This window comes from Malus domestica, chromosome 08 (genome assembly GCF_042453785.1).
Source record: "Malus domestica chromosome 08, GDT2T_hap1".
Lineage (NCBI taxonomy): Eukaryota > Viridiplantae > Streptophyta > Magnoliopsida > Rosales > Rosaceae > Malus > Malus domestica.
Genome location: NC_091668.1, coordinates 30,467,676 through 30,592,163, shown reverse-complemented (window position 1 = coordinate 30,592,163; position 124,488 = coordinate 30,467,676). Strand labels below are relative to the sequence as shown.

General features: G+C 38.2%; 14 protein-coding genes across 23 annotated transcripts; 10 read left to right on the top strand and 4 right to left on the bottom strand.

Annotated features, from left to right (window-relative positions):
- Positions 1–830: 830 nt before the first annotated feature.
- Positions 831–4,731, top strand: LOC103428968 (ras-related protein RABD1). Its single transcript, XM_029107434.2, has 8 exons — positions 831–1,043; positions 1,183–1,255; positions 1,399–1,446; positions 1,785–1,832; positions 2,372–2,443; positions 3,326–3,481; positions 4,194–4,297; positions 4,482–4,731. The coding sequence occupies exons 1-8, from the start codon at positions 1,030–1,032 to the stop codon at positions 4,570–4,572; spliced, it is 606 nt and encodes a 201-aa protein (XP_028963267.2). The 5' UTR covers positions 831–1,029; the 3' UTR covers positions 4,573–4,731.
- A 7,625-nt stretch (positions 4,732–12,356) lies between these two features.
- Positions 12,357–14,958, bottom strand: LOC103428964 (ras-related protein RABA2a). Its single transcript, XM_008367099.3, has 2 exons — positions 14,637–14,958; positions 12,357–13,018 (listed from the first exon to the last, which is right to left on the bottom strand). Exons 1-2 carry the CDS (start codon positions 14,799–14,801, stop codon positions 12,533–12,535), a joined length of 651 nt encoding a protein of 216 aa, XP_008365321.3. The 5' UTR covers positions 14,802–14,958; the 3' UTR covers positions 12,357–12,532.
- Positions 14,959–26,947: 11,989 nt separating this feature from the next.
- LOC103428980 (elongation factor 1-gamma) lies at positions 26,948–35,299 on the top strand. Of its 3 annotated transcripts, none has more exons than XM_070826609.1 (8): positions 26,948–27,065; positions 27,192–27,237; positions 32,986–33,135; positions 33,222–33,282; positions 33,366–33,418; positions 33,566–33,667; positions 34,137–34,644; positions 34,736–35,299. In XM_070826609.1, exons 2-8 carry the CDS (start codon positions 27,229–27,231, stop codon positions 35,113–35,115), a joined length of 1,263 nt encoding a protein of 420 aa, XP_070682710.1. In that variant the 5' UTR covers positions 26,948–27,065; positions 27,192–27,228; the 3' UTR covers positions 35,116–35,299. The 3 variants fall into 3 exon arrangements, with proteins under 3 accessions (XP_070682710.1, XP_070682711.1, XP_070682709.1); XM_070826610.1 differs by lacking the exon at positions 27,192–27,237 and adding an exon at positions 32,462–32,507 and having other exon boundaries at positions 26,973–27,065; XM_070826608.1 differs by lacking the exons at positions 26,948–27,065; positions 27,192–27,237 and adding exons at positions 32,170–32,335; positions 32,462–32,507.
- Positions 35,300–37,272: 1,973 nt separating this feature from the next.
- On the top strand, positions 37,273–39,714 carry LOC103441971 (uncharacterized). The gene is made up of 3 exons (XM_017333586.3): positions 37,273–37,457; positions 38,304–38,563; positions 39,474–39,714. Exons 1-2 carry the CDS (start codon positions 37,382–37,384, stop codon positions 38,540–38,542), a joined length of 315 nt encoding a protein of 104 aa, XP_017189075.3. The 5' UTR covers positions 37,273–37,381; the 3' UTR covers positions 38,543–38,563; positions 39,474–39,714.
- A 2,264-nt stretch (positions 39,715–41,978) lies between these two features.
- Positions 41,979–47,773, bottom strand: LOC103441972 (KH domain-containing protein At1g09660/At1g09670). Its single transcript, XM_070826607.1, has 7 exons — positions 47,668–47,773; positions 45,415–45,500; positions 44,560–44,699; positions 44,009–44,143; positions 43,805–43,921; positions 42,845–42,988; positions 41,979–42,771 (listed from the first exon to the last, which is right to left on the bottom strand). The coding sequence occupies exons 1-7, from the start codon at positions 47,763–47,765 to the stop codon at positions 42,613–42,615; spliced, it is 879 nt and encodes a 292-aa protein (XP_070682708.1). The 5' UTR covers positions 47,766–47,773; the 3' UTR covers positions 41,979–42,612.
- A 2,561-nt stretch (positions 47,774–50,334) lies between these two features.
- Positions 50,335–58,690, top strand: LOC103442037 (regulator of nonsense transcripts UPF3-like). Of its 3 annotated transcripts, none has more exons than XM_029107429.2 (12): positions 50,335–50,805; positions 51,581–51,687; positions 52,041–52,136; positions 52,262–52,360; positions 52,479–52,558; positions 52,726–52,839; positions 53,789–53,936; positions 54,608–54,678; positions 55,213–55,660; positions 56,396–56,508; positions 56,608–56,668; positions 57,649–58,690. In XM_029107429.2, exons 1-11 carry the CDS (start codon positions 50,663–50,665, stop codon positions 56,644–56,646), a joined length of 1,458 nt encoding a protein of 485 aa, XP_028963262.2. In that variant the 5' UTR covers positions 50,335–50,662; the 3' UTR covers positions 56,647–56,668; positions 57,649–58,690. The 3 variants fall into 3 exon arrangements, with proteins under 3 accessions (XP_028963262.2, XP_028963264.2, XP_028963265.2); XM_029107431.2 differs by having other exon boundaries at positions 50,397–50,805; positions 54,617–54,678; XM_029107432.2 differs by lacking the exon at positions 56,608–56,668 and having other exon boundaries at positions 50,397–50,805.
- An 851-nt stretch (positions 58,691–59,541) lies between these two features.
- LOC103441970 (prolycopene isomerase, chloroplastic) lies at positions 59,542–68,167 on the top strand. The gene is made up of 9 exons (XM_029107428.2): positions 59,542–59,914; positions 60,100–60,323; positions 60,418–60,528; positions 60,834–60,887; positions 60,971–61,258; positions 66,334–66,525; positions 66,625–66,783; positions 67,003–67,239; positions 67,684–68,167. Exons 1-9 carry the CDS (start codon positions 59,731–59,733, stop codon positions 67,996–67,998), a joined length of 1,764 nt encoding a protein of 587 aa, XP_028963261.2. The 5' UTR covers positions 59,542–59,730; the 3' UTR covers positions 67,999–68,167.
- A 2,831-nt stretch (positions 68,168–70,998) lies between these two features.
- LOC103430103 (shaggy-related protein kinase kappa) lies at positions 70,999–77,695 on the top strand. Its single transcript, XM_029107427.2, has 13 exons — positions 70,999–71,315; positions 71,643–71,898; positions 72,159–72,251; positions 72,369–72,428; positions 72,518–72,790; positions 72,888–72,962; positions 74,175–74,231; positions 74,330–74,470; positions 74,561–74,611; positions 74,952–75,047; positions 75,997–76,080; positions 76,170–76,272; positions 77,276–77,695. Exons 2-13 carry the CDS (start codon positions 71,752–71,754, stop codon positions 77,362–77,364), a joined length of 1,269 nt encoding a protein of 422 aa, XP_028963260.1. The 5' UTR covers positions 70,999–71,315; positions 71,643–71,751; the 3' UTR covers positions 77,365–77,695.
- Positions 77,696–79,663: 1,968 nt separating this feature from the next.
- LOC103411055 (bifunctional protein FolD 4, chloroplastic-like) lies at positions 79,664–92,554 on the top strand. Of its 4 annotated transcripts, XR_011583530.1 has the most exons (6): positions 79,664–80,006; positions 80,163–80,488; positions 81,059–81,295; positions 81,371–81,538; positions 83,185–83,916; positions 84,012–88,501. XR_011583530.1 is itself a non-coding variant. In XM_070826605.1 (5 exons), the coding sequence occupies exons 1-5, from the start codon at positions 79,817–79,819 to the stop codon at positions 92,140–92,142; spliced, it is 1,092 nt and encodes a 363-aa protein (XP_070682706.1). In that variant the 5' UTR covers positions 79,664–79,816; the 3' UTR covers positions 92,143–92,554. The 4 variants fall into 4 exon arrangements, 3 of the variants coding, with proteins under 3 accessions (XP_070682706.1, XP_070682705.1, XP_070682707.1); XM_070826605.1 differs by lacking the exons at positions 83,185–83,916; positions 84,012–88,501 and adding an exon at positions 91,973–92,554 and having other exon boundaries at positions 81,371–81,539; XM_070826604.1 differs by lacking the exons at positions 83,185–83,916; positions 84,012–88,501 and adding an exon at positions 91,322–91,863.
- A 435-nt stretch (positions 92,555–92,989) lies between these two features.
- Positions 92,990–96,214, top strand: LOC103421402 (phosphoribosylamine--glycine ligase-like). Its single transcript, XM_008359432.4, has 4 exons — positions 92,990–93,405; positions 93,597–93,973; positions 94,150–94,680; positions 95,553–96,214. Exons 1-4 carry the CDS (start codon positions 93,183–93,185, stop codon positions 95,973–95,975), a joined length of 1,554 nt encoding a protein of 517 aa, XP_008357654.3. The 5' UTR covers positions 92,990–93,182; the 3' UTR covers positions 95,976–96,214.
- Positions 96,215–96,537: 323 nt separating this feature from the next.
- On the bottom strand, positions 96,538–97,375 carry LOC139198173 (uncharacterized). The gene is made up of 2 exons (XM_070826442.1): positions 97,026–97,375; positions 96,538–96,844 (listed from the first exon to the last, which is right to left on the bottom strand). Exons 1-2 carry the CDS (start codon positions 97,373–97,375, stop codon positions 96,538–96,540), a joined length of 657 nt encoding a protein of 218 aa, XP_070682543.1.
- Positions 97,376–98,169: 794 nt separating this feature from the next.
- Positions 98,170–101,067, top strand: LOC103421401 (uncharacterized RNA-binding protein C1827.05c). 2 transcript variants are annotated; one of them, XM_008359431.4, is made up of 10 exons: positions 98,170–98,310; positions 98,720–98,867; positions 98,956–99,070; positions 99,201–99,256; positions 99,530–99,577; positions 99,666–99,763; positions 100,243–100,312; positions 100,432–100,542; positions 100,711–100,764; positions 100,843–101,067. In XM_008359431.4, the coding sequence occupies exons 2-10, from the start codon at positions 98,724–98,726 to the stop codon at positions 100,855–100,857; spliced, it is 711 nt and encodes a 236-aa protein (XP_008357653.1). In that variant the 5' UTR covers positions 98,170–98,310; positions 98,720–98,723; the 3' UTR covers positions 100,858–101,067. The 2 variants fall into 2 exon arrangements, with proteins under 2 accessions (XP_008357653.1, XP_008357652.1); XM_008359430.4 differs by having other exon boundaries at positions 98,171–98,310; positions 98,717–98,867.
- A 1,224-nt stretch (positions 101,068–102,291) lies between these two features.
- LOC103441967 (uncharacterized) lies at positions 102,292–104,580 on the bottom strand. Of its 2 annotated transcripts, none has more exons than XR_011583409.1 (5): positions 104,375–104,580; positions 103,889–103,974; positions 103,545–103,792; positions 103,311–103,441; positions 102,292–102,644 (listed from the first exon to the last, which is right to left on the bottom strand). XR_011583409.1 is itself a non-coding variant. In XM_070826171.1 (5 exons), the coding sequence occupies exons 1-5, from the start codon at positions 104,453–104,455 to the stop codon at positions 102,552–102,554; spliced, it is 408 nt and encodes a 135-aa protein (XP_070682272.1). In that variant the 5' UTR covers positions 104,456–104,580; the 3' UTR covers positions 102,292–102,551. The 2 variants fall into 2 exon arrangements, 1 of the variants encoding a protein (XP_070682272.1); XM_070826171.1 differs by having other exon boundaries at positions 103,311–103,397; positions 103,732–103,792.
- Positions 104,581–120,620: 16,040 nt separating this feature from the next.
- LOC103428961 (cytochrome P450 98A2-like) lies at positions 120,621–123,355 on the top strand. The gene is made up of 3 exons (XM_008367097.4): positions 120,621–121,227; positions 121,965–122,362; positions 122,573–123,355. Exons 1-3 carry the CDS (start codon positions 120,735–120,737, stop codon positions 123,215–123,217), a joined length of 1,536 nt encoding a protein of 511 aa, XP_008365319.3. The 5' UTR covers positions 120,621–120,734; the 3' UTR covers positions 123,218–123,355.
- The last annotated feature ends 1,133 nt before the right edge of the window (positions 123,356–124,488 follow it).

Here is a 124,488-nt window from a genome sequence, read left to right as displayed (position 1 = left end):
AAAGTACATAAAAATACACATACATATTATATTATGTATGAATTAGCTAACAGTAACAAACGATGGCACACATTTTTAGGCCTTTGACAAAGCAAGATAACATAAACATACATCTGGTACTATAATCTCGTAAGATATATTTTCATGTATACAATAAATAATATATTTAAAAGTGATATATGTAAATTTCACTCGTACCTACTTAAGGCAAAAAAAATAAGATACATAAATAAATAGTGTAGTATCGTTAAGTTTCATAAACAATATAGTAAGTTTCATAAACAGTATATTAAGTGTCATAAACAGTGTAGTACCGTTAAGTTTCATAAACAGTGTAGTATCGTTAAATTTCATAAACAGTGTAGTATCATTATTTATCAAAAAGTAAGAAAATTTGTCTTTAAGAAAGAAAAGAAAAAAAAAATTGAATGATTCTTATTTAAAATTATATTTGAGATTATCATAACTCTTTACTTTAAAATCAATAAAAATGTTTTTTGAAATTGTCCACCGACAATCATTTTAGTCCAAATCTCTTTTAAATTGAGGTACTTTTGTCAAATCAACCCTTACATTGAACTTGTGGTTTCTTCAATTTAACGAATATTTTTTGCGAAATGACCGGAATAATTAAAAGTGAACAATATCTCAACCACTCATATCAATTTTAAAGGGAATTGTTATTAGCGCTCCAAAAATCTCATTTTACGCTCCAAATTTTATATATTTGGAAAGAAATATACACTTATGAAGAGTGTAGAATAAGATTTTTGGAATACCAATAACATTTATTATTTTAAAACTCAGGATTTAAAATAACAAGTGATGTTAATCCGGAAAAACATTTTGGATGAAAAGTCAAAAGTTAAAATTATGAACGTAAGCTTTGGGCCGCCGTTCCAACTTTTCAAGTCTGAAACCTTTGACGGAGGAAGGAAGTAGAGCAAAAGCCGCTTCTTTCTTCGTGTCTTCAAAACCCCGAAAGGAAACTTGCCCCAACATTTTTCGATTTCAATTTGCAGCGCAATCATGAGCAACGAATAGTAAGCCATTTTCCTTCTCCCCAAACTTCCCCTTCTCCTAATTTTCCCTCCCTTTCTTTCAATTTTTTTTTTTTTATCGCGTGCCTCAATTATCTTACGGATTTTGAATTTTCTTCTGTTGTTTTGGGTTTTTATTTAGCGATTATTTGTTCAAGCTTCTGCTAATTGGGGACTCGTCCGTTGGAAAATCTTGTTTGCTTCTCAGATTCGCTGTGAGTTCATTTCCTCTGCACTTATTCTTTTCTCCCTTATTTGGAAAATTGTTTGTGCTAATTTGGAAATAAATTTTAGGGTTTTGAGGGTAATTATTCTGTAATTTCTGCTCGAATTAATGCCTTTCGTATTTTTTTCTCAGGATGATTCCTATGTTGACAGCTACATAAGCACCATTGGAGTTGATTTTGTGAGTATATGTATCTAATATATAAAATATATATATATACACACACACATACATGTTTATGGATATATATGGTCGGCTGTATTAATCGTAAAAAACCGCCGCACTCGGTTTTGCGCCAAGTATTACGTGAGCTCCAATTACTTCATTGAGTCACTTTCCAAGTCTTTCTAGGTCTTTCTCTACCTTTTTGTTATGAACTTCTCTATCATAACCGCATCTTCTAACTGGAGCATCTGTAGTTCTTTGGTGCACATGTACTCATATATATGTACATGTATTTGTATATTTACTTTGTTGTTTATAGCTTATTTGTTGATATTTTGATTTTTGATTTTCAGAAAATCAGAACAGTGGAGCTGGATGGCAAGACGGTCAAGCTGCAGATTGTGAGTAGCGGTTGCTTTCATTTTTCTTATTCTACTAAATGAAATTACTTGTTGGGGCCAGCGAGTCTTCATGTATGTTTGGCAAAAATCAAAAGTATAGTTATGGGCCTATTACGGGTTTTGAATCAATTGGCGGTATCTGATTTATGTATGTATATTGGGTTTTTGGTAAAAACTGTTCTCCAAAGTTTGATAATCTTCTGATGTAAATGCACGTTATAAGTTGTCTATTTGCATTCCGTTTATGATGAAAACTTTAAGCTTAACAGAACTTTAGTTCCAAAACAACTACAAAATGTACGTCTGTGTCATATAAGAGGATAGTTCTAACTAAGTCTAAGTCTAATTTAAACGTCTTTAAGTTTATCAAGTCTTACACGGGCAGATCAGTAGAAATATCAAAATTGACAGCGGGGATATATTGGAAACGTTAGGTGTGATGCATCATGGAAAACTTAATAGGCTGTTCAATTTCTCTTGCTCCTTGATTGATCAACATTTGGTTGGAAGTTAACATATTCTGCTTTTCTGTCACCTAGTGGGATACTGCTGGACAGGAGCGATTCAGGACTATAACAAGCAGTTACTACCGAGGAGCACATGGGATAATTGTAAGAATGCTTTGATTGCTTTTAGTATTTTCTTTTGTTCCTTGGGTTGGGGAAAGTTAATTGTAAGAATAGATCTTGGGACCCGTGAACTGGAATTATTAATCAATACCCTTAACTGGGATGGATGCACATGATTTTGTCGCTGGCTTTTGACTTACAAGTTACTGATTTCTTATGCAATCATTCATGATGTAAAAACAAATGTAACTGCAGTTGTTTTGTTCATCATAAAATATAACAGTTATCCCTGTGGAATGTTAAGACTACTATTATTCTGAGCTTAAGGGCCCGTTCGATAACCTTTTCATTTTATTTTTTAATTTCCATTTTTTTCAATTTTCACTGGAGATAGAGAGAGTCGATGGAAGGAGGGAGGAATCAAGAACATGGAGGGAGTGTAGTGGGAGGAAGGTGGGAGAATTGCACATGGAATGCCAAGCAAAATGAAAACCAAAAACTAGAAATAGAAAACCTATTTAAAGTTTTCCGTCTTTCGTTTTTGGTTTCGTGTAGTATACTATTGTCTTGTTGCATGACCACATGGTTTAGTGAAATAGCATGGACCTTGTGAAGGACCTGCCGGATCAGTCATTTGCTGCAATCGATCAAACTTGCATGATGAAGTTACCTGAGATAAATGTTGATGTAGATTATTGCTACCTCTTTGTATATATTTTCTTTTCTTTAAATCAAAGGGCGAAATATTACCTTAACTATATTTCTTTCTTTTCTATGTTGAAGTCAATAGTTAATGAAAGTGACTTTTTTAAAGCGATTCTGCAACATTAACGATGCATAACTTTTCGATTGTAAACAATAATGTAACGTGTGGTTTAACTCTTTATCGTAAATGAATTCTCAATTCTTTTGGAACTGCTACAGATTGTGTATGATGTTACTGAGATGGAGAGCTTCAATAACGTGAAGCAGTGGCTGAATGAGATTGACAGATATGCAAGTGACAGTGTGTGCAAGCTTCTAGTTGGTAATAAATGTGATTTAGTTGAGAACAAGGTTGTCGATACACAAACCGCCAAGGTAAAGATTGTAGTTTGGTTGCCTGAACCATTAAACAATTTACTTTAAATGCTGATTTTCATCATGACACTTTTGGGCAATTGATATGCTCAGTCCCCTAAAAGCATCACTCGTTCCATAACCGTAGGCATGTATTATGTGTTACCTTATATATCTATATGCTGTTGCTAATTTGTTGCTTCAGATCTCCAGTCTGATTCATGCTTTGTAATATAAATATATATATATATATATAATTAAATATATATATATATATATATATGTATCATTTGTTGCCTTTTCTGTGGGATTGATATTCATTCGACATTTGACGTTTGTTTTTTTGCTTCAGTTCTCAACTGCCAGATTAGGGAAAAAAAATCCATATTCTGGTTATGTTTATTCACCCACGTCTGGTTACAAATCTGGTTATGTTTATTGCGTATCATAATGCTATAATATAAATTCTTCTTTGAAAATAAGAAGTGTACCTCCGAGTGCTTCGCATTATTAGAGCGGTGTAACAGGTTGGAGCTTTTGGGAAGACATTTATGGTAAAATGCTCCTCATGACTTTCAGGATGATTCACGTAAAATGTTGAGTTGGAGAAAGTGATTTCCATTGATGAACATACAATCTTTGTCGATTAAGCTGTCTGTAAATAACAATGTTTTGTTAATAACTGCTTCCTGTGGCTTAATTTTTGTTTCTTGTTTGTGCTGATGCACCGTAGGCTTTTGCTGATGAGCTTGGGATCCCTTTCCTCGAGACAAGTGCTAAAGACTCGATCAATGTTGAGCAGGCTTTCTTAACAATGGCAGCCGAGATAAAGAAAAAGTAAAACCACTAATCAACTCTTTCATGCTCTAATCACTTGCTTAAGACTTTCTTGTTATAGACGTTCCTAAATTGATCTTACTGAATTGCAGTTGTATTTTTGTTGTTACTGTTTATTCTTGTCGATGGATAACTTGCTTGTAATCTCGTATCTTCGTAATTGTTTTCCTTTAAAATTTTGCAGAATGGGAAGCCAACCAACTGGTAACAGGTCGAGCGGAACTGTTGAAATGAAGAGCCAGCCAATTCAGCAGAACAGCAATTGTTGCGGTTAGCCATTCCGTTCCTCGTAAGAAATCTGTTATAAAATCGTAGAACTGTGGAACTGTGTTGACTGAATTGTCATGTGGATCTTTCAGAAACTTGTAAAATATTGCCTACTTTGAATCCTTGCCTATGGGAAAAATGGAATTAGCCCTGTTAGATGTTCGGCATTACTCTCTACAACGATTGAAAGAACAAACTTGCAGGATTACGAAAACTGTTGAATTCAAGTGAATCAAAACCTGATAAAAAATTAATGAACCTGATTCCGGTCCAACATATTGAGTAAAAAAAAAAAGGAAAACTAATGAAAATGACTTGAAAACTTTGAGTTTTAATGATAAGAACAAAATAAAGGGTAAAGTAAATAGTACCAGGATTGACTTTTTAGTGTAAAAATGTGGTTTTTTGTTAAAATGAACAGTACCGGATGCTTTTCGTTAAAATTCCCTAAAAAAAATTCATACAACAACAACAACAACAACAAAGCCTTTTCCCACTAAGTGGGGTCGGCTATATGAATCCTAGAACGCCATTGCGCTCGGTTTTGTGTCATGTCCTCCGTTAGATCCAAGTACTCTAAGTCTTTTCTTAGAGTCTCTTCCAAAGTTGTCCTAGGTCTTCCTCTACCCCTTCGGCCCTGAACCTCTGTCCCGTAGTCACATCTTCGAACCGGAGCGTCAGTCGGCCTTCTTTGCACATGTTCAAAATCACCGGAGCCGATTTTCTCTCATCTTTCCTACAATTTCGGCTACTCCTACTTTACCTCGGATATCCTCATTCCCAATCTTATCCTTTCTCGTGTGCCCACACATCCCACGAAGCATCCTCATCTCCGCTACACCCATTTTGTGTACGTGTTGATGCTTCACCACCCAACATTCTGTGCCATACAACATCGCTAGCCTTATTGCCGTCCTATAAAATTTTCCCTTGAGCTTCAGTGGCCTACGACGGTCACACAACACGCCGGATGCACTCTTTCCATCCAGCTCGTATTCTATGGTTGAGATCTCCATCTAATTCTCCGTTCTCTTGCAAGATAGATCCTAGGTAGCGAAAACGATCGCTTTTTGTGATCTTCGCTAGATTGCTCCGGTCATTAGTGTGGATAAGTATATAAATGGATAGAGATAGGAAAGCAAACACAAGATGTACGTGGTTCACCCAGATTGGCTACGTCCACGGAATAGAAGAGTTCTCATTAATTGTGAAGGGTTTACACAAGTACATAGGTTCAAGCTCTCATTTAGTGAGTACAAGTGAATGATTTAGTACAAATGACATTAGGAAATATTGTGGGAGAATGATCTCGTAATCACGAAACTTCTAAGTATCGGAGTGTGGTGTCGTCTTGACTTGCCTTATCTGTCTCATAGGTAGATGTGGCATCTTCTCTGGAAGTACTCTTCCTCCATCCAGGGGTGGTATCTTTAACTGGTGGAGATGCACAAGGTAATGTATCAATTTCACTTGAAGCTTACTTGTAGTTTCAGGCTTGGTCAAGCGCGATACAAACCATGTAGTAGGAGTCCCCCAAGTCGCCGAGCTAGGGGGTCTGCTGAAAGAGGTGACAGACAAGGTAAGCAATCAGAGCTCCGACTGATTGTTCACCTTCTCCCCATCTTGCAGCAGCATGAAGGATAAAGAGAAGAAAAATGAGAAGAGATGATATGAGATACTTTTGCTTTTGAAGAAGTAACTTTCCACAGGCTTATTCTTGAACTGAGCTGGAGGGTTTTCTGGTTTCCTCCAGAGTATAAGGCCGACTGAAGAATTTGAGGGTCAAAACAAGTCCATCAAATCTAGAGTACGTTCCACCCTGCTGATATGGGATACTTTTGCTTTTGACAGAGTAATGAATGTATCGGCACGTGTGCTGTTACGCTTGTCTCCACATGCTTCCTTGTATCCTTCGCACTTGCCCTATCTGTTCCTCAAGCAGATGCGGAATCTTCCCTGGAAACATAAGATGTTGAAGATGAGTACTCGAGAGCAATGCCAGGTAAGTAATCAGGTAAGGGGTTCCAGGCAGTCAGTTCCTGGCTGGAAGCTTGATTCCAAGTGCTGACTGATTGTTCTCTTTCTCCTTGTCTTGCAGGTAAAAACAAGGCCAAAAGAAAAGACAGGGAAAAAGCATGATATGGGATACTCTTGCTTTTAACCCTGATGATATGAGATATTCTTGCTCTAGTATAGCTTGTTTGCAGAGGTATTATCGGGGGGAAAGAAAGCTGAATATTTCGAAAGGCTTCGTTGGGAGTGCCCTCTCAGATATGATGAAGGGTTGAGCATTTTTGCAGGTCTGCCTGTCCGTTGGGGATGGAGGTCGACATATATAGGAGTCTCCCTAACAACAAGTAGTAATGCTATTCCTTTACCCTGCTTGGTCATAGCACGGTAGTGGGAGCTGCCAGTTTCACATGTTTTAACTCTGTCAGAGCACTTTGAAAAAGTGGTCTGTGGTATCTGGCTCTCGAGATTCGGAGAACGATGCCTCTTCGATTTTTGAGAAAGCAATCATGCTGGGGGTATGACTCTCGAGATTCGGAGGGTGGTGCCTCTTCGATTTTGGAGCAAGCAATCTTGTTGGGAGTGTTGTCTCGAATGTGAGTAAAGGTTGGGCATGTTTGCTAGTCTACCTTGCCACGAAGCACAAATGTTGACACACAGGGACTTTCCAATTATCCAGCAATGGTACTGTTCCTTTACCCTCTCTTCGATTTTGAGAAAGTAGTCATGTTGGGAGTCTGGCTCTCGAGATTCGGAGGACGGTGCCTCTTCGATTTTGGAGCAAGCAATCTTATTGGGAGTGTTTTCTCGAATGTGAGTAAAGGTTGGGCATGTTTGCTAGTCTACCTTGCCACGAAGCACAGAGGTTGACACACAGGGACTTTCCAATTATCCAGCAGTGGTACTGTTCCTTTACAGTTGTGGGTAATAATATGGTAGCTAGACCTTCAAAATTTATGTGTCTAAACTTTTGTTAGTGCTGTTTCTTTGCTATTCTTTTACCTTTCTTGGTCAGAGCGTTGTAGTGGGAGCTGCAAGCTTCACGTGCTCAACTTTGGCAGAGAACTTTGGCAAAGTTATTTGTGGTACCCATGAGCTATTGTTGCATGTGGGAAGTGGGTGATTGAACAGTAAGATTCATGTGCTTTCTACTTCACTAGAAGTCTTCGACAGAATGCCCATAATTTCTGCAAAGCTGAGTGTGCGTGTGACAGGTGTTGACAAGGCTAGAAAAGTAGGTGCCTCTTCGATTTCTGAGATCGGCCCTCGTGGTCTCTGAGCAGCCCAGCTTTTGAGAAAGCGAGCGCCTCTTCGATTGATTCGGAGAACGATGCCTCATCGATTTTTGAGAAAGCAATCATGCTGGGGGTCTGGCTCTCAAGATTCGGGGAGCAGTGTCTCTTCGATTTTTGAGAAAGTAATCATGTTGGGAGTCTGGCTCTCGAGATTCGGAGGGCGGTGCCTCTTCGATTTTGGAGCAAGCAATCTTGTTGGGAGTGTTTTCTCGAATGTGAGTAAAGGTTGGGCATGTTTGCTAGTCTACCTTGCCACGAAGCACAGAGGTTGACACACAGGGACTTTCCAATTATCCAGCAATGGTACTGTTCCTTTACCCTCTCTTCGATTTTTAAGAAAGTAGTCATGTTGGGAGTCTGGCTCTCGAGATTCGGAGGACGGTGCCTCTTCGATTTTGGAGCAAGCAATCTTATTGGGAGTGTTTTCTCGAATGTGAGTAAAGGTTGGGCATGTTTGCTAGTCTACCTTGCCACGAAGCACAGAGGTTGACACACAGGGACTTTCCAATTATCCAGCAGTGGTACTGTTCCTTTACCCTTGTGGGTAATAATATGGTAGCTAGACCTTCAAAATTTATGGGTCTAAACTTTGTTAGTGCTGTTTCTTTGCTATTCTTTTACCCTTCTTGGTCAGAGCGATGTAGTGGGAGCTGCAAGCTTCACGTGCTCAACTTTGGCAGAGAACTTTGGCAAAGTTATCTGTGGTACCCATGAGCTATTGTTGCGTGTGGGAAGTGGGTGATTGAACAGTAAGATTCATGTGTTTTCTACTTCCCCAGAAGTCTTTGACAGAATGCCCATAATTTCCGCAAAACTGAGTGTGCGTGTGACAGGTGCTGACAAGGCTGGAAAAGGCTGGAAAAGTAGGTGCCTCTTCGATTTCTGATATCGGCCCTCGTGGTCTCTGGGGAGCCCAGCTTTTGAGAAAGCGAGCGCCTCTTCGATTTTTGAGATCGGCCTTCGTGGTCTTTGAGCAGCCCAACTTTTGAGAAAGCAAACGCCTCTTCGATTTCTGAGATCAACCCTCGTGATCTCTAAGCAGCCCAGCTTTTGAGAAAGCAAACGCCTCTTCGATTTCTGAGCAGCCGCCTCTTCGATTTCTGAGCAGGCGCCTCTTCGATTTCTGAAGCTTCGTCGAGTGCAGATTTTTATAGGGGCTGGCATTAAGTTCCAAAGCACACTTGAATCTCCACCAGTAGAAGCTTCATTCTTGCACTTCTAAGATCTTGATTTGTCCGACCTCTTCTCTCTTCAACACCTTTGAAAATGTCTGGCCCCTCCGACCGTCGTTTTGACTTGAACCTTGTTGAAGAGGCAGCCCCGCCTTCTCCAGACAACATATGGCGCCCATCCTTCGTCTCCCCTACTGGTCCTCTTACCGTTGGGGATTCCGTGATGAAGAATGATATGACCGCTGCGGTGGTGGCCAGGAACCTTCTCACTCCCAAAGATAACAGACTACTTTCCAAACGGTCTGATGAGTTAGCTGTTAAGGATTCGCTGGCTCTCAGTGTTCAGTGTGCAGGTTCTGTGTCTAATATGGCCCAACGCCTATTTGCTCGAACCCGCCAAGTTGAATCATTGGCGGCTGAAGTGATGAGTCTCAAACAGGAGATTAGAGGGCTCAAGCATGAGAATAAACAGTTGCACCGGCTCGCACATGACTATGCTACAAACATGAAGAGGAAGCTTGACCAGATGAAGGAAACTGATGGTCAGGTTTTACTTGATCATCAGAGATTTGTGGGTTTGTTCCAAAGGCATTTATTGCCTTCGTCTTCTGGGGCTGTACCGCGTAATGAAGCTCCAAATGATCAACCTCTGATGCCTCCTCCTTCTAGGGTTCTGTCCAGTACTGAGGCTCCAAATGATCCCCCTCCGGTGCCTTCTCTTTCTGGGGCTCTACCGACTGCTGAGACTTCTCCTAAGCAACCTTTGTGAAGGCTCCCTCTTGTGTGCTTATTTTGACTCATGTATATTTACATATTTGTAGCTTATCGGGGATATCAATAAATAAGCTTTCCTTCATTTCAACGTATTGTGTTAAATACACCAAAGCCTTCTTCGCTAAGTTCTTTGAATTTTCTTTTGTTAAAGCTTGTATGTTGAAGCTTTCTGAGTGGAGCATGTAGGTTGGGGTAGTGTTCTCTTAATTTCCCGAATGAGGAAAACTTCTCGGTTGGAGACTTGGAAAATCCAAGTCACTGAGTGGGATCGGCTATATGAATCTTAGAACGCCATTGTGCTCGATCCTGTGTCATGTCCTTCGTTAGATCCAAGTACTCTAAGTCTTTTCTTAGAGTCTCTTCCAAAGTTTTCCTAAGTCTTCCTCTACCCCTTCGGCCCTGAACCTCTGTCCCATAGTCGCATCTTCTAATCGGAACGTCAGTAGGCCTTCTTTGCACATGTCCAAACCACCGTAACCGATTTTCTCTCATCTTTCCTTCAATTTCGGCTACTCCTACTTTACCCCGGATATCCTCATTCCTAATCTTATCCTTTCTCGTGTGCCCACACATCCAACGAAGCATCCTCATCTCCGCTACACCCATTTTGTGTACGTGTTGATGTTTCACCGCCCAACATTCTGTGCCATACAGCATCGCCGGCCTTATTGCCGTCCTATAAAATTTTCCCTTGAGCTTCAGTGGCATACGGCGGTCACACAACACCCCGTTTGATGCCATTTCATTTTTTCATTTTCATCTTTCGCTCTATAGATAGGGGGAAAGTATGAGTGCCCTGTGCAGTGGCACCACGCCTACCCTCAAGGTTTAAATAGAGGCTAAAAAGGGTTGTGTATGGCGTTATTTTCTCTTGTTTACAAAGATAAAACGACAAACGAAAGAAGAAGAGGAAATGCCGCTCAAAGGAGAAATGCTGCCAGAAGAAGAGGAAATAAGACTCGAGTTTATGGAGATGTTTCAAGAGGGAGTTCTATAGGAAGAGGAAAATTCAGAAAAAGAGGAAAATTATTAACCTAACATACATGGCACCGACCTATCTCAGATCAATTCAATAATTTGTTGTACCATTTTACTTTTCCTTTAAAAGCAAAACATATGGGAAAAATGGTTGAATACAAGAACTACTTGAACCATAAGCCTCTTGCATAACGCTTCCAATTCTTAAAAAAGGTCGAATACTGCAAACTATTTTTCGTTTCAATGTACACGCCCAAAATATTATTGTCGTGACTATGGAGCAAGAGTATAGACATATCCTTGCCTATACTCCATGACTCCCTCAAAGAACATCTTGTTACGGTTTCTTTCTAATAGCAATAGTTCAAAATTTCGAATGCAGGCTTCCTGTAAATAGTTAGAAAATAATAATTTTGGGTCTGGCCTGTTAAGTGTTTCTGCAATAACAATCCAAAACTTGCGAGGCTTCATCTTACTTAGGCCTCGTTTGGTACGTCGTATATAGCATCGGATAGGATTATTAATACGGAGCCAGGTGTTTGGCGCGCTCTCGTATTAAATTGGACCGGACTAATTTAATCCGATGCTCTTATTTTATACGGTGTACGCCCTCTTAATAAACCCGTCCAAAAGGAGTGTATAATTTAGTCGGGTCCTTTCTCTCTCGCGCGAACTGGGCTTTCTCTCTCGCTTCCATCGCCGTCTCATTCTCTCACCGACTACATTCTCCCCGTCTCCTTTGGCTGGCTATGTTCTTGCCATCTCCCCTGCCCAACTCTGTTCTCCTGGTCTCCTCTCATCGACTCCGTCCTCCTCTGCCGATGTTGATCTCCCCAGCTCTGTTCTCCCCGTTGCCATTTTTTTGGTTTAATTCAGACGCCCACAGAGAGACCAATCGCACCACCACCGCACAAATTCTGAAAGATTTCATTTGGGTTTTAGAACCTTGACTTGGATTCGATGACAAGATTCGAAAATTCGGAAAGATTTCATCTGGGTTTTACGATTTTGCATGTTTCCCCTTTTTTTGTTTTCTGATTGTGATTTAATTTCATTAGTTCGGGGTATTTTTTGGATTAGTTTCAGATGTACAGAGGGGGAAGATCTGCTTGACGATGCATTTCAATGCCTCTTTAGGCCAAGAATTGTAAGGAGATAGAGACTGATGCTGTTAGGGGACAGTGCGGCGGAGAGATCTGGGGAAGACTGAAGCTTTTTTTTTTTTTTTTAATTGTATTTTAAGTAACTTGATTTAAATAAAAGAAGATTTTGTTTTTTGTTTTACTTTGATCCATTAGGTGGTTGTGAATTTTATTAAGTGTAAAAAAAAAATAAAAAATTCCCCTTGTTTTTATTAATCATCTATTTTTATCTTTAAAAAGTAATAATACTTTGAATTCTTCTTATTCGGTATAGTACCAAACGCAGTATAAATAATACGGTCGTTAGTCCGATACTACACCAAACGTCCGATTAATTTAGTCAGTACTATCCGGTGGCTATTTATCCTATCCGACTGAAATAGTCAGTACAGTCCGAGCTGCCAAACGAGGTCTTATAGGCTTATCATCCATCTAATCATCACTGTTATATATCTCATAAATATACCCCTTACAGGAAAAACCCGGGCAACGAACAAATAAATTACAGTTTGACATAGCAGTAAACAACAAAAATAAGTTGAAAACAATAACCACGACAGCAAGGAATATGAAAAGACAAACTCATTTTGATCAACCTCAGGTTGAAGAACAGCAAGTCTTCTTTGTATTGACCTCTGATCCTCCAGTGACTGCAATAGTCTTCCCTTCTTTGACGCTTGCAGCTGTTGGCTCGCCTGATGAGAGAGACTTCTTACTAATAATCCGGTATATCTCTGCCAGAATTGTCTGGAAAGCCTTCTCCACGTTGATTGCTTCAAGAGCGGACGTTTCAATGAATGAAAGGCCTTCCCTTTCGGCATAACCCTGGGCATCTTCAGTGGCAACTGCACGTAGATGCTTCAGATCAGTCTTGTTCCCGATCATCATGATCACAATGTTTGCGTCAGCATGGTCTCTCAATTCCTTCAGCCACCTGCTTACGTTCTCAAATGTTGTTGGTTTTGTTACATCATAGACAAGTAAAGCTCCAAGGGCGCCTCTATAGTAGGCGCTAGTAATTGCTCTATATCGCTCCTGTCCTGCTGTGTCCCATATCTGAGCTTTCACAGTTCTCCCCTCAACCTGATAAAATGAAGAGGAGGTCTTAAACAACACAATATTCATCCACTCAAGTGGAAACAAAGTATGGACTTGTCGACCGAGGGAGGTCTTAAATGTGATCTAATGACAATGAGGTGGTGGATGATAGAGGTGAGACTTTGCTTGTACAAACCTGACCAATCTAAACTTTGGACAACTTGGCCCAAAATATTCAGTAAGTTCAGCAAGCGCAGACATAATTTAAAACATAAGTTAAAAGTCGGGAAAACGTAAGAAGGGGAATCACCAACACAAGCAACTCGAGCAACTTATAAGTGAATCTGTTTAATACATACCCACATATAAGGAAGGACCGACATACGTCCACATCATTGAAAAAATGAGGACATCAAACCTCTGGCCACCTCAACTCGTGGTCCATTTCTTAGGTTCATTTCATGGATCATTTATGGTAAAATTAGCCAAATTGGAACCCGTTAGTCATCGAACTTGTGCATACAAACACAATGGATCTGACAAATTGAAATGATACCTATTTTTAGTCAAAATGGTCCATGAGATTTGCATAACACATAACTTTGGCCCTTGAGATTTAAAATAAATAGAAGTGATTCCTGAGATTGTCCACTATCCATTATTTTGGTCATTCCGTTAAAAAACTCCGTTAAGTTGAGGCTATAACACATTACTTTGGTCCCTGAGATTTGCAAAATACATAATTTTGGTCCCTGAGATTTGCATAACACGTAACTTTGGTCCCTAAGATTGTCCACAATCCATCATTTTGGTCATTCCGTTAAAAAGCTCAGGGACCACTTATCGGAGTTTTTTTAATGGAATGACCAAAATAATGGATGGTGGACAATCTCAGAGACCACTTCTATTGATTTTAAATTCCAAAGAACAAAGTTATGTGTTATGAAAATCTCAATGACCATTTTGGCTAAAAAGCCAAATAACAATTATGGTTATCAAATGGCCAAATGATTTCCAATTTGTCTAATTTATAACACCACAAAAAACCAAGAAACTAACTTGGGAAGCTGTGACCAACCCCTCACATGAGTTCCCTGGGATCTTAAGGCAAAGTGAATGTCTAAGGTGGGCAAGCAAGAGCAAACCCCTTCATCCACCTATGCCTACCACTAATCGATTCCAGATGGTCAGGGATGATTTTAGTATCTAGTTACGAAATTTGGATTTCTCTTATAGGCAAAAGGATTTGGCAACTATCCATCTAATCCCACGAGGTATCATTTCTTAATTTTTATAAATTTTTTAACAAAATGCTTAGTGTTCGGAAAACAAAAAGTAATCAGATCACAAATTCGGGTACTCTATGGGAGTGAAGAACAAACCCAATTGAATCGGTTCTCGAGAATTCAACAAACCCCATTCTGGAACCAAGAAAAATAGCAGATCTGGAACAATTTCGCACTATACAAATTGGAAACCGATCCAAATTCCGGTTCAATTATGCATTTCTCAAAAAAAACAGGTCCAAATTAACTGAAAAAACATTAAGAACAAGCATAATAAATGAGATCAATTCCGGTCCAGTAACAAACACAAACACAATTGGGTGTGTGTATAATCTTTCTCTATATATATATGCAAGAGAGAGAGAGAGGTGGTGAACCTGGAGAGTCCTGGTGGCAAATTCGACGCCAATGGTGGACTTAGACTCCAAACAGAACTCGTTGCGAGTGAATCGGGAGAGGAGGTTCGATTTCCCAACGCCAGAATCGCCGATTAGTACCACTTTGAACAAGTAATCGTATTCCTCGTCCGGCCTTCTCGCCATCTCTCTCTCGTTTTTTTGCCTTTTTTGTAATTTCGTTCGAAATTAAGGCGAGCGAAGAAGCAGCAGCAGCAGCAGCAGCAGATGTGTGGAAACGGACGAAAAATCAAAGCGCTGACGTGGGTTTGGTTGGAATTTTGTGCAGGTCCAAAATGTCCCCAATATTTTGACTGAAATACCGTTGAATATTTAATGGTTTGTTCACTTGTTATATTGGAAATAAGAAAGGGTAGAAAAAAACATTGTTCTATCAAGTAATCTAAATACTTTGTTTAACTTTTTATTTTAATAAATTTTAAGTATTTTATTATTAACAATTCAAATTCAATCCATTCATTTTTTAAATATTGTTCTATCTATACTTTTCTCCTTGCTCAGGGATCATACTTAGTGTTCAAAATATCGGAGTCAGTGAAAATATCGAATTCGATATGCAAATTTGTGAAATTATCGATGGATATATCGATATCGGTTGCCTTAGGCGGAAATGATAGAAATTTGCTTAAAGCATGAAAATTTAAAATGAAACTTTAGGGAATGTCATATGAAAATTTGTCGATAATTAACCGATCAATTGAAAATCTGTCAATTAGACGACATTTAATAGCTTATCCAATATCTTCACCCTGCTTTACATATCTTTCTCTAATTTTTCCGAAATATCGACCATCAAAGAAATTTCAACCACTATCCACAAGTTTTTTTTTAATATTTAAGAAGTAAACTGTAACTCTCTAAATTTAGAGTGTAACTAGTCATTTTGCTATAATAGAGAATCTTTTACAACAATTTCTTGAAGATGAATTTTTTAAATTTCTCTCTTTAAAATAAAGTTTTAGTTGTTTTACAACATCTCCTTTTACTTGTGGCATTTTCTCTACACTCCATCTCAATACTCCGTGTTCATATCAGATAACGATATCAAGGATAAAAAGGCCATCATCAACGAGACGTTGCTTCGAATTCCGAAGCATCAAGTGGCGTCAATGAGAGAGGAAGTTATAATATTGATTCCGAAAGCAACATATGCAAATCCAATGGCACCTAAATTAAAGACAGTTGAAGATGCACCTGACATAGCAGTAAAATGGAGTGCTTGACAAAGGGAAAGAGATCCTATCCGGATCTTTTCCACGGTCACCGGATCAAGTGATCCGGACCTTCCAAATTTCATCCAACAGTCCACTGTTTTGATTCCTTAAAAATTGTGATAATTTTTTACCGTTTGATGAAATTTGGAAAGCCTGAATCACTTGATCCAGTAACCTTGGTGGAAGAGATCCAGAGAACTAGGAACCAGGAGGGACATGAAAGAGGGGAAGGATCCTGCCATTGCTAGCTTTTTCAGAACAAAACGGTACAAAAATTCATATGCCTCGTTAACTCTTTTGCAGTTGTAGCAACAACTTTTTCTTTTCCTTTTTATGTTTTCAGTTGAAGGGTACCATTTAAAGGATTCCAAGTCTTTACATTTAGGGGGTGTATTTAATTGAGAATTTGAGAGATTTTAATAAATTTTTATGGAGTTTAACGGCCTGTTTGGTAGTGTACTTGAATCCAATTTTTTTAACTCAAAAACAGTTTTCAAGTTTTAGGTCTTAAAAACTTGTTTGGTATGACTATTTTTAAAAACTGAACTTGAGAATAACTAAAAAATATAGTTTATTCTTTAAAAACATAAAAAGTAAGTTTTTAGAGTTTTTAAACTTAAACTCACTCATTTATTTTCTCTTTCTCTTCCCTTCTCACTCCAAATATATCTCTCTTTTCTTATTTATTTCTCCTCTTTTTTATTTTTTTACCTTTTTCGTCTCTGCTCCAATCCAATCACGTTTAAGTCGTATGAATTAAAAATTTTAAATCCCAAACCAATCAAATTTTTGAATCTTAAAGAAAATTGTTTTCAAGAAATGTTCTTAAGAAATGTTTTGAGAAATGATAAAAAATTTCAAATAAGATACAAAACATGCCCTAATTGATTTGTAGAGATTCCGTGTAAAACTTTGATTCAATTCCCTCAAAATCTCTTGGGAAGAGGTGAAATTGTAGATGCTTAAAATACACTACAAAATCTCTCAAATTCCCTCTAATTCCTCAACTTTTTCAAATTCTTTAAAATCTAATTTTAATTGAATACACTTGGAATGTTATTGTGACATCCCACATCGTCCAGAGGAGTGATCCTTAAATGTATATTCTCATCCCTACCTAGCACGAGGCCTTTTGGGAGCTCACTGGCTTCGGGTTCCGTAGGAACTCCGAAGTTAAGCGAGAAGGAGGCCAGAGCACTCCCAGGATGGGTGACCCACTGGGAAGTTGCTCGTGAGTTCCCAAAAACAAAACCGTGAGGGAATGGTAAGCCCAAAGCGAACAATATCGTGCTACAGTGGTGGAGCGGGCCCAGGAAGTGGTCCGTCCCGGGTCGGGATGTGACAATTTGGTATCAGAGCCAATCCCTGGCCGGAAGTGTGCCGACGAGGACGTCGGGCCCCTAAGAGGGGTGGATTGTGACATCCCACATCGCCCAGGGGAGTGATCCTTAAATGTATATTCTCATCCCTACCTAGCACGAGGCATTTTGGGAGCTCACTGGCTTCGGGTTCCGTAAGAACTCCGAAGTTAAGCAAGAAGGAGGCCAGAGCACTTCCATGATGGGTGACCCACTAGGAAGTTGCTCGTGAGTTCCCAAAAACAAAACCGTGAGGGAATGGTAAGCCCAAAGCAGACAATATTGTGCTACGGTGGTGGAGCGGGCCCGAGAAGTGGTCCGCCCCGGGCCGGGATGTGACAATTATAAACTTCTTTAAAATTCTAATTGAATACACCTGGATTTCTAAGGATTTTAATAAACTATCTTAAAATCCTAATTGAATACACATAGAGTTTCAGAGAATCACTTAAATTCCTGATTGAATACCTCTAGATTCATTAAAAGAATTAAAATCCCTCAAAATCCCAATTGAATACACCCCTTAGTCTTTGCACATTTACCTACATTTCTCTAATCTCTGCCGTAATTCAACGATTCATAACATGACACATCACCCAAAGGCGAATTTGAAAGTGAGAGGTTTTAGGTACAATTATTACCAAAAGCGAATTAAAAAAAATATTTTAATAAATTTTAATATTTTATTATTAACAATTCAAGTTCAACCCACTTATTTTTTAAATATTTATTTTTTGAAACAAATATTTTTTTGGGGTGTGCTATTCACACACGTTTTTTTACTTCTCACACACTTTTCTAATTTTTAGTCGTCAGATAAGACGAAATGAAGAATATCAAATGACATAAATTAACAAGGGGTGTGAAATAAGTAAAAATGGGTGTGTGGCACCCCTATTTTTTGTATTATTATATCTATACTTTTCTCCTTGCTCAGGATCACTTACAATGGTCTAAGCTTCACAATGAGCTCACAATAATGTAATTCAAATTCGTCTTTGGCTAGATTCGAACTTAAAACCTCTCATTTACAAGTGAATAGGAATGTTACTTGATCGTAATACTAAGTGGCAAATTTAGCTCTTTAAAATAAAGATTTAGTTGTTTTCCACCATCTATTTTTTCTTGTGGCATTTCTCCAACCCTCCGTCTAAATACTATGTGTGGAGCCAAAAATAATCACAAGGCGACACGTGGTTTTTTGGGTAAAAGAGGACAAAAATACCCTTGAGGTATAACGGGATTCCTACGCTCAAGTAGCGGGCCATCATCCTTAACCAAGTAAAAAATGCTCCAAAAAGGTAACCAATTCCAAATTATCTCATCCATCCTCATTTAAGGTAATTCCCAAAACCTAATTTATTCCATTTAGCTAATCAATTAGCTAAATAATATATTTTTTCATATTTCCTAAAATCTTCCTTTAAAATCATAATAATTGAATAATTAAGGGATTAATTCCTAATCAATTCCTTAATTGTCAATTAAAACATCCATTCAACCCCAAAAACAAGTGAAGGGCCGGCCACCTATTATTAGAAAAGGAATTGGCCATGTTTTGTTTATCTCTTGATATTTGCCCATTTCATCCCATTAATTAGCTAATTCATTTGGTAATAATTTTATTTTGCCAAATTAATTAGTCAATTAATCACATAACTCCCAAAATCATCTTAAACCTAAATTAAACCAAAAAAACCCTAGCCACCTCCTATCTCTATAAATATACTCTCATTCTCACCAAAAAGGAGATTCCAACACTTTGGCAAAAATCCCAAAATTCTCTAAACACTATTTCTCTCTAAATTCTAACTTTGGCATCGGAGGTTCTTCGGCCAAAGCCCCCCCCCCATTCATCGTGGGCGCGTGAGGCTCTTGGCCTTAACCTAAGGTGTTAATTGTTTTGTAGGTGCAAAATTGTCCAAGATCAAGGAGGAAGAAATTTGCATCCACAAATTGGTGCTTTCATTGAGAGTTGAAATCCATACTCGTAGAAGACTCTCGCACAAAAAGGTTTTTTCTTTATTTTCTAGTCCATTTGAATATTTTTCATACGTTCTTATTATTAGAATTTTTTACTTGCAAAGGTTCTTTGATAAAACGTATAAGCAAAATATAATGGCTAGAAATTTAGAAAATTCCACAAGTGAAAATTCTAATGTTCAAGAAATAGGATTGCGGAGATCCGTGAGGCTAAATGCAACAATAAGGGGAGCGGCATCATCATCACGAGCTTCCACCATGGGAACCACCGTGGTGGCTACCTCGGTAGCCACCCGCGGCGAGGTCCATGGTGCTTTCACCACGGCCACCATGGGAACCACCGCGGTGGCTACTTCGGTAGCCACTCGTGGCGAGGTCCATGGAGCCTTCACCACGGCTCGAGCCGTGCCATCCAAGGCTCACGGTACCAAGACCACGATCCAAGCCGTGTTATCCAAGTTTACGTGGACCCAAGCCCAAGCCTCGCATTCACATGCACCGCGCATTGAGCAGCCTGCTCCAGTGATCAAGCCTGCTCCCGTCAAGCAACCCACTCTCACGGCCCAACCTGCTCCTGCCGAGCAGCATGCTCTCGTGACCCAGCCTGCTCTCGACGAGTAGCCCACTCCCGTGGCCCAGCCTGCTTTCGTCGAGCAGCCCACTCCGGTGGCCCAGCCTGCTCCTGCCAAGCAGCCCACTCCCGTGGCCCAGCCTGCTCCTGCCAAGCAGCCTGCTCTCGTGACCCAGCCTGCTCCCGATGAGCAACCCACTCCCGTGGCCCAGCCTGCTTTCGTCGAGCAGCCCACTCCGGTGCCCCAGCCTGCTTCTGCCAAGCAGCCCACTCCCGTGACCCAGCCTGCTCCTGCCAAGCAGCCTGCTCTCGTGACCCAGCCTGCTTCCGACGAGCAACCCACTCCCGTGGTCCAGCCTGTTTCTTTCGAGCAGCCCACTCTCACGGCCCAGCCTGCTCCCGTGGCTTTCCAAGCAGCCCAAGTCGGCCCAAGACTATCTCAACCATCCGGACCTACCATCGAGCCGGGGGCATTCTCACCACATTTTTTCGCGGATTTGACATTTCCTAACTCAAATCTCGCGCTCGGAGTCTACCACATTTCCACTGCCCAAGGAGGCGCATTCCTTCCAAGTTCTTCCAATCCAAATGGCGAACAACACTTGTCTCGACAAGTCATAGAGTTGACGAGCGCCCTTGCACAACAGACAACTTTGGTGAATCAACTTTTGCAACGCATCGGGATCCAACGTGCCCCGGACGAAGTATCCCGAAGTAGGACAAGGGCAGACGAACCTTTCCAGCAGCGTCCCGGCAAGCAGCCATTCGACCAGCCACGAGCCGAACGTTCAGGCAGTGTACATTCCCGATTGGGCCCCCGAGATAGCGTATACTCCCGTCTTAGCGCGCGGAGGAGCGTGTACTCTCAACTAGGCCCACGAATGAGCATACATTCACGGTTGGGGTCACACTCCGATAGTCAACATGAGCAACCTTCCGGACAAAGTGTTCATTCGCGGCTAAGCCCATAAGGAGCATCATCCACCTCACATCAGAGTAGGCAGCACGACGGACGGAAAGAAGCAGTCACTCAATCCAGCTCAAGTTCAACCAGCAGCCTGCGAAGAACTCGCTCGCCTGCTAGAAACGCACCACATGCACTGCATCTGCGGCGTAGACGAGCCAAACACATGGAAGAGCAGCCCAGACCAGCAAGTCATGGCTGGGGGCAGCCGAGAGCTCCGCTACCCCAACAAAGGCAAATTCAGGAAGAAGTAGAGAGACTCTTGACCAAGCGATTGCATGATTTCCAACGCAACGAGGTCACCGACGAGGCACTACGACGGAACATGACCAACATAAGCAGGTCACCCTTCACGGACGAGATCGAGCAGACAGAGCCTCCACGAGAGTTCAGCATGCCACATTTCACATATTTCAAAGGGGATGAAGACCCGGAGAGACACTTAAAGCGCTACCGAAGCGCAATGATCCTTTATCGAAACAACGATGAGCTTATGTGCAAGATATTCGCCACCACTCTACAAGGCGAGGCGCAAGATTGGTTCTACACCCTGCCGCCACAATCCATCCGGAATTTCTACGAACTTTCTTTGGTTTTCACCAAAGAATATTCATCCTATCGCTCGATCAAAAAGAAATCTGATCATTTGTTCAACGTCAAGAAGAACCCAAATGAGTCACTTCGCGACTATGTGAGGAGGTTCAAAGTAGAGAAGGCAAAAATAGTCGGATGCAACGACTCGATAGCTAGAGCAGCCTTCTAAAAAGGACTTCCAGCAGACCACCCGCTATTCGAAAAATTGATCATGAAAGAAGATCTAACTCTGGCAGACTCTTTTGCTTTGGCAGAGAAGTATGCACTTTGGGATGAGGCTCGCCAATGCACATTCAAGGACTTGAAGAAGTACCCAACATCACCTCCCTAGAAGCAGCGGATGACTTATTCACATGTTTGACGGTATCTAAAGTAGCAATAAGCTCTACCATCATGCGAGAAGAGATGGGGGCCCGACTACCTGTATTCCACAGTTACCTGTATTCTACAGTTCAAAAGCTCTCCTCGATGTTATTAAAAATTCAAAAGCTAACTTTGGCGATAGTTGTTGCAACCCAGAAACACAAGTTTTACTTTCAAACGCATGCAATCATCCTAATGACGTACTATTCTGCCTAATCCAGACGCGCGACGAAAAAGGCGTAGACCCTGGCAGATGTAAAGTTTTCTGACAAACGCAACACTGGAAGGACACACTCGAAAGCAAGTTTTGTCCTCGTCACCCTAAAAGATTCTACATAGGAGCAACATGTACCGGCAGTTGAGTACCATTTCTTGCTGCGCATCACACGGCCCTAGCCGACCCTTGCTCAATGATTCAACTCTAGAGTGGGCCAATACCGGCAGTTGAGCATATCCTGTTGCGTATGACATGGCCCCATCTCCACAGCTCCCTACTGCGTCTTCACGCCGAGCCTAGGTGATGCAACAGAGTGGCCCAACGATGCCTCAGAAGTAGCCGAGCACACTCTAGCTGCGCCTACTCCACCCGATGGAGACTTCTGGCATTTGCATGTCGACGACGCAGAAAAGCTTTCATCACTACCGGCAGAGAAGGCTCCAAAAAGATGGATCCCATCTGGGAAGGTCCGTACAAGATCAGCAGAGTAGGGGGCAAGAGTAATTACACCCTCACCACCATGAAGCGGCAAAAAGATTGAAAAGAAATGGATGGCCTACAATCTGAAGAAGTACCATGTGTGACCTCCCGCTACATCAAAACCCGAAGACTCAATAAGTTCGACGGGCACCACCTCACAAGCTGAGGACTATCCAGTTGTTATGCAGTTCCTACCTTACAGCTAAAGTTCTCGTTCGTTTCACTCGTTTTTCAATGAGGAATTTAGAAGTAATCACAACTTGGCTTGGCTGCATGCTTACAACAACTAATCACTCCTGCACTTCAAAAGAAGACTGCGCCCTTCTTAGGGACTCATCGCAGGAATTGCGCCCCCCGAGGGACCAACCATGCTCTCCAGTGCGAGAGGGTAAACCAATTCTCCGACACCCATATGGGTCAGCTCTCCAAGACGGGAGGATAAACTTTACACTCCGAATATCCAGACGTGGATGAGCCTGGCTGCCCTAGTATAACTAGATGCACGATGGCTTGCGCCGGGATTCCTAGAAGTAGCCGCAATGGTCTTTTTCAAGGCTTAGCTAACTGAAGGATTTTGGGTCTCTTGGCCTAATCCGTGGGGAACCGGGCCCTAGAGACGGAGAGGGCACATTACGCAGTACATCCAATGGACGGCTGCCCTGGAATCCTAAAGCTGCTACCGAGTGCACTAAGGTAGCCTACGGATTCCGGAAGACTGCCTACGGCTTGCCCTTCGAGCAGTGAAGCCGCACTAGACTTATACAACCGCATATTCTTGTGAAAGGTTAAACAAGCTAGCGCGCATATACGAAGTTTTATCCACTGCCGACATGCTATGTAGTCGATAAGCTTCACCTCTGCCAAGCGCGGAACAACCTACACCAAGTCCTAAAGTGTTGTGATACTTGCTACGCAACCTACAGAATTGAAAAAAGTCAAGGTTAACAGCCTAGTGGTTACGCGGACTTGTCTGCTTCTGTAAGTAAGGCATCCGGCTGCCAACCCAATGGCTAACAACTTTGCAAAGTTCTACACCAACACCTACGACTGCATAGGCTACGCGAGCTTGTCTGCTTATAAAAAAGTAGCATGCTTGCCACTGGTCTATCAAGTCTAAAGGTTAGGGCATGAACAAAAGAAGAAAAAACAAAGAAAATCTTAAAGGCTACCTAGATGACTACACTTTAGCAGCCTGGACATCCCACGACTATTCGGTCGCCACACCTTCAGCAGCCGCGAAGCTCTTAGCAGCGGTATCACCCCTGACTGCTCTAGCCTGGGCACCAACTTCTCCAACTACTTCACCAATACCAACATGGATGCGCTGCAACTCATCCACTTCTTTCTTCAAACTTTCGTTGATCTTCAGTACACCTTGAAGTTCTAACACTTGGGGTTCAAGCCTATCGACGATTCTCTTGAAGTGGATCACTTGATTATAAGCAGCAATCAACTTTTCATCCTTTGCATAAGCAGCGAAAAAAAGTCTTTAGTTTTTTCTCAGCCGGCATCTCTTGAGCAGGCAGGGAAGATCCATTTTCCCACCTTCACTTGCAGCAGGATCCACAACGGTGATTGGACGAGCCAATGCATCTGCCTTGATCCTATTCACCTCTTATTTTGGGAGCAGCCCACATTTTTCCTGACGAAGAGAATTAAAGTAGCCAACGCCATTCGTGGTACCCAGCATGGGAGTTCAACCCAACATTCCAACAGCTCATGAGGCCCGCAACCTCTTCATTTCTCTCAATCACCTGCCTAGCTCGCGTCATGTCCAAAAGCCCAAAAAGACGTGAGCTATGTGACTCGCCTAGCACTGCGCCACATCGCCACAATTCGTGGCCCCAGCCATACAAGCTGCCTTTAGTTCTAGCCAAGTCGAGCAGCTTAAAGCAGTAGTCCCTGCCACAATACCTCTTCGGCCCATGCCGAGCCGACTCCTGGCCCATGCTAGCCGACATGCCACATCACCCCGACGGCTGCCCCGAGGTAGCACCATCCAAGAAGAAGACAAGGAAAATTAATTTTTTCTTACCTCAGTGCGGCATGAAGAAGACAAAGAAAGCAACGAAAGACGGTCCTTTGCACGGGCAAGATATAGAAAATTGCTAGACGAGGGGGAACAAATATCCTCTAAGTTATCTCTCTCTTGAAGGGTAGAATAAATCGCTCTCAAAAGTTGATTTAATCACCCACTTAAGGTGGACTTAAATAGGCTTTGAGAGAAACTTATTTCCCTTTCCTAGAAGGATCTAATTTCCTATTAAAGAGATAATCTACATCAAAATAGGAAGCAGTCATAAGTTTCCTAAAGCAAGAAGATCTCTACACCTGCTGCCCTTTTCTACAAGCAGCCCAACAGGTGTGGGGGCATTTGTGGAGCCAAAAATAATCACAAGGCGACACGTGGTTTTTTGGGTAAAAGAGGACAAAAATACCCTTGAGGTATAACGGGATTCCTACGCTCAAGTAGCGGGCCATCATCCTTAACCAAGTAAAAAATGCTCCAAAAAGGTAACCAATTCCAAATTATCTCATCCATCCTCATTTAAGGTAATTCCCAAAACCTAATTTATTCCATTTAGCTAATCAATTAGCTAAATAATATATTTTTTCATATTTCCTAAAATCTTCCTTTAAAATCATAATAATTGAATAATTAAGGGATTAATTCCTAATCAATTCCTTAATTGTCAATTAAAACATCCATTCAACCCCAAAAACAAGTGAAGGGCTGGCCACCTATTATTAGAAAAGGAATTGGCCATGTTTTGTTTATCTCTTGATATTTGCCCATTTCATCCCATTAATTAGCTAATTCATTTGGTAATAATTTTATTTTGCCAAATTAATTAGTCAATTAATCACATAACTCCCAAAATCATCTTAAACCTAAATTAAACCCAAAAAACCCTAGCCACCTCCTATCTCTATAAATATACTCTCATTCTCACCAAAAAGGAGATTCCAACACTTTGGCAAAAATCCCAAAATTCTCTAAACACTATTTCTCTCTAAATTCTAACTTTGGCATCGGAGGTTCTTCGGCCAAAGCCCCCCCCCATTCATCGTGGGCGCGTGAGGCTCTTGGCCTTAACCTAAGGTGTTAATTGTTTTGTAGGTGCAAAATTGTCCAATATCAAGGAGGAAGAAATTTGCATCCACACTATGTGTTCATGTCAGAAAATGATATCAATAATAAAAAAGCGACCATCAACGAGACGTTGCTTCGAATTCCGCATCAAGTGGCAGCAATATTGAGAGAGGAAGTTATAATACATGCAAATCCAACGACATTGTTTTTTCTGAACAAAACGGTACAAAATTCAATATGCCTGGTAACTGTGTGCGGTTTGTAACAACTTTCTCTTTTTCTTTTTCTTTTTATGTTTTTCAATTGAGGGGGACCCTTTTAGGGATTCTGAGTCTCTACATTTAGTTTTTCATGCATTTACTTGCATTTTTTTTAATTTTCATCATAATTCAACGGTTGAATTTTCACCATAATTCAACGATTCATAACATGACACATCACCTTCAATTAAGTTGATTTATAATTAAAAAACGTTTTAGTTTTTATAAAAAGAAAATAAGTTTGTTGACGTCTGTTAACTCTCTTTCCCGTTAGGGTTACTCCTTTTTGCCGCGTCTCTTGTGTTCTTTCTTTCTCCTCTCTTCCAAGGTCATTCATTTGTCTCCAATCTCATTAGAAACTGTATCTCACAAAAGAGCACTGAAAAAACTAAATTAAGAACAGGGTTTGCATAGGTAAGGGAAGAACGACACTTCAGAGTATGTAATAACAAACTTCCTCTTTCTTTTCAATATTTATCAACCTCGTGTATATAAAGTGGAGCAATTGTCCTTTTCACTAATTCTGTTAGAATTTCTCTTCAAAATAAAGAGTCTAAAGGGCGAAAAAATATATAAAATTCTAAAGGAGTTTGCCAAAAGAACTATTGCTCTGCATTATTACAAATTCAGGAACCAATATTCACAAATTTTAGTTCAGAGACCAAAGCTCCAATTGAGTTAAAGTTGAAGGACTATTGTTCCAATTATCCCAATAAACCTTCAAGTGACTAGCATATCATGGAATATAACACACTCTAAATGGAATTTTAATTACGAAACAATACAATACATAAGTTCGAATCATAAACATGGAATTTTGGAATCTCTAAATGCGTTCCAATTTGCATTCAATTTCTTCCAAAATATTCGGATTCGAAAACTTTTGAATCAAATTGAAATTTTTACTCATGGAATTAAAAATCTGAATCCAACTTCTACCCCTAGGTGAGCTATTGGGCCTACCATATTCACACACTTCTTTTTACCTCATACACACTTCTTTTGATTTTCAGCTGTCGGATCGAATGAATTAAAAATATCAAAGTACATAAATTAACAAAAAACGTGTGAGAAGTTAAAGAAAATGTGTGGGCTTAAAATGGGCCGGATGGTAGTTTAGAGTGAAAATATGACCCGACCCATAAACAGTTGCAGTCGTTTTCACTAGGACTAAAAACCCTAGCACTTGGCTTTTCCTACACCGTCTCTTGCTCTCTTATTCGCATCACTCCACTTGTGCTGCTGCTCTCTCTCTCTCTCTCTCTCTCGCGGAAGAACGCACCGCCTCACAGGTCTCTCTCTGTTTGTTTCTCGAGAAAATTGAAATGAAAATTCTTCTCTTCCAATCTACCAATTTTTTTCCTACTGTAATCAAATTGCTGATAACAAAGTATTTTTTGTGGCCTTGCATGTTTCAGATCTCAAGTCTGAGCGAAACGTTTTTCCGGAACAGCCATGGCTTTGGTGAGTTTAGTTTGTTTCTTCTTATCTTTCGATTCGAATTGTTCTGATTGTACTGTAGTCCAATTCTTATCGCTCACAGTGGTCGATTTATGTTTGGTTTGCATCTCAAAAAAGTTCTTAATTTTATGAATAATATGATCGTATGTGTTCGGTTTTACCAGTGGCCGATTTAGATTTGGTTGATGATACAATTCAAATTTAGATGTTCTTATATTGATCCGTGTTTGAAATCGGATTCATTTTGCAATAAGGGTTTTGTTGATCTGATATTATTGATAAACACTAGAAAACGCATCAGAACTAAAGCAATTTTAGGGGCTTGTTCTGCTTTAGTTCACTTCATATTCGTACCAGTTAAGTTTCTTATATGATTTGTGGGAACCACCCGATGTGTTTTGGTTTCAATTATTATGTTATTGACTTCAATTTTGGGATCTCCGTTTACTAATAGGGTTGTATTGTTTACTTTTCAGGTCTTGCATGCAGGGAAGACAAAAAATGGTTACAAGGTGCTCATTGTTGCCGAGTACAGTGGTGTGAAAGTACTTGCACCCAACTTTGAGATTGGTGTCACAAACAAGACTCCTGAGTATTTGAAGTTAAACCCTATTGGAAAGGTAGAATTTCGTTTTCTTTATATCTACATGCTTGATGAAATTTTAGTTTATTTTATGTATTAAAGAATCTATCATATAATTCCAGTATCCACTGTTGATAACACCTGATGGTCCCATCTTTGAGAGTAACGCCATTGCACGCTATGGTAAGACTATGTTTTTCATCAAATTACATTTATCAATTTGTATTGGTGTATTAGAAATTAACTATGTTTTTGTGTTGCTTCAGTCGCACGCTTAAAGCCTGACAATCCTCTGTGTGGTTCTTCTCTGATTGACTATGTAAGAAACAATATTCCTTCCTGAGTTGTTTTTCCTTGAGTAAATCTAAAGGCTCAAGTGCATTTTTCCTTTTTATGTTTTATCATTTGTCTCAATCCTGGTGAAATAAGATGTTTGTTATGCTTACATTTGTTTGGTATTCTTTAGGCCCATATTGAGCAATGGATTGATTTTGGATCCATGGAGATTGATGCTAACGTACTTAACTGGTGGTTACCAAGAGTGGGACAACGCGTGTACCTTCCTCCAGTGAGTTGCATAATCATGATTCTTTATGTCTTTTTATATTCTTCCCAATTTAGATAGCATCTTTATCCGATTTGGGTGCTTAAGGTGTGCTTATTTTGTTTATTCTTTTGTCACTATTGAAATCGATCATTTATCATATAGACAAGATTAGATTTACATTTTGTTGAGTTAGTAGTGTCACATTGTGAAGATTAATGGAATACGATTATAATATTAGTTGTACTCTGTAAGGCTAGTTACAACGGATCATGTTAGGTGTTATGGTTAGATATACAATCATGTCAAATACCTTGGCTGAAATAGTCAACAAAAACTTTGTGGTGACCCGTGACACTTGACCAAATTGAAATATATGATTCTTTTTCCCTGATTTACAGTGCACAATCTATATTGTTTATAAACCCCCTTGTTCCTTCCAGCTTGTTTGATGGTTCTTGGAGTTTCTGACTTTTTTGTACATTCTATTAAGGCTGAGGAAGCTGCAGTTTATGCGTTGAAGAGAGCACTAGGTGCCTTGAACACCCATCTTGCTTCCAACACATACCTAGTTGGGCATTCTGTAACCCTTGCTGACCTTGTTGTCGGATGCAATTTGTACTTTGGGTTCACCGAAATTTTGACTAAGAGCTTCACCTCAGAGTTTCCCCACGTTGAGAGATACTTCTGGACCCTGGTCAATCAACCAACCTTCAAAAAGGTAATTGGTGATGTCAAGCAGGCTGTTTCAGTTCCACCAGTTGTATCTGCAAAGAAGCCTGCCCAGCCTGCTAAAGGCAAGGCCAAGGAGGAGCCCAAGAAAGAAGCCAAAAAGGAGCCGGAAAAACCCAAGGCAGAAGCTGCTGAGGAAGTGGAAGAGGCTCCAAAGCCTAAACCCAAGAATCTTCTTGATCTGCTTCCCCCAAGTAAGATGGTATTGGACGACTGGAAGAGACTTTACTCTAACACAAAGACCAACTTCCGTGAGGTTGCTATTAAAGGTAATCATCTCAACGCTTGGTCTTTCTGGAATGTTGGAAGTCAAAAACCTCAGTTGGGTTAAGTTGATGTTTGCGTCCTTGTATATTGCAGGATTCTGGGACATGTACGATCCCGAAGGATACTCTCTTTGGTTCTGTGAGTACAAGTACAATGATGAGAATACAGTTTCCTTTGTGACACTGAACAAGGTGGGTGGATTCCTTCAGAGGATGGATTTGGCCCGCAAGTATGCTTTTGGAAAGATGCTTGTAATTGGCTCAGAGGCACCCTTCAAGGTGAAGGGGCTGTGGCTCTTCCGTGGGCAAGAAATTCCCAAATTTGTGATGGATGAGTGCTACGACATGGAGCTCTACAACTGGACAAAGGTTGACATTTCGGATGAAAACCAAAAGGAGCGTGTCAACCAGATGATCGAAGACCAGGAGCCGTTCGAGGGAGAGGCTCTTTTGGATGCCAAGTGCTTCAAGTGAAAATGTCTAGATCTAGTCCCTAACTCAAGTAACAAATATATGAATGTATATTATATACCTATACGTGAGATATGAAACCTAATTAAAAGGTAGAAAAAAATAACATACATACAAGCAAGACACATTAATCTGTGACAGGTTAATTATAAAAAAAGAATCTCTCATATGGGTAGATAAATATAATTAACCTGTGATATAGATTGATTATAAAAATTAAAAATAAAATTTATAAATGGGGTTTAAAGCAGGAGGAAGAATGAGAAATAATAAAAAGATAAATAAAAAGAAATAAGTAAAAAGATATTTGGGAAGAAATTTGATTTTTGTAATAAATCTTATCATTGAACAAATAACTATTGATAATTAAATAATTAAACACAACAAATTGGACTTATTTTAATAAACTAGACTATTCTTACTATTGGCTAAAAAAATTGAACTTATATCAAGTTTTCTCGTTTCTATATTTTTTTCCTTGCTCAAGGTCACTTACAATGGCTTAAGCTTCATAATAAGCTAGCAATAATGTAGTTCAAATTCGCCTTTGATTAGAATCGAACCTAAGATCGCTCACTTATAAATGAATAAGAATATTATTCAATCGTAATACTAAATGACAAATTTAGCTCTTTAAATAAAGATTTAGTTGTTTTCCGGCATCTCTTTTTTCTTGTGGCATTTCTCCAACCCTCCGTCTAAATACTTTGTGGTCATTTCAGAAAATGATATCAAGAATAAAAAAGCGACTATCAATGAGACGTTGCTTCGAATTCTGAAGCATCAAGTGGCGGTAATATTGAGAGAGGAAGTTTTGGAATTGGATCATCTCCTGAGCAGGAGATCAGATCCTCCTGACCCACTAATACAGACCGTTGAATTTTGATCCAACGGCTACAAATAGGGAGCTCCTCTAAATTTATTATAATTGTAGCCGTTGGATCAAAATCTAACGATCCGTGTTAATGGATAAGAAGGATCCTGATCTCCTACTCAGGAGAGGATCCAATTATGGAAGTTTTAATACATGCAAATCCAACGACATTGCTTTTTCTGAACAAAACGGTACAAAACTTAATATGCCTGTAACTCTTTGCAGTTTGTAACAACAACTTTCTCTCTTTTTTTCTTTTGGGATGTGATATACACACTATTTTTTACTTCTCTCACACCTTTTTAATTTTCAATCGTTGGATCGGATGAATTGAAGAAGATCAAATGATAGAGAAATTAATAAAGGGTGTGAGAGAAGTAAAAAGAGGTGTGTGGATAGCACACCCCTTTCTTTTTACGTTTTTCAATTGAGGGAACACTTTTAAGGATTCCGAATTTCTACATTTAGTATTTCATGCATTTACTCGCATTTCTCTAAATTTCTACCATAAGTCAACGATTCATAACATGACACATCACCTTCAATTAAGTTGATTTATAATTCCAAAATGTTTTAGTTTTTATAAAAAGAAAATAAGTTTCTTAACGTATGTTAACTCTCTTTCCCGTTAGGGTTACTCCTTTTGCCGCGTCTCTTCTGGTCTTTCTTTCTCCTCTCTTCCATGGTCATTCATTTGTCTCCAATCTCATTAGAAACTGTATCTCACAAAAGAGCACTAAAAAAAAACTAAATTAAGAACAAGGTTTGCATAGGTAAGGGAAATAACAAACTTCCTCTTTCTTTTCAATATTTAACAACCTTGTGTGTATAATGTGGAGCAATTGTCATTTTTACTAATTCCGTTAGAATTTCTATTCAAAATAAAGAGTTTAAAGGGCGAAAAAATAGATAGAATTCTAAAGGAGTTTGCCAAAATAACTATTGCTCCGCATTATTACAAATTCAGGAACCAATATTCACGAATTTTAGTTTAGAGACCAAAACTCCAATTGAGTTAAAGTTGAAGAAGTATTGTTCTAATTATCTCAATAAACCTTCAAGTGACTAGCATATCATGGAATATAACACACTTTAAATGGAATTTTAATTACGAAACAATACAATACATGTTCGAATCATACACATGGAATTTTGGAATCTCTAAATGTGTTCCAATTTGCATTCAATTTCTTCCAAGATATTTGGATTCGTAAACTTTTGAATCAAATTGAAATTTTTACTCATGGAATCGAAAATCTGAATCCAACTTCTACCCCTAGGTGAGCCATCGGGCCGAACATATTTACACATTTCTTTTTACTTCATACACACTCTTTTTGATTTTCAGCTGTCGAATCGAACGAATTGAAGAAAATTAAAGTACATAAATTAATAAAAAATGTGTGAGAAGTTAAAGAAAATGTGTGGGCTTAAAATGGGCCGGATGGTAGTTTAGAGGGAAAATATGACCCGACCCATAAACAGTTGCAGTCGTTTTCACTCGGACTAAAAACCCTAGCACTTGGCTTTCCCAATATCGTCTCTTGCTTCTCTTTCGCATCACTCCACTTGTGCTGCTGCTCTCTCTCTCTCTCTCTCTCTCTCTCACGGAAGAACGCTCCGTCTCACAGGTCTCTCTCTGTTTGTTTCTCGAGAAAATTGAAATGAAAATTCTTCTCTTCCAATCTACCAATTTTTTTCCTACTGTAATCAAATTGCTGATAACAAAGTTTTTTTTTTGGCCTTGCATGTTACAGATCTCAAGTCTGAGCGAAACGTTTTTCCGGAACAGCCATGGCTTTGGTGAGTTTTAGTTCGTTTCTTCTTATCGTTCGATTCGAATTGTTCTGATTGTACTGTAGTCCAATTCTTATCGCTCACAGTGGTCGATTTATGTTTGGTTTGCATCTCAAAAAATTTCTTAATTTTATGAATAATATGATCGGATGTGTTCGGTTTTACCAGTGGCCGATTTAGATTTGGTTGATGATACAATTCAAATTTAGATGTTCTTATATTGATCCGTGTTTGAAATCGGATTCGATTTGCATTAAGGGTTTTGTTGATCTGATATTAGTGATAAACACTAGAAAACGCATCAGAACCTAAGCAAATTTAGGGGTTTGTTCTGCTTTAGTTCACTTCATATTCGTACCTGTTTAAGTTTTTTTATATATGATTTGTGGGAACCACCCGATGTGTTTTGGTTTCAACTATTATGTTACTGGCTTCAATTTTGGGATCTCCGTTTACTAATAGGTTTGTATTGTTTACTTTTCAGGTCTTGCATGCAGGGAAGACAAATAAAAATGGTTACAAGGCGCTCATTGTTGCCGAGTACAGTGGTGTGAAGGTTGAACTTGCACCCAACTTTGAGATGGGTGTCACAAACAAGACTCCTGAGTTTTTGAAGTTAAACCCTATTGGAAAGGTAGAATTTCGTTTTCTTTATATCTACATGCTTGATGAAATTTTAGTTTGATTTTATGTATTAAAGAATCTGTCATATAATTCCAGGTTCCGCTGTTGGTAACACCTGATGGTCCCATCTTTGAGAGTAACGCTATTGCACGCTATGGTAAGACTATGTTTTTCATCAAATTACATTTATCAATTTGTATTGGTGTATTATAAATTAACTATGTTTTTGTGTTGCTTCAGTCGCACGCTTGAAGGCTGACAATCCTCTGTGTGGTTCTTCTCTGATTGACTATGTAAGAAACAATATTCCTTCCTGAGTTGTTTTTCCTTGAGTAAATCTAAAGGCTCAAGTGCATTTTTCCTTTTTATGTTTTATCTTTTCTCTCAATCCTGGTGAAATAAGATGTTTGTTATGCTTACATTTGTTTGTTATTCTTTAGGCCCGTATCGAGCAATGGATTGATTTTGGATCCATGGAGATTGATGCTAACGTACTTAACTGGTGGGTACCGAGAATGGGACGTCGCGCGTACCTTCCTCCAGTGAGTTGCATAATCATGATTCTTTATGTCTTTTTATGTTCTTCCCAATTTAGATGGCATCTTTGTCCGATTTGGGTGCTTAAGGTGTTCTTATTTTGTTTATTCTTTTGTCACTATTGAAATCGATCATTTATCATATAGACAAGACTAGATGTACATTTTGTTGAGTTAGTAGTGTCGCATTGTGAAGATTAATGGAATACGATTATAATATTAGTTGTACTCTGTAAGGCTAGTTACAACGGATCCTGTTAGGTGTTATGGTTAGATATACAATCATGTCAAATACCTTGGCTGAAATGGTCAACAAAAACTTTGTGGTGACCCGTGACACTTGACCAAATTGAAATATATGATTCTTTTTCCCTGATTAACAGTGCACAATCTATATTGTTTATAAACCCCCTTGTTCCTTCCAGCTTATTTGATGGTTCTTGGAGTTTCTGACTTTTTTGTACATTCTATTTAGGCTGAGGAAGCTGCAATTTCTGCGTTGAAGAGAGCACTAGGTGCCTTGAACACCCATCTTGCTTCCAACACATTCCTAGTTGGGCATTCTGTAACCCTTGCTGACATTGTTGTCGGATGCAATTTGTACTTTGGGTTCACCCAAATTTTGATTAAGAGCTTCACCTCAGAGTTTCCCCACGTTGAGAGATACTTCTGGACCCTGGTCAATCAACCAACCTTCAAAAAGGTAATGGGTGATGTCAAGCAGGCTGTTTCAGTTCCACCAGTTGTATCTGCAAAGAAGCCTGCCCAGCCTGCTAAAGGCAAGGCCAAGGAGGAGCCCAAGAAAGAAGCCAAAAAGGAGCCGGAAAAACCCAAGGCAGAAGCTGCTGAGGAAGTGGAAGAGGCTCCAAAGCCTAAACCCAAGAATCCTCTTGATCTGCTTCCCCCAAGCAAGATGGTATTGGACGACTGGAAGAGACTTTACTCGAACACAAAGACCAACTTCCGTGAGGTTGCTATTAAAGGTAATCATCTCAACGCTTGGTCTTTCTGGAATGTTGGAAGTCAAAAACATCAGTTGGGTTAAGTTGATGTTTGCGTGCTTGTATATTGCAGGATTCTGGGACATGTACGATCCCGAAGGATACTCTCTTTGGTTCTGTGAGTACAAGTACAATGATGAGAATACAGTTTCCTTTGTGACACTGAACAAGGTGGGCGGATTCCTTCAGAGGATGGATTTGGCCCGCAAGTATGCTTTTGGAAAGATGCTTGTAATTGGCTCAGAGGCACCCTTCAAGGTGAAGGGGTTGTGGCTCTTCCGTGGGCAAGAAATTCCCAAATTTGTGATGGATGAGTGCTACGACATGGAGCTCTACAACTGGACAAAGGTTGACATTTCGGATGAAAACCAAAAGGAGCGTGTCAACCAGATGATCGAAGACCAGGAGCCGTTCGAGGGAGAGGCTCTTTTGGATGCCAAGTGCTTCAAGTGAAAATATCTAAATCTAGTCCCTTCACTGGAAATGGTGTTTTTTTGTCCTTCTTTTTTGTTAGGGTTTGTTTCTTTGGTGTCTGAGTGGCCGAGTATAATTTATATTTCATGTTTCTGCACTTCAATTTTGGAGAATGGTTTAGACATCTAAAATTCTATATGATAGTCTTCGAATGTTTATGTTCTGTGGTTTGAATCAGTTAGGTTAGCACAAGGTTAGTGATACTACCAGCCTAATCGTATGTACAGTTTTTAATTTTTTTAATTTTAACGAGTTAGATTGTATCGGATTATATCCATTAAAACTGATAAGATATTGTTTGTCATATATAAATATGAGGCATGATATATTTTTGCATGACCAGTTTCCGTGACACGAAGAGACACGGTTCATTAACAAATTGGATTTTTATCGGGTCACAACACGAACACGACTTGTTTGCAAGGTCTAGGGCGTATGACATCACTAGCAATCAAAGAAAATGAAAAAGTTTGGGATCTTGGAATCTTGTCATTGAATCGGTTCTGCGCGAGGCCACAAACTATTTGGATACAAAACTCAACGCATTGTTGATCTATTTATAGTCTTTAAAATTGAACGATAGTTAGATGAGATCTAACTCTTAAGAGTATGGGGGCTCTTAATGGTGGAGTATTCAATACTCATGAACATTGTAGCCTCAATATTGTTGATTATCTAAATAAACTATTGTGTCGTTCGGTATTACTACGTCAATTGGGTGATACTCAGGCGCAAAGTTTCTAACATGTCTCGTTTTATGAAATATATACAACCAGAATTGAAACTCCGTGTCTTACCCTGTAAACAAAATTGAGGAGAATGCAATGTTTTTCCTTTGTCGGCTTTCCTTGTCACACTTCAACCATCTGCTTTCTAGGTCACTTGTAGAACTTCAACCATGCAAATAAATTAACCAAATTAGAAATCATTTAACCGTTTATTAAACATAGTTTGTCCACTCTATTCTATCAAATAATCATGGCTAAATCGCCAAAATGGTCCATGAGATTTGCATAATTCATCAATTTGGTCCTTGAGATTCCAAATCGATAAAAGTGGTCCCTGAGATTGTCCATCATCCATCATTTTGGTTATTCCGTTAAAAACTTCGTTAAGTGTCCCGGATTCCTTGGTCGGAAGTTTGGGCAATTTTCAAAGCTTCGTAACTCAGTTGTTTCTTAACCAAATTCGACCCATAATATATCAAAATGAAGATAGAAAAGTGAAGAATAAGATTATACCTATTTCGAAGCCCAATGGTTGCTGGAGATGGCCGGAAAATAGCCTCAAAGTTGACTGGTCCGAGCGAAAACTAGAAAACTCGTCGAAAACTGGGTAAACTTTAAACGTTCATAACTTTTTCAATACTTAACGAAATCAAATGATTCAAATGCGAAAATCATACTTCTCGATGAGACGAAGAGAATGGTACCTTTTTAGACTCGCCGTGGTTTGGTCGGAAAACGGCTCGAAAGTGGCTGTCTTGGTCTCAAGTTAGCCACTTTCGAGTAGTTTTTCGGCCAAACCACGACGATCTAGTTGTCTAAAAAGCTACCATTCTCTTTGTCTTGTCGAGAAGTATGATTTTCGTTTTTTGAATCACTTGATTTCGTTGAGTATTGAAGAAGTTATGAACGTTTAAATTTTACCCAGTTTCGGAGAGTTTTTCAGTTTTCGCTCGGACCAGTCAACTTTGATGCTATTTTCCGGCCATCTCCGGCAACCATTGGGCTTCGAAATAGGTATAATCTTATTCTACACTTTCCTATATTCATTTTGATATATTATGGATCGAATTTGGTTAATAAATTATTGAATTGCGAAGTTTTGAAAATTGCCCAAATTTCTGGCCAAGAGCTCCGAGACACTTAACAGGGTTTTTAACAGAATGACCAAAATGATGGATGATGGACAATCTCAGATACTACTTTTATCGATTTGGAATCTCAAGGACCAAAATGATGAGTTATGCAAATCTCATGAACCATTTTGACGATTTACCCAATAATCATTAATAAGAATTTAATTAATTTTTTTACAAAGACAATCTTTAAAGAATCAAATATGGTGCAATTAGTAATATGGAAAATACGTGGGTCATTACTGAAAGAAACAACATTTCGTTGTATTCAAGATAAAAAAAAGGATAAAAAACACGAAAAGCGTTGATGCGTGAAAGGGGAGCGATCTCTCCTAAAAAAAACTTCGGGAGGGCGAAGGTTTCAGAGAAGAGAGTTTGGGAGAGATGAGTGAAATTTCTGGTAGCAGATCGCCGACTTTGCTTTTATTATTAGCTTCAATTTCTCTCCAATTCTTTCCAGGTTGGGCATCACAAACCCCTCATCAATTTCTCTCCAATTATTCTGCTTTAATTTCATGTTGATTTATATATTATATGCTTTCATGTTGATTTATATACATATACATATATTTATATTTATATATGCTTGGTAATTGAATTCTCTCTGTGTTAGTTGCTTTCTGGGTCTGTTTCAAATCACTTGTTTGGTTTCTGAGAAAAAGAAAGTTCTAAATTTGTTGTTTTCTGTTGTTAATTAGCTAAAACCTACCTTACCCAAACCCAAGTTAGTCATTATTTTCTTAATCTTGTCCTGATTTTGTTTCCCTTATAAGGAAATGCTTATGTTTACATTTGAAATTAGAGTCTAAGAAAAAAAAAATCCAAACTTTCCTTTTCCTTTTGGAACATTGTCTCGATATGTTTACCTTTGTATGGCCAACTTTGAAGTGGATTGTGTATCTGGGTTATCTGATTTGGTGGAATCCAAGTATCGTAGCTGGGTTTTGAATGCAATCTTAGTGGAAATCTATGGTTGAGTGTGTTGTGGTTTAGAAACCTTTGGAAAATGGACAGAAGAGAAAAACCACATATTTTGCAACATCCCCAAGTTTGAGTACTTGCTTCGGTATTGAAGCATCCCTTAAGCATTGTATGATCTAATTGAAGTGCTATTGCATTTAAGTCTTGAAAGAAGACCTTTCGATAGACTAGACCCTTGCTTCTCGAAGTAACAAGCCCTTACGTGACACGAGGGGATTTGATGAACAGATGAAGGAATGAGATGTGATGCTGCGATACGCGTATGATTAATTGTTTCTCACGTTACCACGATAAGATCTTTTAACTTTTGGTCCTTTTCTTTCAGGCCTTTCTGATGATTCATCTAGTTCCAAAGACGGTAAAAAATCTGAGAGTCATTCCACTTCCAGCCACACTGGTTCAACGTTGGTCATCATATTCCTTGGACTTGTAGTAGTTGTGTTGTTCTCCTTTTTCCTTTTCAAGCTATGGCAAAAGAAGAAACGAGACGAACAGTATGCCCGGCTTTTGAAGTTGTTTGAAGAGGATGATGAGCTTGAGCTCGAACTTGGTCTTCGGGATTGAAATACTTTGTTTATATTCAAGGTGTGCCTCCTACCCTATTGCTTTCTTCTTTTTAGTGTGCAAACTGTTAATTCTGTCTTTCAATTGATTTACGGGGGCGACTATATTATAATTGTCATTAACAATGCGACATTGCGTGACCAATTTTCTTTTCTGAATGCTATGTAGTGTTGATACCTTTATAGTGAAGCTGTATTGTGCAAAGCTTGGTGACATTGAATGAACCAGTAGAAATGCCTTTTTAGTTTTTATACCCTGTAATTAGTTGGGTGTCAGAATACTAAGAAACTACGTGGAGCATCTTAGTTGATAGATACAAATTCACATTTTTACTTACAATTTCCGGCCGAGATGGGTATTTTTTTACATCCCCTTAAAATTCACCCGTTGGAGGGCTTTATGGCCAACAAGAACTGTAAAATGCACATTCCAAGACATTTTTCATCTTCCATTGGAGATGCTCTTTGAGATATCAAAATTGACAATAACCTTTTTATGGAGCGCTAACAGTATAGTGGGAATTCTAAAAATGTGTTAAGGGGAGAGTAAGAGTTATTAATAGTGTATTGTAAACGGGAAAGACCACTTTATGCACAGAAGCCTATATGGATCAATATAAAGTGAGATCTTATCAGTTTCTAATCTTCCCATGTTTTCATTTAGAAATCTAGAGTCTAGTCTGATGGATTTTTGAGTATCCTTTTCCTTATTTACCTGTGGTTTGATCATACTTTAATTTATGTAGATGATCTACCAAAAATTTTGCAAGTTTATATCAAATCCTTGTGATATCCATCGCTTACCGTATCCTGGTTTAAGTTTGGAAAGTTAGTCATGTTATGGTATTTCTTCATATGGGCACTTCTATCATTATGATTGTTGGTTGAAGAATCACTTCCTAATGAGGGTTTTTTCTTCTTTGTTTTTGCAGAGTTTCATGGATTATGTATTTGAAAAACTCACTCTCCTAACCAGGATGGAAGTTGGGTGTCCGGGGTTGAGGTTAGATAATTTCTGTCAATTGTGACATTTGTAACCATATCTTCAAATGTAATCTTATGCTTTTATTTTTCATTTTGTTTATGAGTATGATATCATACCATATGTGAGCTAAGGAAGGGGATACTATTTCACATGGAACGCTGAGGTTCACAAATCAGTGTTTGTGTAAATGACCTTGGTTTCGAATTCACATGCTTGATTGACATCAAAATCTTAGTAAGTGGTCTGAATCTTGATATAATTTCAGGCAACTGTAAGTCTTGTAAGCCCTTAGCGCCATCTTCTTTCAATTGGTTGGCGTGGATATAAATGCCCACTTGATAAAAATATTGTTCGATCACTCTGCCTTCCGTGGAATGATATGTCCTAACAGATATTTTGTGTAGAAAACAAGAAAGTTATTTAAGTTGTTTTGAGAATAAATGAAGTTAGTTCACTTGTATTTGGTAGATGGTAGGTGGTAGATGGCTTCTGGTATGGGAACTATTTTTTTGTACAGTTGTTGGGGACACCTGCAAGGAATGTCAATGATAGTAGTTGAGTGTTTCATGCTAGGCCTCACCTTGAAGTGCCTTTGTTTGTTTACGCTAAGTTATTTATGTAAAGCAGGAATGATATTACTGCTGTCTTATGCTTCTAGGTTCAAGGTGGTTAACTTTTGAAGAGTTCAGAGTGGACGTTATCTGAGTATGACGGTAGTAGAATTTACGGGGTCAGGATGTCTTTCTCGATGCATAAACTATTGAGAATGCTATTCCTAGTTATCCGGACCTAGATAGTAGGATCATCTCTAATGTTTCAAAGCTACTTGTTTTCTTTTTTTTTGTCATTGTTTGATTTTCATGTTGAGCTGCATTTAGAAAGGTTTGATATTACAAGATTTCGGGCAAATCTTTACCAGCACAGCGGTACGCTTTCCGTGCACTCCTTTCATGTGTTCCATGATGATCCTGTTAACATGGGGATCTCTTTTTATTACTTTCGAACTATTACCAGTGGTTCATGTTTTAGCAATGATCTGTGTATTGTATCTATTTCTTACCCGAATTTTGGGGTTACTTATGCTGCCTTTACTTTTGGAGTCATGATTTAGTTGTGTTTCGTTCTTGAACTTTTTGAACGGATTGCAGAATTTTGGTATTTTAGTTTGGGAGTGAGCTGTGAATGTCGATGTAGCATCTTCAAACCCGTAATTTATGTTTTCGACATTCACAGCTCACTCACTCCCCTTTCATTTGAGTCTCTCCCTTTCTATTTCTTATGATCTAAGGTATCACTAAATTTGTATCACCGATTGCCTTGTCTTTCATGTAAAGATCGAAGAAGGTGCTGGTGCGAGCTTCCGGACTTTAAAATTTGAAATTTATTTCTGCTCGGCTGTTAATTCTTGGGAACTTTAACGAAAAGTTTCCGGAACTGTTCATTTTAACGAAAAATCATATTTTTATATTAAAAAGTCAATTTTAATACTATTCACTTTACCATTTATTTTGTCATTTTTGTTAAAACTCAAAATTTTTAAACCTTTTTTTTATTAGTTTTCCTTTAATTCAAAACATTGTTTCTGTGACTGAAATATTGGATAATTCTGATTTTTAATTTTCCGTGCACGTACTAATACATGATTAAATGCTTAGAAAAACCTAAGGATTAGACTGATTAGGGGAAATACTTGATTCAATTCTCATTCTCTCCCCATTTCAATTACATATGTATGAATTTCATTCTATTCCGTAACATAAATGAAACTTTTTCTATTACAAGCGGTATCACTATTTAAGCTACACTGAGGGGAGGCGTTTTTTTTTTTCTTCGAGTACAACGATATATTTTACACTAAGGGAATTGGGGAGTTTGGTTAAGTCACACAATAAACAACCTAATTTGGTATCGAATTTGCCATCCACGATATTCGAACCTAAGACCTCTTACTTACAAGTGAAGAGGAATACCATCAGACCGTAGTACTAAATGACAGGTAAAAGGGCTGGGTTTAAACCCAAGATATGGTAGGTTGAAGAGGAAGGTCGTATCTACCAGAAAAATATTCTCTTCGGATCCGAACCATCCAGATCCTACTGATCAAATAACCCCAGCCATTTATGTAAATCGTGCGGCTGAAATCACTTCCATCTTTAACATTCTTACTCCTTTTCTTTCTCCTCAACATCCATGCCATCTTCTTCGTGGCGATCGACGAAGCAGAACCGCAGAGAAAGAACGAAAGAAGAAAATGGGAAGGGTTGAAGGTCGGGGAAACATGCAGTGGTAATTGGGGTGCGATGGGGAGGGGGAGGTGAGTGATGGTAGGGAGGTCCATAGGATCCAGATGGTTCGGATCTGAAGAGGATATGTCCCCATAACTACCAAGGTAATCCACCGCTTGCAACATGGAAAAAGCGAGTACAAAGACGCCAAAACAAAATGGCAAAAATTAGAAACTCATCTGAACTTATTTTTATTGTAAACAATAGCACAATACATGCATACAAGATAAATATAAACTTAGTCAATGTAGCATTTTGCCTAGTACAAGATGCTGGAATATGATCACAGGAAAATCAAACGACGGCCTACAAGCTCGAGGCTATAGGCTACAAATATAACTAAAGAATAATATTGTGTTCCCTATCAAAGAAACAATATAAGCTCGTTCAGAAGTGTTTTTAAAATGAGAGGTGAAAATATTTTTAAAACCAATTTTTACTAAAAATCCAAGTGGACCATAGAAAAACACTTTAGTGCTTCCTGCAAGAAGCATATACTTAAAAGTGCTTTTAGAACCCAAAATCAATTTCACCAAAAGATTTTTCATTCATTTTAAAAGCACTTCCAAATGAGTTCTAAATCACAGTGGACGTAGAAGGCATGTCGTACGGAACTACTGAACCTGTTCACCTGTCTGAGAGGCCGGACGAAGGGCCCGAAATTTGTTCATCAGTTTGTCAACAAGGCCTCCCAATGTGTTGGAAATCAAAATTATCAAGATGCCGAAAGTTCTTCGACAAGGCAGATGTGAATGTTTTCAGTGATTGAACCACTAACGATCAGCATAGTTTTAGGATTTATTACTTCCCTGTCTTGGCTCGTTTCATCCCTGTACTGTTGAAGGGCGACATGCTCGGGCTTAGACTTGGGCTCATGCTGGGGCTCTCTTCCCTCAGTGTACCGTTCAGCATAGCCAATTCTCTAAGTTGTTGCTTCTTATAGTGATCGAAGGACTCGTCCTGCAAGAGACGGGTTAAAAACTGTCCAAGAAAATGAATCAAGAGTCAACTACGCGACCAATGCTATTCATACCACAGGCTTCAGAAGGTTCTCGAGTATTGCCACTGCATGATCCAAGCGAGCATTGATTATATCCTCCGGAAATTCAGCCTCCACCAACACATGCAACGGCTCATTAAGATGTTCATATCCAGGCTCGTCTTTTAATTTCTCTTCCTGAAGAAAAACAATGTACAAGGCACATAAGGAGCCAAATGATGTCAATGAAAACTAGAATTTGACAAGGATACATGAGTATTTTTCAGACAAATAACTCTTCGATGAAGTTTGCAAATCGATATTCCGCCTGCCATTTTTAGCACACCGTGCCACTCAGAAAATGTCCAACTTAATTGTCATTCAAAAGTTGAGACCATAAAAATGTAAGGATACATTATCTGTTGAAGCACACATGACCCCAACCAAAGATTAAAGAAAATGAACGAAAGCCGTAACAATAAGCAGGCACTACTACACAAGTCCAAACTACGATATCAGACTGAAGCGGTTAGTTCCTAGCTACCTCCATCTCCGTCATTTTGGATCCATCAAGCTGTTTGTAGTGAGTTGTAATACAACTACACAAATCCAAACTACAAACATATTTATATTTACACATTCTTGTTTTGCTAAGTCAAGAGAGAACCGTATACCATGAACTCTCACTAGCATCAATTTCAAGCTTCATGTTAAAGTTTTTGGAAACCTCACAGCTGGCCTGAAGCTCGTGTGAGTCCTCTTATTAGAGATCCCTTCTATTCTAACACTGAGTGCTATTTCAAACAGTTCCAATTTTTTTTACTCCTGTTTGTTACTCCTAGGCTACAAGCCTACAACGAGAACATATGATCTATGAAATTAATTATGTTGAGTATTTTGTAGAATGCATGAATTAATACCTACTATAAACGAATATGAATGAGCAAATTTAGAAGTCAATTTTCATGCAACCATGCCAGTGCCAACTAACTACCCAAAAAAGATGAGCAATACCTTTCCAGAATCCTTCACTGAGCCCCGGCCTCGGATGTACACCCTACACTCTGTCATGGCTTCAACTCTTTTTAGGGAGTTCCCACGTGGTCCCAAAATTCGGCCAACAAAATTGTACTGCCAAGTTTGGTGTGAAAAATTGTTAATTAAGACAAAAAGGTTGAAAATAAACTCTGCACAAATCATAACCCCTTCCTTACTTACATGTGGATATTTGTCCACGGGAAGATCAAGTCTAATAACTCTCTTTACAATAGGGGTGGTTGGAATTCCTTGCCCCCCAAGCCATCCCATAGAAGGAGATTGAAACGGGGCCATTCTCTGGATATGTCCATTGTCCTACAGGAGACAAATTATCATGAATGAAGATTCACACATACAAACAACATAAGACATGAGCAAAACCTAAACTCTCTTCCCACTATGTCATACACCATAAAAGAGTTTTATTCAGCTATGAGTAGATGATTGTACTACGAATGGTATAGTGGTTTCAACAATAACATATTGGAAGTTGGCTTGGATGGCCACCAAAACATTACAAACCGGACTACAGCTCTGGCATACGGTGTCTCACAGGCTTGTCAAACACGCGTTAAAGAAATCAAAACTCTCGTCTTACATTTCAAGAAATGAAGGCTATTAAAAAAAATTAAGAAAATTAGACAATGATAATTGAATTCAAGCAACAACTATGGTAAAAAATTCAAACAAAATACAAAATAAGCATCACCCACTTCTATTACTAGAATTACCTCCATGTGTATTCCTGGCCATCCCTCCAGATCCATTGGTCTACCATTCGCATTTTGACTTAATGACCTAAATGGACTGTCATGCGTAAATCTTTCACGATCTGCAGGAGTTTGATTGAAGCCTGATATTTGTCTGATCTCTGTCATGGCGTCAAAGAACAAAGTATGCTTCAGCAAATAACCAAAAAAGACCAGAAAAATGAAACTGTAGCTACACATGGTTTAAGCATTTTACAAGAGCATGCAGTTTCCAACCAACATGCTTAAACATTGATTGTCATAGGAGACACTGCACAAAAATTTATAATAGATGATTGTATAGTGAAGAAATTACAGTTACCACCGCCACAGCCCTTTTCAAGGACTCAATACTTTCTCTATACAGAAACTATAACTAATGTTAATTGTGAGGATCTGATAATTTACAGCTTAAAAATCATCCAAAAAAAAGATCTTTGTTCTAGTGTTCTTTTAATTCATTTCTAAATACACCATTTGGTATCATTACTTCCGACACGCAGGGGAAGCATAGACAGTGCAAACACATTTTGTGTTTTGAAATATGGATTGGAACAAACATATCCAAGAACAGCTGTCAAACACACACATGCCAAGTAGTTAAATCCAAACTGATATCACAGTACATGACCATCTGCACATACATGTAAACCTGTACAGAAAAAGTATCTTGTTTATGGATTAATCAGATTTTTAGAAAGAAAAAAGGGCGGCCAAAACTTATTGTCAACCACAAAAAATGTTCTTAGTTCACAAGAGAAAACAAAATTTAATGAGACATAAAATTTAGAAGTGGGCTACACAGGGGAAAAGCATTATATAGAAATTTCATCTAACCATGATTTAGAAGTCTGCTACATAGAGGCAATATTTGCAGGAATGGTCCCAACTTTTGCTTCTCTGCCAGTAGTTCAGCCAAATATCTGCCATAACACCAGCCAAATCTTGTGTCAATTCCTAGCATACTTCGAAAAGCAGTAGTATGTAGTGTTTCTTACTAGTTAATATTTGGAAAATGAAAATTGTATTAAAGTAATTTTGAGAAAGAATATTCATGTTATATCATATATGCAGACATCACAACATTGAACTTAGTGGGAAAAGGCTTTGTTGTTGTTGTTGTTGTTGTTTTCACGAACTCAAATTGAAGTATTATCGGAAAAAGATCATGATTTCCAAGGGAATGAGCAACATGCTCAAACATCTTCAATTGTATACATGAAGTGAGATGTGCATCAATGATTGAGTACAAGTACAAACATCATTACAAAATGAACAAGATGTCGACAGGAAGCCAAAATAGTAAAGAACATTAATATGACCAAAAGGATAAAAGCAGCCCTCCAATCAGTAAAGAACAGCAAAATAAAAAGAAGAGTTTCTCTGAACTTTGAAGAGTCTAAAGTCCACAAAGACGACTGTGATTGAAATTTGTCCCAAACTTCACTCCCTCACGTCAAAAATCTTTCTATATCTTTCTTAGCACCACAATCACACCACATCTCCATAAAACTTCTTATGTTAACCTTTAAACTTCCTCATTAAAAAATAAAAATTGAAAAACAACTTTCTGGTAAAACCTGACTTTCCCTCAGCATCTCCACCACAACCAAACGCAACCAGGTAATGACAAAAAAATGTTCAATACTTTCTGCCACTCACTTGCACATCATAGACCAGTGAGGACAGACGTTAGGTTTATAGCATTCAACCATGCCACAAGTGTTTCATTAGCAATGATCCATATGTTTCACTCAAACATTATACACCAGTCAAGAGAGAGGGGTATTAGGTGTCTAGCTTTCAACCACGTCACAGGTGTTTCATCTTACCATTAAAAATGGACATGTGGGGTCTGGGGACTATCTGACACAACAACAGCAATATGCATAACAATGGCAGTGATTTGGTTGCACTTAAAAGCTCAGAGACAAAGCAGGTGAGCACGAAAGGAGGTTCCAAACTACGTCTCACAACTTTCACCTGCCATGCTAACGACACTTTTCCACTGAAGACCGTGCTCGCATAAAAAGAATGAGTGGGTTTGTCTTTTTCCTTTTATGATTTGATTCAATATTTAGAAACATATAGCACTATGTATGATCTGAAAGCAGCGGTGAAGTGAAATAAGAACTAGTAGGGTTAAAGCTCAACGTGCAATCACTCAAATATATATTCACCCTTTGAAGCTTATCCATGTTAACAAGTTCCTGAGGATTACTGTGTTTGATATTCAATGGGGTTCGTTGACTATATCGATTAATTAATGGCATTTAAAAAAAAAAAAGATTGTCAAGTTTGTATGAAATGCATACAGAAACAACCTCCCAATGGCATTTAAGAAGAAAGATTGTCAAGTTTGTATGAAACGCATGCAGAAACAACCTCCCAAACGTATGTACAAAAGTACCAATCAATTTTTTTCTTCATTGGTAAAACAAATTGACTATTGTGGCATTTAAACATATTTCTACTTCAATTAGAGCCTGAAATGCCTTCGTAAAACATATCTATAAAAACATAAACATTTTCTCTTGAACAGTAAAAGAAACCGGCAATCTAAATATAATTTATGGCATTTCACATTTCAGGAAGAAAAAAGTAGTCTAATTACAAGGTAAGCTAAAATGTCTGAAAGACCAATTTCCCAAATATGAAATCATTTACTACCTCCCTTTAAATGTTTTTCCATCGGAAACTGAAAATCAAACGGGGGTTATGAAATTAACTCCCAAAAACTCATGGAGCATACTCAAGGACTCGAGAATTCATAGCGCCATACTCTCTTAACCCTACTAAAGATAATAGACGAAATATAAGGACTGAAACCCAAAAGACATCAGAAAAGCATGGGACAGCCACAATATATGGGATAAAACACATAAGCCCTTGAAAACTAAGTATATTCTACGAAAGCAAAACCAAATAGAATGGCCATCAATGTACTAATGATAAAACCACCACTCACACCGACAGAAAACGTCAAGTACGGAACCACCAGCTACACATGTCACCGATAAATCATCGACAAGGAATCGAAATGAGATTGAATTAACAGGTGAAACATTAAAAGTTCAGCAAATTACTGACCTCTCTCGATCTGCAGGGAAAGAAGACCTGTGTGGAGAAGCATGGACACCAGGAGGTGGGTACTGGAAGTAACTTCCAGGAGGGATTCTCTCTCCCATAACACAGGCACTACTGTACATGTCAAAGAACCCACAAAACAAATTAACAAACCCACTTCAGAAAACGCACAAAAAATGGCATATCATTATGTAAATGTCAAATGAGCAAAACCCAGTTGAAGAAAACACCGATAAAGCATTATCTTCACAAGAAAATTGATCCCACTTTGAAGAAAACACACAGCAAACAATAGAACAACACACAACCCAGCAAGAAAAAAAAAACAATATGTAATTAGAAAGAGAGAGGAGAAAGAGGGGAGAGAGAGGGGCTTACAGGACGGGAATGAGAGAGGAGGGAGGTCGGGGCAGAGAGAGATTCAAATCTTTTCTGCCCCTTATTGGAGGCGGGTGTTGGTGCGAGAGAGTGAGCAAAGATGCAAAATTCCTACTAGAGCATGAGTCTCAACCATCCCTCCCTTGTATTTATGTACTTTCAGTCAAATCACTCGTTTTCATTTTTCCTTTTATTTTCTTTTCCTGCCTGCCAAGTGCCACTCACTAGTCACTTGCACTGCTCTATTATTTTTGTGGTCACTTCAAGGTGACTTGCTATCGTGGCTCGAAATCAAATTTTTTGCACTCATCGTTTGACATATATTAAGTTTATGATAACAAAATAAAAAAAAAATTAAATTTATAAATACGTATTAGTCAATGATGAGGTCGAGAAGCTACATTCATTTAAATGTAGAAAATTTAATCTTATAACTCATGGTGGGGCATTTACACTAACTTGGATTTAAGACGTATTTAGAAAAAAATCCAAAAAATAAATTCTAATTTAATTAGTGCCTTAAAGTCTTCCAATTCAAAATAAAATACACATTCTGTCACGAGTCATGACAACCAAAAAATAATAAATTAAGTTACAAATTTAGTTTCAAATGAATTCAAACTTCAAGTTGATGACGATGATGGCCCTTTCGGCCCATTCGGCCCCTTTGGCCATGAAATAGATCATCTCCGAATCTTTCTCTCCAAAATCTAGGGATTAAGTGATCCGGCCCTTTAAAATTTAATCCAACGGCTAAAAACAGAGAAGTCAGTAAAAACTTTTAAAAGTTATAATAATTTTTAATTGTTGGATCAAATTTTTAAAGGCCCGAATCATTTGATCCCTTGATTTTGGAAGGAGAAACCTGGAGAGAATCTCTTTCCCTTCGCCCACTTCTCTTTATAGATGGTTGGTCCTTTGTAGAAGATTGGCCTCTTCCCTTTGATGCAGTAGTTGTAAATGATTGACCCTTACAAGTGAATTTGAATTGGGTAATCGTGGAAGTAGTGATTGACGTTGTTGAAATTACGTGGTGGAGACGGCGGAGAAGGTACCATTTCATCTTGAGTTGAATTCTTCTCACCTTTAAAATTAAGCGGCCCAACATATAACAGTAAACACAAATTATTGCTAATTAGTATATTATTGTTATATAGAAGATTCAATGTATTGAATACTAACAAAATAAAAATATAAAACTAAATACTTCACTTACTGAGTCTTCAAGTTCATCCTAGAATATGAGGTTGTCAATTGTAGATTATAGAAATAAAATTAATTCCTTCTAAACTAATCACTAGTACACAGTAGAGCATCAATCATTGTAGCTGAGGCCAAGAGAGAGTTGATTTTAATTCAACGGTTGAGATTAAATCTCAACCAATCCGACGGCTATATAAATTATAATCTTATTTTGTTCAAATTTTTTTTTTCTAATCTTATATATTTAATTTGGTTTAGTTCGGTCTTACCATACTAACCTATGTGTTATACTGACACCTGTACCGAATTTTTCAGTATTTTCAGTTTGATATATGTATAGAGCGGGTAAGTTTTGGTTTTTTTGGTTGTTTATTCCAACCTATCAATAAAAGATGAGAATGAATGTCTCACTTGCTCGACTGATCCTTTATACAATTAATCACTTTGATGTTTTATTTAGTTACAGTTTCACGCTATAATATTTGATAAATACACCTCTATGTATTTAATAATTTATCTCTAATTTCCCTAATATTTGATTTCTCTTCAAATTTTCCAAATCTATTGCATATTTATATCATTTTTAACAAATTACTATTACAAAACATTAGAAAGTGCGCTCCAAGACTTAGAACTCGTTTAGAACTGTTTTTAGAAATAACCGAATGCGCTTCTGGTCAAAATGTTTTTAAAATTAATTATTAGTAAAAATTAAAGTGGATATTAGAAATGCACTTTACGTGCTTCCGACAAAAAGCACATGTCTGATGCTTATTTCAAAATAAATCCTGAAAAAAAAAACACTTAAAATGCATTTAGAACTTAAAAAACACTTAAAAAAAACCCTCTCAAACGAGTTACGGGGTATTAAACTTGAATTCGAATTCGCAATTTGATGAGCACATACATTTTTTTTTTGTCAAATGATAGATTCTGTTAAATTAAATGTTAAATTAACCATCAATAAGTTCGAACCTAGACCGTCGCAGCATCAAATACCTTTCCACCACCATACTAAATTGCCACTTGCTAATGAGTACATAGTACTTACCTTGGTTTCACGCTATTTCAATAATTTATTACTTCCATATGCCACGTGCCAAACACACCCACGTATGCATACGTATATCACTTCTTCGTACTCGAAACCCAGAGAGAGAACTACAGAGGAGGGGGAGAAGACCTGAAGGCGCAAAACGCAACCGTTTCAACTCACTCTTGCGTCTGTAGCATTTTCGTGCATGGCGTTTGGTGAATTAGGGGTTTCAGATCGACCTCGATCGATGATTTTCAGAAGCCAAGAAGATGTAATTTAGCGGAGATTTTTCGTGTATTTCCGAAGCAATTTGCGAAAACCGTTCGATTCTGCGGAGCTTTTAGTTGGTTTTTCTAGGGTTTTTGTTTTTGGATTGGGGAGATGATGAAGGGCCAGTTGGATCGAACCAAGGTGGTGCTTCGACACTTGCCGCCTTCGATTTCGCAAGCTGCGCTTGTGGAGCAAATCGACGTTTTCTTTGCTGGCCGCTACAACTGGGTTGCTTTTCGTCCTGGCAAGAGGAGGTTAGGGTTTTCTGGCAAATTTGTTGGTTGGTTCTACTTGAAATACAACTTCTTTCGCTGTTTTATGTGCCGTTTCGGCTTTGTTTTCTTAATTTTGTTGATGGGTTAGCATAAATTTTGTGTAGAAATCAAAAGGGGATATGTATTTGTTTGTGGGTTTACTTTAGTTCATACTGTCAACTCATGGTTTGTTAGGACCTTAGGTTCATGCTACTTGGAATGTCGACTTTGTATCGGATGGGAGTGTTGAGAGTGGGTTCTTCTGATTGCTCCGGTGTCGTCATTAACATGGAGTTTTGACCTTTCTTTTTTGTGCTCTTGAAGGTCATTGATGAATGGAAGGAAAGTCAGAAATTTTAATGTTGGCATTATCTATTGAAGCCATTTTTCATTTCAGTTTGCACGGTTGAGATTGTATACTTCTTCATAGCTACTGTGTTTTGGCATCTCCAAGTTATTGCATTTATTTTTTTATTTTTAGGGGCTATTTCGAATTATGGTCCTCACTCTGTCTATGGTGCCTCTAGAATCATTTATTCTGTCTGTTGCTTGTTTTCTGCGGCATTATTATTTTTATTATTTTGATAAATAGCTTTTGAAGCACGTTTTATGGGCGACTTGTTCTAATGTTGAAACATTTTTTCATGGCTTAAATTGTAATCATAATAGCATACTGACTGGTCATATTTGAGCATCAAGTGTTTGAAACTTTGAAGCAACATTCTGCAGGATGGAAGATTAGCTAATTTTCTTTTTTCTTGAATTAATTTTTCAGCCAAAAGAATCAGTCATATTCAAGAGCCTACATTGATTTGAAGAGGCCAGAGGATGTATTCGACTTTGCTGAATTCTTTGACGGTCATCTGTTTGTTAATGAAAAGGGTACTGTTTGAGCTTGCTTTGCGGATTTATCATACACATCAACTCTCTTGTTAGAAGTCTTATTGAAATATATCTATTCAGCTTATATGCATATTTGTTTTGGTTAATGATATTTTATTCTTTCTTTTGCTAAGGCTCTCTCCTAACTTATGGTGGTAATGAAGTTTTTTCATGTGCTTTACTTGCAGCTAAAAAAATATATAAACTGCTGATTTTTATTTTTATTATTTTTAAAAGATTTAACATGCCGTTCTCATATATTTGTCTTTGTTTAATTTCTATTTGTCTCAGGAACTTTCCACAATTTTTATTTGAGATAATGAAATTTAAAAGTATTTATTTTCCATTTTCAGGCAGTCAATTTAAAGTTATTGTTGAGTATGCTCCTTCACAACGTGTTCCAAAACATTGGTCTAAGAAGGATGGTCGTGAAGGAACCATATTCAAAGGTAATAATTTAATATGTAACATTCATTTAAAGAAAAATTCTACAGCTTGTTTTGTTGCATGTGGACTTATATATACAATTATTTTCCTGTTAGTAAGTACAAGTATTTACTTGATGAACATCTAGATCCCGAGTATTTGGAGTTTCTTGAATTCATTGCAAAGCCTGCTGAGAATCTTCCAAGTGCAGAGACACAATTGGAGAGAAGAGAAGCAGAACGATCTGGTTAGTCAGACATATCACCTAATATAATAACAAAGAAAATTTATATTTAGCATTGAATTCTCTTTTAGTGCATTCTTTCAAATGATTCATTTTTCTTGTCTAACTTTTCTTTTTAAAGGTGCTGGAAAGGACGTTCCTATAGTTACACCATTAATGGACTTTGTTCGTCAAAAAAGGGCTGCCAAGGCTGGATCTCGGGTATTTAATGGCTTATATTACTGATAACTAGGAGACGATTGATTAGTGGAATTCATACTTTCAATATGATTTTCAATTATTGCATTTTAGTGCTGTTAGGAGATGTTAAAATTGAATTTTAGATAAGCGTTGATGAGTTTCTAAGCATACTTCATCTTTGCTGACAGAGGTTACTGCCTAATGGTAAAACAAGTAGAAGAGCTGGTGCATCATCTGCTCGAAGTCCTACTTTACCTATGACCAAACGGGGTTCTGAGAGGAAAAAGAATTCTGCCTCAATGGTACTCATTTTTTTATGCATACATGTAACCGAAAGCCAGTTTATCAAATCACCTTTTTCTGTTATTTTTTTTGGCTGAATAAGTGTTTTAGTGATAAATCTCACTCTTACCCTTCCATTGATCAGAATTGAGAACTAATTGATCTAGAACACTCAGTGATTCACGACCTCCACCGTCTTTGGAATCCTTTCCGTTCCCTCGCATCATCTTGGAAATCCTAGTTAATATGGTCATAAGTTTCAAATTATAGATCATCTTTCTTCTCATTGCTTGTGTGAAACTCTGACTACATGTTCAAATATGACAAAGGCTGGTAGATATTTATGTTTAAAAATGGTTCATTAGGAGTTTGAAATTTGCATTGGCCAGACTTCTCATAATCAAATTGAGGGGTTGATAATTTCACCTTTTAACCGTTGGAGTTCCTCAGAGATGAAACAAATACATTCCGCAATGGTAACCCCCCTTTTTTGTTTATGTTCTTTCAAAGCTATAATAACATGAATTTAATACTTCTAATACTTATATTATATGCACTTTTTTTAGTCATTATATTTGATCAATGTTATTGTTATCTTATGTTATTGTTCAAAAAGTAGAAGAGATGAAACTTAGAAGGCTAGTTGTTTTTTCTACTTTTGTGTATGGGTTGTATATCCAAAATTTGAATAATTTTTGTAGGTTTTCTGCATTACTTTTGGGACTAAAAGGTATTGTACTAATGTAGAATCCTTGGCTTATCCTCTTCTTGCTGGGCCTTTTTCATCTTATTCACAGGGTTTTGCATTATTCTGTTTTCTTGTAGGTGGCTGGCTTTTGTGGCCTATGACATTTTCTTAGTTTTTCATTTTTGGCAGTTCCTAGTTCCATGTTCATCTCGGAAATTTATAATTGATTGCATGTCAAATTTTATGTTTAAGGTTATTTAGAGGGCCTGTCTGATTTGCAGTATGTTGTGAGGGATGTTAGAAAGAACACGAGTGCCAAAGACAAGTCAACATATACATTGGTACCCAAGCGCGATGATCAGCAACCTTCCGAGAAGTCTTCCATTTTGGCATCTCCAGTTGGAACTCAATTGTTTGAAGAGGAGAGTGGTATGTTAATTGATTGTTTGAGAGTATTTGCTGATGACTAGGCATTTTTTGCCCTAGTACCCTCACTCACATGTAATGGTTCAATGGTTTTCCTTGTCTATGAAGTGGAAGTATCACTTTTGATCTCTTTTAAACTTACTTTGACGTCAAGGTTCTCTTCCCTTTCATTCTTCTGGCTCTTGTGATTATGTTGCAAGTACTATAGTTTTCCCTTTAGTCAATTTCTTTTAGGAATTGTGGACTTTGCGCATTTTATCATATACAGAATTTAAGGTTTTAAGTTTTGTAGAGTTTTGAACTTTGTTCTTAGTTTGGTTATAATCTTTATTTAGTTGCAGAGAGTACTTTGAGCATTTCATAGCTAAGAAATATTTTTGGTAGCTTTCATCGTTTCAATTAATTTTCAAGTAGGTTGGTTGATATAGTTTTAAGTTTTAATTGGAGAAAATCGGAAGTTCTGCATTTACAAACTTCTTCCTTGCATCCCCTTACATTTTATTTGTAGGTTTTTTCCCTCCCTCTTTATAGTTCCCTTTTTGAGTTTTATCTTTTATTTTAGCCGCCACACCCCCCCCCCCCCTCTTCTCTTCCTGAATTCTGGTATTGCCTTTTTTTCTCTGACAGTGAGTTGCTTTCCATTTTTGATCTATAAGTTCTTACCCCTATTTCAGGAGTTTCAGGTGCTGATGCTGGGAAAAAGAAAGTCTTGCTTGTGAAAAGGAAAGAGAAGGAGATATCTCATGTAAACCTCCTCCTTGCTTGATCTCATTTACTATTGGTTATCTTTTGGTCTACAATGGTGGGGCGAGAGGGCTTTTTATGTTTTCTGATGTAGTTCTGTCAATATGCCAAATGATGCCAGTTAAAACCAACATACTAGTTAACTTGTTCTACTTTTTGCACAGCATGATATAATTTAACACTAGATTCAGTTATGACTGGAAATATTGACTATAGGTGCAGACGGTAGTGATAACGACATGCATGTTATAGTATGCATGGATTGCAGTTTCAGCATGATATAATTTAACGCCAAATTATATTGTTTATTGTGTGCATGTTTCTGTGGAAAATCTAGGTGTGACTATCTACTTAATTTGCATAATTTAAGCATATGTTATATAAAAATAAACTTTTAGCTTCTGAAAAAAAATGGTCATCAAATAAGTTGCAAAGTGGCAACATTTTGTTTGCGTATTTAGATGGGCTGAGGGCTTTGACACCGAGAAATGTGATCTCCTTTTACTTCTGCTCATGTCTATCACTCCTTGTGCAGGTGCCGGCGAACATGTCACAGCAGCATAGTACATATTCTAAAAACATGGGTGGTTCAGTTGCACTTAAACAGAACCCGCGTCATCATGATAATGGAAGGATTATAAAAAGCATACTTCTAAACAAGGATGCATGTCAAAGTCAGTCTTCTGGGACTCACTCCGAGCAGCAAATCCAGAGTTCAAGTTCAGATAGGGACAAAAGACTTCCTCGGTCGCAACATGTGCAATTGATTTTAAAGGAAACAAATGGAGCTCCAGATCATAAGATAGTTGGGAATGACTTGCATGGTAGTTATAGTGAGAAGCAGGAGAAACGGACGAGGAATAAGGACAGACCTGATCGTGGTGTATGGACTCCTCTTAATCGTTTAGATGGATCATCTGCAAGCGATGAGTCTTTGTCGTCTGCTTTTCAACCTGATCATTCACTCCTAGATTCTTCAGAAGGTGCGACTACTATTCAAAGGAAACTTTGTTTTAGGGTTACATTGCTAGGTACTCTAATCAATGTTTATATTTCTTTCCATGAATAATTGAAAATATATGGACATAGGTAAGAAAATATTATTGTTGAAACCTTGAAGAGCTTATCAGGCATTATTTTGCATGAATAATAAAAAAAAAATCCTGTGTAGAGTTCTTATATCAAATACTGAGTGGAAGTTAAAACCCAGGTATTAGATATCTGTGTAGGTTCCAAAAACACAATTATGGACGAAAATTTTAATGTCTCTATATTGGTAAAAGTAAGAGAAACATATTTTTGTGAAACTTCAGATGCTGTTTATTTGATCAATAATTTATTATTTTGACTATAAAAAAACTAGTTAAATGTAGGTCCATAGGAGCTCCCTTCTTTCTACATATAGTACAGCTTACATGCTTACTCTTAAATTGTTGTAGTGACTAGTGACTGATTGAAATATGTCAAATTTCCACTTGTAATTTTGGTAGAACTATTGAAATTCTGAACAAACACAGGAAGTGGCAGTTTAATGCATTTACTATTCCAGGACCAAAACATCAATATTTTGGCAAAAATACTGATGTTTCTGTATGACTAGCAAATGTTTTGCACATTAAAGCACCTATGCATCTGCACGATCTATGCATCTTTGGCTAGGCAGGAGCTTGGTGCATTTTTCTTGATGCGGTAATAACAAATACTAATACTTTATGCAGGCTCCCATAAACATCATGGTCGCCGTGGAGCAACACATGGTGTTAAGGATCTTGATGGCTCTCCAGTTGCCGGTGAAGGAAAACATTCGAAGAGAGGCTATGGCTCCCATGAGGTGCTTGTTTTTCAGCATATTGCTTAACTTGTGTTCAATATCTTGTCTTTTATTCATTCTGTAATAGGCTGTTACACTTTTACTTTAATGTGTCTGCAGAAACAAGTGTGGGTTCAGAAGTCAAGTTCTGGTTCCTGAGGATTTTCTTTTTGTTAAATTGGTAAACACAATCTTATATCCATCATCATCTGAATTATCCTGATGATCATCTGAATTACCCTGCTTTCATTCTTTTGTACACAATGGATAATTGATAGTCAGTAAAAAGTCGATACAAGTCAATTGAAAAAGAGTGATACCTGTTACTGATAAGAGAGAAACTAAGCTTAGGTGGTAGGAACATATGCATTATAGACCTCTAAGAGGTAGACCACTGAAAGTAGACAGATCAAAACTAACATGTAATTCATTTGCAATATGGGATGGCTCTTTTATGTATTTAATTAATTAGGTTTTGATCCAAGTCTTCTAATTGTTTAGTGACCAGTAAGAAGGGAATTAACTGTCTAATGATCTAGTTTTGAAAAATCAATTTTTTATGTGTAATAATCACTCTTTCGCACACCAATAGTACGGGCCATCAATTGTGGTAATCATTGGAGCTGGAGGACAGCTCAACTTAAATGAGGTCATTTGTCATCTTGTATGAATTATGGTAGCCTAATGCATCATATGAAGTTTCTTGTCCTGTTCTATATGGCTTTCATTTGAGATTCCAGGAGCCTCTCTCGTTTGTGATGGTATGTTGTGACAATTTCTATTCCCAGCACTGCCGAAGATGCTATCTTTTTATTGTCTTCTTTAACTGCTAGCCGTGCTATCATTTTCTAGAACTACTGTGTGCACAACTGCATTAATTTGTTATTTAAGTCTAGCGTTTCTTATTGAAGCTCCGTGTCTATCCGCACTTCTCCCTCCTGCAGTATTGTTGAATCCATGCATGATCTACCAGCATTGAAAATAATATATAGATATTGTGTTACATGTATGATAGGTAGTTAAGAAATCTGTGCATGCATGATTAGTATATATTGCAAGAAATTGAGAAAAGAAGGAAACAACTCTTCTTATAAGAGGTTTAAATCAGGATTTGTCTTTTTATAAACGACTTAAAATTGGTTTCTGTTTATGACTTTGCAGTGTGATGTTTGGCTACTTCAACCTTGAGAGTGAATTACCAAAAAGAAAAATAAAAGAACCTTCAGAGTGAGCATGTACCAGTGCCCTGAAGCTGTCTGATTTTTTCCAGACAGATTACAGAGTTGTAAACAAAGCGTCGGCAGCATTGAAAGATATTCCTTTTGGAAAGCCATACGGAGTGATGGAGACACAGGTATATAAACATAGCATGGGTTTGAAGAAATTTCCAAGTTTGCTGGTGTCGGCATGGAAATAGGAGGGGAAAGGAAGAATAGTAAAAGACATCAGCATCATTAAGGTATGTAACAGTTTTTATCAGAGTGCCCCCCAACAATGCGCTCCTCGCAGAAGGGTTACGCACACATTCCTTCTTGTCCTTCACTGGTTATCGGGATATTTAGGTATTTATGTTATAGATGGTTGTCGTCCATTAGTATAACTGTAAATATGAAGGCGGAGCACTATGTGCGGCTTCACGGTTTATTTCTTGTGTATCTACGCCCTGTTGCGAGCAGTGTAGCATCTGCAACCAGTTTGTATTGTAAGGCCCTGGAGTTTTCTCAGATACTCTGATTGCTGGCTTGTTTCGAGTAGAAAAGACAGCTCGAGCCATTTTGCAGTTGATGCCCGGGTGAGTGACTGAATGATTGGGTCTATGTCTTGGCAGTGTTTCACCTTGTATTAACGGAAGGAGACATTGTTCTGAGTGGAGATTGCCGGAATATAGTTTGTTCGTTTGCTCTCTTTCTCTGTCTTTGTCTCTCTCTGGAAAAATGGCTTCCGACCAATCTTGCCACGGCGAGTGGGAGGGCCACATGAAGCCCGACCATCGGGCCGAGGAGCCTCTAGGGCATACGTCATGACACAGAGTTGGAATGCAATGTTGATGATTGGAATTGTATATTTCGAATTCTATATGTGCTTGTTATGGCTATAGGTTTTTCGAGGTAGCGGAACTGTATAGGAAACACAAAATGGAAACACTAACGCTCGTTTGGTGGTGTGAACGTATATTTGATGAACTGCTTAAAGTTTTTACCAATCGGACTTTTTGTTTTCTGCCATCGTAAGACAGCTAAAGTAAGATGAGAGAAAAACGGTTAAGGTGGTTTGAACACGTGAACTGAAAAATATAAGATGTTCTGGTTAGAAGAGTGACTATGAGACGGAGGCTCAGGACGAAAGGGGTAGACGAAGACCTAAGAAGACTTAGAAAGTGACCATAAGAAAAGATGAGTACGTGGAGTTAACGGAAGACTTGGTGTAAGATTGAGCGCATTGATGTTCTATGATTCATACATGCGATCCCAATTAATGATACGAAGCTTGGTTGTTGTTGGTAAAACGGTTGAAATATTAATCTTAAGTAGGACTAGGACAAACTAGTTATTGTCGGAAGAAAAGTGATTTTCGCACATTTTCTCTAAGTGCACAAGGAGAATGTTGGAATCACATGTGGTTATATCTCATGTTGGGATTAATTTTTTTTAATTTTTTTTTTTATGAACGGTAACATTAGTGGATTAAAATATTAGCTAGTAGGAAAAGGGGGATCAGTGAGAATTGAACTCGCATCAGGGTGCATAGGCATGATTGCTTTCTGCATTGCGGTAACGCGCTATCTGGTGACCAATTATAAAACATAAACAAGAGCAAAAAAGTAAGGAACCAATTCTAAGTTTTACTCTCACAAAGGAAAGGAAAGTAAATAAATGGAATGATCACCATCTTTGAGCGGTAATAATGCTCATCACTTCATTAATTATCGTTAAACGAATTCGATTTAATCTATTCATTACACAAATATCAAAATTTAAACTGCAATCAAATGAGGTGACGAGCAAAAATATTACTTCCTGAATGGAGTTGAGTTTTGCTCATTTTCCCCAATGCTGATGGATAAACCCACAAATAAAACAAGGGATGGAGATTGGAAGTGGAAGCAGGGCTGAGAAATTGATGACGTGGCTAGCTACAAAACACCAAGTCCTACTCTCTTCTTTACCAACCAAGCAAACTTTTAGTTGGAACTGAAAACCGAGATTGCATGAGGAACTCCCAAAGCTCGAAAATATTTTGACAATGGCATTGGCAGCATTTCCAAATGCTACTCTTCAGTTTTTCCAACCTCATCTCTCTCCTTCCACCTTGCAATCCACAACGGTCAGAAATCATCCTGTTTTGGCGCGAAGTTCCGTCGGACAGGCCCCCTCTTCTTCCACCGGGGCTGGGGCTGCCTCTCTCCAAGACAACAAATCTTTCTCAGGTAACTCTCTCTCTCTCTCTCTCTCTCTCTCTCTCTGTCTATGTGGGATAAGTAACGCACATTATCTCATCTTTAGAAAACTACTGAATCCCCAGTGATCTCCTCCCCTAACGACTAACAGTTTAACCCTTTTAACGCTATCGTTTGTCCAAAAAAAGAAAATAACTACTGAACCTGTTGTGCAGGGAAGGCAGAGGCTGATGTTGTAGTCATTGGAAGTGGTATCGGGGGACTGTGTTGCGCGGGGCTTTTGGCTAGGTACCAGCAAGATGTTCTTGTCTTAGAGAGTCATGATCTGCCTGGGGGTGCTGCTCATTCATTCGAGATTAAAGGCTTTCAGTTTGACTCCGGCCCCTCTCTATTCTCCGGATTTCAGTCCAAAGGCCCTCAGGCTAATCCTCTTGGACAGGTCAGTTGTTCCTTCTGCTCATTTTTCTTTGCTTTCTCTTTTCTTTTCTCTGCTCGTTATGATAAGGAGGACTTATTCGTGTTCCGTAATTCAGGTTCTTGATGCATTGGGGGAGGCAATTCCTTGTGCCAGTTATGATTCGTGGATGGTCTACTTACCTGAAGCTGAATTTCTATCACGCATTGGTCCCACGGAGTTTTACAAGGTCGAATCTTGTTGTGAATTGTACATGTTTCATTACCTTAACCTTAATTTGGCCTGTCTTATGCTGGCTTATTATTGCTTACTTATCTCTCGGGAACTCTCCGGCGAGGATGCAAGTTTCTCCTGAAACAATGAGCAATTCGTAGCTAATCATTAGTCAATAAACTTGCATGTTGGTAGATTTTTCTTCGCATCCCCTTTGTTACATCTGTCTAGCCTCTTTTTAATCATTAGTTTGTCCCATCGATAATTCGTTGAGAATTTTACAGTCAAATTCACTATGTTTGGTTTTTTCCCTCCTTCCAGGACCTCGAGAAGTATGCAAGTCCAAATGCAGTTCGAGAGTGGAAAAAACTTCTTGTGAGTACCATCAGTATATATCTTGATTTTCTGCAGTTCTCTTTTGGGTTACCTCTCATATGAAAAGTGAAACTCTTCTACAGGATGCCATTCTCCCGTTGTCTGCAGCTGCAATGGCTCTGCCTCCGCTTTCCATCCGAGGGGATTTAGGTGTTCTTTCCACTGCTGGAGCTAGATACGCTCCCTCTCTCTTGAAATCTTTTGTTGAAATGGGACCGCAGGGAGCACTTGGTGCCACAAAGCTTCTCAGACCATTCTCAGAAATCGTTGACTCGTTGGAACTGAAAGATCCCTTTATACGTAACTGGGTGGACCTACTGGCTTTCTTGCTTGCTGGGGTGAAATCTAATGGTATACTTTCAGCAGAGATGGTAACTAATATGCATTAAGTCCTACATAAATTCTTAAAGAGTCAAGTAAAATTAGTTAGATGTGTGTTAAGTTTCTTATGTAAATAGATAGATTAGACAAGGATATAATTGTAATTAGAGCAGTGTACTGTCTATATATACACTGCTGCATACTGTAAGATTATTACATTGAATCAATATATGAGAGATATTTAGAAACTGTGAGTCTTGGCTTTCTACATGGTACCATCGCCAAACCGCCTCACGGCCTCTCTTCGATCCTGCAATTTTCTTCTTCGATCTTCCGCTCCTCTCTGATCGTCTTCTCCGACGTGATTGTTTGCGTCTGATTCAGATTCTTGATTTCTTTTTCTTGCATCTTGATGGCGTCTCCCTCTGATTCTTCTTCTCCAATTGAGTCGGTGCCTCCTTCAAACCCTAATTCTTCTTCCCCAAATCTCAATACCTCTCAGATGTATCATTCTCTCACGATTCAGAACATTGGCAGTATGGTTCCGATCAAGCTCCGGCGATCCAATTATCTGCCGTGGCGGGCCTTGTTTGCTCCGATTCTTCGTCGCTACAAGCTTCTAGGGATTGTTGATGGCACTGAGCCCTGTCCCTCTCCCTTTCTTCCAGATCGCTCAATCAATCCACATTTTGAGCAATGGTATGAGAAAGATCAGAATCTGCTTATCTGGTTCAATTCGACGCTTTCTGAGGAAATCATTCCGTTCACCGTCGGTGTTTCCTCCGCTCGTGATCTCTGGCTCAAACTTGAGCAGCGTTTTGGTGGTGTCTCGGATGCACACATTCATCAATTGCGTTCGAAGCTTCAAAATATTCAGAAAGGCTCTCAATCCATGGCTGACTATCTTCAACAAATCAAGGAGATCTCAGATTCTCTCACTGCCGCTGGTGCCTCTGTCACCGATCGTGATCTCATTGCTGCGACTCTTGCCGGTCTCACTGATGATTTTGAATCTTTCACTGATTCTATCTTACTTCGTCTTTCTTCTACCTCGTTGGATGAATTACATGGCTTGTTGCTCACTAAGGAGTTATCCATGGAGCGTCGCAAGAAATCTTCTTCTTCTGAGCCTTTTCATGCTTTCTCTGTGCAAAGCCAAGCGCCTCTCCTTCCTACACCACCACCACACGCTCTGGTTGCTCCAAATCCTGGCGCATCACCACTTCAGAATTCTTTTCGGTATAATTCTACCAGAAGCTACACTCGTGGCTCTAACCGAGGATTTTCCCGTGGTTCTAATCGCAACTACAATCGTGGTTCCAATCGTGGTAATTTCAACTCTGGTTTCAATCGAGGATCTTATAATTCTGGATTCAATCGTCCTGCTTCTTCTTCAGGTCACAAAACTTCTTGTCAAATTTGTGGTTCTACCAGTCATGAAGCTCTTGATTGCTTCGACCGAATGAATCCAGAAATCTCAGGCAAGTTTTCTCCAGCTAAACTTGCTGCCATGTGTGCTCATTATACTGCAAAGTCCTCCAATTCTTGGCTCATCGACTCGGGTGCTACCTCTCACATTACGAATGATATATCCAATATCCAATCTCCTACTCCCTATCATGGTGAAGACAAGGTGTACATCGGAGATGGTAAAGGTCTGTCTATCGATCATATTGGCACATCTATTTTACATACTCCTGCTCACTCTTTTAAACTGCACAATGTTCTTCATGTGCCTCAAATGCAGCATAGTCTTCTCTCTGCTTATCAGTTTATTAAAGATAATGATTGTTCTTTGACTCTTGATATTAATGGATCCTCTGTCAAGGATCGTTTTACGGGGAGGACGCTTTTGCGGGGCCAAGTTAAAGATGGATTCTTTCCGCTTCATGGTTCACCTGCTCTCTCCACTGTCTCTCATTCTCCTACTGCCCTTGTAAGTACTGCTGCTAATGTTCGCATATGGCACAGCAGACTTGGTCATCCATCTTCTGCTATTTTTCGTAAAGTTTTGTCTACCAATAAAGTTGTTGTCCATGGCACATCCTCTCTGGCCTTCTTCTGCAAAGACTGTGCTTTAGCAAAGAATCACAAGCTTCCTTTTGGTTCTCCTCAATCTGTATCTACTGCAAGTCTAGAACTGTTGCACTGTGATGTCTGGGGCCCATCTCCTGTTGTATCAGTGAGTGGCTATAGATATTACTTGCTTATTGTTGATGATTACAGCAAGTATAGCTGGTATTTTCCTTTAAAGTCCAAGTCCTCTGTATTTTCAACCTTTGTGGACTTCAAGTCCTATGTAGAGAACGCTATTGGTAATAAAATAAAGGTTGTTCGCTCTGATTCAGGGGGTGAGTTTACTAGTCACCAATTTCAGCATTTTCTTAAACTTCATGGCATTTTCCAACAATTTAGTTGTCCTCATACTCCTCAGCAGAATGGATGTGTTGAACGGAAACATCGTCATTTGGTTGAAACTGCTCGTACACTCTTGGTGCAATCTCAAGTGCCTCATAAGTTTTGGGTTGAAGCCTTTTCCACTGCTACTTATCTGATTAATCGACTTCCCCTTGGTGGTGTACTGCAATCCCCTTGGGAACTTCTCTTCGGCACTTCTCCAGATTATTCTCGGCTCAGAATTTTTGGTTGTTGTTGTTATCCATGGCTCAGACCTTATACTACGTCCAAGTTGGCCAGCAGAAGTACATCCTGTGTTTTCCTTGGGTATAGTCTTCAACACAAGGGGTATCGTTGTCTTGATCCAGTCACACAACGTGTCTATATCTCTCGGCATGTCCTTTTTGATGAGACTACCTTTCCATTTCAGAGTTTATCTTCTGCCTTTCCTGGTGCATCTCCTGTTCTTACTGATCCTTCTCCAGTGAATTCCTCTGTCAATTTACAATTTACCATACCTGCTGCTCAATCTGGTTCCTCTACAGTCCCTCAAGTGCATCTTCCTGCACCTGGTGATGTTCCAGTACCTCAAGTAAATCTTCCAGTACCTGTTGATGTTTCGGTACCTCCAGAGGATCTTCCTGTTACTCATGAGCCTTCTTCCGTCCCTAATACCCATCCTATGATCACTAGGTCTAAAGCTGGTATCTCTAAACCCAAGGCCTACTCAGCCACCAAACACCCTTTACCTGATACGGTTGATATTATCCCCACTACTTATCTTCAGGCCTCTAAACATATCCATTGGCGGTCTGCTATGCAGGATGAAATCAATGCCCTGCAGTCCACTGGCACTTGGTCTCTCGTTCCTTTTACCTCCCAACAAAATATTGTTGGATGTAAGTGGGTGTTTCGGGTCAAGAAACATCCTGATGGCACTATAGATCGATACAAAGCTCGGCTTGTGGCCAAAGGATTTCATCAGCAAGCTGGTTTGGATTACACGGAAACATTCAGTCCTGTTGCAAAACCAGTCACCATTCGCATTCTTCTCTCTCTTGCAGTTCAACATGACTGGTTTCTCAATCAATTGGATATCAGTAATGCTTTTCTGCACGGTGACCTTCAAGAAGATGTCTACATGCAGCAACCTCCTGGATTCAGTGATCCCACTTATCCCCATCATGTCTGCAAGCTTCGCAAATCCTTGTATGGCTTGAAGCAAGCCCCTCGGGCCTGGTTTGAAAAATTATTTGCAGTCCTTAAGTCCTTGGGCTTCCATCAATCTCAATCTGATGCTTCTTTATTTGTGCTCCAAGACGGTGTTCCTGTTATTGTCTTGGTGTATGTTGATGACATACTTGTCATAGGTCCTAATACTGCAGCTTGTCAACGTTTCATTCAGAAACTCAGTACTGTTTTCCCTGTGAAGGATTTAGGCCCCTTGCATTATTTTTTGGGTCTTGAGGTTCAGCGATCTGCTGATGGTCTTTTCTTACATCAAAGCAAGTATATTTCTGACTTACTTCACAAGACCCGCATGGCTGGTGCTAAGCCATGTCTCACTCCTCTTGGCTCTCATAAACTTGATCACACCGGTCCATTGTTGCATGATCCCACAGAATACAGATCTATTGTCGGTGCATTGCAATACCTAACTTGGACACGACCTGATTTATCTTTTGCTGTCAATCAAGTCTGTCAATTTATGCATGCTCCCCGAGAACCCCATCTTCAAGCCGCCAAACGTATTCTCCGATTCCTTAAAGCCACTGTGAGTCATGGTTTGTGGTTCAAGAAAGGGACTGTTCATCTTACTGCCTATTCTGATGCTGATTGGGCTGGCTGCCCTTTTGATCGCCGATCTACTAGTGGCTATTGCATATTTCTGGGATCCAATCTTATTAGCTGGAGTGCTAAGAAGCAACCTACGGTTGCTCGTTCATCAACTGAAGCCGAATACAGATCGTTAGCGCACACCGCTGCTGAAATCACATGGATTTGTAAAGTGTTCAAAGATCTTGGCCTTCATCTTCCTCAAGTCCCTTCTCTCTGGTGTGACAATCTGTCTGCCATCTCTCTTGCGTCTAATCCAGTCTTTCATGCTCGAACCAAACATATTGAACTTGATTACCATTATATCCGAGAGTTGGTCCTTGCTAATCTTCTCAAAGTCCAGTATGTGTGTTCTCATGATCAGTTAGCTGATATTCATACTAAATCTCTGTCTAAATCCAGATTTCTGTATTTGCAATCCAAGCTTGCTCTTGGACCTTTCGATGCCTCCAAGTTCAGCTTGAGGGGGTGTAAAGAGTCAAGTAAAATTAGTTAGATGTGTGTTAAGTTTCTTATGTAAATAGATAGATTAGACAAGGATATAATTGTAATTAGAGCAGTGTACTGTCTATATATACACTGCTGCATACTGTAAGATTATTACATTGAATCAATATATGAGAGATATTTAGAAACTGTGAGTCTTGGCTTTCTACAATTCTCTGGGTTTGTTATAAGTGCATATATATGCTGTGCTCGAAGCTTGTCTAGCGGTCTGTACTTGTTTTCCAACTTGTTACATACAATAAAATTAATCTTTGCGGCTAGCTAATGATGTTTTCGACTCTTCAAACTATTTCTTACTTCTATGATTTCCAATTTTAACATAAAATGCAAGACGTTGTCATGTCACTAGAGCATTGAATAACAGTTTTGTTCTCCGATTTTTCAGATTTACATGTTTGCAGAATGGTATAAGCCAGGTAGCTGTCTTGAGTACCCTCTGCACGGAAGTGGTGCAGTTGTTGATGCTCTTGTCCGGGGAATGAAGAAATTTGGTGGGCGTATTTCTCTAGGAAGTCACGTAGAAAAGATTGTTGTCGAAAATGGTCGAGCAGCAGGAGTCAAGCTAAGAAGCGGTCAAGTGAGTAAATTATGTGTGATAAAATAAACTTTTGAAGTCTTTGAAGTGAATTATATGTAGTTTATGTGTTAAACATTCGAACAAACGTTTACGCTGCAGTTTATACGTGCAAAAAAAGCAGTTGTTAGCAATGCATCTATGTGGGACACCCTAAATCTATTACCTAAGGAAGTTGTTCCAAAGTCATTTCTCGACAGGACTAAGACGACCCCCCAGTGTGAATCGTTCATGCATCTTCATTTGGGATTCGATGCAAAGGTGAGTGATCCGATCGAGAAGCTGACATAAGTAGTAACATGATCCCGACTCTCTCTCTCACTCTCTCAAGGATCACCCTGCATATATCATAGCTATAATGATCTGAAATAACTTGCGAAACTATTGCCTGCAAAGCTCCTGGTGTTGTATAAACCTTGTAGTTCATTTCAAAAATCTTAGGTTGTTTAATATGTGTTCGAAATCCTGCTTATCAACCAGGACATACGCGAGGACTTGGGGATTCATCACATAGTTGTTAATGACTGGGATCGAGGAGTAGATGCCGATCAGAACGTTGTTTTGATATCTATACCTAGCGTACTAAGTCCGGATCTTGCACCACCTGGGAAACATGTGTTGCATGCTTATCTTCCCGGAACCGAACCCTTTGATTTGTGGAAAGGATTGGACCGTAAAAGCTCTGCATACAAAGAGCTCAAAGCTGAAAGATCTGAGGTACGTGCGTATGCTTTCTTATCATTCGATTTATTTATTCTGCAGCCGTCAAAATTACTAAAACAAGTACAATCCAGTTGCGAACTTACAGCCACATTCTCATTCGTCGAATTCAAAGAAGACAGAACAAGAGAATATATAGCGCAGCCCTACAAAAACCGAAAAAACTAAACATAGTCCTAATGCGAGCATATAAACTCAACCGAGTTATATAAACACCAACTTCCGAAAAAGCATGTTGATAGTGTATAATTAATAGATCGAATTCGATTTCCACTATGGTTTCTCAAAACTTCATTGACCTGCTGAGACTAGTGCAACGTTACATGAGTAACATGTCATAATCTGAATTACAAGAAAGCGAAGAAACACGAGGACATGTTCCTCGGTTCCTTCCAAACATGTGTCAACTGCATTGCTTATGATTAATCACTTGTAATCCAGGTTATGTGGAGAGCCGTGGAGCGTGCAGTTGGTCCTGGATTTAGCCGTGAGAAATGCGAGGTGAAGTTAGTCGGATCTCCATTGACACACCAGAGGTTTCTTCGAAGGAACCGAGGAACGTATGGTCCAGCAATACAAGCCGGTAAAGGTTCCTTCCCGGGGCATTCAACTTCCATCCCTCAGCTTTATTGTTGTGGTGACTCTACATTTCCCGGCATCGGCGTCCCTGCAGTTGCTGCCAGTGGTGCCATTGTAGCCAACTCACTAGTTTCTGTGTCTCAACACTCTCAACTTCTTGATGCCATTGGAATTTGAATTTTCTTATTAACTTTTTTGTAACATTTCTCAGAGTTTTATTTGTCTTTTACACACTTTTGGGTTGTATAATTTCTTCCTCTGAGAAATGTGTTATAACTTATACTGCTACATATTATGAATGGATGATACAATATTATGTATCTACTATTGTATTCAAAGAAGAAAATGTGGCATCGTATATGTAACTAAAGGGTTCATCTAATTTATTTTGTAAAAAGAAATTAAAATTTGAGGCAACTGATATGGAATGGGTTCACCTTTTCCTTGTGATGCATGTCAAAAAATACATACCGTCAAACAATTTAAAAAACCAAACCGAACCACTAAACCAATTTACTTTTGGTTTGGTTTGGTTTTGATACTTTTGGAACTTACCAAGCCAAACTGAACCGATCATGTATCTTTTAATTATTTATTTATTTATTTTACACATGTCAATTTATTATAGGTAATTTAGAGGTCTTACCATACACATTTATAAGTCTCAACATATTATAAGTTGTAATGACTATCATCATTTAGGAGATCTATATGTATTTTATGTATATGTGAGGTTGTAATTAATAAATCGTTTTCTATCATGAGATTTTATTCAATTGAAACTTATTTATATTTGAATTGATGAAATTTTTATGTTCTAAAAAACTTAATCTTTCAGTCGAATTAGAATACGTGAGATGTATGGATGCTTAGAAGATTAAAACTCTTGAAATTTTGAACGTTTTCTATTTATGTATTGAATAAGCATAAACCGACCGAACCAAACTGATCAACAATAATTTAATTTGGGTCGATTTCAATAATGGAATTAGCCAAAACCGAATCAAACCGAACCGTTGAATACTAGCTGATTCAGTTATATTTTAGGAAAATTAATGAAAAGGGCTTGAAAACTTTGAGTTTTAATGATAAGGTCAAAATAAAGGGTAAAGTGAATAGTACAAGGATTAACTTTTTGGTGTAAAAATGTGGTTTTTCATTAAAGTGAACAGTACCGGGAGCTTTTCGTTAAAGTTCCCACATTTTTGGTGTTAAACCGAACAAACTGATCCGCTCCAACCCTAACAAAAACTGTATGTTGCCATCCAAGAATTTTAAATGCTTTGGATGAAGATGGGGAATGCAAAGAGATAATGCATGCAAGAATGATTATTAAGTTCCAAAAAAGTCAACATAATGGAAGGTAGAGGTCGACCCCAATGATGCAGATGCTGACCCCACATTACATGCATTTTGATCGAGTGGTCCACTTCCATGATATATCAAAAGCTCCATGCATATGCTTTTCTTTTTTCTTATGTCAAAAGAAAATGAGTAGAGGAACTTATAGTGGTTAAGGCTTCCACAACTCACACGTAAAACCTAACTACTAGTATATATCTGGTAAAGAACTTATTCAATTGGAATTACAATGCAATACGATTTTTCGTTAATTCAATTCTCATAATTACATGATTAGATCACATAAGGACTAAGCAATTTTGCTAGTTTTGAAGCAATGTGAATTTTTAAGTTCATATGATTCACATATATATGATTGAATTTCTTACTCAATCGTAATCAAACACTTAGAATTCTTAATTATATCTCATAGCAAGTCTCCCTCGACATTGAAGATTTAAAGATAGATGCACGTGCTTGATCTAACATGTCTATGTAACATCATTAAAGATAAAGAAAACATATTCATACGACAACTATGGTATTTCAGGTTTAAAGACTAATTTGTTTATTGCAACTAAGAGATATCTTGTTTGACATGTAAGTAAAACTTTCTTGATAAATTTGTCTTATTGACTGTGTTTAGTGTGCGCAATCCTATTAAGCACATACTTATCTTAGTATTCTAACACGAATGAGTTGAGAATAGTCATTATCATAGTTGAATTAAGTACTAAATAGTGCGTGCTAGTCTTTAAGGACTTATATTAATCCTATAATATGGAATTATTTATTATACATCGTTAAAATTGAAAGGTCTCATTAATCTAACTTCTTTATATTGCTTTATTTCATTTATGATCTTTAGACTTTTTTATTTTTTATTTTTATTTTTATTATTTTTATGTTTTTTGAAAAGACGGTAGCTTAGTGGTTAGATGTTAGATTAGAGAGTTGACTAGGTTCAAACCCACACTAAGATGTAATGACATAACTTCTTTTCACCACTATGGTAAATGACCACTTGCATGATCCTTAGACTTTGTTGTATAAGATAATAACAATATTAATTTATTTTAAGGTTTTTAATACGATGATCTATTTACACTAATGCTGAAGGGAATAAATTGGTATGCTATTCACAAGATCTGAACCTAAAATTTTGTGAAAATAAATATTACTAAACTATAGTACTGAGTGGCTATAATAATTAATTACATAAAACAACATATTTGACCTTTTGATTAATACATCAAAAAATAAAGTAATAAGATAAACTATCCTTAAAAGATACTTCAAATTATTGGCTTTTAGAGCATGCTTTCTACCTGGTTGTCTTGTGGGCCTCTTTTATTGGGATTTATCCTAATTCTTTGGACATTTTGTTCTTGAAAAGTTATTTTTGGCTCACTCAATTGATCTTTTTTTTTTTTAAGAACTACTCAATTGATCTTTATGTAAATTCCAAGTTGTCAGAAATTCGAATTAGAGATTTTTTTTCAACATTTGAATAGGTGCAGGACCTTCATGCTTGATGGATTATACCTTGGATGATCTTGTAAGTTGAAACTGTTGAGTAATCATGCTTGTATATATATTAGACTAATTTAAACTTAGAATACAAGTGATTGGATATTAGAAAGAAAAAAAAAAATTCAACAATTTGTATTACAACATTTGATGTCCTAGATTGTGTTCCCGCGCACTGAAAAATTTATACTCTTAATTATAATGAAAAATAAGTATCAATAAATCGTAATAATAAGCGACAAAAAAGGACCAAAATTAAAAGTATAGAATCTTATTATATTCCCCTCCTCATGTTTTAGATAGAGTAATGAAAGCAAAATTCAACCTCCATTTGTCCCAGCCCCTTATTTATTCCTTTTTTTTTTTTTTTATACAAGAACCCAAAGCTGTCAACTGCTGCTAAGTACTCCTCACTCATTCACTGCTCAAATTAAATTAAATAAAAAATTAAATAAAACCTCAAAAAGTAGATTGAATTTTCTCGCAGCAGTAACAGTATCCGATCACTCTCTCCGATCAAACTCTTCTCCTTCCCATAATTTTCTGCCCAAATCTCAAAAATTCCAGTAGTGGAGTTTAAAATGCGCGAGCTCTGCTTCCAGGCCTCCCCGAAACGCTTGCAGGTCAGTCGTCCGAACCGATCCGTATCTCTGAATTTTGAATGTAATTGCGTTTGAATTAATTTGCCGAAAATTAATTGTTTTGTTGGAGTCTGGTTGATTTCAGAGGATCGGCGGTGGCCTTTGAATTCGTATTTTGTGCTTAATTTAGAAAGTTGGAGTGAGTTTGGCGTGGATCTGAACTAAATTAAGTTAATTAATTAATTTTTAATTTGAATTTTTTTGACAATAATTTCAGCTCAATTTCTATGTTTTATGAATTTTAATTTTAATTAATTAAATTTTTGGGGAAAAAAATTTGAAAAAGTTTGGTTCTTTTGTTGTTAATAGAAGGATAGGTGCTTGGATGGGAGTGAACTCAGGAGCAGAGAGTGTTGCAAGGAGGGGAGGTAGTAGCATCGTCTGCTCTGCTGCAGTAGTGAAGTGATCAGACGTCGGTATGGCGTCTGCTGGCCTAGGGAATGGTGGAGTTGGCAGTTCAAGGTCTGTGAATGGCTTCAAGAGTTCGTCTAGTTCGGTTGATTGGCTGGGGAGGGAGATGCTCGAGATGAGGTTGCAGGACAAGCCAGATCATGATGACGAAAGAGTAAGCGGTGTTCGTTCTATACTGTTTAAATATATTGTGAAATTTTTGCATTAACTGTCATTTGTTGCAACTATCGCATAACAAAATGGTGGGTCTTTACATTTCTCCTGCCACAAGCAACCGATGAGCAAAATGGTTCTCAAGCATTTTGGTCTAGATTAGGCCCCCGCTCTAGTTGAATGCGACTTGTTTTGACTAGAATTTGGTGTTTTTATTACAATGTTGACAGTCCTTACTATTTCATCTGTTGTAACTTGTAGGATAGTGAACCGGATGTAATTGATGGAGTGGGTGCTGAAACAGGACACGTAATACGAACGACTGTTGGTGGTCGAAGTGGTCAATCTAGGCAGGTTGGACAATATTCTATTTTTCTTCAAATTTAATCTAGTAATGGTATTGCAAATCAGAAGCAGTGATTTCCTATAACTCGTGGACTTACATTTTGTTTCTTTGTTTGGTTTCTACAGACAGTAAGCTATATTTCAGAACATGTGGTTGGAACTGGTTCTTTTGGGGTTGTTTTCCAGGTAGGTAGAACTATATATTTTGCTCAATTGAACCCACCTGATTTTCCAATGAATTACGTTGTTGATAAAACTTGAACTTCTTTGCACAGGCGAAATGTAGAGAAACTGGAGAGATTGTTGCTATCAAGAAGGTGCTCCAAGACAAGCGCTACAAGAACAGGGAGTTACAGATTATGCAGATGTTGGATCATCCAAACATTGTTGCCCTAAAGCATTGCTTCTTCTCAACCACAGACAAAGAAGAGGTTTACTTGAACCTTGTACTTGAATTTGTTCCTGAGACGGTTAACCGCATTGCGAGGAACTATAGTAGAATCAACCAGCGGATGCCAATAACATATGTTAAACTTTATACCTATCAGGTATGAATTTGTCTTCATATTTATTTCCTCCGCCTTTTGGTTTAACTGTAATGAACACAATCTAAGGCTTCTCATTTTCAACTTCGTTGTGGTGCAGATTTGCAGGGCACTCGCTTATATACATAATTGCATTGGAATCTGTCACCGTGATATCAAGCCTCAGAACTTACTTGTAAGATTTGTATTTCTTCCTAAGGAACTGGGAGCTCCTGTATGACAAAATATGTGATTTACACCATTGCAAGTTATCTGTCTGACCAATACCCTGGGCTACTAAGCAGAGCCAGTGATTGCTTTTACTGGTTAAACTTAACTCTCGTATATGTGTCAAACTGGTGCCATACCTTTGTTATTTAGATGGTAATAGTGTTTTCAGAGTCGAAGGCATAATATGAGGCGTTTTGTTGCTTTTTGAACTACCATAAGCTTTTCGTGTTTTCCTATAAATATTGTAATTAAGTTAGACGATTTATTTTAAATCAAGAAGTGCTTAGCGTAATGCTGCATGTGCACAATGTAGTTCTTGTGTGACAACATGCTACTTTAATGGTACTTTGTACCTTTCATGTATCTCTATATGTGTTTTTTGTGTGTGTCTAAAGTTTTCACACCATGTTGCTTCTGCGCCTCTAGTGTATGTACCACAAGTCCTCCAATTCCAGAAATTCCCTGCAGTGTGATGGATACCATTCTCATCAAGCTATTCAATAAGAAAAGTAGTTTGATTTGTAACTTTTAAAATTCAGGGAGTTGGGGTGATTTTAGCGATTGCAGTTTCTCGTCTTCCTTTGAGGATTTGCTATTTTAGTTCTCTTAGAGCCTATATGATATTAAGCATTTTGGTATCTAGGGAAAGTGCTTGATTTTTGTTTCTTAAAGGGAGTGCATAGGAAGTTACTACCCTTCCTTATCAGTTTTTAAGACTGTATATCATTGTCGGCCTAGCAAGCTTAAAAGAAAGTTGGTCATAGACTCATATACCATAACCAAGGAATTAAGAAAGAAACAAGTTAGATAATATTGAATAACTCGGGGCACATTTTGCGGAAGTGTGAACACTCTTGTAGGGCACATTCTGCATTGTCTTTCAATAATTTGAGCCATCCACTTTTTAGGTCCCAGTTTAAGAATTTATCTGATCACAATTGGATGCCTAAATTGTTTTCAATTTGTCTAATTTTCAAGGAGTATCCTTGGAAGGGTCTGAAAAAATAGAGGATTCAATTCATTGGAGTACGTTGCGGGGTGGCCTCTACAAGGATGTCCACACTTCTCTTGAAACGCGGGCATCCTGTTTGAATAATTTTCCTACATCTTTATGCATGTGTCTATACTCTGCCCTTCACCTTTTGTTGGTCATGTTCTAATGCTTCATGTCATTCAGGTGAATCCACACACACATCAGCTGAAACTTTGTGATTTTGGGAGCGCAAAAGTGTTGGTAAGTTTTGCACGCCATCATTTTTACTGATGAAGGTTTCTTTTGGTCTTGTTATCTAATTTCATTTGCTTACAAGGCTGTCCCATTTGTGATATCAGGTGAAAGGAGAACCAAATGTTTCTTACATCTGCTCAAGATACTATCGTGCTCCAGAATTGATATTTGGTGCCACCGAGTACACAACAGCTATTGATATATGGTCTACAGGTTGTGTGATGGCTGAATTACTTCTTGGCCAGGTGATTGGTACTCAAATGTGTGAATACTTACTGTTTTGTTACTCTCATCCTTAAAAATATTTAACATTGTCTAGCCAAATTCTCTTGCAGCCCTTGTTTCCTGGTGAAAGTGGAGTTGACCAATTAGTTGAGATCATTAAGGTGAGGATGTCAATCTAGTTCTGTGGAGATTGCCATTTTGTATTACTTTGAATATTGAATTAAAACTGTGAAACAAAACCATCAGGGTTGAGTATATGAGTTCGCTTTGACTCTTTTTGGGTTGAGTTTGGTCATCCTAGGTTCAATCAACTGTCATAAACTGTTACTCCTTAGAATGTCATCAAATTTTTTTTGGTGGTGAAATCTTATAGGATTTAAAAGTATAAAGTTCTCTAGTCTTTAAGAAGCAGTTTTTTTCTTGATATGCTTTCAAACTTTCACAATTATGAAAAGAGGAATGCTCAAATAGACATACGGTTAATTATACATTTTTGTGCAGGTTTTGGGGACTCCAACCAGGGAGGAGATAAAGTGCATGAATCCGAACTATACTGAATTTAAATTCCCACAGATAAAGCCTCATCCCTGGCACAAGGTGTGTCTTTGCACGTACTTTTGTATTATTCTTAGATGTATGCTTCTGACTTCAAATTTTATTTTAGGCTTTTTATCCAAAATGGTCCTTGAAATTGGCATAACTCCTCACTCGGTCCCTAAGATTTAAAATCAATAGAAGTAGTCCCTGAGTTGTCCACCGTCAATCATTTGGTCCTTTTGTAAATCTCCATTAAATTGAGATTATTTTTTGTCAAATGAACCCCTCCCTTTGATGGTGGTTTCTTCAATTTAACGGAATTTTTTTACAGAATGACCAATATGATTGGCGGTGGAAAATCTCAGGGACCATTTTTATCAATTTTTAAATCTCAGGGACCAAAGCTAAAGAGTTATGACAATCTTAGAGACCATTTTGACTAATATATTTAAGATGAGTGGGCGTACAGAAATACTGTATAGGTGGAGCTGCCAAAGTGGGTTGGCAATTTCCATGGAGACTATTATTCATAGATTTTTAATTATGAAATCATGGTCATGACATGTACCTGTTAAAGGTTAAAAATTATGTATGGGGCCAAGTCTTGCATTAATAGTTTATAGCTTGGATGTTGAAGGTTGAAAATTCTGGATGGAGCCAAGGCTTGCATTAATAGTTTATTTATAGCTTGGGAACCCTATGTTGTTTTCCATAAGTTGATATTGATAATTTTCTTGAGTGTCATTCGGATGTCAAATAAACTCATGAAAAGTAACTTAATCATGAATTTAGTTTGACTGCCTTCATGTCTTCCGCCAAATTATCTTATCTATTGCAATTTGCCGAATGCAGTATGCCTGTTCCCATTAATGTGATATTTATATCCATCCATATGTATGTAGCTTCCATCATTATTGCTGTTATTCATTTCGGTTAGTGATAAGCTATTGCTCTAAAAAGGAATTCATTTATTATGGAGATTAACCATGATATTCTTGTCATGGTGCAGGTATTTCAAAAACGCTTACCCCCAGAGGCGGTAGATCTTGTTTGTAGGTTTTTCCAGTATTCGCCGAATCTGCGATGCACTGCTGTAAGTATGACTCTATTTTAGTTTCCTTCAGTAACAAAAGAAAGAAAACAATTCAGCTCTAATTACTTTTTTTTGCATTGGATTTGCAGTTGGAAGCTTGCATTCACCCTTTCTTTGATGAATTGAGAGACCCAAATACTCGTCTTCCGAATGGTCGCCCTCTTCCTCCTCTATTTAACTTTAAACCCCAGGGTGAGTATGATTAGTATCCTTTACATAAACACATAATACCATTTCAGTTTTCTACAAATTTTTATGGAGATTGCTGGCATTGGCTTCATGGTGATTATGATCATTGCAAGTTCTTTAATCCGATGTGAATAAGATGGCTTGATTATGTCTATTAAAACATTACATCCAAGAAAACTTTTATTTGGGACACACCCGTATAAGCCTTGAACAAAACTACTTATTGGAGAAAGGTGGTTTTGTGTTTTTCTGTTCTTTTTTTTAGTGGTATTCTCTCTAGCTTATTAACTTGATTACTACATCTATGTTAATTAATAGCTTATAGTCCTACATATTTATGTATAGTTTAGAAGATAGATTTTGTTTCTTTAACACCTTTGTATTCCATGTATTTAATTTGATGGCATTAAGTATTGAGCCACGTTGGGCCACCTTTAATAGGGATAGATGTGGCTCCCGTACATTGCAACGAGTGAAGCTGTGATATATTCTTGTCCTTGTTTCCTGTCTGGAGTTCATCTCCTTGTTTCTATGTCTACACTTGTGTCGTGTTTTGTTCCGAACTACTTTTTGCTCTGAGTATGAGTCAAAGCACTCTGAAGTCTGTCCAGAGAGGAAGTTCTGAGGTTGAGATGTTACAACTATGTTCTAAAGTTTGTGTGGTCTGTGTTCTACAGTTTGGGGTATTTATAATCGTTTTCTCTTATAGCTGACCAATTGATTTTCAGTCATGCTCCTCGGTCCCATATTTTCATATGTAAATTATGTCAAACAGTTGAAATCACACCAATAATAGGCAGGCAACTCGTATCTATTTGATTTTCCTTAAGTAGACAAAATCACTGAGAGAGGATACACTAGTTGAAAACAGATCTACAGAAACCCATAGGGAATCAGTTTTTGTTCGTGTTCTATAAACGTGCGTTTTTGCATCCACCACATTTTTTATATTTGGTTTCCATGTTTCTAATGCTCCTTTTATGTTTCATTCTATTCGCTTTGATAGAGCTTCAAGGAATTCCACATGACATAGTCAACCGACTTATTCCAGAGCATGCCCGTAAGCAGAACTTATTCATGGCTTTGCACACCTAGCAACTTCCACCGAGTGTATCTTGCTTCTGCGTACCATTCTGCTCCTGTATGCGTATGGTCCTGTATCAACATGAGAATGTAAGATCTCTCTACCTTTGTACTAGTCATCATTTGTCCTGTGGTTGTGAGTAGCACGAGTGTTGCAAAAGTTCGCGAAACAATTTAGGAAAATCCGAGGCTTTAAGTTTGCATGCAAATAGAGGTGGTTTTGTATGCTTATTTGAAGACCAAATATAACTAATATGTAAGTTTATTGTGACTCCCACTGCAAGTAATTTAAGATAAAAGACCGGTAATATATATATACGCAAAGAGTTCCTTTTTTCCTTTTTTCCCTTTCCTTGGTGTATGGTTGAACTTTCTTTTCGTCTGCTGTAATTTGTTTAATGTTTTGACTCCGTCTTTGTGCTTTCAATTTGAACAATGTGAATCTTGCGTTTCCTGAGTTACCGTTGATGCTGTGCTTCCTCAAACCAAAACGATATTACCTTCTACGCGTGATCTTCGTTCTTGATTTTTGACATGAATGAAGTGTTTACGAGATGGACAGAACGGAGTGTGTACTTGGATCATCTTTGCACTGTTAGAATTTGATCCTGTACTCTTCTGAATGAGCTTTTGATATTGGAAATTCAGCTATCCACGCACTCCTCTCTTCCAGAGGAGCGAAAGATACTTTTTTGAAGTGTTAATAGCACAGCTCGAGGGAAAAAAGAAAGGGAATTTTAACGAAAAGCTTCCGATACTGTATACTTTAACGAAAAATCACATTTTTACACTAAAAAGTTAATTTTGGTACTATTCACTTTACTCTTTATTTTGTCTTTATCGTTAAAACTCAAAGTTTTCAAGCTATTTTCATTAGTTTTCCTAAAAAGAAAATGTAGATATGCTTTTGGCGTCTTTATCTGCTTCCATTAGAAGGCTGTATGGATTCTGAGGAGCATTGGAGAGAGTTAGTAAAGGTTTGGTACCAAGTTGCTTTTGAAAAAAACGGGTATCAAAAAAAGTTGGGTGCTTTTTTGTGTTTGGTAAACTTTAAACTTCAATATTTTTTTACAGTTTTAGGTGAAAAATAGTCAAAAAAACAAAAGCTAACTTTGAAAAATTGACTTTTTTGCTTCCACAGCTCTTGCGCAAACTTAATTTACAAGAGGTGCCGAGTCCTTTAATGAAACTTTCAAATACCCAAAATGGCCTTAAACAATTAAATAAAGTACACATAATACCAACTGGAAGACGTTGCTGACTTCAATTGAGAGATCCTCCTCGTCGACTCCGTCACAACGCCGTTCACTCCCAGCTTCAACAATCATCGTTATTGACCTTGGATTCCATACCCTACGACATCGTTTCTGTCTCTGTCTTTTCACCCATCTCTCATTCGTCCATTCTCATTCCGACGCTAACAAAATCGCACCGAGAAACACCATCATCTTTCCAGCGATAACCAGACTTGGATTCAAATTCGGTTTTGGCATCGCGGAATTGCCTAGATTTCCCAGATTGCACCACTTACAGTAGACTGATCTTCGTATTTCTGCAAATTAGGACAACCCAGATTGCCCAGACGGAGAAAATGAGGAAGAAAAATGCAGTGAGACAAGTGAGATTGAGGAACAACCCATCAAAAATAGTATAGTCACGACATTGGCGCCTTCGGAATCCATGGAGATGAAAATAAAAAAGAAGAAGACGGAGTAGAAAAAATAAAAATTGAGAAAATTGAGGTAGTGGGGGAGACTTCTAGAGAGATTTTTTTGGTTTTTGGAAAAGTCTAGTCGATGCAGATTGAGAAAATAAAGGGGGAAGACTCTAGAGAGAGTATTAATAAATAAATGGAAGTGTTATTGACACTTAAAAAATCTCATTACATTCCTCACAAATATATTTTTCTTTTCTAATATAAAAAGTTTGGAGTGTAGAATGAGATTTTTGAAGTGCTAATAACAATTCCCTAAATAAAATTATTATTCTCTATTTTTTTGTCAAATATAAATAAAATTATTCTTATTTTACATTTAATATCATACTCATTTTTGTCATTTGACAGTCACGTCAGCTTTATATAAAAGTTTACCAAACACTCTTACACTTAAAAGCACTTTTATAAAAATAAAAAAAAAGTTTACCAAACACTCAACTGTTTTATTTTACAACAATTTATTCTCACAACACAATAAAAATAGTTTTTTTTTAAATACAGTAATACCAAACTTGCCCTTAATTATGGGGAAGGAAGCATGGCAATTGCGAAAGGAACGCAATGATTTTATTTCGGGAACTTTAGTTCCTAGTCTTTAATTGTATTTGGTAAATATGTTTATTCTCTTCAAAAACCCCGAAAGGATTTTTTGTCTTTGTTCCTATGACCTTTTTGGGTTTTTGAAGTTTGATCATAACGTACCGAAAACTCCCATCTTCTTCTTGTCGTTGTCTGATAAAACATCCGATGGCGTCGATGATATTCACAGACTGTTCCTCCTCCACCACCCCTCGCCTCCTCCGCTTCAGACGGAACCCCCGCTTCCACCGCAACCACGGCGCCGTTTTCCTTCGCCCCCTCATAAGCCCTACCTCCCCCAGACGCCTCTCCCTTCACTCCTCCTCGGCTTCTTCTTCGCCGTCTCCGTCAGCCACCGGTAAGCCTCTCTTCCCTCTCCTACATAGCAAATTAGAGTTTGTCATCGAACATGTGAAGGGCTATGAATAAACCCCTTTGCAAAATTATAAAAGCAATTTCCTGAATTTCTTGAATTTTTCTGTACTACTTTAATTTTGATTGATCCATTTTGCAGCTTCGTTGGCTACTGAAGCATCGGCAGCAGTGATCGATGGAAAAGGCGTTGCGAAGCAAATCAGAGATGAGATCAATGCCGAAGTGTCAAAGATGAAGGATGCGATTGGCATTGTTCCGGGTTTGGCAGTTATTCTTGTTGGGGACAGGAAGGACTCTGCCACTTATGTCCGCAACAAGAAGAAGGCTTGCGAGTCCGTGGGGATTAAATCCTTCGAAGTGCGCTTGCCTGAGGATTCATCTGAACGAGAAGTGCTAAACTCTGTCGCGAAATTCAATGATGATCCTTCAGTTCATGGCATCCTTGTGCAACTACCCCTGCCTTCTGTATGCTTCTAAATTCCAATTTTGCTTTCCATTTGTGAAATCATGTTGCAGTCGTAATATAAATAACAAGTTATTCTAATGTTTTGAAGTCAAATCACTAGTTTTGCATAATTTCAAGCTCTTAGTTTATTCGATTTCGCCAATATCCTCGTTTAGAAAAGAACTGCTGGTCATGTAGGTGGGTGTTTTAGTTTCTTGAGAATGATTGACTCCGTTAACTGTTGTCGATGGATACTTTGTTGGTTCCATATGATGCAACTCTAGGTTGTTTTGCTTAGTCGGTTTCAGGGCCTATTCAATTTTCAGTATTTCCTTCAGGATTTCATCGTATCCAAGCTTTTGGATAAGGGCATGTTTGGTTGCCCCATGGATCTTGCCTTCCTTTATCCTCATTTCGTCACTAAAATGTTAAGATTCATGCCATTTGCCATACTGGATGTATGTGGGCTTCTTTATCACTTTTCGTGACCATTGAACTGTAGATGAATTTTCAAAATTACTAGAACTGCATTTGTTCAGCTATGATTTATGACTAACTGAATCTAACTGTTTTCATCTGTATGCTACCAGCATATGAACGAGCAAAACATCTTAAATGCCGTTAACATTGAGAAAGATGTGGATGGGTTTCACCCGCTAAATATTGGTCGTCTTGCCATGCGTGGTAGGGACCCCTTGTTTGTTCCTTGCACGCCAAAAGGATGCATAGAGTTGTTGCATAGGTATGGCATCCCTATCAAGGGAAAGAGAGCTGTTGTAATTGGCCGGAGCAATATTGTTGGGACGCCAGCTGCTTTATTGCTACAGGTGACATTTCATTTGCCTCGGTAGTAAGTTATTTGTTCATCTTCTTGAGCTAACTTGATATCTAAATGTTGAAAGAGGGAAGATGCAACAATCAGTATAGTCCATTCCCGAACCAAGAATCCTGAGGAGATCGCAAGACAAGCGGATATTATAATCTCAGCTGTAGGGCAACCAAATATGGTGAGGGGTAGCTGGATCAAACCCGGTGCAGTAATTATCAATGTCGGAATCAATCCAGTCGAGGTGAGGAAGGCTTCATTGATATGCCGTTCTATCGTGCTTTGCCAATTATTCCTTAAGCGCATCATCTCTCTCTCTCTCCAAAGTTTTTGGCTGATTCTTAGAATGCTTACAATTCATTTCCTTAGTGTAGATATTGAAATTTTGGTGAAATAAGTATTGATAATTGTATTAAAATTACAACTCCCATTCATTTCACCTACATTATACACTCACTTCACATACATCATACGCTCACCTCACCTACAACACACACTCATCCCACCTACAACATCCACTTACTTCACCAAACAAATGGATGGTGGTGATTCATTCTTAAAGCCTATAAATAGGCTTCTCCATCAAACAATATGGAGGATTTTACATACATTCTCTCTACTCCCAAATTGGAAGAGAATTCACATCACACCAAAGCCTTTAAGCCTCAAAACTCTAAAGCTCTCAAGCAAATCCTGAAGAATCAAGAAAGCCCTATTCGTTCTTCGTCAAAGTCCTCCTTCAAGATCAAGCCCCAACGACCTTTGAAGAAACTTCTACTAATTCAAGATCAAGCCCCGACGGCCCTTGAAGAAAGTGTTCATCATTCATCATCCGTTCATCCTAAAGATCAAGCCCCGACGGCCCTTTGGATCAACAACATCAAATCTACCCATTACAAAGATAGAATCAGAGGCTAAATTTGTAAATACGGAAATTCCTGCGATGAACGAGACAAGAACACGTGTACAAAATAATATTTGTATTAATGATTTAAGGGTTACAATATCTTCTACAAATTTAGCCTCTGATTTTATCTTTGTAATGGGTAGATTTGATGTTGTTGATCCAAAGGGTCGTCAGGGCTTGATCTTTAGGATGAACGGATGATGAATGATGAACATTTTCTTCAAGGGTCGCCGGGATTTGATCTTGAATTAGTGGAAGTTTCTTCAAGGGCCGTTGGGGCTTGATCTTGAAAGGAGGACTTTGATGAAGAACAAAGAGGGCTTTATTGATTCTTCAGGATTTGTTTGAGAGCTTTAGAGTTTTGAGGCTTCAAGGCTTTGGTGTGATGTGAATTCTCTTCCAATTTGAGAGTAGAGAGAATATATGTAAAAATCATTCCTATTGTTTGATGGAGAAGCCTATTTATAGGCTTTAAGAATGAATCACCATTATCCATTTGTTTCGTAAAGTAAGTGGATGCTGTAGGTGGGATGAGTGTGTGTTGTAGATGAGGTGAGTGTATGATGTATGTGAAGTGAGCGTATCATGTAGGTGAAATGAATGGGGGTTGTAATTTTAATACAATTGTCAATACTTATTTCACTAAAATTTCAATATCTACAAATGCCCCCACTTCAAGGCGCGTTGTTTACATGTGCTTGTCATGTGTAAAAGATGCGTTTTGAAGTTGCTTAATGTAGATGTCAATCCAAGGGCCGTTGAAGCTTAATCTTGAATTGGACTGAGAGTTTCTTCAAGTGCCGTTGAGGCTTGTTCTTGAATTTTGTTAGCAATTTCTTCAAGGGCTGTCGATGCTTAATTTTGGATGAAATTTGGACCACAAGGAGCTTCTTGTGGTAGATGATCTTTGGCTTTGGTAATGGATGAATCGACACGTATTTTGTTGTGCTTGTTGACTTTCCATAACTTTGATCTTGAACTAGGTTGGAAAGTTTTATGGTTTCTCCAAAGGACTTTCCACAGACTTAATCTTGAACTGGATTTGATTCAAGGGTGATGGACACTTGATCTTGAATCAGACTTGTGATTTCTTCAAGGGCCTTTGGGGCTTGATCTTGAGTAGTTTTCAGGGTTTGAACACCTGGCAGGCAGGCACAAGGCAGAGGTGATGGCCTGTTTCTTTGTTCAATCTTTCTCATTCATATTGAAGAAGGTCAGGGGATAAGGTCAGATGCTGCAAAGAATTTGCTTTGAAAGATCAAGGATGTTCACATCATTTTCATATGAACCCTGAGTAGTTTGGTTAATGGTATGATCCTCAAGGGTTGTCGAGACTTTGCTCTTCGGCGACGGTACCAGCGAAAGGCTGTTGAAGCTTCTCGAGCTCTTTGATTAGAGCAACGACGGCGGGCTTGGATTTGACTTAGACTCCTCCGTCTGGATTATGCAGTTTTGCCGAGAAGGGTGTCCTGCCATAATGATTTGTTCCAGCTCATCGGGCTGCATTCTTCTCTGCTAGTTTCTTTCGCATAGCAGAAGTGGTGCGCAACCCTTTGCCTTTAAATGGTCATTCAGAGCATCACTTTTCGGCCACTCATCCATGCTTGGTAGCTTCAGTGTAAAGAGCCAACATCATATCAACTGTCCTGAAGTATTCGCTGAGGAAATTCAAAACCCGTCGACAGTTAAAGATGAGCACTCGAGAGTAATGCTAGGTAAGCAACCATGCAAAGGTTCCGGGCAATCACTTCCTGATCGGACGTTGAATTTCAGGTTTCGACTGATTGCTTCCTTTCTCCTTGTTCTGCAGGCAAGAGCAAGGGCAAATGAAAGGATAGGGGAAAAACATGATATGAGATACCTTTGCTTTCGACCCTGATGATATGAGATACTTTTGCTTTTGAAGAAGTGGCGGATGATCAGTACATGTATTTGTTGCACTTGTCTCCACATGCTTCGATGCATCATTTTTACTTGCCTCTGACAGACATATGGTATCTTCTCTGGAAGCATTAAATGTTGAAACAATGGGTACTTCGAGAGCAGTGCTAGGTGAGCAATCAGGGAAGGGGTTTCAGGCATTCGGTTCCAAATTGGAAGGTTGATTCCAAGTGCCGGTTGATTGCTTTCTTTTTCCTTGCCCTGCAGAGAAGAACGAGGACAAAGAAAATGATAGGGAGAAAACATGATATGAGATACTCTTGCTTTCAATCCTAGTGATATGAGATACATTTGCTCTGGTGTGACTTGGTTGAAGAGGTGTTTCCACGGAGGAAGAAAAATGAGTATGTTGAGAGGTTTAGTTGCAGATGTATTCTTGGCAAGGAAGAAAGGTCAGACGTTTGTATTTTTAGGGAGGAAGAAAACTGAGTATGTTGAAGGGTTTGGTTGCAGATGCATTCGGCAAGGAAGAAGAGTCAAGCGTTTTGGATGTGTGCCTTGCTATAGAGGATGAAGGTTGAATTATATAATGTTTTCCTAATAGCAAGTAGCAATGTGGATGCAGCCTTGTCACCCACGCTTGTCGGCCAAAAGTGGTGGTAGTTGGAATAATGGACTTCGCACATTTTTAACTTTGTCAGTGATATTTGACAAAGTTGCACGTGATAGCCGAAAGCTGAGATTGCGTCTGAAAAGTGTTGACGGACTTTACGCAGGAAAATCCGGGTTTTGAAATTCGAAGAGTGATGTCTCTTCGATTTTTTGAACAAGTGGTTGTGTTGCCTCTTCTTTTAAAGAGGTGTCAATTGTATTCAACATGCACATTTTGAAGATTGCCTGCTCGTGAAAATCGTCTCCGGTGTATTTCTGAGCTTTTACTCTATCCAACCTTTTTCTTTTAAATTTTTTTGAAAATGGCTAACCCGTCTAACATTTGCTTAGATTTGAGTCTCAGCAGTGACACAAGTGCCCTGCGTCAGGGTAATATATGGTGCTCGTCATTCTTATCTTCTAATGGTCCTCTTACAGTTGAAGACTCTGTGATGAGGGATGCAATAACGGCTACGGTTGTAGCTAGGAACCTCATCACTCCTAGAGATAATAGGATACTTTCACGACGGTCCGATGAGTTAGCTATTCAAGATTCCCAGGCTCTCAATGTCCAGTGTACGAACTCTGTTTCCAACTTGGGCCAACGCTTACTTGTTCGAACTCGCCAAGTTGAATCATAGATAGCCGAGGTGGCAGCTCTTAGTCAAGAGATCAAATAGCTTAAGCGTTAGAATAGAGAGTTGCATGTGCTTGCAAATAGTTATTCAACGGGCATGAAGAAGAAGCTTGATCAGCTGAAGGACTTCGAAGGTCAAATTCAAAGTGACCATCGAAAGTTTGTGGATGTATTCCAGAGGCACTTTTTGCCTTCGTCATCTGGAGTTCGACCAAGCATTGAGGCTTCGAATAATCTATCTTCAGTGCCTCCCTCTTATAGGGTTCCGCCGAGTACTAAGGCTTCAAGTACTGAGGCTTCACATAAGTGACATTTGTGAAGACTCCCTTTTTTTTCTTTTGCTTTTCTTTTCCCTTTTTTATTTTTTTTATGCACTTGTAATTTCTTAGAGATATCAATGGACATGTTTTATTTTATTCAGTATGTTGTGCTAAATACAAATAAAACGTATATCTCACTAAGGTGTGTTACTTCCTTTTTTTCATTCTTTTTTTTTTAATGCAATGGTGTCTGATGCACCATCCTCCCCCTCATTTTCTACTTGTCAATTATGTTGTTGCCACCATTTTTTTCCGTTTACTTTCTTAACTTGCTAACAGTAGCTTGCACCTTCTTTTTTGTGTGTGTGTACCTGTTCTGATGATGAGTATGACATATTGACACTGCTGGATCCATTAATGGGTGCTTGAATTTACATAGGATATCATTCATCTTTAGAAAAAATGTGAGCTCCACCTTTGAATTGGCATGCGTGAACTCACGTCAAATGTGTTGATGGATCACTTTTGAACATGTGCCTTTGTCCTGCAGCTTAATCCCACCTACAACCCTTCACATGGTGCCGTGCACTATTCCTGAAATCTTCGTATTAATTTATTTTTTTTTTGTCGGCCAACTCCTACCCTTTATGTTCTATATATCCCAACAGAACGTAGGGAGAAATGCAGAAGAACTTGGAGCAGTAGGAGGCTAGGCACGGAGCAAGGAGGCAAGTATGTGTGAGTTGACAAACTTTGGTTTTGTTAATCACATTCACAAGCAACAACAGCCACGGCGGAGGTGCAGAAGCAGCTGCAGCTTGAGGCAGAATGTAAGGTGTCGAGCTTCACAACCGGCTAGTCGTTTGACGGTAGTTATTGAAGTTTCTTTGTTAGGGAGCGGGTACTTGAAACAGACGTCATCGTTGATGCATCTACGACACCTGCCCCGGTCACTTCTTCGTTGTTCTGCTCGACGTCGTTTGTGCCATCCATCCCTTCGATGCCGAGTCTTCCGTCGGTGAAAACCAGACCCGATGCTAATAAAATTATGGAGCATAAAGAGCACCTGGCGGGAAGAGCGAGAGAAGACTGTGATTGTAATTTGCTCACTTACAGAATCTGGATTGGCTTGTTTCTGAAGGTGTTTTGCCACCTCTGATAGGGCTTGTTGAGTCTAGCAGCGCAGTAGGCAAAGAGAAGACTACAATTCCGCTTCAGAGTTTGTCAATTGTTGGGCATGGAGGGGTTCGTTCACCGGTGGAGATCTGCCGAATTGGTGATTATGTTTTCTCAGGCTGCTTCTTCTAGCATTTTTTTTTTGAAAAAAAAAACAAAAAAAAAACATATCAGCTGTCCCCGAGCTTGACCACATTTAAGGCTTTCTACCGTTTTCAACATACCAGCACCACTCCCTCACTGCCGCATCACCATCCAGCTCGAATTAGCACAATGGTGAAGTAGCAATCTTTCGTCTCCGGGCTCTTGACAAATGAGATTATGTGGTTGCCTTCCAGGATTCGCAACTCCAGGTGCCTCATCACAATGGTGCCACTGCCGTCGTCAGCTTCGGAGCTATGTTTTCCTTACAGACTTGAGCAGCTTGGACATGTTGCAACGGTTCAGAGAAGTTGGTGCAGCGGTAGAATGATGCTAGGGTCATCGCCATGTCTTGGAAGGAATCTTTAACGGACATCACAGGTTGCAAGGCGTTGATGACGGCGAAGGCGCAACGACGACGGTGCTTTTCTTTGTTGATGCCACTGCTAGTATTGTGATTCTCTGGCTTTGTACGACACTGCATCCCCAAATCCCTATCCTCATCGACGATATGCACTACCTCGAACTCGTCACTCTGCGACGCTGTCCTCTCCACCAAACCTGACCTGCTGCACATGGTGCGCACACCCGGAGCAAGTTAGGCTGCGCTCTCGGCCCCGACTTCCTCTTCTGCGACACTCCTAATGACGATATCAGTTTCAAGTACTCGCTCATTGGCGAAGAACTTCAGTAACCGCCGTCAAACGACTAGCCGGTTGTGAAGCTCGACGCCTTACATTCTACCTCAAGCTCCAGCTACTTCTGCACCTCTGCCATGGCTGCTGCTGCTTGTGAATGTGATTAACAAAACCTAAGTTTGTCAACTCACATCTGCTTGCCTTTGTTGCTGCTTGTGAATGTGATTAGCAAGACCAAAATTTGTCAACTCACATCTGCTTTCCTTTACTGCTACATGTGAATGTGATTAACAAAACCAAAGTTTGTTAACTCACACCTACTTGCCTCCTTACTCCGTGTCTAGCCTCCTACTGCTCCAAGCTCCTCTGCATTTCTTCCTACGCCCTGTGGGGATATATAAAACAGAAAAGGAAGGTTTTGGCCGACAAAAAAATAATAATAATAATAATACGAAGATTTCAGGAATAGTGCTCGGCACCATGTGAAGGGTTGTAGGTGGGATTAAGCTGCATGACAAAGACACATGTTCAAAAGTAACCCATCAACACATTTGACGTGAGTTCACGCATGCCAATTCAAAGGTGGAGCTCACATTTTTTTCTAAAGAGGAATGATATCCTATGCAAATTCAAGCACCCACCAAGGGATCCAGCAGTGTCAATGTACCATACTCATCATCAGAACATGTACACACACACAAAAATGAAGGTGCAAGCTACTGTTAACAAGTCAAGAAAGGAAAAGGAAAAAAGTGGTGCCAACAGCATAATTGAGAAGTAGAAAATGAGGGGGAGGATGGTGCATCAGACACCATTGCATTAAAAAAAAATGAAAAAAGGGAAGTAACACACCTTAGTGAGATATACTTTTTATTTGTATTTAGCACAACACACTGAATAAAATAAAGCATGTCCATTGATATCTCTAAGAAATTACAAGTGCGTAAAAAAAAAGGAAAAGAAAAGCAAAAGAAAAAAAGAGGGAGCCTTCACAAATGTCACTTATGTGAAGCCTCAGTACTTGAAGCCTTAGTACTCGGTGGAACCCTAGAAAAGGGAGGCACTGAAGATAGATTATTCGGAGCCTCAATATTTGGTCGAACTTCAGATGACGAAGGCAAAAAGTACCCCTGGAATACATCCACAAACTTTTGATGGTCACTTTGAATTCGACCTTCGGAGTCTAGCAGCTGATCAAGCTTCATCTTCATGCCCATCGAATAACTATTTGCAAGCACATGCAACTCTTTATTCTCGCGCTTGAGCTCTGATCTCTTGACTAAAAGCTGCCACCTTGGCTGTCAATGATTCAACTTGGCGAGTTTGAACAAGTAAGCGTTGTCCTATGTTGGAAACAGAGTTTGCACACTGGACACTAAGAGCCTGGAAACAGGCAATCTTCAAAATGTGCATGTTGAATACAATTGACACCTCTTTAAAAGAAGAGGCAACACAACCACTTGTTCAAAAAATCGAAGAGACACCACTCTTCGAATTTCAAAACCCGGATTTTCCTGCGTAAAGTCTGTCAACACTTTTCAGACACAATCTCAACTTTCGGCTATCACGTGCAACTTTGTCAAATATCACTGACAAAGTTGAAAACGTGCGAAGTCCATTATTCCAACTACCATCACTTTTGGCCAACAAGCGTGGGTGACAAGGCTGCATCCGCACTGCCACTTGCTATTGGGAAAGCATTATATAATTCGACCTTCATCCTCTATAGCAAGGCACACATCCAAAACGCCTGACTCTTCTTCCTTACCGAATGCATATGCAACCAAACTCTTCAACATACTCAGTTTTCTTCCTCCCTGAAAATACAAACTCCTTACCCTTCTTCCTTGCCAAAAATACATCTACAACTAAACCTCTCAACATACTCAGTTTTCTTCCTCCCTGGAAACACCTCTTCAACCAAGTCACACCAGAGCAAAGGTATCTCATATCACTAGGATTGAAAGCAAGAATATCTCATAGCATACTTTCTCCCTATCATTTTCTTTGTCCTCATTCTTATCTGTAGGGCAATGAGAAATAGAGCAATCAGCCGGCACTTGGAATCAACCTTCCAATTTGGAACCGAATGCCTGGAACCCCTTCCCTGATTGCTCACCTAGCACTGCTCTCGAAGTACCCATTGTTTCAACATCTTATGCTTCCAAAGAAGATACCAGATGCCTGTCAGAGGCAAGTGAAAATGATGCATCGAAGCATGTGGAGACAAGTGTAACAAATACATGTGCTGATCATTTGCTACTTCTTCAAAAGCAAAAGTATCTCATATCATCAAGGTCGAAAACAAAGATATCTCATAGCATGCTTTTCCCCTATCCTTTCATTTGCCCTTGCTATTGTCTGCAGAACAAGGAGAAATGAAGCAATCAGTCGGAACCTGAAATTAAACGTCCGATCAGGAACTGATTACCCGGAACCTTTGCATGGTTGCTTACCTAGCATTGCTCTCGAGCACTCATCTTCAATTGTCGACGGGTCTCGAATTTCCTCAGCGAATACTTCATGACAGTTGATATGATGTTGACTCTTTACACTGAAGCTGCCAAGCATGGATGAATGGCCGAAAAAGCGATGCTTTGAAAAACCATTTAAAGGCAAAAAGTTGCGCACCACTTTTGCTAGGCGAAAGAAACAAGCAGAGAAGAATGCAGCACGATGAGCTGGAACAAATCATTATAGCAGGACATTCTTGTCGGTAAAACTGCATGATCCAGACGGAGGAGTCTAAGTCAAATCCAAGCCCGCCGTCGTTGCTCTAATCAAAGAGCTCAAGAAGCTTCAACAATCTTTCGCTGGTACCGTCGTCGAAGAGCAAAGTCTCGATAACCCTTGAAGATCATACCGTTAACCAAACTACTTAGGGTTTATATGAAAATGCTGTGAACATCCTTGATCTTTCAAAGCAAATTCTTTGCAGCATCTGACCTTATCCCCTGACCTTCTTCAATATGAATGAGAAAGATTGAACAAAGAAACAAGTCATCACCTCCGCTTCGTGCCTGCCTGCCAGGTGTTCAAACCCTGAAAACTACTCAAGATCAAGCCCCAACGGTCCTTGAAGAAATCACAAGTCCGATTCAAGATCAAGTGTCCACTACCCTTAAATCAAATCCAGTTCAAAATTAAGTCTGTGGAAAGTCATATGGAGGAAACCATAAAACCCTCCAACCTAGTTCAAGATCGAAGCTGTGGAAAGTCAACAAGCGCAACAAAATACGTGCCGATTCATCCATTACCAAAGCCAAAGATCATCTACCACATGAAGCTCCTTGTGGTCCAAATTTCATCCAAGATTAAGCCTCAACGACCCTTGAAGAAATTTCAAACAAAATTCAAGAACAAGCCTCAACGGAACTTGAAGAAACTCCCAGTTTAATTCAAGATTAAGCCTCAACGGCCCTTGGATCGACATCTACATTAAGGGACTTCAAAACGCATCTTTTACACGTGAAAAGCACATGTAAATAACGCGCATTGAAGTGGGGGCATTTGTAGATATTGAAATTTCGATGAAATAAGTATTGACAATTGTATTAAAATTATAACCCCCATTCATTTCACCTACATGATACGCTCACTTCACATACATCATACACTCACCTCACCTACAACACACACTCATCCTACCTACAAAACACAATCATCCCGCCTACAACATCCACTTACTTCACCAAACAAATGGATGGTGGTGATTCATTCTCAAATCCTATAATAGGCTTCTCCATCAAGCAATAAGGGGGATTTTACATACATTCTCTCTACTCCTAAATTGGAAGAGAATTCACATCACACCAAAGCCTTGAAGTCTCGAAACTCTAAAGCTCTCAAGCAAATCTTGAAGAATGAAGAAAGTCCTCTTCGTTCTTCGTCAAAGTTCTCCTTTCAAGATCAAGCCCCAACGGCCCTTGAAGAAACTTCCACTAATTCAAGATCAAGCCCCAACAGTCATTGAAGAAAGTGTTCATCATTCATCATCCGTTCATCATAAAGATCAAGCCTCGACGGCCTTTTGGATCAACAACATCAAATCTACCTATTACAAAGATAGAATCAGAGGCTAAATTTGTAGAAGAGATTGTAACCCTTAAATCATTAATACAAATATTATTTTGTACACGTATTCTTGTCTCGTTCATCGCAGGAATTTCCGTGTTTACACTAAGCGCTGTCTCTCTCTTCGCAATGTTTTTGGATGATTTTCTTCAAGATTTGTGAACAAAATGAAGCACTGACTTGGTTGTTAGCGGTTTTTGAAAATCGGTGTTTTAAAAAATGAGATTAGATGATTCTGTCATGCCATGTTGATGTTTGTTGCTGATTCAAGGTCATAGGTATTGACCTCATTGTGTGTATTTTCTTTTACAAGATAAAAAGAGCCCTCGAGGTTATCGTCTGGTTGGAGATGTTTGTTATGAGGAGGCCAGCCAGATTGCTTCGGCAATAACTCCAGTTCCTGGGGGAGTGGGTCCAATGACAATAGCGATGCTTCTCTCGAACACTCTCGCATCATCAAAACGAATACACAACTTCCAGTGAGACGTTCAGAGTTACTGTTATGAGCCCGTTTCAGTTGGAGAAGCCATCTTAACCCAGATCCTAAGCAACTGTTGTTTTCTGTCGCCGGAACATTTCCTTTATGTACTTATCAGCTGTCACCATTTGAAATCGAGAGCTGTCTTTGGTCAAACGAGCGAAAGCTTCTTGGCCGGACTGCATTAATGTATTTATGGTATGGAGGTTTATGCAGTAGAGACTCCATTTTCAAGACTCACCTCTGATACGAAAAATCTTGGAAGACATCCTCTCTATAGAAAGTTGAGATAAGGTTTGCAATCTTCATGTAAAAAGTGAAGATACGCACCACTCGATTTATCATCATTAGATGAACTTAAATTTCGAAATCTGTGATTATTTCAAATTTTTTCTATCTAGTCGTAAAGTTAAGGAATCGCTCGCCGAAGTTTTTCTCTATGATGATTATTAATGTTTTTAGGGTGCTTTTATTAATGCCCAACAAAAAAAAATTTAAACTTTCCCTATGCCTTTATCTATAACTTTCTAACAAACCAATTTTTTTTAGAGGAAAACTAATGAAAATGATTTCAAAACTTTGAGTTTTAATGATAAAAATAAAATAAAGGGTAAAGTGAATGGTATTAGAATTAATTTTTTAATGTAAAAATATGATTTTTCATTAAAATAAACTGAACTAAGAGTTTTTTGTTAAAGTTCTCAATTTTTTTAATACAACAATATTATTTAAACTAAGCAGAATACTGCTTAACCGAATTATTCACTTATACCATCAGAAAATAAAAATCTCATTTATTTAAAAAAAAAAATATATATATATATATATATATATATTTTTTTTTTTTTAATTAGTTAGAGCGCCTTAAACCCTCATACTCAAAACCCCCCAAACCCATCGTCAATTTGTCATCGTGCTCGTCTTCCTCTCCCTTTACTCTTCTTCTTTCTTCCAACTTTAATCTCCGATCAGGGTAATACAGGGGCATTTTCGGAACAAAAAAGGGAGAAATCAGCCCGACAGATTCTCTGATTCGTGGGAAATAATGGGTTGTGCGACGCTGGACCTCGCCGGAGCTGTTTCTCTCAAGCTCAACAACGATACCCACTTCCTCCGCTGCTCTCCGAAGCCTTTCCTCTCCTTTGTGGAGCTCATCCGCTCTCGCCGCCATCTCAAGGGCCCCCCTTCCAACCTTCTCAGCTGTCGTGCTGACAAATCACGGCCGTCCTTTTCCCTTCGCGCCCAATCAACCACTACTGTTGCTCCTGGTAATTCTGGCAAAAAATTAAAATAAAAATACCACTCTAAATTTACTTCATTTGATTTTATTTCCTTCAAGTTTTCATATTTTTTGGTTAATTTTCTCTGATTTTTGGTGTTTTATTTTTTAGAAATTATGAATGCATATATGTATGATGATCTAGTTTTTTGTTTGCTTGTTGAATCGTTGATACCACAGAAGAAGACCGGGTGGTTGTTTTGGTGATTGGTGGAGGGGGAAGGGAGCACGCTCTTTGCTACGCATTGAAGCGGTCCCCTTCCTGTGACGCCGTCTTTTGCGCTCCTGGCAATCCCGGAATATCCAGCTCCGGGGATGCCACTTGTATTTCTGACATCGACATCTCTGATAGCTCGGCAGTCATATCATTTTGCCAGAAATGGCGTGTGGGGCTTGTCGTTGTTGGACCTGAGGCCCCTCTTGTTGCTGGTCTCGTGAATGATTTGCTCAAGGCTGGAATCCATGCTTTCGGCCCTTCATCTGAGGCTGCTGCTTTGGAAGGGTCCAAGAACTTCATGAAGAGTTTGTGCGACAAGTACAGAATACCTACTGCTAAGGTTTGTTCATTACGTTTGATATTATGTTACGAAAGAGCGTTGTTAATTCAAATATTGCTTGATTATTGTAATTAGAACAAGAAAACGATAGGGAAAAACGAATGCCGTGTTAAAATGAATTTGCCTTTTCTTTCATACAAACAAGAGTTAACTAATGCATTGATTAATTGATGCAGTATCAAACGTTTACAGACCCGTCTGCTGCAAAGCAATATATACAAGAGCAAGGGGTTCCTATTGTTGTTAAAGCAGATGGATTGGCTGCTGGAAAAGGAGTTATTGTCGCTATGACTTTGAACGAGGCTTTTGATGCGGTTGACGCAATGCTAGTAAAAGGTTCTTTTGGGTCTGCAGGTTGTCGTGTCATTGTTGAGGAATATCTGGAAGGTGAAGAAGCATCTTTCTTTGCGCTGGTGGATGGAGAGAATGCTATACCTCTGGAATCTGCTCAGGACCATAAACGCGTTGGGGATGGCGATACGGGGCCAAATACTGGTGGAATGGGTGCATACTCACCTGCTCCCATCCTAACTAAAGAACTTGAAGATTTAGTCATGAAATCCATCATTTACCCCACAGTGAAAGGCATGTCAGCCGAGGGCTGTAAGTTTGTTGGGGTTTTATATGCTGGACTCATGATCGAAAAGAAGTCTGGCTTACCTAAACTGATAGAGTACAATGTGCGTTTTGGCGATCCAGAGTGTCAGGTCAGTAAACAGACCACTAATATATATATATATATATATATATTTTATTCGTTGATTTTAAATGTGGAGGATTAGGATTTACTTGAACTCTCACACAATCGTTGTTTAATGCACCTCGTGTTCCTCTTACCATTTGTGAAGTCTTTATCAAGAATTTGTTGCTAATTTTATAGCCAACAATTTAGGTTCAGTAATTGAAAGGTCATCTATGTCTGTCTCCAGTTCTTTTCCGATTACTTTTCTTTTTATTGAAGGAATGGGTTGTGGAATGAGTTTGATGAAAATTTGAATTGATCTTAGTATAAATGTTAGGCTGGTGTGGGAATGGGAGTATGTATTATTAATATAAAAGGAAAAAGATGGAACTAACTGAAATGAGTTTAGTGAGACAGGAAACTATGATTGCAAAAGGCCAATTTCGTTTGGATGCGGTATTTGAAGTTTTGATGGATTTTTTGTTCTTATTTTTTCTTCCTGTTTATGTCCACGTTCAGTGTACTGTTACTGGTTTGGGTTATATACCTCAATTGCTTGTTCAGCCGCTGTTTTTTCCCCTTAATCTTTATGCTATACCAGTGCTACTTGGCATGAATTATGTGGGTTATGTGCACCATATGGTTACCTTTTCATGCATTTCTTTGCACTGTTCTCATACCTTAGAATAAATTCTGTTCGACATCTTGAGTGTGGCCGTTACTTTTTGTGGTTTTCATGTCATAGCTTAATGTTGTGCTTAAAGGTCGGTCAGCATCTTGTATAGTAGTTGATTTGAGGCAGGGAAATTGAGATTTGTCGTGTCTTGTTTAGATCATGTTGGTGTTGAATAAAATGTTAACATTTCTGGGTGCTTGTTTGGCTTTAATTATAAACAGGTTTTAATGGTTCGCTTGGAGTCTGATCTGGCACAAGTTCTACTTGCAGCTTGTAGAGGACAGCTAAGCGAAGTGTCGTTGAACTGGTCGGCTGGGTCAGCCATGGTGGTGGTAATGGCAAGTAAGGGGTACCCAGGATCATATGAGAAGGGAAGTGTGATCCAGAACCTTGATGAAGCAGAAGCTGTTGCCCCATCTGTTAAGGTATTTCATGCGGGAACTGCACTGGATTCAGATGGCAATTTCATTGCTGCTGGAGGGCGTGTCCTTGGGGTGACTGCCAAGGGAATAGATCTCAAAGAGGCACGCGACCGGGCATATCAAGGCGTTGAAGAAATTAATTGGCCAGGAGGGTTCTACCGCCGTGATATTGGCTGGAGAGCCCTTCCTCTTCCTCAGAAACAGTTCGTGACAGGAGGTTAAACATTGTAGCATTGCTATTCAAATGGGAGCTGTATGAAAGTGATGCCATTCTATGAGAAACGGCTATGCGTTGCCCTTTTTCGGGGCTCACGAGTAGCGTTTACGTTTTATGAAGTTACCAATTGTCAACTCTCATCACTTAGAAAATCCTGGCTAAACGAGATGTAATTGTATGTTCTTCATGTTTAATCCCATAAGTGGAGCAAATTTTATATATATGGTACGTATTTTCGTTACAAGTCATATATTGTTTCTAGTACAAGCGATACCAGAGAATGTGAAATTAGGATAAGCGCTTTCGCTTACTCGAATTAAAAGTCCTCATCTTGTCAACTTTGAAATTAAAAAGACGGCTTATTTTCTCCTTTCAGTCGAAATTCTCAGAGCAATGCCTGTGAAATGTTCATATGTTTCAAAATTTGTAGTCTTTTAAGAGGTACATTTGCACTGGTTAATTGCTCCACAAGAGGCTTGTGGCGCATTTGTTCCGGCCACGGAAACCTGTCTTTTGCTCGCCTCCACGGCCAGACAACTTAAAAATTCAAATCCCAACACAAATTCTTTATAATACCAGCACTGCAGCTCTTGCTTCCTTCAAGCTTACCACCTTTACAGTTGATGGCACTACTTGTTTCAGCTCTTTCGTAGCACGATCCTTCCTTGCACGATCACTTTCCAATTCTTCCCGTTTCTCGTCTGTGTCAAGGTAATAAAAGCTCTCGATAGGACTAACACCAATTTCCTCCAAGTTGACAGCAGCCTTTGTCAAGTACTTGACAAGTCGAGCATCACCTCTGCGACCATAGTACCTTAGCATTTCCACAACCTTGAGGCAACGATGGGAGCACTCGGCTCTCTTGAATATTTTTCTTTCAACAGCAAAAGATGAGTGTTCCAAGAACAACACAAGTTTGTGCAAGCAAGGAGATGCCTCAATGAAGGACGTTAATTGATGAAGACGCCACTAATCTTTATCTGTAACACAAATTTCCAGTTGCTTGAGACTTGAGAAGATAGGAAAAAACGCGATACTTGTTGTAGGGAATATACTTGAGCAGCTTGAGAATGTGTAACTGAGAACAAGATTCAAGTTGGGTGAAGGCAACATCGAGAAAATCACATTTAGTGTACCCCTGCACAATGGATACTTCCGCGAGCAGCGGTACATTTCTAATAATCAAGTTCATCTTATGTCCAGAATAAGTGAATGAAACAAGATTTGCATCACGTATCACAATGCTTTCGATATTGTCACAATCTTTTATCACCAAGTACTTCAATGGAATTGACAGACCAACAACTCTCAGTATACGCAAATCTGGAATATCATATATTGCCAATCGTTTGAGAGCTGGACAGTTACACGAAAAGTACTCGAGACCTCCTCTCCTCGTAAACATTCGTGACATGAGGGTCAAAACTAAAAGAAAAGTGTACTACTGCCCATAGAGAAAAAATGTCACCAAGGTTCAAAATTAAGACATTTTGAATCACAATATGGAATGGGAATGATGACGGTAGAGCTCGAACTCATCATTAATTTATCGCATTCATTCTCTTCTTTGTGTACTCGTCACGCTTGTCACTTATTCACATGCATAACACCACAAAGAAAATGTAAAACCATAACAAAATGCCGTATGCATGACATAAATCTCAATTCTATGAGTAAAATTACGACTAGTTCAGGCTTGATAATTAAGGAGCAAATACATGGCGGCGGTAGAGCTCAAACTAGTTAATTGCTCCACAAGAGACTTGTTGAAAGATAACTCCTGTGATATTTAAACCCTCGTGGCAAAGAGGTTAGTAATATAGCACAAATTGAAAATGTCATTTTTGTCAAAATGTTTGTTAAAATAAAAGGGTAAAAATGTATTTTCACGTTCACAAACCAGTTTAATTGATATTTTTCAACAAGACATCGTCACGTATCTATACATATTTCGTTTATTTAAAAGTAAAAAAGTAGTCACCAATGAGAACTTGCTCACAACCGAAAATGTTCATTAAACAACTGGGAGAAGGATTCAAACTCGAAATCTCGGATGCAAAAAATCAATGTCCTTAACCATCTGAGTTACCATATGCCTGCTCTTCTTCCTCTTTTGGTGTGATTTTTCCAGCTTTGCTTAAACATGACCTAAAGCCCGAGCCGAAACCCAAGCCCAAGACCAAGCCCAAGGCCTTTGAGAAAGCGAAGTCGACCAAAAAAATAAAACAGAAAAACCTTAACCTAAAACCCGCCTCTTTCCTTCCCCTCCTCCTCCACTTTCAGACTCCCAGTCTTCTTCTTTACACAGAAAAACCCTAGCTCTATTTTCTCCAGGTGAAGGTACACCCTACTCTCTCTCTCTATATATATATATGTACATATACGTATACATATATATGTTCTGTAATTAGCGGTGATTTTTGTTACGTTTTGTGCTTTAATTTTTATCACGGAATAGTAATCTCGGATTCCTTCAAGTTATGACGTTTGCTTGCTCTCTCATGAATCCTAAATTTCTGTTTGTTTGCTGAGAAAATCGGTGGGAAATTCGAGATAAAAAGAAATTGGAGCTCGTTTAGATTCATTGGATTTTGATTACGTGAGTTTGTTTGGGAGTTTTTTCGTGCTTGCAGCACTCATGTAAATGTTGTCAATTTCTTGTAGTTGGTATATGAATTTTGTCCAAATTAAAATTTTCAATTTCATTTCGTTTGAGATTAGTATCCGATTATTGCATTATTCGCAGCAGCGAGATGGGGGCCAAGGCGAAAAAGGCGATGAAAAAGCAATTGAGCAAAGCCTCTGCTCAGTTAACAGCTTCTTCTCACAAAAATAAAGAAGCTGCTGCTCCTCCTGCTACTGCAATTGTTACTGCTTCTACCGCTGCTGATTTCTTGGTAATGCTTAATTTAATCCTATTTATTTATTTCCCTTTCACTTTTGGTTGTGTTATTTATTGTTTTGGTGGTGAATTTATGCGTTAAGCCATTAGAAGGCGGTCCAGCACGGAAACTCCCCCAAGAAAAGCCTACGGAGGATGTTGCTACAGTTTTATACATTGGTCGGATACCTCATGGCTTCTATGAGAAAGAAATGGAAGGTGTGCAATAGAGATTGTCAAATATGATGTATTTGAATGAAGAACAAATGTTTTGTAATATGTGCTCAAGGTTATTGCTATGTTTGTAATTGTGTACCTGCTAAAACTGCTGATTGGATGTTTTTCACAGGATTTTTTGGGCAATTTGGTTCGATTAAGAAATTAAGAATTGCGCGTAACAAAAAGGTTAGGCTGCTGGACCACAACTGTGTCACTATATATATGTTTTCCCTATTTTTTAAGTTCCCAATTGAAACATCTTTAGCTCCTTGTAACTGAAGATAAGTATAATGTTTATCACTCTTGAACGTAGTTCTACAACTCCTTCTTTCCTCCCTGACTTGTGAATAATTGCAGATAAAAGATCCCTTTCATTTAGTATGCAGTATCATAGTTACAGGAATTATTATGTTTTTGACATATTTTAACTCTTTTTTTCTTTCATCTTATGTTCAATAGACAGGGAAATCAAAGCATTTTGGCTTCATTGAGTTTGAAGACCCTCAGGTTGTATTCAATTTCTTGGAATTTATTATCTAAACTCCCAAATGTTTCCTTTTTTTTTTTTGCGGTGCTAACACTACCCTGTTTGCAGGTGGCGAAAGTTGTAGCTGACACTATGCATAACTATTTGTTGTTCGAACACGTGTTGCAAGTCCATCTTATTCCTCCGCAGAAAGTTCACCCGAAATTGTAAGTAATTATTTGTTTATCTTTTATTATGATATGAGAGTTAGTTTGGCATCAAAGATAGTTTTGTTTATAGTAAATCTAATGTGTATTAATGTGGTTAAGCTGTTCAATGGTTCTTTAAAAGATTTATCTTACGACTTGGTTCATCTGTGTGCTTTGAATCTCAAGTGGTAATCATTTCACGTTCAGTTTTCTGTGTCACTTGAAACTGAGAACAGTGAAAAACTATAAATAGGAATGGAGGGAAAAGATGCGAGCAAAGTTAAGGGGGACTTTTATTGTAGGAAAAAAGTTTCAGGGTTTAAATTCAATGTTATGAAAAATAGATCATTCATCAAACTAGCGGAGGGAAAAGGTAGGGCCAAGGATCAGTGGTTCAATTGTACGTTGGTTGCTGGGTTGAGAATTTCTTGCGTTCCCCCTTACTGATAACTTTTGTTGCTGTAAATGCTCACCATTGGTGTCTTGTTTGACTTTAGATGGAAAGGTTTCAACTACCGAGTCAGACCCGTGAACTGGGTTCAAATTGAGCGGAAGAGACAAGACAAGGTATTCAGTGAAGACATGAAACGCAACTTCTAGCAAGTTCTCCCATTTGACATTGCACAACAAACCTGCAAGGACTTTCAACTCATTAACCTTTTCCTTGTTGGGTGGTGATTTTTCAGGAAAGAACAGTGGAAGAGCACAAGAAGTTAATGGGGAAGATTGTGAAGAGAGATCTGAAGCGTCAAAAGAAAATTGAGGCTGCTGGTATTGATTATAAATGCCCAGAAATTGTAAGAATCTGGTCCTATTTACAGTTGTATATATTCTTTTCACTGTTAGAAGCTTGTTCGTAATTGTTTTTTGTTTTCTTCATGATGGTACTTGACATTTCATCGTGCCTGCATTTCTTTGTGGTTGATTTAGTTGTTAATATTGCACATGTTTTTGGTTCCTGGCAGGTGGGTAGTAGTGAGGAGCCTGCTCCAAAGAAAAGGAAGACCGACCGAAAGAAGGTATGTCATGTTCTCTTTGTACCATTTTCTGGAAGATAAAACATATGTTGTCATCTCATCTCGTCTCTTCTATGGCAGGTTGTTTCTAAATGATGAAGCACACGCTCTCGTCTTGGTCCACCCCTAAAACCGGGAAAGAGATGGTTTTGGATATCAGAATTGGTCTTGGGTTTTGAATCTTATTTGTAAGATTTTACAAATATAACGTAGTTTTTCTCACGACCTTTTCGTCACTCTTCATGTCATGTAATCGTGCATTTTTTATCGACAAGTTTATGGGAACATCTTCAGTTTCAAAGGCAATTGTCAAGTTTTTTTCCTCTGATTTAGGCATTACGTAGTTAGAAGAAGTGTTTATGATTCGCGAAAGTCCTACCTCTGGCCTAGTAGCTACTGCTACTTTCTGTTGTGGCAGCGGAAAATAGACACGTGGATCGCTTGTATGTGCGTGTGTTTGTGTGGCCGCGGACCCAAAATCTTAGGAAGAAAAATACAGGGAGATACTGAATTTAGGGGGTGTTTGTTTGCCCTCACTAAATGGGATTGGACTAGACTAGACTAGGTGTTACTGTAGTCTCATGTTTGTAGAGGAAGGGACTAGCTTTAGTGGGATTAAACCTCACTCGCCTTGACTACGGGGCTCACTAGATAGTCTTAGTGAGACCCCCCAAATACCATCGGATTGCAAAGATCCTTCTTTTCTCTCGCATTGTCCCGCTTGACTCCTCATCCTGCTCGACAACCTTGCCGGACCATCCCAGGACCATCGTCGCGTCCTCGTAAATCACGGCTTCCTCTGCCACTTTCGTTTTTTAGTTGCTTCGTGCGTCGTCTCTCCCTGCGTCGCCGCTCTCATTTACTTCTTCCTCACTTCCACAACCAGATCGCGTAGTTGTTCCCACTGCCTGACATAAAAAAACCCAAAACATCCAACCCCAGAATTCAAAACAAAAACAGAAAAAAATTTACAAAATCTTTGTGCCTTTGAAACCCTATCACTCCATCAGGCGCACATCAGTCGTTCCAACACCTCCAAAATCCAAATCACGCCATGGGCTCTATTGATTGTATGATTTGTTCGTTTTGCTTGGCTGTGAGGGTAAACTTTTGTCGACGACGACTGGGATGAGCACCAATACTTTCTGTACTAAGAGGGAGAAAGAGAAGTGAAGATGTGAGAGAAAGTGAAGAGGGGGAGGTGTGTTTCTACAAAGTTGTGAGAGAGAGAGAGAGAGGAAAGGGGTTTCAGGAAGGGTATCAGTTTTCTTCCAGAAGGCAATGGCAGAAGCACGACTAAAAAAAATGTAATGGCAGAAGATATTTTTATAATACAATAGTTATTTTGTTATTTTTATAATTTGAAAGTGAATTAAAAATAATAATAAAATATTGTGGTTCTTAAAAATATTTTAGTCTGTAGTTTAGTCCGAAACTGCACCAAACACTTTCCTGTTTTATCCTGTTTAGTCCAAGCTAAGCCAGTCTAGCTTAGTCCCTGAAGCTAGTCCAGTCCGAAATAATCCGGTGCAACAAACGCACCCTTAAGGTTGGCTTCCTTGGATGTTTTAATACTTAAAATGTTCTCTTTCATGCACTTCTCCCTTAGCATTGAAATGTTGATAGACTTAATCCTAATATCGTAAATAACACGTGGTATAATACGCAACAGTCTTGAACTAGAATCATGAAAAAGAAACAAAAAGGAAAGGCTTCGAAATCCCCTAGTTTAAGCTGTGCACCTCGTTGCGAAAAGTCAAGAGCTTGTGTACCCACAGCATACATTGCCCCTACAGATGTTTTCGTGCAAGCGCACGGACTTTTGTATCAAAATGTGATGACGCGATTCGCGAACCAGGCAGGTAGAGGGGATTAAGAAGAGTCTGCAAATTCACAAACATCTTATGAGTCAATGATCAATGCCTTTCTGTTATGAAACGGAAGTTAACATTGCGAAATGGAAACTGTGTAATGAAATAATTAAGTGTGTTTAGACAAAACTCTAAGATTTGATGAACTGACATAAACTAGTATCGTTGTTTGGATTCGCAAGAATAAAAGGAAAGACAAAAACTCTGTATTTACATATTTTCTTTTTGCATATCCCTTATTCAGTGATATTGCCAGTGAGTTTCTACTCTCTAACTTCGACTACGATTCATCCAAGATACCACCAGATGATCTTCCTCACAAGGAGTTTCATTTTAAACATGTGGCTCTATTTGCTGGTATCAGAGGATACTCGGAACAGTAACGAGAATATGTGTCGCAGTCAAGGGTTTCCTAGGCACTAACAACTGACCATGAGCACTTCTAAATGAAACATGTGTAGGCAATGTAACTACGTACTTTCTAAGGAGAGCTAGCCTTTTTACTACAATTCATAATTACAGAACGCATAGTTCACCTCTATTCACCTCATGCCACCCAAGACTACGAGATTAGAAGCATACAGTAGGGAATCCGCAGAGAACACATCAACCAACAAGAACCTACGGAAGTGTAAAAATGAACTTAAATAAAAGGGCTGATGGTATGTAGTGACTTACTTTGATGTAAAGCTCATGAACCTCTTGGAAGAAGCTCTTGATTCCATCATCGTTACGAGAGTCATGAAGTAGCATAAGTCGTGTATGTATGTCTAGTTAAAGAAACTGTCAAGCTCGAAACTGTACAGTACCTAACAGAGCACAACATGAAGACCTTTCACTCAGCCTTCTATCAGGTTGAACAAATACAAATAACAGCAATGTTCGGAAATTGAAGACAACATAAGTACATACATGTGGCACCGTTGTTATGCCATCTGCTGAGGTTTATCATCAGCACAAGTTAAAGATACTTTCTTGATTTGAAAAACGACGGAGTTGCAAAAGAACTGGCGCAGAAAATAACACATCCGTGAAAACATACAATTCCAAGAAAGGTGAAGGTGAAGCATATATTTGAGTTGGAAATACAAAGGATATGACCAGCAGTAACATAGACGGAAACCACCAAATCGTTAAAGCGATCGATTGCTTTCAAGTACCTGCACCAAGAATGTTACAAAGATCAATAACATACGCATGAACAAGTTAAGGGAAGAAGAAAGGCATGGAGGGTACAGAAAAAGTAGCTGGCTCACATGGCACTGGTAGTCCAGGCAAGGTCCTGAACAATGTCGAGAGCCGCATGTAATATGAACTGATGCAACTGTGCAGCATCTTCTCTCTGTGTCAAGTGTCAAACCAACACCCATTACCCATCCAAGTATTTAGCCGTACAAACATAAATATTTAGATGAATTTACAAATTATTAACTACATTGCCTAGAGCGGATGTGCTCCGCTGTGCACCCGAGTTCAAATCCCCTCCTCGCAGTTTAGATTAGTTTAAAATAGAACATCACTAGTATCAAATAAATAAATAAATTACAAAAATTGAAGAAAATTGAAGCGAGCATTGCAGATGCAGAGAGATTGCCAAGAAATGAAGAAACCCATTTTAATTAATAGAAATTGGATTGAATTTGATGAGATTATATTGTCAGAATGAATCAAACAATGGAAAATCAGAACAAAATTGCAATTGGAATTAGAAATTGAAAGGGAAGAAAAAGAAAGAATGATACTTTGGCGGCGGATCCGACTTCAGCTTCGTAAATAGGGATTTCGTTTCTGCTGACGATGATGAAACACGCCGTCGCTGCCATCTGATCTGTTTTCAGTCCGACTTCCGACGACTCTCACTGAGGTGATGAAGGCATCTCCAATGGCGGAGTATATTTGTCACAAACCCAATCTCCAAATGTGGGCTGAACAGAATTTGATTGAAAAGGCCCAATGGGCCCAAAAGGTTCAAATGTAGCTAGCACGAAGAGGGATAACACACGATGCGGTGCAATGCACGCTCGAGAATTGACGGGGTATATTTGTCACCTTCCACTTGCTTGCCTTTTTTGGCACTGTCATTGGTGGGTTCTCCATCTGCTTCTTTCGTATTCTGGTTGCGTTCAGCACGATGATCGTTGTAGGTTGTAGGAGTCACCATCTTCTTCTTCCATGGGAGATGGATGCTTGACGGCAGTCCAAGGCGTTGGTTTTGATTTGACGGGGTTGCAGTGTGTAGGCGGTGACGGCGTCTACAAAAGGCTAGGTTGTTTTGTTTGTGGGGTTTTAGTTTTCCAACTAGCGTAACTTTGGGTCTTTTTGTTTTTTGTTGTGTCTCACTTGTTTTGGACCTCATGTGTTTAGTTGTCTGTTGGTACTAAAATTCGCCCCTTTAACCCAAAATAAATAAATAAATGAGACATGCATCCATTAATTTCTTGAACACTAATGCTAGGGATACCAAATTTTGTAAACTGTCTGATGTGATTGTTGATGATTGGATTATTACTTAAGTGTTGATTAACATGCTTATTTCTTATTAGTGACACATCATGTGTTGCAAATTTGGTCTACACATTACTCTGTGTTGAATGTTAGACTCGAATTGGAATGAATGTCTAAAAATTACAACTCACATAGCTACTAGCAAGCAATTAAAAAGAAATTAACAACCAAACATAAATTGGTAAAAATTGGAAAGAATAATAATAATAATAAAAGTACATAGCATTTCAAACTTAAGACCTTTCTTTAATTTTAAACAACAGAAACCTTCACATAACATTTTGAACCCTGGACCTATTTGTTAATTTTAAACATCATGAATCGCCACTTCTAGTTAAACTTCTTAATCATTTGACCAAATTTTATAAATTTATACCCTTATAAAAAGAAATATGTAAAAATTAGAAAGTAAATAAACATATAGTTATTTAAACCCGAGACCTCCTTGTTAATTTTAAACAACATAAACCACTAGTTCTAGTTAAATTTCTTGGTCATTTAACCAAATTTTATAAATTTATACTCTTATGAAATTATATATGAATATAACGCCCGAAATAGTTTTGGTGCACCTTATTTTTTTGGGCCCCGAACAATCGCCCAGCCCGCACTGGGCCTGGCCGGCCCTAGTTAGAATGACATGTTTATATAGAGTATATCACATTATATTAGTGTAAAAAAATTGTTGATTTGGTAAATTATTACGCGAGTGAAAATTAAGTTCTTAATTTTTATTTTTTTAAGATAAAGGGGATGTATTCAATTGGGAATTTAAGAGATTTAAATAGATTTTTATGGAGTTTAATTTATTAATAGAGATTCCATGTGGGCAATAGCCCTGTAGATTGGCTCCAAATTAATTTCAACCTCCCCTCCCCCCTCTAGCCCACCTCGAGCAATTGGGCTAAGGGGAGTCCAACCAAGAGGTCAAGCAGAAATTCAAAGCCCGAGCGCCTGATGGATGTAATGCAAGGATAACGTCAGCCATGTTATTAAAAAAAATTGCGTGCGGCGAGTAGGGGCGCATGTGGGCGCGTCTCCACATATTTTCAAATGGTGGGGCCCGCGTATCAGCCTCACTCAGTTACTGTTGCTTGAGCAATGTGGGTTCTTCCAGGCCGTTGGATTTTCAACGATTATTTTTTCCTGGGCCGTTGGATTTCCAACTGTAAAAAAAAAAAAATGAAACCTCCCCCAACAGCTAGATGATGTAGATTGAATTGCCTATTGCCAAAGGGAGCCTTTACACACTTAAAGTGCTTTTAGAAATGGTCTTAGGGCTAGTTTGGTATTGCTGTGTTTAAAAAAAAAAAAAAAAAAAAAAAAAAACTGCTTTTGTTGTGTTGTGAGAATAAACAGCTGTAAAATAAAATTTTTAAGTGTTTGGTAAAAAAAATTTCTGTAAAAATGCTTTAATAAAAAAACAGTGTCTGAGTGTTTGGTAAAATTTTATATAAATTGCTTTGAATATGTTAAATAACTAAAAAATATATAGTATTTAATGTGATATAATAATTGTCAAGGATAATAATATAGGGGCAAAAATTGTATTTTTGTAAAATATGTGGAGAGTATACTTGTCATTTAAAATTTTTATTAAATAAACATTAATTACTATGTTTTGAAAAAAAAAACACTTTTTAGAAGCATGGTAAAACCTGCTTTAACTTTTTTACTTTAAATTTTAAAATAAAAAAAAACATTTTTTTTATTTTACAAAACACAAATTTTTTAATATTTTTTTTCTTTTCAAAAGCACCACATTACATAACATACCAACACTTACAAGCCGTACCTACTCCAAGGCTTCCATGACGGAGTATTTCCTCCCCTTTCATCTCCGGTTTGAATGATCATGGTTAAATCACATGAACTTCTTATATTCATTTTTTATAACAAAAATAAAATAAAATAAAAGAATGTGAGAGGTTTGAATGATCATGGTTAAATCACATGAACTTCTTATATTCATTTTTTATAACAAAAATAAAATAAAATAAAAGAATGTGAGAAGAGGTAATAAAAAAAATGAAGAGAGAGAAAGAGAAGAGAATCCTAATTCTTCCATGACAGTGATACATGTTTAATTACCTCATTAAATTAAGGTTTCATGTGAAAAAAGTTTGTACTTCTCTCAAGATATGTCGGCGTCCCACCGTCCATGTCGTTCGAGACAGGTTGACGTCTGATGAATATGGAGCGTTGGGACCAGAGCACTCGGATCATCTCTCGGGATCGGGATCCTCTCAATAGGCCTTAAATAATTCACCTACCACCCTCTCTGTCTCTTTCTCGTCCACTCATCCCACAAAACCAAATAAATTCAAATCGTTTGATGATATTTAAGGAGTGGACTCAATTGAGAATTTAAGATATTTTTATGAAGTTTAATTGATTTGTAGAGATTTTATGTAAAATTTTAATTCAAGTCAATCGAAATCTCATGAAGAGATATGAGATTTGTAGATGTTTAAAATACACTATAAAATATCTCAAATTCCCTATAATTCCTCAACTTTTCCAAATTATTTAAATTCAAATTCTAATTGAATACATTTAGAATGTTATAAACTTCTTTAAAATTCTAATTGAACACACTCGGATTTCTAAGGATTTTAATAAACTATCTTAAAATCCTGATTAAATAAACATTAAATTTCAAAAAATAACTTAAAATCCTGATTGAATAACCTAGACTTTCATGCGCTCTTTAAACCATTTTTTGTTATTTTTGACTCTCGAAATGAATTAATAAAAAAATAAGAAACAAAAATTAAAATGTGTGTGAAAACTAAAAGAAATATGTAAAAATTATTACCCTCGTTCCAAAGTCTACAAAATTGACCGAATATATCACAACATTTGACGCTAGCAATGAAATGTTTGAATGTGAAAGTTCTTTATAGAGATTCGATGTGAAGTTGGAGCATCGGTTGTTGACTACTAACTCCCTCCAGCCTCCATTCTTGCTTCAAACCCCATTCCTCCTCCATCTCCCGCTCTTATCGTACATTCTCCAACTCTTTCTTCTTTTTGTTTTCTTTTTTTTTGTTTTGTTATTTTGTTAAGGGTTTTGTTTTGTAAAGAGTTTATTATTTTTATCTTAAATCTGCCAAGTTTCACATTTTGAGTATAAAATTACACTCATAACAAATTAAAACATGTTACGTCTTTAAAGTGTTTATTTGAAAAAAATATCCCATGTAATAGAGAGTTTGTCAACATATTGAATTAAATACCACTATGATTTTTTATTTTTTGTCAAGCAAGAGAGCTTTCATTCCATTAAAAGCTAGTACAAGGCCAAAAAGAACCAGTTAAACAACAACAGATAAAGTAAAAGCCTCAAGCAAGATAAAAGCTGCAACTCGAGATACAACGGGAGACCCATACAAGTTTAGGCTAGAAGATTCAATGAGAGCTGCAAAAACAAATAAGAAAAAAAACTCTAATTTCAAGCAGCATAAACCAGACCGCCTTGTTTATTTAAACCCGAGACCTCCTTGTTAATTTTTAACAACATAAACCACTAGTTCTAGTTAAACTTCTTGGTCATTTAACCAAATTTTATAAATTTATACTTTTATGAAATTATATATGAATATAACACTCGAAATAATTTTGGTGCCCCGGACGGTCGCCCAGCTAGCACTGGACCTAGGCCAGGCCTGTCAATAGAAAAGAAGCCATAAAACGAATCTTGGATCAGGCTTGAGTTCTGAGCTAGCTGCAATCAAAACTATGAACTTAGAAATTGTTCATACATAATTAGAAGATACGTCGGGAGAGTGCTGCAGAAACGACACTAGCGTAAGTAACTCTAATGTCAAACTTCAACACGTATTGGTTAGTCAAATTAATTAGGGTACATGGCCATAAACCCGTACCTTAGATTATTCAAAGAGAAGAGAATTGTCTTTGCTGTCCTGTAGTACTTAGTATTGGAGTATGAATTGTCTTTGCTGGCAATGAAATGTTTGAATGCGAAAGTTCATCATAGGGATTCGATATGAAGTTGGAGTGTCAGCTGTCGACTACCTAATACCCTCATATTTTTCTTTTGTTCGGACTTGTGACTAACAACGTAAAATAAACTTATACGAGCAAAACATAAAGTTGCAAACTTGCAAATCCTCAATATTGCAACAACAATGAGCAATAGCATATCAAACTCCCTCCAGCCTCCATTCCGGCTTCAACCCCCCCTTCCTCCATCTCCCGCTCCTATCTTACGTTATCCAACTCTTCTTTTTTTGTTATTTTGTTTAGGGTTTTGTTTTGTAAAGAGTTTATTATTTTTATCTTAAATTCGCCATTAATTTCACATTTGGGTATGAAATTACACTCATAATTTTTATGTTACGTCTTTAAAGTGTTTATTTGAAAAAATATCCCATGTTATAGAGTTTGTCATCATATCGAATTAAATACTACAATTTTTTGTCAAGCAAGAGAACTTTTATTCCATAAAAAACTAGTACAAGGCTAAAAAAGAATCAGGTAAACAACAATAGATAAAGTAAAAGGCATAAGCAAAATGAGAGTTACAACCCAAGACACAACGGGAGGCCCACACAAGCTTAGGCCCGAAGATACAATGAAAGCTGCAAAAAAAACAAAAAAAACAAAAAACCCTAATCTCAAGCAGCATAAACCAAACTACCGTTGCCGTCACATCCTTAGAGGAAGTCAAACTCCGAATCGAGGGAGTTGACACCAAATCCCAAGTCACATTGGGGATCCCAAAATACCTAGATGCATAATAATATTAAGGTTAATGCTAGCAACCTTCTCACTGGAACTTTCTCATGTAGTTATCTCTCTCATTCTGCAATGTCATTATGCAATATCACCCTTTAAAGATCAACTCTATAAAAAATCAACCAAATTATAAATAGTTTAACTGTAGTTTAAAGTTTGTCAAAATTTTAATGTTTAATTGTGAAACATAATTGATCTATTTATTGATAACTATTTAATAACTAAATGATTTCGAACTACATGTTTTATATAAATGATCTTTTAAAGGTGATTTAGAAAGTGGTTTATGAATTTTAATTCTTGTAAGATTGAAAATTAATTAAAAAAAGTTATTTGATTTTTGTTTTAATATTTAATGATTATTTTCCTCCCATTATAATTGTCCATAAATGAGGAAACATTACAAATAAAAAAAACAGTGACACACAAGAAAAAATGAGCAAGCATGTATCGAAATGTCTGTACTTAAATGTATTATAATGAATTAATGTACTTAACTATCTGTATTTTAATATAGTAAAAAAATAAATGCATCAAAATATCTGTACCTATATATTCAAATAAATTAACGACACGTAAAAAACCATGCAGATACCTTTTTTATAATTTTCAGGTTTAATTTTTGGGCACATTGGTAGGCCCTGGCCCTCTTCCAATGCAGATTCAGTGATTCTCAATCCATTTGCGCTTGTGCAATGTATTTCAACTCCAGTACGCCACTTGAGATCTCGATCAAACCCCCTCCAGCCTCCAGCCTCCATTCCAGCTTCAACCCTCATTCCTCCCCCATCTCCCGCTCTTATCGTACATTCTCCAACTATTTCTTTTTTTTTTTTTTTTTTTTTTTTTGTTATTTTGTTAAGGATTTTGTTTTGTAAAGAGTTTATTATTTTTATCTTAAATCCGCCTAGTTTCACATTTTGGGTATAAAATTACACTCATAACAAATTAAAACATGTTAAGTCCTTAAAGTGTTTATTTGAAAAAAAATATATCCCATGTAATAGAGAGTTTGTCAACATATCAAATTAAATACCACTACATTTTTATTTTTTTTTGTCAAGCAAGAGAGCTTTCATTCCATTAAAAACTAGTACAATGCCAAAAAGAACCAGGTAAACAACAACAGATAAAGTAAAAGCCTCAAGCAAGATCAGAGCTGCAACTCGAGATACAACAGGAGACCCACACAAGCTTAGGCTAGAAGATACAATGAGAGCTGCATAAACTAGACCGCCATTGCCGTCACATTCTCGGAGGAAGCCAAACTCCGGACCGAGAGACTAGACACCAGATTCAAGTCCATTTCCCAAACCCCTACATATATACAAACTACAATTCTAAAAATAGAATTCCACAAGATGGGGATCCTAAAATAGATGCATAATAATATTAAGGTTACTGCTAGCAACTTTCTCATTCTACATACAATTCTCTTTTTCATCTTGTAATTTTACTTGATGATCCGAATAGTTTACTTTATATATCCACTATTAAAGATCAACTCTATAAAAAAATCAATTAAATTATAAATCGTTTAAGTGTTGTTTAACTTTTGTCAAAATTTTAGTGTTTAAGTGCGAAACATAATTTGTCTATTTATTGGACAACTATTTGATGACTAAATTCGAACATAGTTAACTTGTTTTATATGAATGATCTTTGACGTATGATTTAGAAAATGGATTATGAACTTTAATTCTTGTAAGATTGAAATTTAATTAAAAATGTTATTCGATTTTTTTTAATATTTAATGCGTATTTTCCTCCAAATATAATTGTCCTTAAATGAGGAAACATTATGAATAAAACAACAGTGACACATAAGAAAAATGGGGCAAATATGTACTGAACTCTCTGTATCTAAATGTATTATAATGAATCAATGTACCTAAATAATTGTATCTTAATATATTATAAATAATAAGTACATCAAAATATCTATACCTAAATATATTATAACCAATTAATGAAACGTAAGGAAACCATGCAGATACCTACCTAACTATCACAGCCCGTCCCGGGATTTTAATTATCAAGGACGTGAAATGACGGGATTGCCCCTAGCGGGTGATAAGGTATGTGTGTGGCATGTTATTGTTTTTACATATTTCCTAAGTTTTGGAAATTTAAAAAAAAAAAAAAGTTGTATTTTTTTGTGGTTAGGGAGTTATGAAAATGGATGGTGAGGATTTGGATGGACCACACACACACAACCTACCCTTCTCTCTCTCACCCGTGCTCTCTCTCTCTCCTCCCTCATGACTCTCTCAGTCTCTCTCTTTCTTTCTCCCTCTAATGTACGGACAACACCAAAAGCTTAGCAAACTTTAAGGATCGAAGTGGAAAATGGTACCTTTGAGTTCGTGAAGCTCAGGCGAGCACAACCATACCATTTTCAGGTAAGGATAGCTTTGTTTTCACGTTGAAACAGTAAACCCGATTTGGGGGTACTATTCATGCAAACGTTAAAACTCATGTTTTTTGGAAATTTCAAGCTTGTAGGAAGCTTAAAGGAGTCTTCACGAATCTAGGGGTACTTCGTTGGAAAGATTTGGAAGTCGGAGGACTTAGAACGGCGAGTTTGTAGGTAAGCTGAGCTATCGACCTTTCTGATGAAAAATCTAGTGGAATTTAAGCTTTGAAACTTGTATAACGTGATTCTACATGTTATTAGCTTCATTTTGGTACTAATTTCATGAAAATTGATTGAGAAACGAAGGAGAATAAGGAATTTGAAATTTTGCCCAGTTTCCGACGTCGGCGACGGTCGCCGGAGCTGGAGGAAGGAGACGGGAGAATATTCCGTCAAGTCTGACGGAATATTCTCACACCGTTAGTCAGATTTAACGGCATCCGTTAGAATTTAACGGAATATTCCGAGGAATATTCCTGATGCTGTTACGTTACTGCTCCGTCGCACTTGCCAGGCACGTGGCGACGCATGGGAGGTCCAAATTTAATTCTAAAAATTTGGGGATGTTTGTGGAGTTGTGTAGATCACGTTGGTATATTTAAATACCAAAATTGAGCAATGTATGAGAAGTTATTAGCTAATTTTGCCTATGTGTTTAAAAAATAACGTTTTTATAGTTAATTCGCATATAGGTGAGACGTATCCCGAGGACGAGCGCATCCAGGGACGTCACGGGGGTTACAACCCTTCGACTTATCAGTGAGTGGGCAGTATTTTTTCTGTATTTACCTTTATGCTATCTATTTTCCCAGAAATTGAATTTAAATGAATATATGTTTCTAAAATGCCATGCATGCATATTATGAATTGTATGATTGGATAATTGATGCATATATATGTGATATGGTGCTGTGGACGTACATGTGAGTATCAGGTAAGTTTTACAAGATTTATGTGAATCATTGATGATGTGATTGTGTTGAGAGCTCATAACCTGCACCTTTGGTATTAGTGCTTATAGTATTCACTGCACCGTACGCTCACCTTGGATCCAAGTAGGTGCATGTCGTACAGACCATGAGAAGGTTCCGACATGCTAGTCGTATAGATCATTGAGGTGATTCCGACTGGTAGGTGACTTTAGATTATGTGCACAGATGATCGATGAGAGAAGCACTAGAGCGTATTATTACACCATTCTTATCGTACAGACTACTTAAGGTAGTTCCGACATTATGTGCAGTGTAGTGCCGTACAGGTCATAGTTTGTGACTCCGGCTGGTTTGGATGTTGAGCTTTATAATTAACCGTACAAGGCCAATTACAGGGCCTCCGGTTGATTCTTTATATCACCTGTTATACTGATGCATCCATATTCTGTTTTGACATTTATAGCATGGCATGATCTCTGAATTTTGATATAGAAAGATGATTTGAGTTATATGTGGATATATATATTATTATGTTATTTTTTGGGAAAAGTATACAGGTTTTACAGTGAGGGGTTAGAATTGTTTTTGGCGAATGTTTTTGAAAAGCTTTGGTTTTACTGACCCACTCAATCTTGTTTTTCGCCCCTCCAGGTTCTAGTTAGCAGTGTTGATAGCCACGAGGATTTCTGCGGAGTTCTGATAGACTTCTTGAATGTAGGACTCACCTGCGGGTGTTGTATTTTAGTTATAGTCTTACTTGACTACAACTAGTGTTTATGCTCTGTTTATGTGTGTGTTCACACCTCAGTTCACTCTAGCATGTTAGTCGGTTAATATTTGCTAGTATTTGGTTTTAATTCCTTCGTAATTCTTTTAGCTTCTGCTTCCGCACCGTATTTATGGTTACGTCACGCTCACGTGACGGCCAGCACGCCTTGATTCTAGGATCGGGGTGTGTCATAACTGTAACGAAAAGTCCATACATAAATATTTTCTTATATAAATTACTTATCATAAATTATTGATGCAAAATGCTATTATAAATTATTGAGCAAGATGTCAACATTTAATGCGAATTTATCCATGGGAAAGGGTATTAAAAGCCTACAATATTTCCATAAACATTAATTATTCCGACACTTAACATTACAGATCGTATGAAAACCAAGAAATTATCTAAAAAAGGAAAAAAGTGACATTAAATGCATACAATAGCATTTAATATCAAGAGACTTAAATAAAATTTAGATAATTATAGATAGATCAATTTTCAGAACAAATTTGTAAATTATATGATGTGTTATTAATAGTAAATAAGCATGTTAATTAACACTTAAGTAATAATCAAATTAACAATAACCATGTCATATAATTTACAAAATTTGATTTAAATAAATGGTATTTCCAGTATCACTGATAAATTTTTAATCTTGTATTAGACATTAATCTAAACTTCATCTTATTTAAGAATTTGAGCCTAATTTTCTATTTAGATTTTTTTTTTTTTTTATCATTAAACAACATTGAAAGATAAGTACCAAAATCGAGAAGATAACATGAGAAGATTGCTAGGATTCTCTTAAGGATAATGCTAGGAAGACAAAATATGGAGATAAAATTTACAAACTATATGACTTATTTCCAACTGGAATGAATACGTTTATCAACATTTAAGTAATAAATTAATCATCCTTTAATTTTTTTAATTTTGTCTAAAATTTAGTTTTCCTAGTATTATACTTCTCTTAATAATAATAGTTTCTTGCGGCAGTGATGGAAGTGAGGGCTAGTTGGCTTGTTAGTCCACACATAGGGATGAGCAACAATTATGGCGGATGGGTAATCGTGGTTATTTACCCATAACCGTTTATGCTTATACCTGCATATCCGTTTACCCGTTGGGTAATTGCCTAAACGGTTATACCCATACCCATAACCGTTTATAAACGGTTAACCATACCTATAACCGCATACCCATTTAACCATAACCGTTTAATACCCGTTTACCCATTTACCCTTTTTAACCCGTTTATCTTTTTTTTTTTTACCATTACCCCTTTTTCACCCGTATACATGTTGTTTAACAACTTGAAAATTTAAAAAAAAAAATTGTCATAATTTTCTTTTTTTTTTGACAATTAAACAGCGTTATAGGTACATTCATTATACATTTCCGTATTTTAATTTTTTAAGTTCTTATACCATTCCAATAATTGAAATAATAGTTTACGGACGATATTTTTAACTGTTACCAATGAAGGTAAATATAATATTTGCTAAGTATTATTGGGTTACAAAAATTGTTTAGAAGTAGAGGTGGGCGCGGTACGATTCGATGCGGTTTCGAGTGAAACCACAACCGAAACCGAAACTTTTTGCAGTGCGGTTTTGAAGCCAAAACCGAAATGAAACCAAACCATTTGGTTCGGTTTGGTGCGGTTTCAAACAGTTTCGGTTTGGTTTTTGAAAAAAAAATGTTCAATTTAAAATATACACTTATTTATTCATACGACGGTCTTATTTTCCTCATATATTAATTAAGGAAATATGCAGCAAAAACAGCAACAATAATGCAGCAAAAACAATGGCAAAACTGGCAAAAAAAAAAACAGCAAAAAAAAAGCAGCAAAACAACATAAAAACAACACCAAAAACCTCAGCAAAACTGCACCAAATCTGCACCAAAATTGCAGCAAAAAACTGCACCAAAGATGAGTTTTAAGAAGATGAGTTAAGGAGATGAAGATGTGTTTCAGACTTCAGGAGTCGAAGTGCAAAACTAGATGATAATGATAGTCTAGTTGAACTAATTAAAATTTTAAAATATAACATTTATTTATTAATTTTATTATATGGTATGGTTTTGGTTTCGGTGCGGTTTTGAAAACCCAAAACCGAAACCAAACCATTTTTGTGGAGCCAAAAATAATCACAAAGCGACACGTGGATTTTTGGGTGAAGATGACAAATTTACCCTCGAGGCATACTGGGTTTCCTACACGCGAGCAGTGGAGAATCATCCATCAACCAAATCAGGAGTACCCAAAATAGGTAACAAGTTCAAATTTGTCTCATCCATCCTCATTCCATAACCTCTAAAAACTTCCCAAAACATTTCTTTTATTATGATAATTAGCCAATTAATATATTTGTACCTAATTAATATATTAATTGCTAATTGAATCACCAAATAACACCCCAAAACCAAGGAAGAAAATATCGGTAATATCGGAAATATCGGTAGTCCGAAAACACGGAAATATCGATGGAAATATCGGTAAAATATCGATATCGATAAAAATTACATGGAAACCACGGAAATTGTAAGAAAAACTTGGAAATTTTTATTGAAACTTTGTAGGATGTTTATTTAGTCAATTATCTATTAGTTTATCACAAAAAATTGGAAAGAAATGCATTGCATGATGAATTTAACATTATCAAGTTGATTATATAGCGAGCTGACAAACATTGTGAGCGTAGAAAATATGTAGTAATTAATGAAAGAAGTCTAAACACACCATAATCATTTATATATAATGAATTAGTACAATATTTGGATGTTTTATTTAGGATATTAAAAAAAAAAAAAAAAAAGGGAAGTGAATAAAATGATGAAGAATAATGTGCCGAATTTGACACTTTAAATTTCTTACAGATAAGCATGCGTCTAGGCATTGAAGTTCCAAATTATAGTATATCAATTAACGATTGAAAATCAATACATTGAATAAGACTAAACTTTAATTTGGATGCCGATTATGTTTTTTCAAGTTTATATAAAGTAAAAGAATTGAATTTTGGAAGTCAGGAGTGTGTCAATTGTTTTATAATTCGTCCGAATACATATATCAGGTTGCTACACAACGTAATTTGAAAGTATATCTAGGGCAAGGACTTGTCTTTTTTTGTTGATAAGCAAAGGGTTTGTAGCTTTTTTTGCTAAGCAGTAGAACATATTATGTTTGTTTAATCTTTAGCATTTGATGGTTGTCCACAAATATAGGATAGAAGGCCCCAAATTAGATATGGCTCTTACCTAGTTGGAGTCACAAGTTCACATGTACCAGCCCTTGAGACAAAACGTTTTGGTTTTCCGGCCAAACCACGGCGAGTTTGCCGGCGTGCAAGGTATCAATCACTTCGTCTCGTCGAGTAGTACAACTTTCCTTTTTGTTTCACTCAATTTCGTTGAGTAGTGAAAAAGTTATACTCATTTGAATCTTACCCAGTTTCCGGCGACCTCAGTGGCTTTCGAGGAAATTTCCGGCCAAACCACAATGAGTTAGACGTCTTGTGAGATACCATTCTCTTCGTCTCTTCGAGGGCTACAACTTTCCTTTTTGTTTCACTCAATTTCGTTGCGTATTGAAAAAGTTATACTCATTTGAATCTTACCCAGTTTCCGGCGACCTCAGTGGCTTTCGAGGAAATTTCCGGCCAAACCACGGCGATTTGGCCGGCGTGCAAGATATCAATCTCTTCGTCTCGTCGAGTAGTACAACTTTCCTTTTTGTTTCACTCACTTTCGTTGAGTATTGAAAAAGTTATACTCATTTGAATCTTACCCAGTTTCCGGCGACCTCAGTGACTTTAGAGGCATTTTCCGGCAAAACCACGACGATTCAGACGTCGTGTGAGGTACCATTCTCTTCGTCTCTTCGAGGGCTACAACTTTCGTTTTTGTCTTGCTTGATTTTGTTGAGTTTTGACAAAGTTATGGCCGTTTAAAGTGGGTGTGGATTTTCGGCCGAAATTCCTATTTTCTTCCTTGGTCGAGTCCCACATCGCCCAACGAGGGCAGTGAGCAAGCCAAGAACGCCTATAAAAGGCACATTCACATGCTGAGAAAAGCATGTCTTGGTTGGCCTTTGGGCTTTGATCAAGTTAGTATGTGTTGAGATTTCTCAACATTTTAAAGTTTTTTTAATATTATATTGCGATATTATCGATAATTTTAAAAATATTGCGATATTATCAATATTATCGATAATATTGCGATATTTTGACGAAAATCATTTGGATAGTTAAAAAAATATCGGATTTCCAAAAAAATGATAATATCGGCGAAATATCGCCGATATTATCGATTTTTTCTTCCTTGCCCAAAACACACTTAAAGGCCGGCCACACCCCATTCCCTATATATATGACCCTATTTCTTCTAAAAAGCTAAGTTGATACTCTTGCAACACTCTCAAAAACTCTCCAAATACTTTTCTCTAAATTCTAACTTTGGCATCAGAGGTTATTCGGCCAAAGCCCCCCTAATTCATCGTGGGCGCGTGAGGCTCTTGGCCTTGACCTAAGGTGTTAATTGTTTTGTAGGTGCAATTTTGTCCAAGAAGAAGAAGGCGAAAATTTGCATCCACAATTTTCTTTGCCGCGGTTCGGTTTCAAAACCGTAAAACCAAACCGTACGGTGCGGTTCGATTCGATTCGTGTTTCAGTTTCAGTTTTCGGATCCAAGTGCCCATCCCTATTTAGAAGACATTTATGTCAATTTCACGGTTACCCGCAAAGAATTTAAATTAATTTGGTGAATTCCTTGATAATGAGAATCATCATTCCTGTATGAGTGTTATTGAGAGAATGATCGATGAATTTCTTGCTAATTTATTGGGTGCTAAGTATTATTGGATCAAGAATATGATTTGTGTTAGTTTTACATATGTTTGTACCATACTGAGGGCCTCACTCTCACCCTCGGAGGCCATTTCTTAAGCCTCCTCACCCCCTCAAGCTCTCTCACATACACAAAGGCTCTCTCAAACTCTCTCATTCTCTGGGGGACTCCCCCTCACCCTTGTAATCCATATATACAGTCAGAGAAGTACAATCAGTGTGGACGTAGCCCAAACCTTGGGGTGAACCACGATACATCTTGTGTTATTTACATTTCTTGCAGATTCACGGTCGGATTTACATTGTTCCAAGACCTCCGGTTTTGTGCATCAACAACATATATAAAATAAATGGGTAACGGTTACGCGTTTATAACCACAGTTAATACCCATAACTGGCCATTTAAATTTCGCGGGTAAACGGTTATATCCATAACCGTTTATTTATCTAAACAGTTAACCATAACCGTAACCGTTTAATTTAAATGGACGGGTAATCGCGGTTACCCATAACCAATGGATATTTGCCCATCCCTATCCACACATAAAAGTTTGGTACCGCACCTACCACCAAAATATTCGCACATTTTCCACAACACAATATGACTATATATTTGTGTGTGTGTGTGTGTGTATAAACACCTCAATTCCTTTCAAGGTTCAACTCCAACAAAGTAACCATCTCCCTCTCCAGAGTGTCGATTGTTTGACTATTGCACTCACATATTGGTCATTTAACCAAATTTTATAAATTTATACTCTTATGAAATTATATATGAATATAACACCCGAAATAATTTTGATGCCCCTGATTTTTTTGGGCCCTGGAGGGTCGTCCAGCCAGCACTAGGCTTGGGCCAACCCTGTCGATAGAAAAAAAAGCTCATAAAACGAATCTTGGATCATGCATGAGTTCTGAGCTAGCAACAATCAAAACTATGAACTTAGAAATTGGTCGTACATAATCAGAAGATACGTCGGGAGAGTGCTGCAGAAGCGACACTAGATTTATATGATTATAGTGGTGAATTTTGAAGTTAAGCTCTTCATGAAAGTTGTAAAGTTTATCATTACGAGCGTTTATATATTTTTTCTATATTTTTTTACACTTCTACATTAATTAAAAAACTATTAAAGACTTTAGATAAGTGAAAATATACTTAAAAGAAAAATGTGTTTTATGTTTTGGATGTGACAATATGGTATGCATATACTTATTTAGTATTATGTTTTTCATTTGATTATTTATTGGTTTAAAATATATTTTCCTTAACGGGTAACGGGTCGGGTCATATTACCTGTTAATATTATTGAGTTGATTTCGGATCGGGTCATTTTACCTGTTATTTTAACGGGTGTTACACGACAAGACCCGTTAAGATATCGGGTATGACACAAAAATGACACGAACACCAAAAACACGACACGAATGCTAGGTCTAGCAACATTGAATAATGAGAACCAAAACCGAGAAGATAACATGAGAAGATTAATAACATTCTCTTAATATTAAGGGTAATGCTAAAGAGACAAAATTTGCAAACTAAATAATATTTCACTAATAAGAATGAATTCATTTATCAACGCTTAAATAATAATTCAATTATTAATTTTCATATTATTTAATTTATAAAATTTTATCTATAAATTTAATTTTCCTAGGTGGGAGTGATGGGAGGGAAGGGTTGTTGGCTTGTAGGCCACACATAACTGTTAGGGACCATACCTTACCCACCACCTAAAATATCCGATCCACACTTCCACAACACAATATGACTCCATATATCCCTGTAATTATATTTATATATACATACATATTATATATGTATATATACCTCAGCTCCTTTCAAGGTTCAACTCCAACATGGCTCTCTCTGGACTACTTCTCCCCATTTCATCAATCATCTTCATCTTCCTTGCATACAAGCTCTACCAACGGCCCAGATTCAAGCTCCCACCTGGTCCACGTCCATGGCCCGTCGTCGGAAACCTCTACCAGATAAAGCCGGTGAGGTTCCGCTGCTACGCCGAGTGGGCAGAGAAATACGGGCCCATCTTCTCAGTGTGGATTGGATCCACACTGAACGTCGTAGTGAGCAACACAGAGGTTGCAAAGGAGGTGCTCAAGGAGAATGACCAGAAACTGGCTGACAGGCACAGGAACAGATCGACCGCAAGGTTTAGCAGGGACGGTCAGGATCTTATCTGGGCTGACTATGGGCCCCACTACGTGAAGGTGAGGAAGGCGTGCACTCTTGAGCTTTTCTCTGCAAAGAGGCTTGAGGATCTCAGACCCATTAGAGAAGATGAGGTCACTGCTATGGTCGAGTCCATCTTCAACCACTGCACCAAACCTGGTAGATATTTCTTTCTTCTTCAATAAGAATCAGTTAACTTTTTATTTTTTTTATGAAATAGTTAATTGAAAGCATAATCTTCTTAGGAAAAGTAATATTTTAGACCATATGACCACTATGCAACCTATTATAAATTTAGGGGTGTGATATTTTTATATTTCTCATATATTCTTATTAATTTTTAATTTTTTAATATTTTTTAATTTATTTGATACTCTGTCAGAATTTAAGAATATGTGAGAAGTAAAAAGAAGTATGTGGATAGCACGTCCCCAAATTTACTTTTTTTTTTGTGTGTGAAGAATGGTACCATTAAAAAGATTGTTTGATATGTCTAAAATACAGAACAAAACATTACATGTCATTACACAATTGGAGGAAAGTTTTTTTAAAATGTCACCCTCTAATTGTTTAATGAGATGTGACATTCGGTCTCGTATTCGGCCATTGAAAAATCTTGCGCGACTTTGAAAGGTTGGTAGTGATGGAATGGTAATATTGATCATTCTATAGCAAATCTTGGCCTGTCAGTTAGTACTTGTCTTGTCTGATTTGAGGACCCTCCCGACGTTATTCGGGACATCATCTTTCAAGACTTGATATCTTCTGTAAGTTCCAATTAATGATATCGTACTTATTAAATATAAAATAAAAAACATGTTTGGTAAATGCGCTTGCAAACTCGTCCTTGTACCAAGTAACTGATTGTTGTCAACAATTTATTCACCATATTACAGAAAACCATGGGAAAAGTTTGGCAGTGAAGAAGTATTTGGGAAACGTGGCTTTCAACAACATAACAAGGCTAGCATTTGGGAAACGTTTCATCATCTCTGATGAAATAACTGATGAGCAAGGGAAACGATTCAGAGCTCTTATGGCCAACGGGGTGAAAATAAGTGGATCGCTCTCGGTGGCTGAGCACATTTCTTGGTTGCGTTGGGCATGCCCGTTTGACGAAGAGGCGTTTGCTAGACACGGAGCAAACAGAGACAAACTCACCAAGGAAATCATGGACGAACACACTCTGGCACGCTCCAAGGGCGGCGTTGCCAAGAGCCACTTTGTGGATGCATTGTTTACCTTGAAGGACAAGTATGACCTTAGTATGGACACTGTTATTGGACTTCTTTGGGTAAGTACACATTGATACGTTCTTAATTTCCTATTTTGTTGCTAAAAAGTGGCGATTAAGTCTCACTCACGTTTGTATGTTTGCACTCGATCGTTCGCTTGTTTTTATCCTTTTTCCTTTTGATTAGTTAACGAAACTATTATTATCACTCTGATATAGTTATTGCGCATTCTTCCTTTACATTCGAAACTAATGAAGCGATTTGGTCAGGATATGATGGCTGCCGGTACAGACACCACAGCAATTTCAGTTGAATGGGCCATGGCGGAGCTGATTAAGAACCCAAGGGTGCAACAGAAGGCTCAAGAGGAGCTAGATCGGGTTATTGGGCACGAACGGGTCATGACAGAAAATGATTTCTCAAACCTCCCTTACCTACAATGTGTAGCAAAGGAAGCACTGCGGTTGCACCCTCCAACACCACTAATGCTCCCCCACCGAGCCAATGCCGATGTCAAGATTGGTGGCTACGACATCCCCAAGGGTTCGACTGTTCATGTTAATGTTTGGGCTATAGCGCGTGATCCCGCTGTCTGGAAAAACCCAAATGAATTTCGACCTGAAAGGTTCCTAGAGGAAGATGTTGACATGAAAGGCCATGATTTTAGACTACTTCCATTTGGAGCAGGCAGGCGAGTATGTCCCGGAGCTCAACTTGGTATCAACTTGGTTGCCTCCATGTTGGGTCATCTGTTGCACCATTTCAGTTGGGCTCCTCCTGAAGGGGTGAAACCAGAGGAGATTGACTTGTCGGAAAATCCAGGGATAGTCACTTACATGGCTACCCCGGTACATGTAGTGCCTACTCCGAGGATCCCTTCACACTTGTACAAGCGTGTGGCCGCGAATATATAATTTTTATTATCGTTCGTATTGTTATTGTTCTAGCACTTGATCCTGGTTACGAAGCAATTTCTTTTCGCTACCCCTCCCTATTTTGGGACAATAAAAATCCCGTATGTGTCATGATAGTCATAAAGACACTTCCATTTCCTTTTCTAAGTGTTTTTATAATGTTGTTAGTTACTACCAACGGTGGATTCAAAATTTTATTTTTGGGTTGGCGATGTTCAAAAGCTTCCCAAATTTAGCCCAAGTTCCAGAAATGCTCTTCTAATGCATTTTCAAAAATCGAGTTTAAAATGCTTTGAGCTTTTGAATTTCCGTTTCCCAAACATAACATTCTAGGTCAATAGACGAGGCCGGTCCTTAGACTTTTGACCGTTGACTTTTGGTTGACTTTCTTGGGTTTCAGCCGAAACCCTTCCTATTCTAATTTCGACGTCCTTAATTCGATTCCAACGTCCGTTTTCTCAAATTCAATCGTTTAAGTAGAGTTTTATTAATTAGTCTCTTTATGTGCTTATGTGCATTTGTTAGTGGCGCTTTCGTCCTCCCTAGTTCAAACGGCTCTTCGGCAACAGAGTATCAGTGAGTAGACCCCTTCCAAAATGCATGATCTTACTATTAAAAATGCATACATGAAAGCATGATTTTATGGATACGTTTTATGAAACGTTTATGAGTAAATTGGATTTACGCTTTATGAAATATCATGCTTTATCGAATTTACACAGTTATGAATTTGGTTTATGATGATGATTTGAGCTAGAACGCTCCTATGATTTATGATATAATGTTTGAGCTATTGAGCTCCGATGAAATATATTTTGGAAAGATTATGTTCATGATTTTCTGGGCTTACCTAGTGGTTAGTCATACTATGTGCCTACGGGCGGATGGTACTTCTATGGCTTCAGTCGGGCGTTTGGTTAGTGGCTTCGGCCGGAAGATACTTATATATGGCTTCAGTCGGTAGTTTGGTTGGTGGCTTAGGCCGAAAGATACTTATATATGGCTTCGACCGGGCGTTTGTAGGTAGTTTCAGCCGGAAGATATTTATATATGGCTTTGGTTGGGTGATGTAGGGCCTTCGGGCGATTTTGATACCAATACTAAGCACACTATATGTGAAATCCTGTCCCCAGATTTCAATATTTAAAATTACGTATTTCGTATTATTATTATCAATGTGTTTATATTTGCGAATCATAAATTTATTTAAGTAAAAGGATGAAAATGCCCTTAATGAACCAAACGAAAAATTTCGAGAACATATTTGATGT

What these genes read in the sequence shown, in the direction of transcription:
- LOC103428964 (XM_008367099.3), bottom strand. Translation starts at nt 14,801, where the DNA reads ATGGCGAGAAGGCCGGACGAGGAATACGATTACTTGTTCAAAGTGGTA. An exon ending in TTGCCACCAGGACTCTCCAG is followed by an intron (nt 13,019 to 14,636) that starts GTTCACCACCTC and finishes TCATTTTATCAG; the next exon opens with GTTGAGGGGAGAACTGTGAA.
- LOC103430103 (XM_029107427.2), top strand. Translation starts at nt 71,752, where the DNA reads ATGGCGTCTGCTGGCCTAGGGAATGGTGGAGTTGGCAGTTCAAGGTCT. An exon ending in TTAAACTTTATACCTATCAG is followed by an intron (nt 72,791 to 72,887) that starts GTATGAATTTGT and finishes GTTGTGGTGCAG; the next exon opens with ATTTGCAGGGCACTCGCTTA. An exon ending in AGCCTCATCCCTGGCACAAG is followed by an intron (nt 75,048 to 75,996) that starts GTGTGTCTTTGC and finishes GTCATGGTGCAG; the next exon opens with GTATTTCAAAAACGCTTACC.
- LOC103441970 (XM_029107428.2), top strand. Translation starts at nt 59,731, where the DNA reads ATGGCATTGGCAGCATTTCCAAATGCTACTCTTCAGTTTTTCCAACCT. An exon ending in GTCCCACGGAGTTTTACAAG is followed by an intron (nt 60,529 to 60,833) that starts GTCGAATCTTGT and finishes CCCTCCTTCCAG; the next exon opens with GACCTCGAGAAGTATGCAAG. An exon ending in GAGAGTGGAAAAAACTTCTT is followed by an intron (nt 60,888 to 60,970) that starts GTGAGTACCATC and finishes ACTCTTCTACAG; the next exon opens with GATGCCATTCTCCCGTTGTC.
- LOC103428968 (XM_029107434.2), top strand. An exon ending in AGACGGTCAAGCTGCAGATT is followed by an intron (nt 1,833 to 2,371) that starts GTGAGTAGCGGT and finishes TCTGTCACCTAG; the next exon opens with TGGGATACTGCTGGACAGGA. An exon ending in GCAGCCGAGATAAAGAAAAA is followed by an intron (nt 4,298 to 4,481) that starts GTAAAACCACTA and finishes AAAATTTTGCAG; the next exon opens with AATGGGAAGCCAACCAACTG.
- LOC103421402 (XM_008359432.4), top strand. Translation starts at nt 93,183, where the DNA reads ATGGGTTGTGCGACGCTGGACCTCGCCGGAGCTGTTTCTCTCAAGCTC. An exon ending in AACCACTACTGTTGCTCCTG is followed by an intron (nt 93,406 to 93,596) that starts GTAATTCTGGCA and finishes TTGATACCACAG; the next exon opens with AAGAAGACCGGGTGGTTGTT. An exon ending in ACAGAATACCTACTGCTAAG is followed by an intron (nt 93,974 to 94,149) that starts GTTTGTTCATTA and finishes TAATTGATGCAG; the next exon opens with TATCAAACGTTTACAGACCC.
- LOC103428961 (XM_008367097.4), top strand. Translation starts at nt 120,735, where the DNA reads ATGGCTCTCTCTGGACTACTTCTCCCCATTTCATCAATCATCTTCATC. An exon ending in CAACCACTGCACCAAACCTG is followed by an intron (nt 121,228 to 121,964) that starts GTAGATATTTCT and finishes ACCATATTACAG; the next exon opens with AAAACCATGGGAAAAGTTTG. An exon ending in CTGTTATTGGACTTCTTTGG is followed by an intron (nt 122,363 to 122,572) that starts GTAAGTACACAT and finishes CGATTTGGTCAG; the next exon opens with GATATGATGGCTGCCGGTAC.
- LOC139198173 (XM_070826442.1), bottom strand. Translation starts at nt 97,375, where the DNA reads ATGTTTACGAGGAGAGGAGGTCTCGAGTACTTTTCGTGTAACTGTCCA. An exon ending in CACATTCTCAAGCTGCTCAA is followed by an intron (nt 96,845 to 97,025) that starts GTATATTCCCTA and finishes TGCTGTTGAAAG; the next exon opens with AAAAATATTCAAGAGAGCCG.
- LOC103411055 (XM_070826604.1), top strand. Translation starts at nt 79,817, where the DNA reads ATGGCGTCGATGATATTCACAGACTGTTCCTCCTCCACCACCCCTCGC. An exon ending in GCCGTCTCCGTCAGCCACCG is followed by an intron (nt 80,007 to 80,162) that starts GTAAGCCTCTCT and finishes TCCATTTTGCAG; the next exon opens with CTTCGTTGGCTACTGAAGCA. An exon ending in TCGGAATCAATCCAGTCGAG is followed by an intron (nt 81,539 to 91,321) that starts GTGAGGAAGGCT and finishes ATCCTATAATAG; the next exon opens with GCTTCTCCATCAAGCAATAA.
- LOC103441972 (XM_070826607.1), bottom strand. Translation starts at nt 47,765, where the DNA reads ATGGGAGAGAGAATCCCTCCTGGAAGTTACTTCCAGTACCCACCTCCT. An exon ending in CAGTGAAGGATTCTGGAAAG is followed by an intron (nt 42,989 to 43,804) that starts GTATTGCTCATC and finishes GTTTTTCTTCAG; the next exon opens with GAAGAGAAATTAAAAGACGA. An exon ending in AGAACCTTCTGAAGCCTGTG is followed by an intron (nt 42,772 to 42,844) that starts GTATGAATAGCA and finishes CGTCTCTTGCAG; the next exon opens with GACGAGTCCTTCGATCACTA.
- LOC103441971 (XM_017333586.3), top strand. Translation starts at nt 37,382, where the DNA reads ATGAGTGAAATTTCTGGTAGCAGATCGCCGACTTTGCTTTTATTATTA. An exon ending in TTCTCTCCAATTCTTTCCAG is followed by an intron (nt 37,458 to 38,303) that starts GTTGGGCATCAC and finishes CTTTTCTTTCAG; the next exon opens with GCCTTTCTGATGATTCATCT.
- LOC103442037 (XM_029107429.2), top strand. Translation starts at nt 50,663, where the DNA reads ATGATGAAGGGCCAGTTGGATCGAACCAAGGTGGTGCTTCGACACTTG. An exon ending in TCTGTTTGTTAATGAAAAGG is followed by an intron (nt 51,688 to 52,040) that starts GTACTGTTTGAG and finishes TTCCATTTTCAG; the next exon opens with GCAGTCAATTTAAAGTTATT. An exon ending in ATTGTTTGAAGAGGAGAGTG is followed by an intron (nt 53,937 to 54,607) that starts GTATGTTAATTG and finishes CCCCTATTTCAG; the next exon opens with GAGTTTCAGGTGCTGATGCT.
- LOC103421401 (XM_008359431.4), top strand. Translation starts at nt 98,724, where the DNA reads ATGGGGGCCAAGGCGAAAAAGGCGATGAAAAAGCAATTGAGCAAAGCC. An exon ending in CTACCGCTGCTGATTTCTTG is followed by an intron (nt 98,868 to 98,955) that starts GTAATGCTTAAT and finishes TTATGCGTTAAG; the next exon opens with CCATTAGAAGGCGGTCCAGC. An exon ending in CAGAAAGTTCACCCGAAATT is followed by an intron (nt 99,764 to 100,242) that starts GTAAGTAATTAT and finishes GTTTGACTTTAG; the next exon opens with ATGGAAAGGTTTCAACTACC.
- LOC103441967 (XM_070826171.1), bottom strand. Translation starts at nt 104,455, where the DNA reads ATGGCAGCGACGGCGTGTTTCATCATCGTCAGCAGAAACGAAATCCCT. An exon ending in AAGTCGGATCCGCCGCCAAA is followed by an intron (nt 103,975 to 104,374) that starts GTATCATTCTTT and finishes CACTTGACACAG; the next exon opens with AGAGAAGATGCTGCACAGTT. An exon ending in TTCATGAGCTTTACATCAAA is followed by an intron (nt 102,645 to 103,310) that starts GTAAGTCACTAC and finishes GTGAATTTGCAG; the next exon opens with ACTCTTCTTAATCCCCTCTA.
- LOC103428980 (XM_070826609.1), top strand. An exon ending in AGTTAAACCCTATTGGAAAG is followed by an intron (nt 33,136 to 33,221) that starts GTAGAATTTCGT and finishes ATATAATTCCAG; the next exon opens with GTTCCGCTGTTGGTAACACC. An exon ending in CCGTGAGGTTGCTATTAAAG is followed by an intron (nt 34,645 to 34,735) that starts GTAATCATCTCA and finishes TGTATATTGCAG; the next exon opens with GATTCTGGGACATGTACGAT.